Source organism: Xiphophorus hellerii, chromosome 20 (assembly GCF_003331165.1).
Source record: "Xiphophorus hellerii strain 12219 chromosome 20, Xiphophorus_hellerii-4.1, whole genome shotgun sequence".
Taxonomy (NCBI): Eukaryota; Metazoa; Chordata; class Actinopteri; order Cyprinodontiformes; family Poeciliidae; genus Xiphophorus; species Xiphophorus hellerii.
The window spans coordinates 31,509,988-31,654,166 of record NC_045691.1 but is presented as its reverse complement, the minus strand read 5'-3'; the positions used below and the strand labels follow the sequence as shown (position 1 = coordinate 31,654,166).

The following is a 144,179-nucleotide window of genomic DNA, read 5'->3' as shown; positions in this document are numbered from 1 at the left end:
AGTGAAAATCCACCTAACTTATACATCAATATGTCTTGGTAGCTCAAAAGGAGACAAAAATTTCTTAACTTCCACATATACAGTATCTCCTTTAAAGACTTAACTCAAGTCAGTCATGGCCAGGAATGTGATATAAAGTTTTATGTTAGTCTGGTTTAAATGTGCTCTCCTCGTGAAAGAAACTCTAAAGTCCTCACAAGTCAGGCAAACAAAATGAAAGCACAGAGCAGTGCCAAAGAAATAATGAGTAAGTCATCCAGGTATTTTCAAGGTTCTTTCCTTTTTTTTTTCTTTGATGACTTTTCTTCTTGTGTCCCATTAGATCACACCAGCTGACCTTTGTCCAGATAAGCACCTTTCACGCCGGAAAAATACACTTTCTAAGAATCATTCTAAACCAAAAAAGGCAGCTGAACTTCATAAATGAGTCAGTGATTTGCTACTTAAACCACACAACGTCAGACTGCAGTTTGTACTAATAAGGAAAAGACAGAGCTGTGCAGATGTTGCTTGAGACAATTTGAGGGAATCTCAGCAAAGTCCTTCCTGCAGATGAACAACACTGTGACTGGCAGCAGACTGGTGACCTGCCAGTTTATCCAATCTAAAACACTCAGACACACAAATAACAGTTGTTTACAGTCGATCAAAAAGTGCTACTAAAAATCAAAGAAATTCAAAACAAAGTCGAGTAAAAATAATCCAGACGTGTTGTGTGCAAATGGAGAAGGTGTTGGCTGCAGCCATTCAGTTTATACGTGTCCACCTTAAATAACTCTTCATCGCTTTAGTTCAAGAAATGTGAACAGAATGCACAGAATCTACAATTACATCCACACAATAGAAGAGAGAAAAAAAGGAAAAATAGAATAAAGAGTAGGTATGATGTTAGTCATATTTCAAATGTTTAGTCTTCTTATGGCATTCAATCATTCTATGTTTTAACATAAACTGTTATGTTATTACTTACTTTAATATTTACAGGCAAGCTGCGCCACTGCTTAACCCCCAGCCACAGAGACACATGCTTTTTAATGTAGTATTTATGTTTGTTTGGTTGGTTTAGATTAAACTTTCATCTCAGCTCATATCTCCCACCTTTTTTATCGTCACCTTTCTTTAATAATTTCTGAATATTTTTAGGGAGCGTATTGTTTTTTGCTTCGTATATTATTTGTGCGGTCTTAAATTTTACTATCTCAGCAAACTTTAACACTCCCCACTGACTGAACAAAGCATTGGTTACATCCTACGTGATTTAATTGTGGGATTTCATTTTTTTTTTCCACCCGGAATATAAATAGGTTGGAGGTTGTTTCTGTGGTTATGTCCCCAAATCTATACACAATATGACAAATAAGGTAAAAGCATAATGAGCCTTAAAAAAAAAAAAGAGGACTTGAGCCACTGGAAAAAAAAAATTGACTTTAATCTCAGAATTTGGACTTTAATCCAGATCGGTGACTGAATGCGATCAGATGCAATGACAGACATGTGAGTTGTGTAGGAACAAAGCTAACCTTCTGGAGAAACATATCGGACTTAAGGATTTTTATTTTTACGCGGTCGAGGTTCTCTGTTCTCAGGTGCCCATCTGGATATGATCAGCATTCACAGGCTAAAGTCAGAATTCCAAGGAAAAATTCCAAATTCTGAGTTTGAAGTCCGAATTTTGAGGGTGAATTCTGAATTCCCATGGTAAAAATCAGACTTTTGAAAATACTCTGAATTCTGAGAGTTGAGTCAGAATGTTGAGATCACGGTGCAAACATGACAGAATTCAGAGACAAAAGTCAGAAATCTGAGAGTAAAGTCAGAATGTAGAATTTTGTCGGAATTCTGAGAGTAAAGTCTGAATTCTAAAAGTAGTTTAGAAAGATTAAAATAATTTTTTTTGTTTCATTTTCAATGACCCGAACCTTTTCCGTATGCAGCCATTTTTCCACCTAAATGTGAATGTTGCGACTGTGAGAAGGAAGTTCTACTTTTTAATGGAAGGAAACCTTCAGTAGAGGCTTAGTGTGATCGGTCATCTGCCTTGACCGGCTGAGAGATGCAATGAACGTCAAAAATAATACAGATGTGGTCTCGGTCACCGGAGGCAGCGCCTCTTTTAGTGTCTAATAGAAACATCGCTAAACACGTATGCTCTGAATCATTGGAACAATCTCTGAAAAACTGAGCATACGAGTTTTTGCTCCTTTGTAGACTGATGGAAAAAGATGGAGAAGGTACTGATTAGGAGTTCAAGAGACTGGCAAAAAAAAAAGGATATTAAAGAAAATAAGTGCAGCACAATGTGATGTAAAACTTGAAGACTCTTAGAAAATGAAGACGGAGCAGCCGAGTAACAAAGGGGAATCTCACGGACAGAACGCCTCCCTCAATAATTGTTTTTCTGGGTGTGTGTGGGTGTGCAGAGTTTGATGTTAAGGTGAGCTGATCAGTGACCAAAACCTCCCCCGTTTCGCCTTCACTATCAGCTGTTTAAGGTCACTCTGTCCCCTTGGCAACGGGGACGTCAGTGAACCCTCCGCTCCGCCACCTCCCTCCTTAAAGCCTCCGCTTGACTCCAATAAAATGCTACGCTCTGCCGTCTGTGCGCATGGTCACGCATGTTAGCGTGCTGCGACAACTTTGGTAAACATTAGCGACCACTGATAGCACTCATCAAACCTCCAGCTCATGAAATAATTACTTTTAAGGCATCCAGTTTGCTTCCTGTACTTAAACGTGTGTGTCCGTGTGCGTAATTGCAATCATTCTTGTTTCCTGCCAGTGACAAGCGCTTTTCCCCCTTTTTTTTTCACTTGCATATACTAACATGTTGACGCTTAGCTCCTAATTAAGACGTATGAATCACAGCGCGTGCATGCGGGCGTGTGTGTGTATGTGTGTGTAGCTTGTCATCGTAGTCTGCCACACATTAGCAGTGCTGTCTGCGCCTCAGTTGGCACAGCTGAACCTTTTTTTCAGTCAGGAATGTTGACTAATTTAAGATGTCACACATTCCCATGAATGCCAGCCGTCCACGCGTTAACTCAGCTCGGCATCCGGCAAAGCATAAGGCCACACACACACACACACGCATACGTGTGTGTGTGCCATGTATTTAATGCATTGCAGGGACCATTTTCCTAACATATTATGTTGTAGGAACCAAATGCTCCTTGTGGGGACCAAGGTCTGGTGAAATGCTGTTTTTGGGTTAGGGGTTAGGTTTAGGACTAAGATGTGAATAGAGTTTGGGGTAGGGTTATGGTGAAGTATGTAATGGGTTAGGGTTAGGGTGTATAAATGAATGGAAGCCAATGGAAAGCCCCACAAAGAGAGAGACAAACATGTGCGTGTGTGTGTGTGTGTGTGTGTGTGTGGGGTGTGTGTGTGTGTGCCATGACAACCCAAACTGGGGTCATGGAACATCTCTGATGGTTAACCAGTTGAGTGAGGAGGCGGTGATGAGGATTACACACAAACATCATGTGTTTGTGACTCCCCCAACGCTCCCACACCCACACACACACACGCCATCATGCACAAGAAGAGCTTTTAAGAAGCAGAAAACACCATGCCTCCAGTTTCCTGTCAGAGTGATTACTACTTTTATCATTTTACTAATCATCAATCATCAGCCCACAGACACATTCATACTGACGTAAATATCATTCAGTTTTTAAACATGGCTTCACTGTCTGTGCTTCATTTACAAACATTCATATAACTTGATGTCTAGCAATCTATGGAAACATATTTAAAACTGTAGTAGACATGGGTTGGATAAGATATTACCACGGGATGATGTACTTAAGTAAGGATTCCACTTTGATGGTTCAAATATCATGTCTTGCTCTCGTGGCTCTTAAAGGGGCAGAATTTTGTAAAATTGACTCTTTTGAGCTTTACATCATGTTATGATGTTATTCCCTCATCAGAAACATACCATGAGTGCTTCTTTCATGTATGTCTGAGAAATCCTTGAATCTTGCATGGCAACCATACACCTGTGCGAAACACCTGGGTGGACCTAGCCCCGCCTTCAGACGCAGAACCTCCTCTGAGATGCAGTTTCCAAGCCTCCGAGCTTCAGCCTGACAGAGCAGCCGTCCCGTTAATAGAGGAGCCGTGTTGTGATGACTTCTTGAAGGCAGAGCTTCAGAAAGAACAGCAGTTTTTTTAAAGAGACAAAGACCCAATTTCAAAGCGTTAAAGTGGATAGTCAAATTTCTTTTAAGTCATATTTGACATATACAGCTTTTTTATAAGAACTGAAGGTAACATAGCTAGTTAATTGTGCTATCAAAGGGTTCTATGAGGTTAGAAAACACATAATATTGCAACTTTAATGAATAGATTGGGTTTCTTCCTGTTGCTACACACACACAATCTTACCAAATTTGGTTTTAATGGACATTTTTCACTAAATTGTATATTTCCCTCCTGATGACGTTTGGTTATATGTGCTAAAGTAAAACATTTGGGGTAACCAACACTGTCCACTCTCTGATAAATTATTACTAGATCAAATCAAGTTCTCAAGCTGGATTTAAAATGTTTTTACATTACTGTATTTCACCATAATTTTATGATGATTACCTGCAGTTCCGTTGTACATTTGTGAAGCTTGTTAAGACGAACACATATTCTCCCATAATCTTTACTTCTTGTCCCACAGTGTGTCATGTCGGTCCACACGGGGAACAAACATATGTCTACTTTGAATGTCACTCAGCTCTGACAGATTTCAGCGTTGCCTACCAGCCGGACTATTAATGATCAACTGCGCTGGGTGATTTTTGTTTGTTTCATTGTGGTTTCACACAACCGAGGCGTGTTGGCAGGCTGCTGCCAGGAGGCCGATTCCACCCAGCCAAGACATCACAGCCCAGCCGGGAGTCTTTAAACAATTGTGCCCACACACAAACAAACACACCTCTTCCCTATTTTCTTTTTTTTTTTTTTTTTTTTTTAGTTCATCATCATACAATTCTGCACACTCCAGTCTCATCCCCTCGCCCAGGTTTTTCAGGGATTCTACATCTCAGAAGTAATTGAATGCAAATCAGCTTTTCGGGGTGGTTTCGTTTCCATCTCCATTATTTTCAATTAGATGTTTTCTTTGTCTGCTGCGTTGTGGTGTCTCATCAGAACCTCTGCTGTGTGCCAACACGCTGATTAAAAAGGAGTTCTGTTCAGGAGGGAAATATGGAGATTTGTGAGCGGGAAATAATGAAGGCCCAATATTTTACGGAGGCCTGACACATTTCAGTAAAATATTTGTTGTTGAAATTAGTTCCAAACCTATTTATCAAAACCTAAACACTTTAACTTGGATTTCCTCTCTGATGTTGTACTCCAATTTGATTCATTTCAACTACACATTCATTAATCATAATTTTTTTTTATTGTGCAGGTGGTTGGGTGGTGAAAGTGGTTGTGTTTATCAATCTTTAGGCTAGCGGTGGGGTACATCTTGGAGAATTCAGCAGTCCATGGCACATCTTAAGTAACGAAGCAATTCAAAGTGCTTCACGTGATTAGAAGGAACATAAGATAACAAACAAGCTAAAAGAATTACACTGAAGTGGCAAAGTTAAGGAAAACGAAGGCAGGTTGAAATACTAACGACACTTTATGATGTTCCAGTTGTTATTAATCAAAGGCAACTCTAATCAAATGGGATTTTAGCCTTGAAAGTAAAAGTTAAAACTGATCTCTTCAAAAATAGTGACAAATACATAGATAATATTTAGCAAAGTTAAATATTTACTTCAAGTCAGTGTTTAGCAGATGCACCTTTGGCTGCAATCCCAGCACAGTCAGTAGCTGCTTTTCCATTATAAATGTGCACTAATGTTTCTCTATGTTCTGCTATTGCAAAAAAAAACAACACAATTTTGCAGTTGTGGTGTTTCCAATAAATAAGAAATGAAATTAAAATCAGACACGAATAAGAGTCTCTCCCATCCCAGCTGCTGAAGCATGTAACTCCTTCAGCGTAGTCATGGTGACGTGGTGTCCTGTGAGATCATGATCCCTCCATTCCTTCATGGATTTAACTGAACCTTCATAACATGCAGCGACAAGGAAATCTATGAAGGAAGAACTGTTTGAAGTTCAAACTCACCATGTATTTTCTAGAGGGTCAACCCACAACATCTCACAAAATGTACCCACAGGGACAAGTAAAAATGTCTTTTGTAATAAGACAAAAAGTGAGCTTTTAGTCCACAGTGATGAGACGTATGTTTGGGGGATTCAAGGTGAGACTTTTAATGAAGGACGGCTGCCTCCATGTCCGACAACTAATCTAATCAACAGGCTGCTGAAACCCGGCGCAGTTCGATTTTACAAAACATCCATCACACATGTTGTGAAATATTTAAAACTGGTGTAAATGAAGCTCCCAATCATACAATAAAATAAAGTTGTTTTTTTGCATAAATATTGATTTTTAAAAGCAATCTGCAGTTTAAAATTGAATATCAAGATGAGTAATTTTGAAATTAATACATTTATGGTGAGTGATTGTTCAGCTATATAAGTAGAATATAACTATGTATATACTAATTATCAGGATGCTAGCTTGTTCTAGCTTTAAACAGTGGTACAGCCAACGTGACAAGTGATTCGGGTTTTGGCATTAATCTTCAACCTGCAAGCCATGAACATGAGAGATGTGCAGCACGAACGGTTTGACAGAAGTGCAATTATCTCTGATTACCTTCCTAAAATAATCAGACAAGCTCCATGTTGTCTGTGACCGAGCTGAACTCAAATAGTGTCATTGTCGCGGAACAGCGCCAGGTAATGATTGTGATTTGGTGGGAGTCAGGGTGTTGAGAGTTTGAACGTTGTTTATGCCAGAGGGGGGGAAAAATAACCCCTAATGTGTTCCCTTTCTGAAACGATGAAGGCTGAAAAAACTGTTTCTATGAACTGAGTGCATGATAAATACGTCCAACCAGTCGAAAATGGTAAATATTTTTTTTGTTTGTCCTTTTTTTTTTTTCTATTTTCTATGATTTTTATATGAACAGATAATGTTCTCATCTAACACACTGATGACTTGATTAGTTTACTTAAAGCTTATGATGATATGATAATAACTACCAAAAAATACTGCAGAAAATCAAACTAACCCTTTAGAGTGCGATGAGACTTTACACATCAGCTGAGATGGGGCGTTGACTCTCCAGACCAGAGAGGGCAGTAGAGGGTAGGTCATATCACATCACTTCCTGTTTCGTGTTTTACATGGTGGAATTATTCAAGAGCAGATTCTTGTCAAATTGTTTGTTCTTGCTTATTCAAAATCACCCACATAGATTCCCAGGTTAGTGTACAGTGTTCCCTGTTCATGTTTCTTTTAGCAAACATTCGATGGTTCCATTATAAGAGCATCCAAATTGGTTTTAAATATTTCTACTTTTTTTTTTTTTTTTTTTTTAAGTAACACAATAGTTATTTTCACTAGTAGTTACTTTTCAAATATTGTAACCCAGTTACCAACTCAGTGTTGGTAGCTACTGTTTATATTCAGATATTGTCAGATACCTCATGTTAAACTGCAGTTGCCACTAAATAAATACATCTTGTATTAACTTGTCATGTATTTTTCAGTGACGTTGTAGTTGCTGTCCAGGCTGTTTGTTGCTACGGTTTCTGTAGGTGTAGAGGCAGACGTCTTGGGCGTCTATTTGAATTCTATGTTTCTCTCCTCCACTCTTCTCCTTCTTTAAACATTTCCCCCCATCGTTGTCCCTTCCTTTTTCGTCTCCATTACCTTTGAAACAAACCCAAAGCAATTTCTACTAAAGTTGAAAGTGCAAGAGTTACATAACCGTCTTCTTCTTTATGATCTTCTGACTGCCTCTCTGTCTCTCTCAGTTCTCACACCTTAAAAAGAAATGTACTCTGAAAGAACCAGGCAGTAACAAGCAAAAATCTCGCAGCAGAGAACTGCTCTGATCAAAGCTATTTACTGCGGCTCGGATGGAAGAAAACAGCCCACAGAACCTTTCCATCATCAAAAACACACGCAGTTCCATCTCGTCCTCTGGAAGAGCATGTGCTGGGGCAGGGCAGAAGAGCATACATGAACACACAAAGCATCATTTTAGATGAATTGTAATCTGTTTAATAATGTTTTAGCTAGCTTTGATTCATGTACTTGAATTGCTGCCTCCCCTTGAGGACTGCCGTTGCCATGTGGGATCTCTTCATCACAGAACCAGTCTAATCTTTGTCGACCCATTGTTCATTGTGTTGTAGCTGTATGGCCTCTGAGCTCCGAGGTTTAGCATGTGGTCAAACATGGAAGCTTGAAAATCTTCTTTCCAGCAACATCCAGACTTACAGAATTATCCACACTGGCTGCCACAACTTTTTCTTTCCCTCCACCCTCCTCCAGGATGTCCTCAGTCTGCGCTCTACAAACTGTCCCTGTGTTGGGGATTCATTGACTGCTTTGGTCTTGCAGGAGTTTTTCCTTACGTTGACCTTCACCTGACTTGGTTGAGAAGAGCCTGGAAATTCTGCTTGATTCAAATCTCACTTCACGGCTCCATCTGGGCTTTCTCCCATTCACTGGGATTCCTCCGGTAGAATTTGACGTTGATTTTCTGCTCTGTTTTAGAGTCGTAATCTGCCTGTAGATTTAGCAACGGTAGCGGAGGAAGAGAAGGAAGCCGCTCAGTCCGTGTTAGGCACGTTTCCAAATACTGAATTAACACCAGCAGTCGCCTCGTTTGGCTAGGTACTTCTCTCTTCGCAGTGGAGGATGATTGTTTACAGCGCAGGCAATTACCAGTAAGCTTCTTAGCGTCGAACTGGTGCATTACATACAGTACAGACCAAAAGTTTGGACACACCTTTTAATTCAATGAGTTTCCTTTATTTTCATGACTATTGACATTGTAGATTCACACTGAAGGCATCAAAACTATGAATAACACATGTGGAAATATGCACTAAACAAAAAAGTGTAAAACAACTGAAAATACCCCTTATATTCTAGTTTCTTCAAAGTAGCAACTGTTTGCTGTGATTACTGCTTTGCACACACTCTGCATTTTCTTGATGAGCTTCAAGAGGTAGTCACCTGAAATGGTTTTCACTTCATGGGTGTGTCCTGTCAGGTTAATAAGTGGGATTTCTTGCCTTATAAGTAGTCATGAAAATAAAGAAAACCCATTGAATTAGAAAGGTGTGTCCAAACTTTTGGTCTGTACTGTATGTACCGGACAAACATTAGCGATTGGGTAAAGTTTAAAACTTCAGTAGAGTTCACATCTCCCGGAAGCAATGGTTTCTTACCAGCTGAGACACCGGACTCTCTGGACGAATCGAAGTGTAGATCAAGTGGCTGCTTTTTTACCAGGCTAAGTCAAGAGGGAAACTTTTCCATCCATGAGCTATGATGGCAGACTTTGTGACAAATTGCTGTTTTTCAACTCCTTTACAAGCAGGAATCCAGTGGTTTGGAGATTGTCTTTTGACCTGAAAGTCTTTGTCATCTCCCTACAGCAAATATGTCTTAAGAATAAATAAAACAGAACGGCACTGGTTAAAAATACAACATTTTGACAATTCTGACTAAATAAGCTAAGCAATATCATATGCAGCAAATTGTCCTACCAAACATTCAGGGGCTCCTAGCATGACAAACCTTTCACAAATCCAGTTACTGCTCAGTGACATTCATTTATTTTCGCCTCTGTCACTTTACTCATCGCTGATGAAAGAGGGAGCTACAGGTGTGCAAGAGCCAGCCTCACTCTGGCAGTCCTCCTCTGCTAAATGTTAACAAGAGGTGACCTGGAGGAGTTTAGTGTTTCCTGGGACAGAGTGATGATGCAAGTTCCCCTTGAAGAGTCACTACAGTGGCTAAGCAGCATATCATAGACTTTACATTCCTGGAAATGAATTACATGCTGTGTGGTCAAATGTTTGAGAATGTTAGAGATAATTTCCTGGAGCGCTTCTTTGATGAATTCTGAAACAAAATACAGAGCACTTTTTTGTCATGTTTTATTTTTTTCGGAAGCTTAAAATGATTTAGCCTGGCCATCGCCGGCCTACGCAAATCCACTTGATCCTCATCTCCCTTCAACGGATCGTCTGGGATGTCTCCCATTTGATCTTGATTTCTCTGATAAAGTTTCAACCGGGCCGATCAGCAAACAGAAGCAGGAGTTGTGAACAGTGATGTCGATTTTCTGAGCTGTTTCAGAATTGTAGTCTGCTTAGGGTAGACTAGAGCAGCAGAGGAAATTAATGAAACAGTTCAGTTCTAGTTGGCCACACTTCCAAATATTGCACAATTAAACTCAGAGCAAGAGAAATGTTCAAGACAGTGATGCCCAAAGTCGGTCCTGGAGGGCCGGCGTCCTGCATGGTTTAGCTCTCTCCCTGGTGTTTTCGACATGTCAGTGTTCATCTTAGGCCTCTAATGAGCCATCATTTGATCCAGGTTAGTTAAACCAGAGAGAGAACTAAAAGATGCAGGATGCCGGCCCTCCAGGACCGACTTTGGGCACCACTGGTTTAAGACACATTATTGCTGGCAAAGACGTAATTCGACTCAGGTCTTGTCTCTTTGCAGTAGGGGATGGTTGTTCACAGTGCAGGAAATTTCCAATAAGCATGGCGTCAAACTTTTGCATTACACAAAAGTTAGCGACTGGGTAAAACCAAAGCCAAATCATTTTAAACTTAAAGGAGAGTTCTCGTTTCTCATTAGCCGACCCTCTGTATGGAGCCAGGCGTGCACTGCAGTCATAAAAGCCTGAAAGAAAGAAAACCCACAAACAACAAAACTGCAACTAAAAAATGAACAAAATGCTGCAACCACAGGAAATAGAAGCAAATGAGAAAATGCTCAAAACAGCTGCAAATATGAAAAGTTGCCAACTTACTCCACAAACTGGAATTCCTCCAGACCTCTAGGACTGTCAGGATCTGTGTTTTTCTGTGTTTATTTAGAGTTTTCTGTGTCCTTAGTCTCTTCGTTGTCCTGTCCTCCCCTTGATTGTTCCCAGGTGTGTCTCGTTTCTGTGATTACCCTCCCGTGTATTTAACTCCACCTGTGTTCCTTGTTCCTCGTCGGGTCCTCGTCATTGTCGTCGTCAATGTTAGCTTCAGTGTCGTCAGTGTTTCCTCGTGCCTGCTGTTCGTTGTTTGGACAAGTTATTTTCATTAAATCATCATATTTTTCATCATTCCTGGGTCCGCTGCCTCTGCCTCACCACCTCCTCACACCGCTTCATGACAGAAGGACCCGACCATACCGATCGGTGAGGCTGCTAACATGGACCCAGCATTCAGGAGGTTACCTCCTAAAGGGCAGAGCGGCCCGAGGCGGAGGTCCGGCAGGGAGGACAGGGAGCTGGCTGAAGCCCTCGCCGACCTGCAGCGGGAGCTATTCCGGGGGACAAGACTGGTGTTGGCACCCCCCGGATATGGCCCCCGTCGATACCTCCGTCCGGGAAGCCAGCGACCTGAGCCGCCGGTGGAGCCGGCCCCTCGTCGCTTTCCGGAGCCGCCACCTCCGCTGCCCGCTCGGAGACAGCGACGTGAGCCGCCGGCAGACCCGGTCCCTCGTCGCTTTCCGGAGCCGCCACCTCCACGGTCAGCCCGGAGACAGCGACGTGAGCCGCCGGTGGACCCGGCCCCTCGTCGCCTTCCGGATCCGTCACCTCCGCTGCCATATCGGAGACAGCGACGTGAGCCGCCGGTGCACCCGGCCCCTCGTCGCTTTCCGGAGCCGCCACCTCCGCTGCCCGCTCGGAGACAACGACGTGAGCCGCCGGTGCACCCGGCCCCTCGTCGCTTTCCGGACCCGCAGCCGTTTCCCAGGCTTCGCTCCGGCTCACCTCCGCAGCCGTTTCCAAGGCTTCGCTGCGGCTCGCCCCCGCGGCCGGTTCCAAGGCTTCGCTGCGGCTCGCCCCCGCGGCCGGTTCCAAGGCTTCGCTGCGGCTCGCCTCCGCGGCCGGTTCCAAGGCTTCGCTGCGGCTCGCCTCCGCGGCCGGTTCCAAGGCTTCGCTGCGGCTCGCCTCCGCGGCCGATTCCAAGGCTTCGCTGCGGCTCGCCTCCGCGGCCGGTTCCAAGGCTTCGCTCCGGCGCACCCGAGGCCGAGTCAGCCGGCGTTCCAGCCGGCGCACCCGAGGCCGAATCAGCCGGCGTTCCAGCCGGCGCACCCGAGGCCGAATCAGCCGGCGTTCCAGCCGGCGCACCCGAGGCCGAATCAGCCGGCGTTCCAGCCGGCGCACCCGAGGCCGAATCAGCCGGCGTTCCAGCCGGCGCACCCGAGGCCGAATCAGCCGGCGTTCCAGCCGGCGTTCCTTCCGAGACTCCCAGTGTTCCTTCCGAGACTCCCAGTGTTCCTTCCGAGACCCAGACCCCCAGCGCTCCGACTCAGACTCCCTGTGTTCCTCCAGAGACTCCCTGTGTTCCTACCGAGACCCAGACCCTCTACGTTCCTTCCGAGACCCCGACTCCCGAGACCCTCTACGTTCCTTCCGAGACCCCGACTCCCGAGACCCTCTACGTTCCCTCCGAGACCCCGACTCCCGAGACCCTCTGCGTTCCTCCTGAGACCCTGACCTCCTGCGTTCCTCCTGAGACCCTGACCTCCTGCGTTCCTCCTGAGACCCTGACCTCCAGCGTTCCTCCTGAGACCCTGACCTCCAGCGTTCCTCCTGAGACCCTGACCTCCTGCGTTCCTCCTGAGACCCTGACCTCCTGCGTTCCACCCGAGACCCTGACCTCCTGCGTTCCACCCGAGACCCTGACCTCCAGCGTTCCACCTGAGACCGAGACTCCCTGCGTTCCACCCGAGACCGAGACTCCCTGCGTTCCACCCGAGACCGAGACCCCCAGCGTTCCGACCGAGACCCCCTGTGCTCCACCAGAGACCCTGCCTCGGGGGGCTCGTCGTCGCCGTCTGTGGGCGGCCCCCGGGACTCATCGCCACCTCCAGCGCCGCGGACGGCCGCCGGACCGCCTCCGTGGTTCCCGCCTCCAGCGCCGCGGACGGCCGCCGGACCGCCTCCGCGGTTCCCGCCTCCAGCGCCGCGGACGGCCGCCGGACCACCTCCGTGGTTCCCGCCTCCTTTGCCTCCGCCCACCCTGTGGGTAGTTTTTTGTTTCTTTTTGGACTCTTGGCCCTTCCCGTGTTTCCGCCCGCAATGGTGGGTTGTTTTTTGTTATTTTGGACTCTGGCCCGCCGTCCAGCGCCCCTCCGCCCACCCTTGTTGTGTTTTTGTTTTTTGGGCGTCTAGTAGCCGCCCTTGAGGGGGGGGTACTGTCAGGATCTGTGTTTTTCTGTGTTTATTTAGAGTTTTCTGTGTCCTTAGTCTCTTCGTTGTCCTGTCCTCCCCTTGATTGTTCCCAGGTGTGTCTCGTTTCTGTGATTACCCTCCCGTGTATTTAACTCCACCTGTGTTCCTTGTTCCTCGTCGGGTCCTCGTCATTGTCGTCGTCAATGTTAGCTTCAGTGTCGTCAGTGTTTCCTCGTGCCTGCTGTTCGTTGTTTGGACAAGTTATTTTCATTAAATCATCATATTTTTCATCATTCCTGGGTCCGCTGCCTCTGCCTCACCACCTCCTCACACCGCTTCATGACAAGGACGAGTCTGGAGTAAATATTATTGAACGCCACGTAAATATCCTGATGGTCAATAGCATTGTAAAAGACTGCATGTTTAAAAAACACGTGAAGGTGAACGCACCTTTATTATTTCCTCCAGTTTTCTTCTTGATGTTCCGTCTTGTCTGTAAAGATGAGATGAAATCTTCACTGAGATTTTGGTCCAATTAGACTTGTTGGTCAACTCCCCCTAGTGGTGTGGAGGACCTCTGTTTTGTAGAGCTAGTTTGCATTTGATTGCTTTGCAGTTTGAATCATTCATATGTTTGCAGCTCATTTTGCCTTTTGCTATGCCTGATATCAGAGCTCCGGCTTTGTGATTGGTTGTGATATTGTTTCCACTGCTCATGCAAACAAAGGCGGTTCATCTAGAAATAAATAACTTATATTTTACCAGATCCATTAGCCAGATGCCAGAACCCTGTTATGATAAAGTCACAAAAATAAATCTGGCAGGTAGCGCAGAAAAACGGTTCAGCAGAAAACTTTGGAAGAGTTCTGGGAATCGATTAATTAACGTAGAAATAAAGAGAAGTCAGCCTGAAGAAACGGCCCTGGAGGGTTGAGTTCACTTCTAATTTGATCAGAAATGAACTGGCTGGAAAAATCATCCCGGCCTCAGGAGACTCTCTGCTTTGTTGAAGTAAGCACCACATTTATTATGTTTAGTTGTACCGCCCCGCACAGACAGCTTCCAGACAATCACTGTGCACGGAAACTATTGAGGTTTCTAGTGTGAGAATGTTTTCTGTTGTCGGTTGACAGTCGATTACTTGGCGGTCCGTCTCTTACGTCCGTGAAGTTTCTGTCTGATAACCTCAGTGTTTCAGTTTGTCACAGAAACAAAGTGTTTTCAGATGAGAACAGATGTGTGCAAATTGGAGTGTATTCTAATCCACTGCAGACCTTCTGAGCGACGTTTGTTCTTCTCTGCGAAAGTTGAAGGGTTTGGATGTTGTTGTGGATGATGCCTCAGCAGTGGGACTCATTCGTGGATAAAAGGACATAGAGGGAATCAAACAGCTAAAGAGAGAGAGAGTGCAGAAACAAACTGAAGGACATAATTATGAGTTTAGAGAGGGGACAGATTGAGCACATTTCTCTGTTCGTCAACAAGCGTGCAGCCAGAAGGGTGGATGGCATTAGATTCCTCCAACTACAGATCTCTGATGACCTCGTCTGGCTGAAACGGCTCTTCAATTGTTAAAAAGGCCCAGCAGAGACTGTTCTGTCTAAGGAAGCTGGAACAAACTTAACTCCCCACCTCCATCATCACAGCTGAGGGAGGGAGTCTACTGACATCTCAGTAAGGTAAGAGAGACGAGCGCGTCCTGCAGGGCGTGGTAAGAGCAGCTGAGAAACAGCCTGGACTGTTCTGTCCTCCATGATCTGTTCCAGAGCTGCTGCAGGAACAGGCCACTGAACATTTCACCCACTCCTCACAACCTCTTCAGAATATTCTGAAATCGCTGTCATGAGCCATAAAACCTATACAGATCGACAGTATGAAAGATAAATAAATCATATTCTGATTGTCAGCAATTTTTCTAAACCAATAAACTGAATTTAAAAGCATCTGTTGGTGACAAAAGTCGTCATTATCATGTTTCTCTTACAAGCAGGAAGTGGGTACCATATATGGATCACGTGTGCTCTGCTAATTTGGCAGGACACAGATAAAAAAAAAAGGCTTTGACTTGACTGATAAAATGATATTTAAGGACACAACTGTTAACTTCACTTTTCATAAATAGTTATAGATGTGATGTGGCTGGCATGTTTTGAGTTTGACACGTGATCTAGAGCCTTATCAGCAGACATTTCAGTCATGCAAACGAGTGATTTTGTGAACGATGACTCATCTAGACGAAGTCAGAACTTTGGTTTTTCTGGAAAACGTTTGCCTCAGAAAGTTATTCCCAAGTTAGAGGAACAGCTCCTGTTTTCCTACACAGTTAAGTCCTCCAGCACATCGACTGGTTTAATAGCTTTGTAATGGAAATGTGTGCATTTATCCAGCTGTTGCTGTTGTTTTACTACCTCATTGTAAGCTTACATCCAAGCAAATGTTAAAGGAAAACACTTTGAACGTTTAGCTTCTGTAACATTATGAAAAGTTAAAAGCTGAATGAAAACGAACAAATTACAATAAAAATCTGCGCAGCGATCATTAGACCAGCAGTTACATGGATTTAACAGTGTTGAGTTGGAAAATTGAATCAGATGATAATTTTCCAAAAGCCCTGCAAGGCAACATTTCTTCATGGGCCAATTTACACACAATAAAACCCATAAAATATTATGATTAGAAAAGCGGGGCCACTTAATACAACAACAGCAGTTCCTCTTGATGACTTCAGACCCCTCCAGCGTAAAGTACCAATTTACGCAAATCATTTTGAGGCTTGGAAGAATCCTCATTGTTGTCACATGAAGTAGAAGGGATAGAATGATTTTTTTTCTTCATGACTTCTTCATGAAGATTTATACTTTTTATCAATTTTAGCTGCCCTCTGAAATTGTGGGGAAAGAAACGGCTTAAATAGACATTCTACGACTGTAAGCTATAAAGTTGCCAAACGAAAAGGTGAAACCACTATTATATTAGGTGAAAAAGTATTTTCACCTAATATGAACGCATTTGGATTTAGGTCTGCACTTTGAATGGGCCGTTACAGGAACCTGACTGGGCCGTTTTAGCAATAAAACCATTCTGTTTTATTTCTGAACGTATGTGCAGGGTTGTCTTCATGCTGGATGGTGAACCTGGCCTTAGTGTTCCTCCCTGTCCCCTCTAAAGGAAACCGTCCCATGGTAACAACTCCAGAGTTATTCTGAGCCACCACGCTGCTTCTCTGAATAATGAATAATATTCTCCTTGTTCTGCTTGTCTGTTTAGGGCTTACATACTAATTGTATTTTTGAATGAGAACTTAAACTATGTTTTTAGGTTCTTAAAGGTTGGATTGTTTCATTTGCCTGTGCACTGGAATAAAACTACCATGAACAGTAGGTTATTGTGACATTATGGTCAGTATTATGTCTTTTACAGGCATATAAACTATATATATATATATATATAGATAGATAGAGTATATCTCCTGCTCTTTCTGAAACGCCGCCTTCAGGAAGTCATCACAACATGGCTCCTCTTTTTTTTTTTTTTTTTTTCTCTGAAGAGTTTTTGCGGCGCTAGTGGCTCGTATTTTTTCGACAGTAGGCAGACAGGAAGGAGGGTGAGGAGAAGACATGCAGCAAAGGTCGTCGGGACCGGGAGTCGAACCCGCGACGTCCGCGTCGAGGACTAAGACCTCCAAACGTGGGGCGTGCTAACCCCCTGCGCCACCACAGCACAACATGGCTCCTCTTTAACAACGTTTTTTACCAGCGTTGCACAGAGAAGTAGCTCCTTTAATGAACTCAGCAGATGCGCAGATCCACCAGGTGTTTGCTAACTGCTGCCGGCTAGTCTGAAGGAGCTGAGTGGAGGAGATGCAGTGGAGTCCTGTTCTGTGAGGTGGACGTTTGGAAACTGCAGTTCCGAGGAGGAGCTAGGTCCACCCAGGTGTTGTGCACAGATGAACGGTTGCCATGGAGATTAAAAGATTTATTAAGCATGCATAAAAGAATCAAGGCAACACTGCAGATATGTTTTTAAGGAGGTAATAACATTATAAGATGAAATAAAGCTTTAGAAAAAGTCCATTTTGCATAATACTGGCCTTTTAAGAGTCATGATTTTATGTGCTTGTTTGTGTCATGTTATTGGATCCAATATTACAGTTATGTCTGAAATTAACTGTTTTGACTTTTTCATGATTAACTGCTATACCAAAAAAAATGAACCTATGCAACATAAATCCCTTAAACACTTTGGATTAACATGTCGTCCTAGACACAAGCTTTCCCTGAAAGTCTGCTCTAAAACGGTGGAGAGGTTCAGCCTACCACTCAACGGTTGATGAGCTGACCAACATCCCCATCTGCTGCATGTTACCAAACGTTTAGGATTTCTCATTTGATATTTCTCCGGAGTCACATCCCTTTTAATTTGCTGTTAACAAAATCAGATCGAGTCTCTAGAAAACATTGCAACCTGGCCCTTTCACTGAAGCAAAGTCAATGCCGTAGTTAAACACGTTGTCCATCTTTCGGCGCTTCGCTGTGTTTACCATTCCTCATATCGGTTTAAATTGTGCCAAAATGCTGCCAGTGGTGATAAGGGCCTAACACAACTCCATTAGGGCAGTCTCCTGTGTAGCAACACCATCTGTCTGTCTCTATCTCTCTTGCACACATTTCTTTCTCCTCCGTTTTGCTGCAGCAAGGTGCCACTGTCTCTTGCTTTTCCCACTGACGTCTCCTTCGCTGAGTGGCAGACGCCCAAAATCAATTGCATTTACTCGATTTATCTCAGCCCAAGGAAACATGGCTGAATGAAATAGGCGAACATCTTCTCCTTGCAACAGTCTGAGCAGCTAATGCACTTTTTGTATGAGCAACGGCTCTGATATGCATCAGGTACAATGAAAGTGCACCAAAAAAAGAAGCGTTATCATAACCGGGCTTCAGTTATTTTAACAAAGCACCAGGAATATTAAAATTTGACTCCATTATGTGGTACATACTGCATACACTTTCACAACCGGCAGTGGCTGCAGTAGAAATACTATTTAAAAAAAGCAGGGCGAATGAATAACTTAAGATTTCAAAACTGTTATTGCTTACAGGTTTTTTTTCTTTCTCATTGGAGAAACCTTCCCAACTTAGAGTTTATGGCATTTTAAGTTATTATCTTGCAGGGAAAAACTTTTTGTTCTGCAGCAGTCCAGACGTAGTAAAGTTCAGTGTAATTCATCAGGTTTTTATAGGCGGTCTTACTGCAGCAACACCTAAGCATGTGTTATTTCAAAGCTTTTCAAAAACATCTGTATTCCTCGAACATTTTCCCTGTGTGTCATATAACAACTTTAAAACTGAATGTACCTCATTGGAGTTTTATGTGATCGTTGTCGTGGTTCATCTGTTCCTTGAGCTTTCTGCCGTCGTTCACAGCCTCTTCCGTTCCTGTTGTTTGGTTCCTTGCTCTCTCCTGTGTCTGCCTCTTCATACAGCTGCTTTGCCCTCACCCAGAGTGAGAATGTCTGTTGGCATTCCTGTTTTGACTCTTACCTAAGCTTTGACTCTTACTTCTTGCACCTTAACTCTGATTAGTCCTGTGGGAGAAACAACGCCCATTAGGACATCTTTTTCAATCAACTCCACTGCAGTCAAAGTCTCCGGCGGTTCGTTCTTTGGTCCGACATTGCTTGGACCAAAGAAGCAATCTTTGGTCTTTAGAGTCCGGGAAGATTGTTTCCGGACTCTAAAGCAATCTTCCCGGACTCTATCTGGGAAGAATGTGACGACAGAGATAGGAGTTTCTCCTGCAATCGGTGGGCTGCCAGATCGGGCCCCATCCCGTCGACCTCTGTTGTTGTGTTCTTGGTCAAGACACTTCACCTGCCTCGTCTGCTGCTGGTGGTCAGAGGGCTCAACAGGTGGCAGCCTCTTGCCTTTGTCAGGCTGCACCAGGGCAGCTGTGACTACTGTCCATTAGCTTGCTTCCATCAGACTGAATTTAGTGTGAAGTGCTTTGGGGTCCTATGGACTTGATAACAAGTACAAGTACACACCATTTACCAACCCAAACAGGTAATTATTTCTTTCTTGTCTCAAGACTTTCACCTCTAAACGCCTGAAATGTTGCCTTGCAGAGGAAAGACCGAGAGCTTATCCAGAGAAGAAGCAATCATTTTCACGTCTTACATTGTTTTTTAACAGTTTCCTGGATTTGGTTTTGAATTCTGGGTCTTGCTCATACTTACTTTATTACAACCAGGGGCGCAACTACATACCTTCTGAGGTGTATGCGAACATGTCATCGGTGCTCTCTCCCCAGATATGCTGCCCTCACGATGTGTTGCTCTTACAAAGCTAGACAGCTAGCTAACACTTGAGTTGAAAATAATCCAGTCCTTGATAGTTTTCTTGTTTTATTTTGCAACTCTTTGCTGGTTTGTTTTTCTTTCCTTTTTTATTTTATTTTCCTTTATTTTATTTTGTAAAACTGTAACAAAACACAAAAGTAAACATCAGATACAGAAAACAACTAGGCGAACACATGACTCCCAATTCTCTCCAATTAGCTAACGATGTAGCTTTAAATATTGGTTGGGAAACGTAAAACTTTTCTACAAAATATTACACAATACTGGAATAACGATTAATAAAATGAACTTACAGACAAATAGTGTCCAAGGAACAAACGTGTCTGAAGGACAGAGGAAGACACCAATCGTACAGCCGGACGAGTTCTGCTTGACTGACCAAATTAAATATGTAAACAATGTCCACTAGGTGTCAGTAAGGCTCCATAGTATAACTTACAATTTACCCACCAAATACTTAACAAAACATAATGATGAAGTCAGCACACCCGAGATAAACTTGTACAACTCATTTTTAATTAAAGTATCAATAATAATAAATGTACATATATGTGAATAAATTGTTGCCTACAGGGCAATTAAAAAAGATTGAAACAAAAAACTGTGCAATTTGCATCATTTAATATATTTGAGCCAAAGAGCCTCTTCTGTTAGCCTGTCTAGAACCTCCTATGAGCTGCAGGTCTCAGGCTTTTTGTTAGCATGTTTTCTATCATTCTTATAGCTTGATAGGAAGCCTGATCCAAACTGGCAACCCACATTAATAAAATGGTGAAATAATATTGACCACAAAACACTGTATTTATAAAAGATATCAATATTTTTCCTACACAATCCTAACAAACGTTTTTAATGTTCTCTTCACAATATTTATTTACTATTAATCTATTTCTATGATTTGTTCTTTAAATTGCCATCTACATTATTTTTCGGTCTCAGGGAATGATTGAGAGATGAAGAGACTGATGTCTGGTTCTTTAGGTTCTGACGGGTCCGCGGTTCCTCTCCTGATCCATTCTGTCTGATATCAAACAACCCACTGAATATCGCCGACATATTTTTTTAAATGCCCCTATTAAACTTCACTGTGATTGTTTAGCCTGTGTCTTCCCACTACCATCTGTATTTTTGCCAGAGGTTTTACTTCTAAGTACAGTGTGGTATCGGGTGGACATTTTAAAAAGACTCAGGTTGATAGCGGCTCACTGTCTTTCAACCACTTTGAAAAGCTTTTCTTCGTCTCTCCAACATCTTTATCCTTCCCCCTCTTCCGTTTTCTGTTTTGTGCCCCGGAGGTTTATCTGCCGCCCCATCTTTAGCTCCCTGTTGTCGAGGCATTACTACAATTCAAATTTAAAAGAAAAAAAAAAACTCGCCTCAGCGCGTTCTCAAAGGGACGCTGCCCAAGCTACCTGTATGGGAGGGGAGGGGCGCCTAATCAGTGCTGTTCCTCTGTTATTGATCATTTCAATCACAAACAGCTGTTAAGTACATAAAATGCTGACTAGAAAAAAAAAATTCCCCACATCGTTTTTGCGCCCCCTATAGTGCAGCGCCCCTATGCGTTGCATTGACTGCATAGCCACTTTTTGCGCCACTGGTTACAACAAATAGACAGGAAGTGGAAGTAAAAGAAAACCTTTTAAAAGTAAGACAATACTTTTTAGCTGTCTCTACCTACTCTGGTAAATGATAAATGGCCTGTACTTATGTAACACTTTATCAAATCCACAGGACCCTAAAAGTGCTTCACTCTACATTCAGTCATTCAACTATTCACACACACATGGTGGCAAACTGCTGGATTGTAGCCACAGCTGACAGAGGCGAGCTGTCATGCACAGGCGCGACCAGCAGGTAAGATGTTACCCAAGGACACGACAGATGCGGACGGATTGAACCGGCCACTGATTGCAGAAAGAGCTCCTATAACCGTCGTCACTGTTGTCCCCTTGGTCTGCTACAGACTCTCTGTTCCACTTGAAGTAAAGCATTTCCATAGCATGATGCTGCCAACAGGGAGCTCTGTTTCCCTTTTAAAAAAGTGTTTACATACTTCAGATTGATTCTCTGTCTTGACAGATTATCTCACCTGAACTGCTTATCTCTGCAGCATCTCCATAGTTACCACGACCTCTTCAGCTTCTTTAACTAGCACCCTCCTTGTCTGCCCTGACAGTTTCAGTGGATGGTCATATTTTGGTAAGTTTCCAGTTGATCCATTCTGTTTCTGGTTAAACTAAGCAGTCTATTGTTTAGGTGACTCCTAGAGAACAGAAGTTACACTCTCATTTTTATGCAACCACACCTGCCTTTTTGAAAAACATGTATAATTTCTCTTTGACTAGTCGTTCAGATGAAATCCTAGTAAAATACACTGACGTTTGTGGTTGTAATCTGCCAAAATGTAAGAAAGCTAAAGGGGTATGAATATTTTTTTTCACAACATACTGTACTGTAGTGAAGAAGTTTGAATTGGTTGAGAATACAAGTTCCTCAGGAAAGACATGAGTGTTGCAGAGCTCTGTTTCCCTTTAAAATATTCATAGTCATAATGTATTGGCAAACACAAACAGCTGACGCAAGTGTTTGCTCAGAGATATTGGGCTGGAAAGAAAGCAGCTCCTTCACCTCGCGGGAGGGAGAAATCCAATTGAAGGATTTGGAGAAAATCCCGCTGGACAAACTGTGTCTGCTGCATTTGCACACACATTGTTCCTCTGGAGCTCATAGTGTGTAATGTGCTCTTTATGTTTGGAGACTTTTAAACGGGGGGTTAAAATGAATGATTCTGCTTTCAAAGTTGTAACAATGCTGCTGTTTTAGTCTACTGTTGTTCAGCAACGATTAACATCGATTAGCACAAGCAGTTGCTGCTTGGAAGCTACAATGAAAAGCAAAGGACAATAGTTTCAGAGATGAAAGTAATTCTAACAGTGATTGGAGTTCCAGCAGTGATTCCGGTGAGGATGGACACCATCCAACTCTACCCGTCTCACGCTTCCTTCTATCGGGTTAGGTTCTCCTGAGTTGTCTCTGCAGTCAGACTGCTTTAGGTTTAAACTGCTGGACAAACTGACCACTTTTCCTCTCTCTGATCCAACGGCATTTTAGGGCCATTGTAGATAAAAAATAAAAAAAACAGAAATTTGAGATTAATCTCAGAAATCTTCCACCATCATGAATTTCAAAAGTGTAAAATTTGCTAGAAAAAAAAAACAAAACAGAAATTTTCAGACTAATCTCCTGGAAAAAGTTTTAATACTTTAGAGTTCAAAAGTCAAAAATTTTCCACCTTTGAAACCCAGAAATGTCTACGTTTTCTCTAGATATGTTGAATCAGATAATAATTTAATATATATTTTATATATGTGTACAGTATGTGGTGTGTGCGGGTGTGTGTGTGTGTGTGTGTGTGTACGTTGAGATGACGTTTGTTGTGAAACGACATCATCTAAATAAACTCAACTGAACTGAATGAATAGGTTTTTATGGCGTCTTCAGGTTTTTTGGAAAAATCATTTCACTCCTGTAATATACCGTACACAGTGAGCAACCCAGACGCCCGAAACATCCCAACTAAAATGAATAGAGGAAATGAAAGCTCTAAAAACCACATAGAAAGAAGATAGGTTCAAGTTTCATAACTTTAATTATCGTACTCATTAATGCTTAGTAATCCCAAAACAGATGCATAAGCAGCAGGGAGCTGACAGGGCTGTGAAAAGTAAGTAGTTTAAGTTCCAGGAAGGCGACAGCTGTGTGAAAAAAAACTGAATTTATGTGGAAAACAGGTGTGGGAAGTAGTTAGTACTATGGTGGCTGAAAAATATACTTGCTACAATACACAAAATTATTGAAAGCATACAGAAGCAAAAGATAAGTGGACAGGATCTGAGTCAAAATTCAAACACTGGTGAAAGAACTCCTACATCTTGACAATTCAAGCCTCAACACAAGAGAATTCAAACAGTAATTCCGATAGTTGAGCAACTTCTCCAGCCAGCTACAACACGTTTCTAGAAAACCAACAAATCCCTGGATGCAAACCTGGACAGTTACAAATCACAGGCCGGGGAGACCTTTATGAAATGCAGTAATTCTGATAAACTCCAGATATACTTAAGTGTTCAGTTTAATTTTTGCTTACTGTCATTTTTTATTTTTAAGTTACATTTTTGCTTTTACTGTTTTGTAAAGAACAGTAAATTAATAGAACCTGAAGCTGTCGTTGTAACTCTGGTAAATAGAACTGTATGTGTTTGACATTATTAAGTACTTTCTTTATTGAGGATGACTTCATATTACAGACAATTAACAGACAAAATATTAAATGTTTTCCAGGAGTGAAATACATGTTGGCTGTGGTTTAAAGAGGACTGAGGTTGTGGCATTTTTATGCAACATACAGTCATATTCAGTCATTTATAATATGTGTTCAAATAAGGTCACATAAAAATGATCTTTTGAAAACAACAACCGTTAAGCAGGTACTAAACATACCTTCCATTAAACCCACATAGATGTATTAAAAAAGACGTTTGTGTTGACTTGACGTGATATAATTTTAAATATAATTTTTCAAATTACCTGTAAGTGGAAAATGATCATAGTTAACAGAAATAAAGGCTTTCAAACATCAATCTGTGTAATTAATCTATATATTCTGTTTCACTTTGCGATAAAGTTCCTGAAATTAATGGACTGGACTTTTCAATAATATTCTAATTTATTGAATGAGTCTGCAGACACATCCGCAGGTTCCATTATATTGTTGCTAGATTATATTGTACATTAGAGTCACATCACTCCATATAAGTGCTTTGGCCCTTTAAAGTTGACTGCTTCAACTAGAACGAACATGAAGAACCTTCAAGCTTTCACAGTTCTCCTTCCGTCCATGAGGACATGAGGGAACTCCACAGATTAAACATCAGCCTCTCTGGAAAAAAAGGGTCCTGAGCAGCTAACAGTCCGAGCTTTTCAAGACTTGGGATGTTTTCCTTTTGTTGCAGTTCAAAAAAGTGAAGGAGGAGATATGAAAGAATCTTTATTGTTTGTCTTAAATGGGTTCAAGATGTCTGCAATTGTGAAGAAACACACTTATTTACCCGAAACCTCCCAGGAGAATATTGTTAGGAGATTTCCCTGTCTGGAATGTGGATTCTCTGATCTGCTCCAAATGTGACAGATATATTACATGAAGCCTCCACCAGTGGCTCATAATTCAGTCTGCTGTTACCTGTCTGTGAATCAGCCTGAGGCGCCAGTGGAAGCATTTTACTTCTTGTTTCTCTGAAGGAAAATAACAAAGTCTGCTCGATCCTGCTGGACTTTTGTCATGTCAAAACATGGGATCTTAATGAGTCATTTGAACACTTTTAAACCTTCAATGGCACATCACATATGGTTCAACTAGCAACAAGCAAATGCAACAACAAAAAAAGTGTTACACTGACCTTGTTGCATGTTTTTGTTCTCTATACATTTGCAAACACTTTGTTTTGAACAGCTTCTTTTTTAAGATTATTTTTGCCCCTTGATTTTTTTTTGTGTGTGTGTGTGTGTGGGTGGGTGTGTGTGTGTATGTTGGTTTGTGTCTTTATTTCTCAGTTAGTTGTAGGATAATTAATAGTTATATGTCACATTAGAGGTTGAAAAATATTTACTTTTTGTCCATGAACTCTTTTGTTTTTTTTAATGTCCCAAAATCATGACTAACCCCAATGCATTTTGGGTCAAATTCATGTGCGGTGTGGAAATACATTATCAAGTGATGGAAAATCAATTTTAAGAGTTAGCAGTAGGGAAATATTCCGAAATAAATGAAGTGTGTATCCATGTAAGGATACACACTTTATTTAACTCAGACTGCTGGAGCTTGCACTGGCTTCAGGAGAATAAACCACTACTGACTTAGTCCAGTGATGAGATCCTGTTAGAGGTGATTCTTGCCACTTTGAATAAACTAAAGGATTACCTCAAACAAAAGAAAGAAAAGAAAAACGAACCCTGCTCTACCAGTAATGTTGCATCCCCTGAAGGCTTCAATTTAAACAGATCCTTCATTCCAGAACCTGCAGCATTAAGGAGATTTGATCTGTCTCGGCTTGCCTCTAACCGAGCGCTTCCAGAGAACGCAAGGTGCAAAACTGCCCCAGGTAGGGGCTAAACAATGAAATACAATCCATGAAGGAGGAAGTGAGTAATGGACTCGTGAGCTGAAAGCCTTATTAGACCCCAAAGACAGCAATGCCACCTGGATGTTGTGCTGCACTTTGACAGCTCCAGTGAATGGTGGAAACCTCCAAAACCTTCCGGTGAGCTGGCTGTGACCAGCACATTTCACTGCTTATTATTATTATTATTATTATTATTATTATTATTATTATTATTATTATTATTATTATTATTTATTATTATTCACCAGCAAATGCTGATCACATTAGCTGCTCATTTCCGTGGCTGTTGTACCATCAAAAAATAATGATGCTGAAGTTGTGAAAGGTGCAGTGTGCAACTTCTTGTAAAGAATATAGGGTTTTTTTTGTGTTTTTTAAACATATTTATTAAAAGTGCCACCATGTTTTAATAAGTATGGGACACATAATCCCTGATGAAATCGATCTCCTCCAGGGGCTACTATTGCTAAACAAATACACCGCTCCCAACCAAAAACAACCAATCAGAGTCAGGGGGAGGGGCTTAGCGCTACAGATCAAATTCATGAACGCTGCTCAATGTGCGAATGGTGGGAAAACAGCTTCCCGTTCCAGGAAAACCGTTTGTCCGTTATCCGTTTACCTGCAGCTAAAAAGCATTAGCATTAATGGCAGGCTATGTTGAGGTGAATCAGCTGTAGCATAGCAGCTAAGCCCCTCCTCTTGGCTCTGATTGGTTGTTTCTGCAGTTAGTACTGGGAGCACTGGGAGAAGGCGGAGGAACTCGATGATTTTTTCACAGATTATCTGTCTTGTACTATACTGTCAAGACATAATCATCATTTTAACAAATGTGTAAAAAACTTTTTCTTTTTTTTTTTAAAATAAGTTACATACTGCAGCATAATGTCAGTGCCCATAAGCCAAACATAAAGTCGGGATCATTCAGTCTGTCACAGAGTCGCCTGCTCCATGCTGAACTGAAGGATTAACCTTGAGAAAGTCAAGATTTCCCCTGGTAGTCAGACAGTGTGCTTGGCTTGGCCAGCTGTGGAGGCTCATCAGAACTCTGCTGCAGACCAAAGAGGTAAACTCTGGTCCAAAGTGAGCTGGTGCAGAGGAATCGTTGCAGTTTGTAACTCGCAGCAGCAGCAGCAGCACTCCACAGTGCTGCGCCTCTTCCTGTTAACGCTGGGCAGCTTCCTGTGAAGACACAGACAGAACAGCTAACAGAAGGAAACTCCAGGTTTGCATAAATTTGGTGTTGCCACGGATTTCCCATGTTCAAGCCTGACTAACAGACGAGCTGTAATTTTCTGCTTCATCATCCCTGATCGCTGGTCAGCACTTTTCTAGGCAACACCACCTTAAGTGAGCTGCTGCCATAGCTGAGTGAATTAAGCAGAAATCGGGCAATGTAACGAGACAATGATTACAAACATATCAATAACAAAATGGCTGAAAGATAAGATAAACAAAGGAGCAGTAATGGTCCAGTCAAAGTCCAGACTTTGATGTGATTGAAATGTTGTGATGGGGCTTTCAGAGTCAGAAGGGTCCAAACAGCTGAACTGAAGCAAAGTGGCTCAAAATTTCTCCACAACGGTTTTAGATGCTGAGAAAATAATGCAGAAAATGTTATACATTAAGTGTTTCCAGTTAAATATGGTTAAAAATATATCTTTTAAATTATGATATTGTCTTTTACACTTGAGGATAGATTATGAATATTTTAGAATATGGTGGAGGTCAGATTATTTTATTACGTGTCTAAAAACTTGATTTTAAAGTGAGTGTGTTTTAGCATAACCTTCATACTGGCGCCTCAGAGGAGCTTCATAAAAACCCGCAGGCGTGACGTCATTCTGGAACAAACGGAGGAACCCACGAACAGAACTGTGAACGTTCAGCGCTCCCACTCAGACACATGTGTCGCTGCTGCCATCCTGTGGAATAACTGCAGTATTGCAGCTGCATGCGCACAGGTAAATCTTCCTTTCATACAGGCTGAAGCTGAGCAGTTTATAAAACCCAACTACCATGCTCTATAGGACATTTAAAAAATACATTATTATTATTATTTTATTTTTTAAGGATAACCTTAATTTCTGCTGAGAATTGGAACACTGAGAAGCAGTATTTCTCATCCCCTCGGACTATGGTCATTCATAAGCATAAGCATGTTTGTTTGGGTTTTAAATGAAGTCTTATGTGTGAGGATGTGCATGCATGGATGTTTGTCCCGTGTCTCCTGAAACCTAGGAAGAATAAAACACGTATAGAGAATGCATGGACGAACGGATGAACTGCAGGCTGTATCCTAGGCGACGGACAGCGTGGTTTAGCTGGTTTTAACTGGATGTATGTGATGATCATCATCAGAGGCGTTGTTTGGATCTTGAAATATCGTGGGTGTTAAGTACAAGTGAGAAATAGTAGATAGTAATTTAATCATAAAATAATAAAAGATGTTACTGTGAATTTGAAAAGGTGTGCAGTCCTTAAACTTTGGGGGTTTTGTGTGTTTTTATAGCTTAAGTGAAGGAAAACTTTCTCGGAGCAAGAACAGTGGGACGTAAAACAGACTGAGAAGCTACTGAGTGTTTTAGTAGATCAAATCTTGCATTTGAGCCACATTTTGCTACTAACTTCTACTTTTGCAGTAAAAAAAAAAAAAAAATCTGGTAAGATTTTTAACTTAAATGGGTTAGCAGAAGGTTTTCATATTTTGTGCTGCACCCAAGTGAGATGGACGTGTGCCACATTGACCTCTTCTGTATCATAAAGGAAAATATTAACTTTAACGCAACTGCCTGTTTCAATGTCTTCTCAAATTATTTAAGCTCTGTTCAAACTAAATGCTTCTGAGAAAAATTGAGTGTGACGTTTAATGAAATGCATTATCACATATTTTGCTCATGCAAGTTGGATCAAGAATTTAAACTCCACTCAGAACTGCTAGAAACAATATATATAATAGGTATTTATTTAAACATGTTAAAGTGAGTGACAATAACACAGAAATATATTCTTGGTCAACCAGGCCGGAGTAGTTTTCTTGTATAATTTGAAATCATTACAGTATCAAGTTACAAAACTCAAAATTCAAGATTAATGAGGTATCAGAATTTAAAAACAAACAAACAATGTTTTGACAGCTTTTCTCTTGTTTTTAAATCAACTTGAACTTTAATTTCTGAGTTAAGACCAAATCAGTTTTCTTATTGACTTCACTTTCATTTTCCAGGCTGCAGGTGAAACCGCACTTTAAAGTTAAAACACCTTCAAAGTTCACGTCAGACAACTTCACTTTGAAATAATTAAAAGAGCCCAGCCAGACTTCATTAGAATATTTTAAATTAAGACTCAATGTTTGTTTTTTTTTCATTATTATTTATTGGTTATTCATTTTAAATCCATCTTACCTTTCATTTGTTTGTTCAATGACTCGTCATACTTGTAACATTTTTATATGGAATTATTGTGGCATTTGAGAGCATAGTGAGGATATTTTTAGATCTCCTCCTTCGTCAGATTTAAAGCTGGTCAAAAAAAGAAAAATACCCATCTGGTGCTTCAGATCTGACAGCCCAGCTCTAACATGCTTCAGCATCGCTTTTATACGTCTTATACCAAAGCATTTAAGAGCTGCAGCTTGTAGCAAATGAATTGTGCCCAACTTTTTATGCTGTATGTAAACATATCTTTAACAAGTTGAAACCTGACAATAATGACGTAAGTATTAAGTGTTCTTAGTATTGAAGAAGGCAAGCGACTGAGAGGTAAGGCCTGTTCATTTGCTGCAAGAACAAAGAAACGAGTTCTTTCCTTGAACAAAACATCATCTGGTCCTTGTTCTCATAGTCAGGGAACTTTCACGGTGTGCAGGAATTTGAAGTGGTTGTGCTGCAGTGATGAAAATGATGAGGGGCCGTTTAGGACAAAAACTATGTCTACTACTACTAAAGACTCATACACACACACACACAAAATACAAAAATTGGGCACATACACTATTAAAATATCACATGCGCATACAATCTTTCTTTCTCACATGCATACATAAAAGATTAAGGTTGCACATATAAACTAATAAAATATTGACCGTGCATGCATTTTTTTTTCTCTTTCGCACACACACAAGACTATAATTGCACACAAAGCATACAGACATACTATTCTGAATGATAGGTCGAAAATGTATGTGTGTGTGAACTAACACTAGAGAATGCATGAAGGCTGAATGAATGAATGAATGAATGAATGAATGAATGAATGAATGAATGAATGAATGAATGAATGAATGAATGAATGAAGATGAGACTTGTTCTACTCCGCCCGGAGCAGAGCCCTACGTGAACCACCGAGCGCTTGAGGAGGGAGCGGTGGAGAACGGCTGGCTGAAATGAGCGTTCATAAACCGGATCAAACTTGAGCTAAACGCCGTTTACACCGTGGATCGCTAACATCCAACTTGAAGCTAACTTCACTGTGGTATCAACGCATGAGCCATCTGGTCTCCAAATTATGCCCCGCCTCTTCCGTGACAACTCTCACACAGACAAATACAAGTGTCATCTTCATTCATTCATTCATTCATTCATTCATTCATTCATTCATTCAGCCTTCATGCATTCTTTTTAATGTGAACATCCAGTTTCTTTCTATAGAAAACTTATGAAACTTTAACAAAAACTGCAGTTGTTTGTTTTTCATTCAGTGAGTAAAGAATCCAGAAATTTTACTCAAGTAAGAGTAACGATACTTCATAATAAAATGACTCAAGTAAAAGTAAAAAGCGCAGCAAATACTCCTGAAAGTACATGTTTTCAAAAAAAAAGTTGCTCAAGTAAATGTAACTGAGTAAATGTAACTAGTTACTAGTTCCTAACTATCAGTCTTACTGAAACGTTTTCCTCATATAGCCAGCTGGGCTTTCCAAGTTCTCTGAGAGACACTAAAGAGATTAATAAGAATGCTGCTGAAAGTAGGATTTCATTATTTTAATTAGTGCAGTATCAAGTTAAAAATATTGTAATTAATTTCAGATTAAAAAGGTGTTATAGCCCCATGCAGACAACAGCAGTTGTCCTTCAGCCCTTTGTGTGTCCATTCATCTGTTTCCTGCCTGGTGTTTTGATCTCCCGCCCTGAGCTCAGCAGCTACCTGTTCCTGAAAGACCCAAGCCCCGAGTAACCCAGCAGCTGTCAGGGCGATCTTTTTCCGCCAGTGAATGGTGGTAATTAGCGTCAGCTAACCACATTAATGTCAAATCTCCCTGATGCGAAGGAGCCCTGAAGAAACCATGCGGCCTGTTAGTGTTCTCAGGCAGCACTCGGCCACTTCCAGCCTCTTGTGAGAATCTGCTGATGTTGATTAGCTTACTGTGGTGAAGCTGAACTCAGCTGAGCCTGTAATTACTGGCCAGAAACTGATTGCGTTTAAGGACTTGCTCACAAGTAGCCAGGTTTTTATAAAAACGAATATCTCCACCACACCGCTTAAAAAAAAAAAAAAAATCGTATCATGCACACTGGATCGGTACAGAAAAGTTTTCATCCACACGAACCCGCACAAATCTGCCTCTGAATGTTGTTTTAAACATGCCATACCCCTAGGGGGCAGTGTAATGCTGAAACCTGCGTCAACAAACATGACTTTCTGCTAGGAATTAAACGTGGCACCAGGAGGTTCATTTCTGTGGACAGATCTATAGGTTGAACCATAGACATAATTTAATGAGTAGACCCCGCGTTGGCTGCTCTGGCGCAAGAAATACGGCAGCCATCTTGGAGTGGTCGTCCCTCCTACTTGGCTAAACCAAAACGGCAGCAGAAGCCTCATCACTGCTGGAAGTTTTTGTGCAGATCGACGGACTACTGACCTGAGATCTCGGGGGATAACATTTCACAAGTAAGATGGACATACTATCGTTTATATTTTGTGAATAGAATATTACTATACTGTATTTATGTCCACCTGAAAAATGCCGGCTAATATTAGCTATAGTGCTTGGTGTAATACCGGGGTTCAGCCCCCGCTATGAAGGCTAACCGAGATTTTGTTCATCTTAAAATGTTTTAATTATTCTCTAATATTGATTTAGATTATGTGACACAAGGTGGCAAAGACTGTTATTTATATGTAATTCTTTCACTCTGTCAAAAGTAAAATTGCTCCGGTTTTTGTTTTGAAGGTTTCATAAAGACACGATGTGAGGAAGAAGTGGGAAATGTCTGTATTGTGTTGGACACTAAATCTCCTTTCTCCCAGGTAGAAGTCAGAGTTTTCTCTTTGGTCAAAGGCCAAAAGGCATAAAAATGTATTTTTTATTTTTTTTTCCTAGATACATGTGGACTAAGCCTAAATTTAAAGAAAAACAGTCTGGAATTTCTGTTGCAACTAAGGAACAGATTTTCCACACAAAGTCTTCTAATACATTTTAAAGCTACTAGCTAGAATTTCCTGTAACATCAAACTTATGTTTCAAAGTATTTTTACACTAGTTGTGAAAATTGAACAACTTCTTAATCAATGTTTCTGAGTGTGTTGCTGTTTCAACAAAATAAAATCTACCTCACAAAAAATCAAGCTTCCGTGCCTCAGATTGCATCACATAAGGCAAATGACTCTTTAGAGTAAGTCTGTTTTGTGTGTGTGTGGGTGTGTGTGTGTGTGTGTGTGTTTTTCTTTTTTTAGACCTACACAGTACCACTCCTGGTCCAAATACACATCCAAACAGATTTCTCTACAGAAGTTGCTGTCAACGCTCCACAAAAGATAATTACTATTTGTGATTTTTTCCTTAGTTTTCTTCCTCTTGTTATGATCTGGTGACGGTATTGACGGCTCAAATTGCTCAACGACTTTAAAATCAATCCATAAACGGCAGCGTCTGTTATTACTTCATAAACAGAGCACTGCAGGTTTTGCTAGCAGGCTTTCTTGTTGCTCTCTAACCCTTCCTTCTTTATAGGGTTTGGGTTTTTGTATAAGTATACAAAATTGTTATAAAACAAAGAATAAAAAAACACAACTTACAACTCAAATAGAGCTCAAATTATTCATCATATATGTAAACATTTGCCAGCTGCCCTGTACCTTTCATAATGCACATGGACTCATTGCGTGCAAAAACGCAAATGTAAACTCTGTTTTTAAGTGCTTTATTTATTTATTTTTTTTACAATTTTTGAAAGTCTCATGTAATTTTATCCTCCATTAACCAGATATGTTTTTGTTGTCAGTATACACTTCCAAGTGATGAAAACACACAGCTGGATGGCCTTGTTAAATAAGTGCAAGCTGTAGTAGCAGGAAGAGCTTTTCGGCTTGTTTGTACAGTCGCTTCAGCCTTTAAGTTGTCTTGTAATTCCACCCGAGGAAGCTTTTAACCGCTAAAACTTTTCTGAGACTCCCAAAATGAAACTGGGCCTGGTCAGACACATGTAGAAGTTTCTGTAATGAGCCCAGCAGTCTGAGGGTTCCTGCTAACACGACTTGTCAAACCCTTCACCAACACACGGAGACGTTCAGCCTCAGACTGCGGCGTTCTGGTGTCTGATGGGTGTGTTGCCACGGTAATTACATGTGCTTCTTGTACTTTCTGACAGCCCCAGGAGAAAATTTCTATAATAAACTCAGTTTGGCTGCAGCTCTAATTAAGGAAGGGTTTCTGACTGAGGATGTGTTTCTGCTGCCTGACTGGCCTTCCTCACCTCCATGTTGGACCAGGACCCACTAGCTTGACTTGTTGCATGTTGGCTCACCAGCAAGATGTCTCTGGTTTCTTTTTTTTCTTTTTTTTACCCAGTGGAGATGACTGACCAGTCTTAGTTTGAAGTCCTCAAATGTGTTTTTATATTTTCATTTCTTCATAGACTCTAGCTGTTTAGCTTCATGCTGTTTTTTCCCCATTTCTCTTTTTAAAGGCTATGTTTCAAGAAGTCATTAGATGGCAATAAAACTGAGTGAGTTCAGGGTACAGAGAGAAACACGTTTGATTCCTCCGACTCTCTGGAGCTCGCTTTTATCGATCCATCCGTCTGTTTTTGGCTCATCTGTCTGACTGGAGTTCACCGAAGCCAGCAGTACTGTAAGCTCACAAGTGCAAGTTGTTCTAATATATAAAATGCAATATATAATACATCACTTCATGTATCAAAACACAAGAGTACAACAGTAAATTTAAGTGTGTCTTGGAAAAGCAATCACACCAAGTCATTTGGGGGTATATCTACAGCTTTACATCAACAGCAGTTTTCATGTGTTAAGTCACATTAATGGGACTAGACTCACTTTAGATTGACTGATAAACTCTTTTGGTACCAGAACAAGGCAGGATGTCCTCCTCCTAACATCTTCTTCTGTGTCAAGCTAAATGTGCTCCGGTACTTCATCTGAAACGTCAAATTCAGCTCTCATTGCATGACGTACAATGTTCTTCACAAAGTACCTACTAAGATTTTCAAATGGCTAAAAACTCCTGAATGGAAATTCCGGAGTTGATGTCCATGGAGGACGGTGTCTGCAGAAAGGTCTGTTACTGTTTACATCCATGCTTAGGGGTGTGATGTACACTCAAGCATCATGATCGCCAGAGGTACCATAAAATAGAACCAGCCTTCCTTATCAGCTTGTTGAGCCTTTACAAGTCTGGATGTCATCTGAATCCACAATCTCGATCCAGTTCGGTCTCTCCAGCTGCCTCGTCACCTTAGCTTTAGAGATAAACAGACAGCAGAGACAGACAAAGAGAGAGAGAGAGGCTGTGGGCTCTGTTCTGTTGGGCTGCCATCACTAGACGGAGATGCTCACCTTATTCATGAACCAAACCTATTAAAGAATGTTTGAAGTTCACTTGTTCATGTCCAGACGTCCATCTATGCTCCACCTTCTGCTTGAAATCTGATCTTCTTCATTTCAGTCTTCTCTTACATTGCTCTGCTGCGGTTTGCTCTCCTGCTTCTTTCTGTTCATCTCAGTTTGAATCATCAAATCTGACTTGAATGTCACTTCTTGTTTCTTTGTTGTTCTACTTCACATTTATCCACTGCTTTGTGCTCCACTATCACAACTTATCCCAGTAAAAATACACTGAGGTTTGTGGTTGTAGTGTGAAATAATGTGAAAACCCATACCAATACAAAATGATCTGATATGCTGCAGTCAGGATGTCGATACAATACTGATACAATACCAGTAAGACACTGAAAACGCTGAAATGATACTGATACAGTACTGATACAATACCAATACTTGTTGCTATTTAAGTCTGATATATTATCATCAGTCTTCTAACTTTTGGGGGGGGGTTGTTGTCTTTAATTTGAATTATTTCATTCAGACCTAGACAGTTCATAGGTGCCTACAAAATACTTTAAAAAAATTAACATGATAAACAGAAACAATGGATAAACAAAACAAATTAGTGGGAATATTTTTTTCCCCAAATAAGGTGTAAAAAACTGTAATTTGAGAATAAATGAAATGAAATCTTTATGAAGCAGAGTAACTAGTATAGAAATAGAATAAAATTGCCAGCAGGAATCAGAAACTAAAGTATCACCCTGGTATCGATACGATACAGATACCGACATGATATTGATATTATTAACATTTTGGACCTACTGATTAAAACATGTAGTGCTAGTTATCACATTAGACAAAGAATAAGCACTAGCAGCACAAAGTCCATTCATTCACTCACTCCTGTCTAAAATCTAAAAACGGACCCAAGAAAAGCCTAAACTAAGGATTTAAAACATTTTTTTAAATGTAGATACGCTACTTTACAGAAAGATGACGTTTTTTTTGCGCTACGTTCATCTCTTATCTTTCACCCTTCCAAACACAGATAAGCAGAGATGCAAAGGAGAGCTACAGAAAGTAATCTGCTGGTGCAGCTGTTGAGAAAGAGCAGAGGTCTCAGCAGGGCTTAGAGACAGGAGGAGGTGTGCTCACCTCCCTACTGAGAGCGGCCCGTCATCTCTCACCGCCCTGCTCAGGCCGCAGGGGAAACTCCCCCATCTGTTTCCCCACTCAGGCAAATCTCATCTGGTTGCATAAAACTATCTCTTGTCATCTCTCTAGAATTTCCAGTCATTATGTAATGCTGGGTATTTTCAGAAGAACACAGTATTTAATGTGTTGGAAAGATTAATATGGGTTTGCTAATGACTGGAAGGTGATTAACAAAGCAAGATGAAATGCAGACATATGGTTATGTGACTGCATGGGTTTGCAGCTTGATATCTTGAGTTTATATATATACAGTATATATTTATATATAACTGGGTGCCCTAAGCACAAATGCCTTCTGGTGTGCTTTTAGAATAAGACTCATAATTGTGCTGTTGTTTGATGCAACCCCCTAAAAACATCAAAATGGCCTGAGATCACTAAGACAAATCAGGCCTACTTCTCATACACCTGATTTTTTTTTTTTTTATGTACAGAGGACACTGACCTACAGGATTATGACAGGTTTTGTTTTTTGGAAAAATAATCATTTGGAGCAGCTTATTTAAACCAGAAAATTCTCAAAGTAAACTATTTTGGAAGCAGGGCAGATTAACAGAAAGCCAATTAAAAACGTGGCCGAACGTGGGATAATATCTCATGTCTTTGCTGCTTTTTGTGTTTATCATTTGTCTTGCTTTTCACGTGATCAAAGCAGTATTGCTGCTTACGTAGCGAATAAATTATAATGCTTTCTGCTGTTGTTTCTGTCTATAACAGTAAAATAATTTTGGTAATTCATCCAGCTGCTCCGAGCGCTGTTTTGGGGCAACAGCACCCTGCCGAGTAAAAGAAGAATGAGAGAGAAAGAGAGCTAGAGGGAGAGAGAGAGAGAATGTGAACCACTTGTGAACCTCGACCATCATCCCACTGCGTCTTCTTTTTCTCTATGCTGATGCCTTTCAGAGACTCGGGTCACCACAGAGGAGACTGAAGGTGATTCATCCTTTGCTTTGGCGGATTTCTTACTTTTGTGTTGCTTTTATATATTAACATGCTTCACACATTTTTATTTAAACATGTTGTTATTATAATTAAGTACAATGATTTCCCATAGGCCTGATTTTGTTTGGCAGGATTCCTCAGTTTCAAGGACCAGTTCCAGGGTGAAAAATGTAATGTCCTAATAGTCAGGTTTTATTCTTATACTAGACAGTGACATCAATCTTTTACAATATTGTGTTAGTTCCAATTGTTACTTCCTGACCTAATTAGATACATCTATGATACATTGCATGTAATCCTCAGTATGATATAATTGGTGGGTTTTCTAAGTAGATACTCCATGGATGTGGATCATTGTCAATACAAATTGCCTGGACATTGACCTGAACAATATCTAAACCACTGAGTCACTGCGGATTTTATGTCACATGTTTTTGTTCTCTTAAACTGCACTAAGAAAAGTTACATCTGGGTTCCTCTTTTCTACCTCCACAGGGTCAAGCATCCAACATCCCGATGTGAGTGAATTATCTGCATGGGGCGGTATGGGATAAAGTGATGTCGTTATTGGATAAATGACACAACGTCTGTGGGAAGGCTTTTGTCGCTCCTTCTGCAGACATGTTCAAACATCCAAAAACGTCTGTCTTAGTGATCTCAATGTGTGTAGTCTCACAATTTGCTGGTCTCCTAAGAGTTGTTTTCCTATGACATCGTGCCTTCAAGTGAAACTAGGTCTGTACTCAGAATAAGCACTAAAAGAGTAGCTGACTGTATTTCACACAAAAACACCCACAGGTGATTGGCAAAAAAAGGATTTGTAAGCTACAGGAGAGACAAACACAATTTTTCTTATTTCCCTTCTCATTTTCCAAGTCTGTGTAAATAATTTGTCTTCCTATGTTTGGTAAGTAAAATTCTTAATTGGTTCAACTTTTTGTTTATGTTCAGAAATGGCTCCGATTGTGTTTTCACCTCCATGTCTGTGTGAATACTTGCTGGAATGAATAGAAGAGAATAAAGGAGGGAGACAGCCCCTTGTTTGCTCATCAAATATGAAACAGCTTTGCTGCCAGCAGCTCCCCATGATGGATTTTAATTTTCTGTGCTGCTATGTGCTTGCAACCCTGTGCGCGTGCGTGTGTGGGTGGGTGTGTGTGGGCGTGGGTGTGTGTGCGTGTGTCCGCAGATAAGAGAGAGAAAAGAAACTTGCTCTGTGCTGAAAGTCTGGGGCATTCCAATCACTCTGAGGAATGTTCCACATCTTAATTGTGTGGGACTTTCTCAATGTGTCTGTCTTCAGTAATATGTGATGAAATTAGTTAGTTTTACCTTGGTTTTATTATTAAAATTTAATACTACGTGATATGTCCTGTTTTTTTAATTATTATTATCCAAAACACAGATATAGGTTAGCCTAGCCTGCCTGTCAGTACAAATACATTACTTTTTTTTAAATTGAATAAATATATTACAATTCTGATTTATATTTTTTTACCTAAATGTTTCTTGTTGTGTTGCTGCAATAAAAAAAATGAATTATTTAAAGGCTTTTTACACTTTTTCACTGGGGATAGTAATCTGTAGGTGTCAAAACTGCTGTATCATTCATTTCTGTTTTCATCTCACTACAGAAAAACTATTTACTTTGTTATGCTGTTCTAAATCTCAAACAAGAAAGGGAAATTGATCTTGTTTTTCATTCTTTCAACTTTAAGTCCATCTCAAAAACACAAAAAAGAAAAATCGGACAAAAGAATTGCATCTTGATATTTAATTGTAGGGGTTTCATGACAGAAGTTGTTCTGTGCGTGTACAGCAGCGTGTATATGAGCATGATCGGCAACACTAATTCCTCCTGGCTGTCATTGGTTGTTTCTGACCTGGATTGGTGCATTGTGTAGGACCGCAGGCAGGACTCGAGAGGCAGAGGAGCTCAGTTGTTTTCACAGATTATTTGTCTCATATCATACTGCCATTACACAGTGATGACAGTTTTACCAAATATGTCAAAACATTCTTTATAAAAGTTACATGGAGCAGCCATGAAGGGGAAGAAAAACCTTTGTGCTTTTTTTTTTTTTTTTACAAAGCAGTGTGTTTTGGTGTGTGTGTGGGGGGGGGGGGGTATGGATACACCTCAGCCCTACTGTCATGGTGTGTGACACAAAGACAGTGAAGTAACCTGGAAACATCACCCAGCATGCTGCTCTGACCCAGTGGCTCATGCTCACAAACACCCGGTACAAACAAGCAATTTACTTATTGTTTGGTTAAGATTCATCAGGTGTTTAATTACTTAACTGGAACTGATTAATAAAGACAATTAGACCTGAAAAAAAAAAAAAGTTCAAATTAAACATTACACCGACCGATGTGGCATTAACATGGCACTTTGATGAATCAGTTACAACTCAACGTTTTTTCCCACATGTTCACACCTCAAATTAAAATCTCTTTTCAGTAATAAAATCTCTGGATCATCTGCAGTTCTGCTGGTGCTTCTTTAAAACAACCTTAATGCTTTCAGTTCCTTGGGTTTTGCTATTGATGTTTGTCCATATTTCTTGGCTATTTCCTCCAGAAACCGATCGGCTCAAACATGCAGCCTAGAAGACAATCGGAGGAGGAAGAGAAGCTGAAGGAAACTGAAGTGTTTGATGAAAGAATAGCTCTGTGTCAGTGAAGAGTATGGGAATGGTTTTATCTCACAAATTAGCTGCAACGATCATATAAAGTATTAAAAAATGCATTACTGCAAATAGAAGCCTTTGCATCCATAAAGCTGCCTTTTATTCGCTCATCAGAAATACCTAGACGCTTTCAAATGGCTAAATTAATACAAATGAAAGTGATCCAAAACAACTGAGTCAATTTGGTTTTCAATGATAGACGTTACAGTTGGGACTGAATAGGTCAACAGTAGCTCTGCCTCCATCGAACAAATAGATGGACATTTTGTCACTTTTAAAAATAAATCATCTTTAATGAAAACGTTCCAATTAATGAATCAAATGTTTTGGTGCCAGAAATGAAGTAGGGGTTTTTATGGTCACATCAGTACTGGTCTATTTTGCAAATCTGCAATGGAAAACACTTTGTTGCAAATCAAACTAGTCACATGATCAACAACTGGTTGTTGCCACTGGCGTAAACCACCAAGTAGTTGACAGGAAGTAGCTGGAGGATCACGGCACTGCTTTTCTTTTAATGAATTATCGCGTGAACAAATGTAGTCACTTGTGATTTTAACGAGGTTTCTTATTTAATGGAATTCAAGGCAATCGCAAAAATGTTTTTTCGACATTAGCAGAATATTTTAAAAGCTTTGCTCGCATGGAAAGCCAGCTAAGTTTTGTTGGGTAATGAGTTTGGAGGTTTTAAGGTTTTACTTTAGGTCCTACAATCGCCTTGAACTAGACCTGTTTGTCTCAACATTTCTTCTTTTTGTCCATAAAAAAACAAACCTAAACCACCAGCCTGGCAGCTCTTATGAGGTGTTTATGTTTCTAAACATGCTGTTGTTATGGATTAAAATCTCTAGCTTGGTTTTGGGCATCAATCCAGAAACGGTCTGGTGCAACTTGGAAAGCCTGAGCCTTATTGCTGCCCTTTGTTGTTGTGTTTAACTCACTGTAATACACAAAATAAGACGCCAACTTATGACAAAGCTAACGTGCAAGTCAAACTTTTGCACTCTTCAGCGTTTAATCCTAAATGTTATATAAGAAACTCCTGCTGTTGAGTGTGTCTGGCAGAGGCCGAAAAAACAAACCTGAAGAGACGTTTTTATTGCCAAACAGATTCGCAGAATTAATTGCTGATGTTTTAGGCTGTAAAATATTTCCAATTATATATCTATCAGCCAGGCAGTGTCTGACAGTTGATCTAATTAATATTTTAATCGCTGGCTTTATTCAAAAAATATTTAGCAACCTCAATTTTCAACTTTCAATGGGAGTTTCAGTCATGACTGAAGAATGAGTCACTGATTTTAAAACGCTCTTAGTGGTATTTAAAACTGATAACGCTCTTAGCTCAAGCAGTTAACCAGATTCAATTATTAGTACCGGTGATTTTGAACCATAATAAATGAAACACTAAGCACAGTTTTGATGTGTAGTGACGACACCTCGCAAAATGTAATGTTTCAATTGTTGATTTTCGTGTCTTTATGACGTAAATCACTTTGAACTGAACTTCTTGTTGCTGTTGTTTCAGTAGTGCAGTGAGGGTGTCTAAGGTGACTGTAGTATAAAGACACCTGTGTCTGAAAAGTCCATTTACTGGTTAATCTGTGTTTAACACGTTAAGCAAGAGACAGTGGCATAGCAGCTTCTTCAAACACAAAGTGACAGCAGACAGACAGTTCTCTTCCAACAGAACCAATGTTCTGTTGTGCTTATCTGTCTCCTGTTCTCTCCGCCTCCTAAAATGCCTCTGAAGGAATACTCCCTATGGGGGAACAGAAACAAGTGGGGGTCGGTTCACTCGGTTGATGACAGATTCTGCATCTAAAATGGAAGTTTCAAAAGAAAGTAAAGTGAACCAACTAGCAGAAAACACAGATTCGGACATTTCCAACCCTGCGTTCTGTCTGTTCCAGGCAATAAGCAGCTGCTTGCTTTTGTAATTATTGCACTGTTGAATTCAATTTGTGCTAATGGGATAACCTACAGCAGCCACATTATCTAGCCAGGTGTAAACACAACACTGATGGAGTCATGCTCCATGGCTCATTAAGGGAAGGCAAATATACACTCTGCAACCTCACGCAAACTTTGAGTTCCTGTCTTTATTAGGACCATTGTATTGACTTTATTTCCCCCGCAGTAACCCATCAGTTTGAACCCTAAGGTCATGGAGTCCTATAATTGTCAACGATTGATTTTTTTGTTTTTGTCATTATTACTGTCAGCTGTTATTTTAGTGCAAGACAAACGATAATTTAAGAAAAACAAGTAGGGTCCTTGGGGACTGATTGAATTAACGTCAACAGCCGCTTCGTTCGGACCGGCTCTGCTCTCTTCACAGTGGAGGATGGTTGTTTACAGCGCAGGCAAGTTGCTGTAATCTTCGTAGCGTCAAACTGGCACTACGTCATACAAACGTCATAAGTAAACATTAAATCTGGCGTATGTAAAATTTTATACTCTGGACGAAGCAAAGTGTAGAACAAGGAGCTGGCTCATATCAGGCTGAATAATTAGTAATATATTTAGAGAAGTGATGACAAAGTAAACTAAAGTGAAACAAATTTGTGGTGAGGTGTGGATATTACCCCATGTGGCTTGCCATTAGGGTCTAAGGAAGATCTCTAACCAGAAATGTACTGGCTCCTTTAAATATGCCAGTACATTTAAAGTCAATAATGACTGGAGTTATTACTGACAGTATTAATACTGGCTACTGCTGTATTAACACCACAGTCCAGCTGGGACAACTGATCTCAAGAAACGAACTGTCGACCAGCAGGAGGAGCTCTATGAGAATGTTTCTCACCACAGCTAACCTTAACCATTACTAGTCCAGACCTCATCCCAACCTGAACCTTCGTATGCTATATTCAGCCCTAAACATGTAGCTCCGTCACATTCATCTGGGTTTGGTCCCCAAAAGCTCAGCAGTCATCCATGGGGATGATTATACCAGAAAAGGTCCTAGAGAGGCAACAAGTGCTGCTCATGCACTCACCCACACAAACACCCACACACCCCACACCCACGGATATCTGCAGTTATGTGCACCCACAGGCTTCACACACACGCACACGCACACACACATTGCATCCATTCTAAACCTGACAGAGACGTACACACCGAGAGACACTCATCTGGCTCTGCATTGAGACTTTAACAAACACTCCGTCTCACCCTCAGACATACACACATGCTTTCATAGACGTCTCCTGTTCATGTGACGGCCCTGTCAACACCGGGGGCTGGTGAGGGGGGGAGGCGGTGGCTTATAGAATTGCTGCAAGCGGATTGGCCGTCACCATACCAACGGGGGCGGGGCGGAGTCGGGAGGCTGGGGAGGAGGAGCCATGGGCTGATTTTAAAGCTCTCCAGAGGAGCAGTTTCTGCTCCACTGAGTCCTCTCCTCTGTGATTCTGCGCCTTTATTTAGTCTTTCCTGTTATCTGGACGGCGAGCTGACACTCGGCGCTCTGAGAGGAGGACAAACGGACGCACGGACGGAGGAAGGGAGGGAGGGCGGAAAGGGTGAACTGTCAGACAGAGTTGTTTGTTTCCCTCCTCCCTACGGCTACCTGCCCATCACTGCTACCCAGCCGCCTGCGTCTCGTGGATCTATCTCCGCTGTGGGTGACAGCCCGGAAGACGAGGGGAAACCTGTTCTCCTCTGCTCCCTGGGGAGCCTTCAAGTCATCCCTCCATCCTTCTGGCTGGCTGTAGAGGACCTCTGCTCTCCTGTAAGTAACCAGCTTCAACCGCAGTCGCGTCGGGTCAAGGTTTTGACCAAAACAAGCCTAAAAGCTGGGGGTCACGGGGGTCGCCTGGCAGAGACAGCGCCGCGTGTTGCGTCTCGGCGGGACGGAGGTCGTTCTAATTAGATTCCTCATTAGCAGGGGGAATTCATCACTGCATCGGTTATTTTTTTTTTTTTTTTACTTCAGCTTCTGCTTTGATCCTTCCTGTCGAGGTTAGAGTCATGTAGGAGCAGGTCTTTTTCAAAACACATGAGGGGGGCTGGGTCTGTCTTTAATGCTAAAAACAAGGTCACTGTTGGTTGCACAGTAAGGGCAGCCCTTACATAATGGCCAGTGAGTGCAACAGGTACTGATAAGACGACGGATGAGGCAGCTTTCAGGAATCCGTCTGCACAGAAACTGTTGCTTCTCCGTGGAGGAAATGTCAGTTTCACTCATTTTCACTCAAATCTCCTGAAGAGGTAAATCAGGAGCTCACTCTGATTCACAGAAATCCATTTGCACACACAGCACTGTTTACCCAGGAGGGCCTGTGGGTGTAATTGGGTATCTAATGTGTGTACGGGTGTGCCGGCGTGTGGGCATGGGTGTGTGTGTGTGGGTGTGTGTGTGTGCATGCACAAGCCCCTGCTTCCCTTTTCCATGCTTCTGTCATGCACTGTTGAATCACGCACAGTTTACTCTGCTGCCTGGCTGAAGTGCCATCACAAACAGTCTGAGAGCGAGAGAGAGAGAAATGACACCTCTGGTGAGCGTGCTGCATGCTGTAGAGAAAGTTTCAGTTATTTGTGTTTTTACCAACCACATTTAGTTGAAAACAGCAACAACATCGATACATCGACCCTAAATGTACAGGTAGAAGGGAATACATGCGTTGCGAATAAAACAGAACGCCAGTGGTGCCTCGTTTCTGTTACATCACCCAGGTGCAACTCAGAGCTTCGAGCCAGGGTTAATAACATCAGAGGCACTGACTGCCGTGGGCTGTTATTTACTCTACAACTTACAGTTCTGATTACCAAAGCAAACACTGAAACAGGAGCGAATGTAGCACAGGACTGCTGCAAGTAGCAGCGGAAATTTCAGTGAGTTGAGGGGAGAGGGTTGTTGAGGCAATAATGGGATGCTGAACGTGGGGTTTGGCGAGTTCTTTTCCCACATTTTGTGCGTGGTTGTGAAGTGTCAGGAAGCTGATAAAACGTTTCATATTCAGCTTACCTTTTGTAGTCCTGAATAGAATCCAGTGCAACCAATGGTCTTACGAAGTCACCGAGTTAGCAATTTAGTCAAAGCACAAATCCAGCTGGCTGAAGGTCTCAGAGGTTTGTCAGAGATCATTAGCAAACGTATGAGCATCATGTGAACGCTGAACACACCAGAGAGGTCAGGTCAGGTCAAGAGGTTGAGAGGTTTTACTACTAGCTCCCAGAATTATGTACCGTAATAAAAATGTATGTGTTTTTACATCGAGGAGGTCTGAAATTGAGTAGCGATAAGCTATTTTCCCATTCAAATGTCATGCGAAAATTTGAACAAACATTTAAAATGTCCCAAAACAAAAAACAAAAAAAGGAAACAAAAATGTATTTAGCAAGTTGAATATTTCTATAACCAAATAAATATTTAACTCCAAGCCAAATATTTAGTTAGTAGGCTAACTATTTAGCTTCAACCTGAATATTTAGCTAGCTAGCTTTATATTTAGCTTCAAACTAAATATTTGGTTAGCTAACTTTATATTTAGCTACAAATGTACAGCTAGCTAATATTTAGTTGCCTAGCTTTATATAGCTTCAAACTAAAAATTTAGTTAGCTAGCTTTATATCTAAATAATTAGTTAGCTAGCTTTATATTTATCTCCAAACTAAATATAAAGCTAGCTAAATAATTAGCTCCATGCTAAATATTTAACTGATATGCAAATTCAGATGCATTTTTGAGTAGACTACCAAAATAAAAGCTTATTACCACTATAAAGTCAAAGCTAGCAATAATAATATTGTCAAAATATGACTGAAATATGAATCCCCATGTCCTTCGTTTATGACAAACTAAATAAATATAATGATCACCCCATAGATGCCAGCTTGTGCAGTGATGCTGAGTTCTGTATTTTAAGCTAAGTCGGTTTGACTCACTTTTCTAGTGCGATTTTCCAAACTCATCCTTTGCTGACCGCTGTCTACGATAAAACGATACATTATGTTTGTAACCAAACATTACGTTTGCTGAGCATACACTTTCAGTGCTAATTCTGTTGCTGTTTTTACCTTGCGTTGCCAGCGTCTGTGTGGTGCTAAAATTCACACTCTCACAAGTTTAGCAACAAGCAGCTTTAAAAAGGGTGTGAAAGCTGAATGGGAGGCACATGCTGTGTTGACACTATATTTAGAAGTGGAATTATTTTTGAGTTTTTGGAGCTATAAGTAAGTTATGAACTTGACTTTTGTTTTAGTAATCTTTACATTTTAAAATATTAAAATAAATATATACAAAAACATTTGTTTGCTGTTGTTGTGCGTGCTTACACGTTACTTTTTAGACATTTAAAACTCGGTCTAGTCTCAAGTTATAGAACAAAAGCACAGGATGTGTGTGTCTGAAGTACAGCAGGGCATCACATAACAGGACTCAGATGACGACAGTTTTTGCTGTCGTTTTGATCTGGTTCTACCTTTCATTTGCTGCAGCTGAAGCATGACAATAGTGTTTATATAAGCAGCTTATTATCATGTGTGTGAATCATCTCACAGCCCCAGGCCCACTCCATCATGGTAATGTGAAGATCCACCTGATTGAGCTCAACGGTGGCCCTGGCTCTGCCACTGAACGCCACGTTGGAGGTGGACAAACAGAAAGCATTTGGTCAAAGTCCGTACATGGAAGGCTGCTGGTGTTTCACACGTCTCAACGCTGCTGTGAAGAAAGATGCTGAAAGTGGATCTGCAGTGAGATTCCTCAGACCTCCATACCACAAAGGCCAACTTCTGGTCTTCTGCTGCACGGTATGTGCTGACAGTGTTTGCCAAAACACATTTGAAAAATAGCTTAACATCCGTCAGATTAGATCAAACTGATCAGATCATTCTGTGATCATACATTTTCAAGCCGTCCTGCAGATTCTCAAGGAAACTTAGGTCCTGACTTTGACTAGACCTCTCTAACACATGATTATGAGTTGTGCAGTTGTATCTCTGACTCAATGTTTTGGGTCTTTGTGATGGAAGATGACTACAACTACAGGAATAACTCCCATAACACTGGGTCACCCGGATGTTTACTAAGTAGAAACACTAAATTCTTGTTTTGTTTTTATTTTATTTTTTTGCATGCTTTGTAAAACTTACAAATTTGGTGAAATCTAGTGTATGAAATTAATAATTTTATTATTCTGTTGAGCTTTTATTTTTTTTATAATTGTGTAATTGCAGAAAAGAATACACACGTATGGCCATTTCATTTCCGAAAGCTGTGTAAACACCACCTGTGGGTTTGTCTAGACCAGGGGTGGGCAATCCTGGTCCTCGAGGGCCGGTGTCCTGCAAATCTTAGAAATCTCCCTGGTCCAACACACTTGAATCCAATAACTGAATCACCTCCTAAGTGCAGTCAAGTTCTCCAGAGTCCTGCTAATGACCTCATTATTTGACTCAGGTGTGTTGAAGTAGAGATGCATCTAAAAGTTGCAGGAGACCGGCCCTCGAGGCCTGGAGTTGCCCACCCCTGGTCTAGACCATACCACTGTCTGGAAACCAGCGAAAATCATTTGGGGAAAAGGTACATATTTGGACAAGACACATTGAGTCAGCTGTAGTTCTTATGTCAGAACACTGGATGGCGCTGTGATTTTAAGTTATCGTTGAAATGGACATGCGTTTTGACCGTTGACCTCCACCTCATCCTGCCGTGTGTGTTCGGGAAAAGTTTCGACTCTTGGTTTCGAACATTGCTGGTGTCAGAGACTCTAATCTCCGGCGGAGTGTAAACAAGCTGCCGGATCGCAGCAAAAATGTTCCGGTTTCACTGAAAACCAGATCTGTGCAAACGAGGCCTAAGACGTACGTATGCCAACAGACGCAAAATGGTGAAATGCACAGCACAGACATCGATGATTAAAAGCCCAAAACACATAAACACACATACAAAAAAGCAACAAACTAAACAACGTGCAACCGAAAAATGCTGCAATTGTTGGACATCGAAGCAACAACAGCAAGTATAAAACTCTGCAAACTTGCTCTAAGAAACAGAAGTGCTCCAGACCACTAGGGGGAGTCAACCACTAAATCCTTTTTGACCAGATCTTGAGTAAAGACGGTTTAATGGGATGTCCAAAATAAAGAAAAAGGTCACGTTTCATTCAAAGATTCGAAGATGTAATCTTTTATAATATCATGCGTCTGCATAATCATATCAGTAATTTTACCTACTTTCTTTGATTGCAGTATTTTTCGTTTGCATTTTTTTTTTTGCTTCTATCTTCTAGGACTACACCATCTTTTTCTGCTGCATTTGTTTTTCATGTTTGCATGTTTGGAGTTTGCATCATTCATGTGATTGCAGGGCGTTTCTCTGTTTGCTGGTTGGCCGCCGTGAAGAAGTACTCTTAACTACCTCCATTAAAATCGAATGTTCCTCAGCCCACTGCAAAGTCGATTTTTCCAAAAACTGGCATCAAGAATGCTCAAAAGGCCTTCCCTCATGTTTCTTTCTGTGTATTTTTTTTCTCACCATTTTAATAGAACATGTTCATAGCAGATTATTTTTACCCCCTTGAATTTACTAAACAAACAAGCTGCCTTTGCCTTTGGTTTGCAGTATTTCTGCAGCCTCCTTCAAGCAGCCATTACATATCAGAACAGTATGGGACCAAAGTCTATACGGTTTTGATCAGAGACACAGCTTGCTAATTCACAACATGAAGAACGTCAAAACTAAAACCCACACGACGAGCATAATGACATGGGCGGCCTCAGCGTCACACTGGGTGCACGGACGCGTGTCGTCAGCATCATACATCCTTGGCTGAATTTATTCTAAAAATAAAATACATAAAAACAAATGTTGCAGAGGATATCCTTCACTCAGTCACTTCATGCTTCAAAGGATGCCTGCAGGTGGGCGGCAGGCGCGTTCACAGCCCAGCAGCCCTGCTGATGTCTGCTCTGCAATTATTCATCCTACCTCAGGCAGTAGCTCGTTTCAGAAAAAAAACTGTAAATACTGCTGTTTTATTATTATTATTATTATTATTATTATTTATTATTAGGGAACGCTGGACAAAAACAAAACCAACAGGCAACACTAAGCACTGAGGGGCTGTTTGACGAGCGGCTGGGCGCCCTCTGATTGCCTCCAGTGTGTTCACTGTGGAGCTCAGCAGTCGTTTAGGTGCTTTTCATAAGTGCTTCTAAAAAGCACAAGTTGTTTTTCAAGCTCTCAGCTGTTGCTTGTTGCTTGCGTGATGTGGTGGACATAACTTCACAGGTGTTCTGACTAAAACCAGGAAGACAAAGCGCATCACCCCAGATTCAAAGTTCTTCAACTGAGAGAATAGATTTTAAAATAATGTTAGTTTGTAAATCACTGAACAGCTTAGCACCAAACTATATGAAAGCTAAGCTGTTGTAGCAACTTTCCAGACCTCTCAGATCTTCTGGAACCTGGAGAAGCAGCATTCAGCTTCTATTCACCACATATCTGGAACAAACTTCCAGAAAACTGCAGAACAGCTGAAACTTTTGAGTTCCTTTAAATCGAGACTAAGACCCACATGTTTAGAGTTGCTTTTGAACCACAATAAATAAGACATTGATCAACATATTTGATGTTGGTCAATGTTTTGATGTGTTTTGATGATTTTGGTGATGGCATTCATCAAAATATAATATATAATGCAATATACTGGTTTTCTCAATTGACTGTATTTTGTTTTTGTTTTTTTTTAAATTATGTAAAGCACTTTGAACTGCCTTGTTGCGGAAAAGTGCTACACAAATAATATTGACTAACTGATTGATGTAAGTAGTGAGCTGTAAACTCTAAAATATTTCTGTCTGAACCTTTTTGCCTTGTGGGGAAAAAAATAGTCAAATTAGAATAACTTATTTTTATTTTTTCTTTCAATTACAAAATGTGAAAGTAAATTCATTTTTATTTTTATTTTACTTAAGATAAACTAAACATACATGGTCCCCCGCTCAACTCCTTCAGACTAGCCAGCATCAATTAGCAAACACTGTGTGGTGTTTGCTAATTGATGCACATCAGCTGAGCTTGTTATAGGAGCTACTTCTGAGTCTAATGCTGTTAAGAATGATGTTAAAGGCCTAATGGAGAAGTGCTGGAAGAAACAGACGCTTCTTAAAGAGACAGACACCCAGTTTCTAGGCATCAAATTACCTTGTCAAATTTCTTTTTAGTCATATTTCATATATACAGCCTTTTTATAACAGCTGAAGGTAGCATAGTTGCTTGACTGAGCTGTAAAATGGCACGAAGTGTCCTGAAAACACCATACTGCTGCTTTAAGTGTCGCACAGAAACATAAATGTTCATATGCCACAGAACAGGCCGGTCTTATGTTGACCTGCGTACTGATGTCATGCATCATGATCTGTGAACAGAGTATGCCCACTGTTCACTTCAGTGATGAGTGGGGAGGGCGAGTGTTTGTGTGAAAACACAATACACAAAAAGATTTATTGTTCGTAATTGTGTTTCTACAAGTAAAGAAAAAAAGAAAGTAGCAGGTCATGGTTTGAGTGTCCAGCAGACGAACAGGACTGCCATGGCTAGGCATTCAGCTGAAAAAAAAAACAAAAAAAACACAGAGCTGGACTTGTTGTCTGGCGAAGCGTGACTCTGAAACCCAGCAAACAAAAGGTCATCTTTATTACCACTCATTACAACAGCCTGAGGACAGAAAGCATGGCGACATGTGACATCAGGCTTTCCAGCTACATGTATTGTGTAACATGTCACAGAAATGTTAAGCAAGGGAATGCGGAGCCACGTTCCTCTGATCAGTCAGGAGTCGAGCGCAAACCGAGAAACTGTTCCTCTCTGCTCAGCTTTTACTTTTCTCTGCACAGCGACCTGTCTGCCGCGATTGATTGTAGCTAAGAGGAAAATCCTTAGGGTTGGCTGCAATCGCTAAGCCAATTCCACTTGTCACTGATAGGCCTCAGGTCAATCCTCACTGTAGAAATCTGGCTCCTTTTGTTGTTAAACCCCTAAATAACAGATATTTGCTAACATGGATGGAGGCTCCCTGTGCCTTAAAATGGATTTGATTCAACTTTAAACTCCTCTTTCACTGAGAATGATTTGTAGATGCTTCTTTAATAGTGTAATTTGTTTAAGCAGCATTGGCATTAGCATTATTAGCATCCCCCACAGCTGGGGGGTTTTTTTGCTTGTTTTTTTGCCCAAGCATTGAGCTGCCGAGTTTAGTGGAAATGCTAGCGGACGGTGGGAGCTTTTACAACCCAAACAGTTAGAGTCTCATTCCTTGATTCCAAAGCAGCACACACACACGCACACACACACACACACCCCCACACACCATTCCTGTTACGCAGATAAACGCAGAGTTTATAACCTGTGGATGCCGGCTGCTCATGGAGACCCCATGGTGTTTGCTTACGTTAGTGTTAATCCGGGGTGTGGAAAAGATGAATTGAAATTGTTATAAAGTCATAAAATAAAACGCAACCATAGAAAACGCTTTTATTTAATTTACATTTTTTTTTGTTGTTTTAGAATATGTAATCATTTGTACAGTAGTGTTCAGAAAAAAGGAAATTAAAATTACACTTACATACATACATACATATTTCAAGTCTTTAAACATACAGGGTGAGGTGAATATGTACAAAGCTCCTGCTTTGTTCCACAGCAGCAGCTTTGTGGACAAAAGCTCCTGCTGTCCGATGCAGCAGCATTTCCAGCTGCTTCGTCGTCTTCTCACAGTTGGCAAACTAAGAAGTTGTCCAACAAAATGGTGTAGAAAACTTAAAACTGACTCAAACACAAAGGAGTCAATGGAGATGATGACATTCAAAAAGTCCAAATTTGACTTGAAACAAAACAAAAAACAACAACCATAATGTTGATGCAGTAGAACCGTACCTGTAAGAATTGGTGTGAATCTAAGTTGGTCATCAGACATTATGAATCTATAAACAGTTTATTAAAGTAGCACAACCTGATTTTGACAACCTCGAACAAAATGGAAATAAGCATTTAGTCAAATCACCATAGATACAAATGGAGACGTGTAAAATATACAAGATTAAGTTACATGTGGAGAAATAGTAAGCATGACCATCGACCCCAGAGGCTGGGGCCAAAAACGAACCCAAACAACGGCAGTGTTTAACAGCTGGAGCATTTTTATTTTAACTTAATTTATGTAAAGACTTTTCTGTCAGTGTTAGAACCAGACAGCAGAATGAAACACACTGGCAAGAAATCCACCAGGTGCTTTTACAAAGATCAACAGGTCTCCCTTGGAAAAATAGATTCCTGATCTCCATGATGAAATAAATGTTAAATAAAATATAACTGATCACTCTACCAGCTGGTATGAAGCTGCAATAAGCACATATACAGGAATAGTAACAAGAAAACACAGCTCTAATGTTTGATGCATCAGGACACAGTTAAATGGACAGATCTTTGCGAGGTTCTAAATGAATGCTAACCTGACCCCAAGTGCACAAATCCAGATTCCAAACTGTCATTATTTATTAAACACGGCGAAGGCAAAATGAAACAGCTGTGCATCAAACACCTGGAATCACCACAGCTGAGATGATTTAATCAGGATGCCTTGTGAATGCCTCTCTGTGGAGGTTTTCGAGGCATTTCTCGCCAGGAGGACGACTCAGTGGAGACAGAAACACCTTCTGTCCTGGGAACACACTGAGCTGACTGCCACTGGGGAGAAAGATCACCTGCTTTCCTTCCTTGAACAGCAACCCGATCTTTTATTTGCGGCAGACAATTGATGGATGGGAAACGTCATTCCTGTAGAAGCACATTAACAACAGCAATTATACTCTTGAACCTTGGCTTCTGTTGTTGGCTCAGGTGGGAGGGGCTTCTCCTAACCTGGTAAAAACCAGTCGATGTTCTACGCTTCACTTTGTCCACAGGGTCTGCACTCTCAGATATTCAGACACGATCCTTTCCTGGAGGCGTGGTCTGTGTTGAAGTTTTCAATTTTATCCAATGTTTGCCTGTGACACATGTAATGCACCAGTTTGACACTTTGGAAATTACCGGAAATTACCTACGGTGTAGACAACCGTCCTCCACTGTGAAGGGAGAAGAGCTGATCTGAACGAGGCGGCCGTTCATGTTAATTTAATATTTGGAAGTGTGACCAACATGGACTGAACGACTTCCTTCACTTCCTCTGCTGCCATTGCTAAAACTACAGACTGACTACAATTCTAAAATACCAGAAAATCAATTTCATCATTCACAACTTCTGTTTGCTGATTGGCCCCTGTAGAAAATCTACCAGAGGAATCCCAGACAGGGCAATGAAGGGAGATGAGAATTAAACAACTGCGTAGGACGGCAATGGTCAGGCTAGGTTTGTCGGTCGCTGGTTCATTCACTGTACCATTTTAAATGGGGCTGCAGATTTATTTATTTATTTTAACAATATCGCCTTGCAGAAACAATGTTGTTCAAATTAGAAGGACCTTTTTCCATGAAGCTTGTACGATCTTCCAGGTCATGGACGGTTTCTCTCCAGGTGTTCCAGATTCTTCCTGAAGTCCCAAAACATGCAGAATATGTTCATAAGTCTCTCGATCTTGCTATTAGCTAGGATAGAGTGAATGGTTGTTTGTTCGGTGATTGACTGGTGACCTGCCTCCCTCTCTCCCTGACGGCTGGATTGGTCACTGGTCCTCCATGAACCTGCTGGGATTAAGTGTGTAAAGGTGATGAATAGATGTATAGGAAGTAGTCAAGGAAACCCAGCATGGTAAACATCAGTATGCAATGCTTTGACCCAAATACATTTGCTTCCTTATCGCGACCCGTCTCCAAACATGACAGGACATAAATCATATTGCTGCTACTTTGGCCGATGACACTCATAATACTGAAGACTTCCTTTGTGCATATACTGTTCTAAGGACAGCTTCTATATCTGTGGATGTTATGAGCTGCAGCTTCTAGAAACTGAAGCCGAGTCAGTGACGCAAGATAAGCTCTTATCAGCATCTCTCCAGATTGGATTAAGTCTTCTGCAAACAATGCAGTTGTTGTGAGGTAAAGCCAAAATTTTATTTTATTTCTTTTTTGGTTTGTTTTTATCATGCAGTGATTTGCAGAAGTTACATTTTTTCGCATCTTTTCGTTTCACAGCCACAAATTTCAATTTATTTTTTTCGGATTGTCTGTGATAGATCAGTAGAAAGGAGTGTGTGTGTGTGTGTGTGTGTGTGCATGTGGGTGTGATTGTGAGGTGGAAGGAAAGTATGTATCGTATGTCAGGCAGTGGTCAGTTGTTGGCTTTAAAAGGAAAATCCAGAAACCGGTTCTTCATCCAGACATCTTTCAATTCAGTTCAGTCCAGTTTAGTTCACTTCATGTCAGATCATTTCCGGTCATCAGCCGTCCATCTTCTCTTCTGTCTGCCATAACTCTGAAATACCCAGAGTCATTTCCAAATCCACCTGCAGTCCTCTGGGTATTATCAAAGCAAACTGTACTTATTTATTTGTTTACTAATTTTACTGTTTTTATTTTGTTTTAGTTTGCATAATAAGCATTTGCAATTACGAAAAGTCAAAACAAGTGAGAGCAGCTGTGCTTCCATTACAGCCGTGTGCAAAACGTTGTCAATATTCAGCTAATGTCAAAAAAGCACAATTCCTCAATTGTTTCCGATAAATAAGAAATTAAATTGAAATCAGTTTTGCTCACATAATAAGTCAGTAAAAAACACCCGACCCCATCGTCCTCCTGCTGCTTCCTGTTGTCTTCTTCTTCTTCTCTGCCAGTAGTAACATCCAGTTGTTTATGAAGTGACTTGTGTAAAAAACGTGTTTCCACTGTAGTTTTGTGAAATGCACTCATTTCAATGCAGATGAAAAACCACCTCATACTAGCACAAAGACTTTTTATCAAAAAACATTTTTTCTTTAAATTGGTCTGTTTCCATTAAGCAAATTTATTGTCGTTATTCCAATTTGCACAACTTTACAGTCTGTGGAAATGCAGCTAAAATCATAATGCACCTAGAAGTATGTTTATTTTCCAGCTGTTTAATTATTACTCCTCCGACATCTGATCAATGAATAATTCACAATGCAACAAGAAAATTCACAATACATGGATATGCGTGATCTCTCCTAATGCACAAACTCTCTTCTAAATGCCAGGCCAGCTACTGTTGATGAAAAGTTGGTTACTTTTTCAGGTGTTTTTTTTTGTTGTTGTTTTTTTTAATCTAAGCTTAGTGGAACTGATTGATTCCACCACTGCAGACATCATGATTACTTTTAGGGTATAGCTGCACAAAATCAACTGAAAGCACATTTGCTGCGATGGAAGCCGAACTAATCGGCCGCGGACCAGCTCCTCTGCTGCCAGCCTGGTTTCTGAAGCGGCTCTGTCTGCTGTAGGGAGGCCTGTACAGTCTGGATGCAGGGCTGCTTTTTATAGTGCATGTGAAACACCTCACACGGCGGGATTATTTCCTCTCACTGTTTCTGCTGAATCCATTTCTCTCCGCTCTGTTCATAGTCAGGAGTGCTCCGTTTTGTTAACAATCTGAGGACTTTCTCCTTTGTTTCTTATGCAAAGGCTGAAAAGCAGCTTCAATAAATCAGCCTCAGAAATGTCGGAGCTGTTAAATGTTGAAGTGTGTGGATTCAGAACCATTTAGAAACATAAAACAGAACACGAAGGCGCTTCAAAGGTGCAGGACAGCCGTTATGACTGAAGTAGTAAGCATTGTTTAAAATGTTTCAGAGGCGTTCATCCTTACCTTCAGGTAAATGTCCTGCAACTCATGTGTCTCTCTTAACAGCTTGATCTGGGGATAGACCTTTATCATCTGCAAAAAAAAAAGAATAAAAATGCAGTTTTAGAGCAAACCACTTCAAATTAGAGAGGATGCCAGAGATAAAATACTTTAAGAGTCCATGGTGTAGCAAATAAGAACAATGAGATGATGTACCAGCTGGTGGGTAACTGTTAGAGGAACGAAAATGCTTTTGATTGCATTTCTCTTAGATATTATTTCGAAATCTTCAATATTTACATTTAATATTTACATGCATGCTAAAAATGAATATTGAAGATACCCCTTCTTGTCAGAAACTAAAACGACTGACCAGTTCTGTCTCCCCAAGTTGCTACCAGCAGGTTTATCTTTACTTCTGTTTTAGCATAAATTCTTTTTGAGCATAACTTCCATTGTGGCTTTTGTTGTTGAGTTATGTTTTGTTGTTATTGTTGTTGCATTGTGAGTTTTGCATTTCGTTAAACCTTCTGGGCCACCGTAGAAATGACCCTCATCAACGTCTCTCGTGAAGACGTACTCTTTGCCTGAAAACCCAACAGTTTCGGCCTTAAGCGATTTCAATTGAAAGGAAAAACCAAAAAAATAAAATTGGTGTTGATCAATAGTGGAAAATGAAGTGAGCCTCTTGCTGATTGTCCATATAGATGTATATTTTATGCTGGTTCAGGACAGAGTTTCCGCATTTATTCCCAAACCAGCTCCAAGACGCACAGCGCAGTGGTAAAACTTTTGATTTCCTCTGTTCTTGATTTTCATAAGTGCTTCAAATAAACATGTTTGTATCAGACGAATTCAATTTATTAGAAATGAAATGATCAAATTGCAATCTTGATTACAAAGAAGGAAAAAAGCTCATTTATTCAAAGTTTAAACCGTAAATTAGTTGTGATTAACCTCATTCTTTGGTTCAGTTTCATCAGTCAGTCCTATTTCTGAACCAAAAAGCTCCCAGTAGTCCTTCTGTTATCTCCTCTAAAACCTTTTGAAGAGCCTGGAAATTTTTGAAAACGGCAAAAACAGAACAATTTATACAAATCTGTAAGGGGACAGCTTCTCTTTCACAACACTGTACTGTATACGACCACTCCCTTCAGGTTTCCCTTATTAAGTATAGGATGAGTTGGAGGTCTCAGCGTTCACATGTGCTATTCAGATCTTCCATTCATTCACTGAGTTGCAGAAGGTCCATGCCTGTGTGAGTCACGGTTGTATATGCATACATCTGTGCTCTCCGGCCTACGTCCAGCTGTACCGTTTCTTCTGTTCTGACTGTGGCCACTGACCCGCATAAAGTCATCTGAACAAGTCTGCAGTCTTCATCATCAGCTGGCCCCGTTCTCAGTGAGCGCACACCAGAGTCGTCGTGGGGTTTAACTTAGAGGGAGCCAGCATAAGCCTCTGGCGCGATGGCATATGGCTTTGTGCCCGAACAAAATAAACTCAGCCTCTTCTCCCCTGAGGCAGCGAGGTACTGGATCAGGTCCCTTAATTTGACCAAATAAAGGTGTTCCTAGCAAGTGTGGGCCCAAGTTAATCAGGGGAGTTATAACATGCTTAAATTCAGATATTTTACAACCTTTGTTCAAAAAGGCATCCAAACGATGGAAGGTTGAGCAGGTCCTGCATGCTGTGCTGTACAAACTGTCGATGTCCAGACTTCACATCTGGACTCTGGTCTGCATCTTGACTTAACTGGACGTATAAAGACATCAGATTTGTGCATTTGATGTAGAACAGTTTCTGCTTTCCTGAGCTCCAGGAGTCGTATGAAGGAATCTTTTTAATGCCGAGGCAGTAACAGAAGGAGCATTTAATCTTCTGCAGCCTGTCAGCATGAGAGTTTCTGTAAACTCCTCTCTTTGCAAATATCCTCCACAGAGTGAGATGCAGTCTTATTACAATTTGTAGCCATATGTGGAGAGTCTGATAAACCTGCAACTTTTAGATGTGTGCATGGCAAGGTTATAACAGTTTTGGGTTTTTCATTATACTTCAGTTTTATTTAGTTGTGACTTTTTGTTTGTCTAAATTAGTTACTTTTAGTTAGTTTTTAGTGTCCTTGCTAGTTTTTATTTGTTATTATGAACTGAATGTTTTTTGTTTTAGTTTAGTTGTTATTAGTTATGGTTTGATGTTTTCTATACTAATTTCTAAGTGCAGAATTCAAAAAGGTCAAAGTATTGTATTACTTATACATTGATTAGGTAATGAATACCCAACAGTAGATACCATTTTCAGAAAATGGATAGTTGAACAATCAGCTGACTCTGGTGTTTCCTCCAAATGTTTGCTGTTGCAATTTGCAGACTAGTGTTATCAGCGCCAGGAGGAACATGGAGTTCCATGATGTAATGAAAACTGTTTGTGTGGAAAAGAAAATCAGTTTCACATCAGTTTGAAAGGACAATTAACTGATTCATAAATATGAAAACAAATTATATTATATCTATCATTTCCGTATGTTTTAGTTAGCTTTATAAACACATGATGTTGCTCCTGTAAGTGATAGTTTTTTTTCCCCATTGATTACTGTTTTTATTTATTTCAGTTATTTCTCAATTTCAATTTTTGATTATTTTGTTAGTTTTAGTTAACTCTAGCCTTGGTCCCTGGTCCAACGCCTGGAACTGGACTCTTCTGTTTACTTCTCAGTCTCTACAAAGGTCATAAACGGCATTATGGAGAAGCAGTGTTATGATGAGGGGGACTTTTGGAAAAGGGCTTCTTAAAGAGACAGAGTCCAATTTCAAGGTGTCAAACTGTGAAATCTATTTGCTTTTACGTTATTTTGATGTGTACCTTATTTTTTATAAAAACTGAAAGTAACATAGTTACCTGACGGGGTGTGTGGGCGTGTGTGGGGGTGTGTGTGTGTGTGTGGGTGCGAGTAGGGGTGCTTGTGTGTGTGTTGTGATCCCAGTGTGACACTCCTCAAAATAGAAACACGGTTGATAATTAATCCCACACACTAGCTGCTTTAGTTCAGATCAAATACCTTTTGGCCAGTTTTCACATTAATCTTTAGAGTACATTTCCAACGAGGAGCTCTATTGATTAGCTCCTGTGAATTAAACGCAGGGGCTGACCTTCTTTTTGCTCAGGCGGTTAATACCCCTCCTAGGGATTCATTAAAACCTGAATGAGTGGACGGGGGCGTTTGACAAACAGAGATCAAAGAGGATCTTTAAAACAAAAGGGGAGTGGGAGCCATAGCAACCACGAGCACAATTAAAATAAAGTTGTGTGTGTGTGTGTATGTGTGTGTTCATGTATATATGCTTTGATAAAAAGCGTCGCCGTCGAAATTACAAAAATGAACCTCGTCTGGTTGAAGAGCGCCTCAGAAATCAAAACCAGATTTTGGAGCGTCTGAAACAATCCAGATCCTTCCGCCGTATCACACACAGAGGCCGCTTGTTGTCTGGAAGATGAATGGAGCACCGGACCGGCGTCTCCGCCTCAACTCATTCACATAAACACTGTCAGCTGCAACAAGAAACCTTCTTGGTTATGACCGTAGCAATGAAGATGCACTGGTAGATAACAGATAAACTGCAGATAAGTAAGTTAAGAGATAATCCTGAGAGACTAAAGTTTGTATGTCTGACTACGTAAAGTTTGTTGATGAAATCTGTTTTGGATTGGGGGAGGGGGTTTGCTTTCTTGAGTCATTTATTTTTTCGTAGCTCTTTACTATTATTAATAATATTAACATGAATGCGTGGTTCAGTTTGAGTAGGTATCATGAGCTGAGAAGCTTGTTATGATCTCCTCCTTCTTTGGTTGCACTTAAAACTGTGGCTGTGTTTGTTGCAGCTTTTATGTATTCTTAGACTACACAGAAAGGAGGATCTGCTCCAACAATGATTGATGTTTAATTTCCACCCCATCCAACGATGTATGATACGAGTATTAGGGGGGAAATCAGCATATATTTCCATGTAATTTACACCCCAAACTAAACACGTTAGCTTATATCTGTGCTGTGAAAGCAGCAGATAATTTTGACGCAAGGAAAGAAAACGAGAAAACTACCTGCTGTTGTAGCTGGACGTTCCAAAACTAGGGCTGGGCGTATCGATCTACATATCGATACTATCGATACCGAGGTGAGCATTGATCAATGCTGATGTGACGAGATTAATACTTTTGTTTAGAGTTGGTCCTCCATGTGTCCAGCAAGTTACACAAATTCCCTCACAGAGTTCATGCCTGCGCATATGCAGGAATTAAAATGCCAAATATCAAGAGCTTACATCTTCAGTTTGAAAGGAGGATTTCATAACTTTGTAATGTTTGCACTCAGAATGTCTGCTTTCTTTCAAATACAATCTGTTTAATCCACCCAGAAGTGCAGGTTAATTTTTATCTATTCAGGCGAAAAAATATTTCTGGAATTTAAAAATATATGCTTAAGTAAAGAAATATAGCTCAAACCTAAATATAAATAAAGCTGAATATTAGCTAATGAAAGAAAAATAGTAATATTTAGAAGGTAATTAAGTAATTAGGTTATTTCTATACTGTTACATTGTTTTCTATTGTAGTTAGTTCATGAAAAATACTTGTATTTGCCCCAAATCTGTGTCTTGTGTTTTATTATTATCTTAATCAAATACTGTAAGTCAAATCACCAAATGAGTCGATGACGATCAATTTATATTTATGTATTGGCAATACCAGCCCTATATTTACTTGGTACCAGATCAATACCAACATTTCCAGTATCACACACCTTTAATAAATAGTGGGCAGAGTTACACTAAAATAATTAATAAGTCTTCTTCCTATACTTACACTTTTAAGTGCACAAAAATGATCTATAACAACCACAAACATAATGCTGGTTTAGTCAGTGGCATCCATATCTGAGTGTACAGTAATCTTCTTTTGCATTAATCCGATTTCTATCTGATACTATTTTTGTCTTATAGAATTTCCAAACTTAGAATTAGCTGTGTGTTGTTTGGTTTGTCTCCATATTGTTGATAACATTGACAAAAGTTACCACATCAAATATTAAATTCTTAATTGAGAAATATTCACGTCATGAAGTCAAAGCATTTAATGGATACCCAGTCCCCAACTGTGGTGTATTTTCATAACTAATGCCAGAATACATAATACCACTCACAAACTCTTACACAATAACTATTTAAAATAACCACTAGAAGTTATGCCTTAAACTCAGACTGCTCCCTTGAGTACGTTTCTGACGGCAAATTGTGACCATCGTAGATAGAAGAAATTTTGAGATTGATCTCAGCAATTTTCTGGAAATAAAAAAGGAAATGTATGAGATTCAAGAATAAAAATGTTGACTTTTAGACATTTTCTGAGTTTGAAAATGTTTGCGCTCTGAATGGCTTGGCCTCTGCGTTTCTCCAGGAGCTTCTTCACAACCATTCCATCTGTAGGAAACTTCGGTCAAATATCACACTGCTCCTATTTGTTCCCAGAAACCAGACTGAGAAGCAGAGGAGGCCGGCCATTTGCTGTCCCTGCTCCTGATTGGTGGAATAACTTGTGTTTTACACAATTAATTTTACAGATAAGTTTTTATCTATGGTTTTAAGAATACAGTACAGGCATTGGTGCAGTTCATAGCTGTTTTTAAAGTGCTTTATAATTAAATTCACATTGACGAGTTGTAAATTTTAGACATTTGAAACTCTAAAATTTACATGTTTTTTCTAGAAAATTTCTGAAGTGAACCTCAAAATTAATGAGTTTTTTTCTAGAAAACGTTTGACTAGAAAACTTCAGAGATTTTTGACAAAAATGTACATCTTTTTTTTTTCTACTCAGAATGACCCTGACAGGCCGTTGTACATTTCTCTGTCCATTTTAAGGCATTTTAAAGAATATAGATTGTGAAAAAAAACACAATCTACTTTCACCAGTAAGCCAGACATATTGTAAAGAAAAAGGAAGTGATTTGTTTTTCTTCCCCAAGTAAATGAGTTCCGAGATAATGAGGGAACGGTTATTATCATGTGCTCAGTTATTCTTTGCTAATGCATTTAAAATGACATGGAATGGATTTCAGTTAATGCAAACAGAGCCAGTAACACTCCATGATGTAACGTGAGAAGCCTTCACAACCTGAGATGAATGCATACATGTCTGCAACCCAGACATGATGAGACTGGATTACGGTTGGAGTGACAGCAGGACGTCCATGTTTGTTTTGGTCTGTGCCCATCATTTCTGTTCAATGTGACAAAATTCAGTATGAACGGAATGTCGTCCACACATAAAAAGAAAAACAAAATAAAATTTCAGCAAAAAAAAAAATTTGATTATCAAGACCTGATATGTGAACTTTAGCGGTAGCACTGGAGAAGCTAAAGCATTTCGGTATATATATGTAGTAACATTTTCGGGTGTCGCCTTCTGCATTTAGAGACATTCGTCCAACATGTGCAACAAAAACAAAGTGCTTTCAGTGTCAATAATATCCTGATGTCGCTAGTAACTGATTCAACCCCACACGACTCTGAGGGGTTCATTTTTGCGCTAAGGAGCAGACACACACTCTCACACACTAAATCACAATCCCAAGTTGATTTGATTTGATGAACCATGGACACCCCGCAACTCCGGTCCCCGTACCGGCAGACGGAGCGGAAAAGGCGAGGAGGATGAAAAGCGAGTTGTAAACATAACAGCAGAGCAACGACCAGCCAACCAGTCAGGCTGGCTGTGATTGTGGAGCAAACTGTGGGAGACAGGATATTGATTTGTAGCTTTCCTGCTGCTTTCCGCCTCATTAGCCAATGACACACACACAACTGTGTTTGATGAAGCGTCTCATGAAGATCTGTCGCAGCCGTCCGGACGAGGCGCTCTGCAGCGTGTGTCATGTAGACACACAAGCGAGCGAAGTGAGGATGTATCTCTTTAATCATGTGATTTGTAGACTTTTTCGAAATCTGTTTGTTGCAATGCTTTAAAGCATCCTGGTTTCCATTAGTAGTTTTGATCACTTTACTGAAGTTATCCTCATTCGTTCTGTCTTCCAGAGTCTGCTTTTCTACATCATGAACAAGATGAAGAACTTTAAGAGACGGTTCTCGTTGTCAGTCCCACGCACTGAGACCATCGAGGAGAATGAGTTCACTGAACAGATCAACCAGCTCAACATAAGGCACACCCAGGGTAAGAACTCCAACCCTAGCAAAGGTTTCTCGTCATCATTATGTGATAATCTCTTTATTTTGCTACTATCTTAAAGATGTTCCACAGAAGAGCTGGAAAATCGCCTTCGTTCTGCAAAGCTTTAAACAAAAAGTGTTTTATTTTATAACAAAAACTTTTTTTTTCTTTTATCTTACTGAAAAGTTACTTGTAAGTTAGTTTTTGTCTCATTTTCAGTGTACTAATTTATTTGCACTAGAAACTAGACCAAAAATTATGCGTAAGATTTAATGTTTTTGCTGTGGGTGTTTATAAGGTCGACTAAGTTCTTCACTATTAATCTCTCCAATTAGCTTTTAATTATTATTTTGAATGAGGTTGTTGAGTCAGATCATGTTTCATCTCATTAGAAGTTGAATAATTTCACAAATCCAAAGACTCTTCTATTTACCAGCACCATTTGCTGGGTCTGTGTCAATCAGCGACTTGTGACTATTAATAAGAGTGCAAACTGGATTACTTAACTGGGTGTTTAACTGCCAGTCATTTCCATTTTCTGGGTCAGAACCTCACAGAGGCAGTTGAGTTTCCACACTGTGACCAGTGCCACCAGTGCAGCACAGCAGATCCACAGGTTTTGATTGGAAATCAGACAAATCCTGGAGTAAGTAATAGATAATGCAAAAACAAATTATGTTAATAACTAGATGGTTTAGTCATTGCTGCTAGACAGTGTGACTGCAAAGACATAAAAGTATGAAATTACAACGCTGCATATGGTTGGCCTGTTCTTCATCTGGGGATGATTGTTATGCTACTGCTGCTGGTCCTCAGTGATTACAGGTATTAGGTTTTCTGACTCTTCCTTGCAATTACATTTGCAGTAACAAAATACTGAATTTGTAATATTACAATTTATCTCTTATTATAGAAACACAAAATAAAGAAAACACTTACAGGGCATCTTAGCCGTGTTCAGTAGAATCAAACGGGGAGAAGAAAATATAAAATTCTTGAATCAATACGGTTCTACTGCCACCTGCAGAAATACGCCGCTTGGTCAGAAACAACCAGTTGTAGTGCATACATGCTCAAGATTGGCAGTTTGCTGCGTTTGTGCTAGTGGAAATAACCTAGCGTCGGTGGCTATGCTCATTATCCTGCAAATTGAAAATTCTTGCCTGGTTCAGCTGAGGGGGAGGAGCTACATTAACCCAAGATTGATTGGTGAAAAACCTGCCTAGATTTTCTTTCTTCTTTTTTTTGTCGAGCATAAACCAAAACTTTGAAAGAAAATGCAGCTTGGAACCTAAAATACCTACTTACAATGCTAGCAAAGCAGCCAATCCAGAAGCGACATTGATTTTACTTGCTGTTTATTGGTTGGGCTCCAAAGAGTGGAATTAAGGAAGACTGTAGATTTTATCTTCTATGGTAGAGCTAAGACGGTTTCCAGTGTGCATTGTAATGCACATTAATGTATATTTGGCATTTGAAATATCAAAATAGGCAGATATAAGCATCTTTAGAAGGAGACTCATATATTTGCAGATTATAGGTGTGGCCCCTAACTTCTGCAAATACTGATGGCCTGTTGTACATGGATTAGCTTGTGTTCTTAAAGGGGCAATATTAAGTATTTCCCATGCACATAGTGCCATTTTGTAGCACAATCAAGTAACTATGTTACCATTAGTTGTTGTACAAATGCTGTACATGTCAAATATGACTTAGAAAAAACTTGACTTTGGAGTTTAATGCCTTGAAATTGGGCCTCTGTCTCTTTAAAAACTCCTGCTCTTTCTGAAACCCCGCCTTCAGGAAGTCGTCACAACATGGTTCACCCTTTAACAACCAGCACTGCACTGAGAAGTAGCTTTTATAATGAGCTCAGCTGATGGGGAATTACACCGGATGTTTGCTACTTGCACCTGGCTAGTCTGAAGGAGCTGAATTGGGGTGCTGCTTTGGGGGAAGGCTACCCGTCATGCAGGTGGAGCAACACACAGGTGGAAGCTCAAAAGCTTGGAAATTTCAGTTTTGAGGAGGAGCTGCGTCTTGAGTCCGGGGCTAGGTCCAACCAGGCATTTTGCACAGCTGAATGGGTTGCCATGGAGATTCAAGGATTTCTCAAACATGCATGCGGGAACCCAAGCAAGACTCCAGATATGTTTTTCAGGAGGATGTGATATTATAGCATGATGTAAAGCTCAAAAAAGTGAATTTTGAATAATTCTGTCCCTTTAAATGATCGTGTTGACTGTGATCAATAAAAACGGCTTCAAATATATCTGAAGTCTTCATAGGTATTTTTCCCTCAGTCTAATCTTGCTTTTCTCCTCTCAGTGTAAGAGCAATTTCAGCTGCACAGGCTCAGACATCATGCTGTGCACCATAATGGATTGTCCTTTTCATAACCAGGTGTCCAGCAGACATCCGTCCGTCTCTCCCGACTGGGCTCAGATTAGCCTCACCTTTAGCCGCACTAATTAGCATCCAAATGATCAAAGGAGTGCTGCAGCTGTGAAATTCAAATGACCAGAAAACAGTTTGTCATTTCATCCTCTCAGCCTATTTAGACTGATAATCAACACAACACACAGCCAGGCTGCACCTCTGAGCTTCTTCTGAAATGTCTTGTTAGATTCATTCAGACATTTGTCAGATATGAAAGCCTTCCTGGGATTCAGTTCATCTTCTTCTTCTTCACTTGTTTTCTTGTACTGGACCGTGTTAGGCTTTGTAATTACAAAGTGCGTGTGTGTGTGTGATCAGGGTTAAGCACATCACAGGTTGAGCAGGAGCGGTGTGTGTGTCTCAGTACCTCGACATTGGGAAGGTGGCTTTAGTGATACCTAATAAAGCGTCCTGCTCTTTGTTTGCCATTGTCCCTATGGAAACATGGATTGTGCGACGCACACCAAGGGGGCTCCGACATGTCCACCATGGTGCTGCTGTTAATGCTGCCATTGAAAAAAAAAAACTTCCCAGTGTGAAGCATTTAAAAGCCAGCCAGGTACCAAACACTGACTGCTCTCCAAGGCACAACATTGAACATGGAGGATCAAAGTCCTTTCTGTTCACCACAGTGGGGGGTCACAGCATTCACACAATGCAACTTAACAATACTGAGCTTCACTGGAATTTTCTTCATCGTGACCCGGCTGCCTCATGTCTAGTGTGTGAAATGGATAGTCACAGACTTTTCTTGAAAGCCGGTTTATTATCTGCTTTTGTACATCAAACACAGTTTAGCTAAAGGGTAAATAGCGATATCGATGCTCCATGTCAAACTGAAGAATTGCTCTGTTTAGTTGGAAAAGGCCCACAAAGTGACATAATGATGTTTTATTGGTATTTTATGGAACAGACTAACCAAAGTAGTGATTAGCAATGAAAAGGAAGGAAAATAGTACATTTTAAAAACATTTTGAAAAACTAATTTTGATAACTTTAAAGCTGCTTTTAATTTTTATTAAAAAAAATAAATATGTACATTACTTACATTTGTTTAAATTATTGATATGTTGTGACAGTATAAGACAAATGATCTGTGAAAAAAATTCAAGATTTTGATACTTTTATGCACTAAGCTTAAGCTAGCCTATATGCACTGTATATGTACAAACGGCTGTTATTGACGGCAATATTGGTTCAGGAGGGCAAAATACAAATGCATCCCAACATTTTGCAGATTTTCATGAGTAAAATATTTTGAACATCAAACCTTTTGCTTGCAATTTTAAATTGCACATTAATTTGCGTTGCCTTATCACAACAAATCCAAATAGAGTCTGCTGATTCTTCATGATTAAAGTCAGGAAGAAGAACAGAATTTCATAGAAAACCTGCTTTAAACACAAACACCTTATAAAAACTGACGACGGTGATGAAAAGTCTTTCCCTTCTTTTTGTTTTCTAGCATCATGTTTGCGAGCACAAATAGGTGTAAACACACAGAGCAATACTGAGGTTGGTGAATGTGATGAAAGTCCAGATCCAGAGCGATTAGGTTTTGATCTAATTATCATGTCAGGCTGGATCACAGAGTTTTTCATTACATGGCTGCCGGGGTCCGACGCAGCATCTGAAGCTGGGTTTAATGATTCACATGGACCAGAGGAGGCTAGCCTGCCCTTCAACTTCTGCAACGAGGGAAGTAAGAAACTAAATAAATAAGCAAAGGTTTTCTACATGATGAGGGATAAGAGTGTGTGGACTAATGAGGGTAGAAATAGCCATTAGCTTGCTTAGATTTTTTTTTTCAGGTCTAGTTCACACATAGCCAGGTCTTTTTCTTTTTATAAAGTAATCACGTCCACACCTGACTAGTTTAAGAAAACCAGTTACAAGTAAACAGAAAGCCGCTGAATTACATGACTTACTGAGCGTTGGTATAAGCATGCCAAACCCACAGGGGGCAGTGTAGTGAAAAGCTAATACCTGCTGTATGTCAGCTAAAATGAAACCTTCAAAACGACCACAACTTCCTGTCAGGAAATAAATATGGCGCCAGGAGGGTTTTTTTAAAATTATTTTTTAAATGTTTTATTTGCTGTAGTGGCCTTTATTTGATAGTGAATTGACAGGAAAGTGGGTAATGAGAGAAGGGGGAAGCCATGCAGCAAAGGCCACCAGGCCGGGAATCCAACGAACCTGCAGCAGCCGCGTCGAGGACTAAGGCCTCCATGTGTGGGTTGTGCTTAACCAGAGCACCGCTATGGTGCCAGGAGGTTCAGACAGAGAGGTTGAACTACTTTTAAATACCGCGTTAGAATGAAACACAAGACAATGCCTCATGTGGGACGGATAGTTGGTGTAAAACAGCTGACCTCTAAGCGCTCCTTCTCCTTTGCAACTTAACTTGTTGGAAAAGTAGAAGTAAAAAATGTCTGAACAAATGTAAAAATCAGCACTTCTCTGAAAGCAGCCATCTTTCCTCCACTGCACGGCCAAACAGAAACAATGGTCACAGATATGACGTCAGCGGCTCGTTGTTTGTTGCAGACCGTCAAGGTCTGGACCTCTAAATCTCCGGTTTCCGATGTCCACACGCAAAAGCAAAAAAAAAAAAGGAGACTTTGCAAATCTCCACTTTGCCCAGAGGTTTTACTATCAATTGTTTTAAGTAGTATTAAACAGTTTACATGTGAATGAAAGACCAAATCGTGTAAAAATGCATTCGGTTTCCCGGATATTCAGCTCGGTGTGAATGATCCTTCAGATGCTGATTCCGTCCTGTTCTTCCAGGGCTGACTCCGGACCGACTCGGTCCTCCATCTCACGACGCCAGCCCAGTGAGCCCTGAGGCCACCACACCAGGAGCTCACTCTCCGTCCCACCTGCACTACCACAGCCAGGCCCAGCACAGGCGCTTTTCCATGGAAGTGAGTAGCAGACGGGTTGATGCTGCAGAGCGAGGAGTTACGGTGAATCCTGCTCACCGTGGTGTGGAATGGACTCGCCTAACTGCTCCAGCTGCAAGTTGGGAAAAGCAGAGGGACTCTAAATGCTTTGGTTAGCAAAACCTGAGCAGAAGCCAGGAAGCGTCAGCCAAACATTTCTCTATAGAGTTGGTTTGGTTAAAGAAACCAACTGGTTATTCTTCACAGGCCGACCATCTTACCTGCTTCACTGAACCTCCTGACACCGACCATAGGATAGGTGCTTTGACCTTTAAAAATAAAATAAAAACCAAACATATTTGGGTCAGGAATGAAGTTACCATTGCTGGTATTCAATGGAGGTATCTTTTTATTCTGGGAGACATGATTTTATGTTTCATTACATAACTGCCTTAAACAGACACAAGGTCATTCAGAGTGTGAAAAGGTTGATGTCTTCCTCGCCTCTGACACACACTCTGACTCGCCTCCACAACTTTTTAGCCTTTCCGTGGCGTCACACTTTTCTTTCGCAGACTGTCTACAGCCCTACCTTCGCAGGTAAAAAGAAAAGTCCCGTTTGAAGGAGCATGAGTCAACCTGACTCTTTTTTTTTTTTTTCTCAGACAGACCAGTGAGAATACTGTACGCCAGTGAGAAGCGAATACTTAGAAAGATGTAATGAGGACAGAAATAACAGCCTGACAACAACTGAGCCGGTGTTCAGCTTCCGCAGACCTCTACAGCCACTTGCTACAAACGTGAGGAGTGGATTTTTCTAATGAGGGGTTTACAACAGGTCAGCAGCTAAAGCGGTGAAAAACAATTAGCTCCATTTTTGCAAGAATCTCAGAGACCTTTTGCTTTTCCTTTGATCTCAAGATCATTAATGAATTTGGCAACGCTGCTGTAGAACATTGCTAACATCTGTTTTGTTAGTTTCCTTACCGTTTTGAGGTATTTATTGTTCTTTCATTATGTTTAGAAAATAAGAATACAATTTTATGTTGATGAACACGAACAACTCCGGTAGAACCGTGCTGGCTCAGGGTCTGCTGGTAACAGCTGTTGCCTTTCCATTAGAAATGTGAGGAGATCTTTGTCGCTGATCTGCTCATGTTGACGAAACTCAATTTTGACATTTTTAGAAATTGTGAATAGTTTTTCCATGAAGCGAATTGACTTTCGTCGTTTCAGTATGGCTGCGCTGCCATTGATCATGACATTGCACTAATTGGATTTACGAGAATGAATTCACCTAATGGAGATGCGGCAATTTCAAAACAACTAACTTTTCTTTTTTTTTTTTTTTTTGAGAAGACGTTTTTGCTCTTGGGTGGGGTGACGTTTTTGTCTGTGTTGCAATTTTGCAAAACTGCAATGGAAACACTTTTTTGGCATCACACAAGTGTTCAAATGTCACTAATTGTGGCTTCCGGTGTAAACTACTCTGAGTGTCAGAGGGGAGGAGCCTAAATCTGATACAGTTGAAGCCAGATGTTTACATACACCGAATAAAAAGACACGCACACATTTGTTTTCTCTCACTGTTTGCAGTTAAATCAGACCAAACTTGTCCTGTTTTAGGTCAGGTAAAAATGACCAAAATTTGTTATTTTTGCTAAATGCCAGAAAATTTTGAAAGAATATATTTGAAAGATATTTCTGTAACTTTTTTTTATAGCGGCAGGAATAATTGCCTTTTGAGCTGTTGACTGTAAGGGTCAAACCTTCTAGGTTTCCTTCCTACAACTGTAATTGTCTCACATTTATCCTCCGTCACAATTCTGAATCCACCAACTTTTGAATATCTGCCTGACAATCAATTAAATAATTGACACAAACATAAAATGCCTGAACAAGACAAACAGAACCGTCTGATCCCTTTCTCTGTTGACCTCTTCAGGACGTCAGTAAGCGGATGTCTCTGCCCATGGACATCCGCCTGCCTCCGGAGTTTCTCAAAAAACTGCAGCAGGAAAGCGAAAACTCCCCCCTCTGCAGGCCACTCAGCCGCACGTCCCGACGCGCCTCACTGGTCAGTAACCGTCGGCTTATTTTCCACACCGTGTTGTGTTGTCTCGTCCTGTGTGTCGCTCCACCTGCATGGCAGGTAGTGACTCAGACTGAAGGAATCATTGTTCTTTTGTTCTCCACCCTGTTGCCAATTAAGTGTTTTTTTGTTGGACAGAGTAAACAAGTCATTTGTTGAGTGTAAGATTAGTAAAACCTTTATTTCCTGATCCGGAGGACAGAATCAAGTGTTGTGAAAATAATCTGCCTAATGGTTTTCTCTGCCTTTTAGTCTGATATAGGATTTGGGAAACTGGAAACGTATGTGAAGCTTGGCAAACTGGGTGAGGTACGTCGCAGCTGGTTGTCCATATGATTCAAAGGTTCTGTTGAGTTCAGTGCAACATTTACGGTTTTGTTTGTGAGCAACTAAAAGTTGACTCCCTGTTGCAACGGTGGGTCGCTGCGATAAAATCATCTGAGATTGTTTTTCACACTTAATGTGATATTTATCCTGTACTATTCAGCTAAAAACAAATCTGCTTTGAAGAAGTCACATTTATTTGATGCCTCTGCTCCAGTACAGCAGACTTAAACACACCAGCAGCTTCACAAACTTGGTCAAACATGTAAAAACAACTTTACTGTGTTCAGTCTGTGCAATCAGTAGCATAGCAGCCAATGGCAAATAAATAATAAAGGAACTGCAACTGACTGAAACAATAGGTTGACTACCTTGGTTAAACATGTAAAAAATAAACTGCAGCATTACCTTGTTTTAAATGGTTCAAAACATAGAATTAAACTGAATAGATCTGGAACATTGTTGAAAACAACTAGATCACACATCAAGGCAATTCAACTTTATTTATATAGCACCTTTCAGCACAAAAAAGTTAAAAACAACATACAACAAGAAGATAATAATAATAAAATTAAATTAAAAATCAAGTAGATTAAAAATAAACAAAAAATGAACATCAGGCAAATGCGACCCATATCTGACTTTTTCATGGTAGTCTGAACCCCGTTCTGACCTTTTCTCAGATCTACATGTCACTTCCATATGTTGAACTGATTCAGATACACAAAATGCAATAGATTATTTTTGTATGTTTTTTATGAACAGCAGAAACGTTCTCACTCAAACTCAACTTTAAACACTTTGACGACACGATTGCTGTCATTCTAAGGTGTTCTCATTCAGTCAGAAATAGTCGTCACTAACTCCCTAAAAAAAAAAAAAAAAAGGTGATTCTGAGCGAAACAGAACTACAAAGACTCATGTTTCTACAACGGCTCTTTTTCTCTTACATGATATCGCCTGATATGCCTTCCTGTGCTTCTGTTCCCAGGGGACATACGCCACCGTTTTTAAAGGAAGGAGCAAACTAACGGAGAACCTAGTGGCCCTGAAGGAGATCCGTCTGGAGCACGACGAGGGAGCTCCTTGCACTGCTATCAGAGAAGGTAAAGGGATCATTAACCCTGTCAGAGTCTCACTTGGGATTTTCTGAGATTTTTTGCTCAAACAAATTCGCCAGAGAAAAATCTCCCTGGTGAGGAGGCGGCACTTTTTTTGATAAACCTGAATTTTCGGATGAGGCTTTGTGGAGGGGGGGGGTCTAGGCCTCCACAAATCTTATTTTGTTTAAATTCTCAGCAAAATGAGGTTAAAATCTTTTGTTAAAATAAAATACTTTGGGATTAAATCCTTTCGGTTCACAGACAAATAAAAAAAATTAACCATGTGGATCATAAGAAGGCACTGTAGAGATCAGGCTCTGCTGCAGGAGTGCAGCTTATATTTTTGGGCAGCTTAGCCTCTCTATTATAAAGTTATTCCGACTTTGAACACATTGCCTTACACTGTTAGTGTCAACATTGTTGAATGATCACAGCTTTATTGCGAGAACACGATTTTGTTTCCTCATTCCTCTTCTTCCCTCCAAATGTTAGAGAACACACATCAGTGTCGGTGAAGTCCCTCAAAACAATTTTTTGTTTTCCTGGTTTGACTGATTCACCTCTGAGTGAATCTATATAAATTATAAAGTGGAATTATTTTGACAGAATCCTCGGTTTCATTCCTAAAATTAGTACAGGTAACATAAGTTCTAGGGTCAGAGTTCTGGGTCTCACGGTTGGCGTAACAAAATCACTCCAAAGAGAAGAAAGTCTAGAACCCTGTATGCAGTGTGGTCTGATATTAAAGCACTGATTATGTAGAAGCTCGCTTTGTGCTAAGAGGCATAGAAACCACAACACCGGTGTCGTTTTTGTGGATTTTCCACATTTATCTTCCTTTGTCTTTGTTTCTATGACGCTCAATGAGAGTAATTTTGGTAGAATATTTAGAATATTTAATGTGGAGCTGCTTGAGCCACACTGGATCTTCTTCTTATGAATTTCGATGGTTTTATGGTTATCATTATCGCCACCTGGTGGTGCAGCATAGGCATTAAATGTTTTTCTTGAAATCAAAATATTGTCACCTTCCTAAACTAATAACCAAAATGATTTTGGCATTACAAACAAAATCATTTATGCCAAATCATTGCAGTAAATAATTTTGGGCTAAATAAATAAATAAAAATGTTGGCAAAAATTAACTCAGGCCATTATTTTAGGAAGGTGGCAATATAAAAGTACAGTGAGTGACAGTGTATTTTTTTCAGTTTTTTAACTTTCAGTTGAAAGAAATGTTGATGTCAGACAAAAATAACCCAAGACAATACACATATCTATTTTCAAATAATTTTATGTACTTTTGGGGAAACTATCCAATCCAACCTGACTATATGAAAAGTTTTTCCCCCATCCATTTCAAATTATGAAATTGCTATATTTGTGGTTTAGTTTCACCACCCACACCAATAGGAGTAGTATTTCTATACTGCAGCAAAATGAAATGACTTCAATAAAACCTGACAGCCAACATTAAGTGGGGTCTATGATATTGGATCAAAAATGATCCAATGCATAAAATGGAAGCTTTCCAGCGAGATGGGGTGGCATGACCTTAAACGGGCAATTTATACTCAAAAACCTTCTAATGTGGATGGATTAGAACAATACTGTCTAGAAGCCTGGGCCAAAGCGCCAGAATTCCTCCACAGGGATGAAAAAAAACCCTCTCTTACAATTCTCACAACGTTTGAGATGGGAGCTGCAACCGATCACTTTTCAGATCGAGACAGGTTGCCTTTCTCTCAGTAAGTGGAAATCATCCCCTAAAGCCTTTGGAAATAAAAATAAATTTGATCATTTGAACATGTAAGTATGACAAACCCCCCCGCCCCCCCAAAAAACATCTTCTCTGGGGAAAATGCTCTTTCATGGTTCTGTAGACACAAATAATTTTCAAAGACAAAAGGGAAAATTATCTGTTTAAAATATGTGTGGAATTATAGTAGAGAAAAGGCTCAAAACAACTATTTTTTTTCTGACTCAGTTAAATACTGCAACAGAGTATTAGGGCCACACTAATAAAAGAAAAGTAAAATAATAAAGTCATTTTATGAGAATAGTGTAAATAATATGAGAATAAAGTCATAATATAAAAATAAAGTTGACTTTATTCTCTTAATTTTATATTTTTTATTGTTTTCTTAGCATGGCCCTAATATTCCATCATAAAATACACATACTTTTTTCTACGTTCACATGTAGAAAGTGTAATCATTTAATCATTAATCATATTAAATAATCTTTTTTTTTTTTTTTGGCCATTAAAAAGTGTACTGTGATGTAACATCACAGTTTTTATAGGTCAAATTTATCTTAACCCCTAATTGAGAATTATTTTGTGATGTAATAATACACAAATTCACAACAAGCTTTCTGTTGTCCTCATGTACACCTGTTTGTTTTTTTGGGGGGGTTCAGTGTCTCTGCTGAAGAACCTCAAACACGCCAACATCGTCACGCTGCATGACATCATCCACACAGACCGCTGCCTCACCCTGGTGTTCGAGTATCTGGTGAGTATCAGCACAGCTCCTAAAGGTCACTCACCCCAAAGGAAGATCAATGCAACAGCGAGTTATTCTGTTTTGCAGGACAGTGACCTTAAACATTACTTGGACAACTGTGGAAATCTCATGAGCATGCACAACGTCAAGGTGAGAGCTAACTGTACATTACTGGTAGGAGGATTTAAGAAGCTAAATGTATGTCTTGAATCTATTAAAAGAAAAGAAAAAAAAAAGTTTTTGTTGCAAACTCTCATTCAGGAATTAATCTGTGTTTATATTGGTGAGCTTGTATTTTAGATGAGTGTCACAATTGGAGTTGTCTTTACTTGTTAAGAATTTGTGTTACTGTAGTGCAAAGTGACAGGCAGGCAGATTCACACCTAGGAGAATATCAAGTAAGAAGATAGTGAGGGGCAAGTTTACAGCGAAGAAAAAAAAATACACAGCACAATTATTGGAATTAGAATACTCAGATTGAAAGAAACGTGCAATTGAGTAAAGTCATTAAAAAAAAAAATCTGCATAAAAATACAACAGAGCTTTCACAAGAAACGAATTAGCGAATATCAGCAGGATGTAAACATTTACTGAGTTTGTTGAGAGCAGTGCCGATTCTAGCCTACCAGCTGCTGGGGGAAGGATCTGAGCTAACACTATTTTATGCACCCAGGATGTTTTTGAACTCTTAAACTTGGTGAACAGAACAAACTGTGTTCTTGTTCTTTCCCCCTAAAATAAACATACGAATTTCTTAGATTTTAATTGAGGATGTGTATCCTTTTATGTGTTATACTTAAAGTCATTTTTCAGGCTGCGTTTATACGATATGCTACCTGACAGTCTGACATTTATTCTTTCTTTTGCCTCTTTAATTATCATGCCTTCGTTTGGTCATTAAGCCCTGCTGGATCCTAAACTTATTTCCATTCTTCTGACACCGGACGCTAATTATGAAAAATAAAGTCAAAATGCCTTCAGGCTTGCATATATTTACTTTTTCTGTTGGATTTTTAAACTATTTTACATATTACATAGTAGACCGATCTTCTGAAGACACAGTTTCACTAACAAAACAAACAAAGATAAAGATTTGCTTTGAGAGATAAACTATTTTAGTAACTCGGTGTACAAACTGAAACACGATGTATTGATTAATTGCACAAAGACTGCTGTTTTTAAGCCTTTTGTTTTGATTCATAATGATGGTTTTCCACTTACAGCTAATACAAACGCAACATTTGAGTTTATAATATCACATCAGATCAATAAGAACAAAAAAAAGTAGAATACTGAAATGTGGGCTTATTAAAAAAGCTTAATATCTGCTTAAAGATTCCTATTTTAATTGGACAGAACACATATTCATCAAGACACATATTCTATTTTATTGAATGTGACTGGATACTTTTCCTTCCACTTAAAACACTGCTGTGTTTTGCATTACTACATACAATAAATTACTTTATAATACATTGTTGTAAAGTTATGTTGAATATGTGAGGCAGGTCAGTAAATACGGCCACTGTGTTGGAACGGCTGCATTTCCCTTTGAACCTGTGCAGCGTCTTTTCTTCACGCCTCCCTCCTGCAGATCTTCATGTTCCAGCTGCTGCGCGGTCTCTCCTACTGCCACAAAAGAAAAATCCTCCACAGAGACCTGAAGCCTCAGAACCTTCTCATCAACGACAAGGGCGAGCTGAAGCTGGCCGATTTTGGTAGGAAGCACGGCGACGTTCAACAAACCGAACGGGTCACTCTCTGCAATGACAGAGCAATCCTGGTTGCAGTAAATACTTTGAGTTGTGTTCTGTTTTATCGCCACGCGGTGGTCTTGAATGCTGATTATTCTCGGCCTGTCTTCATGTTTCCTAGCAACCATTACCCCTCTTTCTTGATTTTTTTCCAGTTTTGTGTTGGAAGTGGGTCGATAAGCCCACCAGTGTCCCTGACTATTTTTAATAGCTCCAGCTAAGCACGCAGGCAATAACATGACATGTTGAGCTGCCGTCGGCTCTTTCATTGGCTAAAAAAGTTCATGGGAAGCAGAGCGAAGCCACCTGTCCTGCTGAGCAAAGATGTGAGCTGTAGCTAAAATGGCGTCCTGTGCTGTCCAGGTCTGGCTCGGGCCAAATCCGTCCCCACAAAGACCTACTCCAACGAAGTGGTGACTCTTTGGTATCGGCCCCCCGATGTGCTCCTGGGCTCTACGGAATACTCCATGCACATCGACATGTGGTGAGAAACAGTCATTCACCTTTCAGTGCACCCACCCACATCCCACAGGGATGGGAGTTCTAACGGATTTTTTATTTACACGTACGAAGAATTTTATAAATTGATAAACAATTCTTTACATTTTGTTCTCTGACATTAATCAAATATCAAAACATATCAAATATCTGATTTGCTCTTAGTTACACTTCTTGATCAAAGCCACCATAAAGGGACAGCATTATGTAAAATTGACTTTTTTTTTTTTAGCTTCACGTCATGTTATGTTTTTCCTTTATCAAAATTATACCTGCAGTTTTTCGTTGATTCTTTCATGAATGTTTGAGAAATCCTTTAATTTCCATGGCAACCATTCAGCTGTGGAAAACAACTGGGTGGACCTAGCACCGCCTTCAACACGAAGCTCCTCCTCTGAGCTGCAGCTTCCAATCTTCCGAGCGTCCACCTCACAGATCAGCGCTCCCCCACTCAGTTCCTTCAGACTAGCCAGCAGCCATTAGCATCTACTGATCTCATTATAGAAGCTACTTCTCAGTGAAACACTGGTTGTTAAATGTGTTTCATTTAACAGTCTCTCCTGCTGCTTACTATGTTAAATGTTAAACAACATTTAACAATGCTAAATGTTTCTGAAGGTGGAGCTTCAGAAAGAGCAGGAGTTTCTTAAAGAGACAGAGGCCCAATTTCAAAGAGTTAAAATACAAAGTCAAATTTCCTTAAAGTCATATTTGTTATATACAACATTTTTATAGCAACTGAAGGTGACATAGATACTTGATTGTACTATAAGATGATTGATATGGAACATACATAGTGCTGCCCCCTTAGCACCAGTCTGTGCAACAGTTTCTCTTTGTAGAAAATGTATAGAAGGGATTTATCCACAGCCTTTTGTGGGTTGTCTTTATGGAAATGGTTATCTATATGTAATTGTGAAGTGGAGAGACAAACTTTAATTCAAAATGTTTTTAGGTACAAATTTAACGTGTGGTCTGAATTTGCAATCGGCAAGCTGATGGAACAACTTTTTGTATCAGTGACAGCGGCAGGTGTTCAGGGTTGTCTATCAACGTTGTACATCTAGAGACATTTTTACCTGTCATTGAAGTTAGCAAACAGACGCGGATCGTCTATAAACAACACACAGTTGCTTGCAGGTTTTCTTACATGATTGTCCTGCATTTAGTTTCATCCCTTTTCCCATCAACTTCCTATTTCTGTGGAGGAAAGCCATGATGGTACACCATAATGCTTTCCATTTTCAGATGATGGATTGAGCAGAGCCGTGTGGGTTGTTCAGACGTTGCTGTATGACCCAACTGTGCGTTAAACCTTTCCACAACTTTCTCCCCTTCCTGTCTGTCAGGTCAGGGGTGGACAGGTCTTAATGGCGCTGTCTGTACTCTAACAAACCTTGGAAATGCTCACAAAACGGCTGCATTCATGGTGAGATGAAGTCATGTGTTGGTAGACTACATTTATAAATTAGGTGAAGGCCATTGCCTTCACTGGATTATCAGAGGAAAGAAGGTGCACAACAAGACAAACATTTCAGATTCTTTAAGGCCATCTGAATTTTTTCTTCCACTTTACAATTATGTGTGTTTTTGTGTTGTTCTATTGAGCAAAGTGTCAGAAAAATGTGTCAAAGTTTGTCAATGTAATGTGAAAATGTTGGGAGAATGAATCGTTTTGTAAAACATTGTAAGTCATCTTTGGTCAAGATTGGCTGACGGACAAATTCCATTGGTCGGCTAATTCTCAGTTTATTTCCTCATACTGAACAGTTGTCATTTAAACTGACTGGACAGATAAAGTGTGCCTCGGTCCACGCAGCACTTTAAGATAGTTTTTAATGCTACATGAATACACGCCCTCCCCCATCACCACTGAGCTTTTTTAATCAACGTCAGGATCTTCCAAGATTCCTGGGAATCATTCCTCTCTTTTTAAATATCACAGGTTGCTTGTAGACACATGACTCACAATCTAATATGAAGATGCATAATTCATGGGCAATCACTTTCCTTATATACTTTTTGCACAATAACTGTTTGCTTATGACACCCCCACAGCTTTGTGAAATGACAGATTATGAAAAACGGAGCTCCAGCAATGCAACGGTCTTTTATGAGCTTACATATCCCCCCACAGATCAACAGGGGGTCTCACCACGCCACCCACAGTGCCCACTCACTCATTTTAAAGTCTTGAATTCACATCAAGACCTAATATATTGGGATTGCTTTTTTCCTCTCTGTCCGACTTGTATTTTCATCCCCTTCCTCCTCCTCTACCTCTCCGTAGGGGGGTGGGTTGTATACTGTATGAGATGGCAACGGGTCGCCCGATGTTTCCTGGTGCCACGGTGAAGGAGGAGCTACACTTGATTTTTAGACTCATGGGTAAGATGACTAGAAATGACAGTACAGTAAAAACCTGAATGAAATGTGCAGATGAGAAGAGAGCTTATCCTTATTAATACAGAAAGTATTTGCTCAGCCCTGTACCAACTGGTTCATTGGCCACAGAACTATCACATCCAGCACCTACGCATGCAGCCTTCTTTTATGAACGTATGTGAAAAAGCGGGCTGCTCTCAGCAATCTAAACCTACAATGAAAGGAAACCACCAGTGGTGTGCCACTTCTGCTAACCATACATTAGCAAATTTTTCATTTAGCACTTTAGCGGTTTTGCAAACTTCGAAAACAATTAGAGCTCTTAGCTTCCTCTGAATTCATTTTTTGGTATGTATTCTAATGGTGCGTTCACACCAAAGCTTTACGTGCGTCAAAAACTACTGCATCCAGCGCTTCATGTTCGATGCGTGTGCACGTTGAATGCAGACTCTTGACATTTTGCTCCACACCTAGCGTTTTACGCGTCTGGTTTACATTCAAAGTCTATGTGGATGCGTGTTGAGGGCGCGTCAGCTCTAGCCGTTGTTTTTCGTTGGACGCTCTTGATGCTTCAAACGCTCAAAACTCTCCAAACGTTTCAAGTCTCGCCGCGCTAGACGCTCGTAATGAGCCGCAATGACCTGCGATGCACCTCAACATAGACTTTAAATGTAAATGAGACGCGCCTGACGCTCAAAACGCTCTCGGTGTGAACGTACCATAAATCTACTTGATTGTCTCATAAACTTTGAGTTGAATAAAGTTCAACATCTGCGTCAAAGTTTTGGCTATTGACTGTTGAGTATTCTTTAAGTAGTTAGACGTTTATATTCATGCTCTTATTTTGAAGTGGGTGACGACTACTCATGTAGCAGTTAGTCTGCACCGTTAAGATGGACATTTCCTCACTTGGTTTTCTGGTGATTACATAATAATAATAACTAAATGTAATAAGAAACGAGACGATGAATTATTTCTTTGCAATGCAGGTACTCCAACCGAAGAGACTTGGCCTGGTATTAGCAGTAATGAGGAGTTCAGGTCTTACCTCTTTCCTCAGTACAGATCTCAAGCTCTCATCAACCACGTACCTCGGTAAACCCTCTATGTTAACTAGCAATGAGCTCCATGCATGGCCAGACTCTGAGACATTTAAAGCATTACTAGCTATAAATGGAAAGCTAGTAATAAATACCTAAATACATTATTTAGGTATTTATTTAAATACATAAATAATAATGTATTTATTATTACATTAATAAATACCACATTTATTAATGTAGTATTATGCCAATCATGTATCATCCAGTTTATTGTGTTTCAAACTTTGTTGATGTTTCACTTTGAGATGTTTTGGACACATAATCCTATCAAGTATAAGACTTCAGGTAATGGAAATTGAAACATATTATCAAAGGGGCAGTATTATGTAAAATCGACTTTTTTGAAAATTACATCATGTTATAATGTTGTTCTCTCACCAAAAACATCCCTGGAGTGTTGTCTTGATTCTTTCATGTATAGTTGAGAAATCCTTTAATCTCCCATAGCAACCATTCAGCTGCGCAAAATGCTCGCCTTTGAGACGCAGCTTCTCCTCTGAACTGCAGTTTCCGAGCTTCCACCTCACAGAGCAGCCCTCCTCCGAAACTCTTCCACTTAGCTGCTTCAGACTAGCCAGTAGAAATTAGCAAACACCTGGTGGAACTGTGCATCAGCTGAACTCATTGAGGCGACTGTGGCTCTTTGGTAGAGTAGTCATCTTACGAAGATTGTAGGTTCGATTCCAGCTTCCTCCTGCCACATGTCAATGTGCCTCTGGGCAAGGCATTTAACCAAATTGCCTACCGATCTGTGTATCGGTGTATAAACGTCTTGTGAGTGTGACTAGTGTAAAGCGCTTTGACTGGTCAAAAGTGCTATATAAGTTCAGTCCATTTACCATTATAGGAGCTGCTTCTCAGTGAAACACTGGTAAAAAAAAAAGGGTTATTAGATGTTAGGCAGAGTTTCAGAAAGAGCAGGAGTTTTTAAAGAGACAGAGGCCCAATTTGAAGGCATTAAATATTGAAGTCCAGTTTCTTTTAAGATAATTTATAGCAACTGAAGATGACATATTTACTTGATTGAGCTATAAAATGGCACTATGTGCCTGGAAAATACTTTATACTGCCCCTTTAAATATAATCTGACATGATTGATTTATACATTTTTGTTTTAGGATGATAGGAAATCCATTGAGAATGGATTTGTTTTAGTTCTTTTTCATACTTTGATGTTTAGTTCACCAAAAAGCAATCTACAAGGGAACAAATACTTTTTAATGGAATTAAAAAATTATTTTTAATGGAAAAGAATTTTTCCATTAATGTTCAATAAACATGAACAATTCCAATTGTTCATGTTTATTGAACAAGTGAAGTTTTAAGCTGTCTAACACTTTGCTCAGGTTGGACACGGAGGGAATTGATCTGCTGTCAGCTTTCCTGCTGGTACGACACCAAAGCCCATTTATATGAATCCTAATCTTACCTGCTAATTCACTGAGGTTCTAACAAGCTCTTTCTGCACGGCGTGTGACAGTATGACACCAGGACCAGAATCTCGTCTGAAGCGGCTCTACGCCACGCCTACTTCCTGAGTTTGGGGGATGCCATACATCATCTTGCTGACAGTAAGATATGGTTGCTTCCATTGAGATGCTCCATTATAAACCCAGCTGTATGATTTTTATACGTGGTATCAACGCAACTACAAGCTCCACACATACTCCGTTTCCTGTCTTTGCTCCAGCTGCTTCAGTGTTCTCTCTCGGAGAGCTGCTGCTCCAGAAAGATCCAGGCCATCGTAGCTCAGTATTCCAGCCTTTAGGTAAGAAAAGAGCCAGACATTACCTTACCCAGAGCCATATCACAGATAATGGAAGGCAATTGTTTTGTTCCTGTGTATTTTGGGGTTTTCTGAGGACAGAAACTAATCTGATTTTCACTGGGTTCTAAAATGATTTGAAACAAACATCAGCAACTGATCGTCATTTAAGAATTTTGCTGGGATTTGAGAAACTGCCAATGGAACTAGTTTTTTTTTGTTTTTTTTTTAACAAATACTGAGAAATTACTGACTTGTAACAAACTCCTAATATCTTGCTGAAAAGTTGTTAGTAAGTTAGTTTGTCTTATTTCAACTGTACCAAGATATTTGCACTATAAGCTAGACTAAAACTAACTGCTAAGACTTTGTGTTTTTGCAGTGAATAAACTGAAGCCATGTTATAGTGGGTCAAAAGTTCTTCATATCAAGATACTGTATGTAAGACTGATAAAGTCAGACAAAAAAAACAAGCTATGCACTGTTATCATAGGGTGTACTGCTTTTCAAACAACTTTTTTGTCTTCAGTTTATTTTTTTAATTCTTTTTTTCACTTGGGGATGGACTAATATAGTTTTAGATAAAGATAAAAAACATTTTCATTGTTAACTAGATGTAGGTATTTTGAAAAGAGTATCATTATGCTTGTACTTCACCACTGTGCTCTTCTTTGTGTTGGCCTATAAAATCACAGGAAAACACTTATTAGCATGTATTTAATACCATAGTTTGTAACTTTGTAACTGAAATGTAACACATTTATGACTAAAATGTAAAAAATGAATCTTTTTTCAGTGAACCGACACTGTGAAACATCTAGGGGGAAAATCATTGAAATTTATTTCTTCATTATGAACTGTAATGTAATCCTGTTCAGGCCGAGGAAAGAATCGAAGACAAAGCATCTTCTAGGAGACGCAGAGAAGAAGAAGAAGAAGGAAGACATGAATGGAGAGAAGCTGCCTTTCAAATCCAGATCATCAAGGCCAACTAAAGCTCAACACATTGAGCAAACATCCTCAGCAACCTTACACACACACACATACACCCACACACACACACACACACGCACACGCACACACATGCATAGCATCACAAAGACAGCTTTTTCACTCATTGCCATGGCAGCTGAACTTGAAGGCCCATCCTCTTTCTGAAGATAAAAATGTTCTGCACTTAAACAGACCTTATTCAATCTTCTTCCAAACACACACACACCAACACAGACACACACACTTGCAGCACATAAATCCTGAACACTTTTGCACTACAAGAAACGCTGCACATATCAGAGTAATTTGTTTCCCCCCCTTTGATGCCTCAGACAAAAAAGGGACTGTATAATAATTAGCTTTGAAAACTGAAAAATTGAACAAAGTCGATCATTTTTGCTATTCTTGACTAGTCAAATTCTAAAGCCTGCTTGTAGTTTTTACAAAAAAGACTGAAGCATACCAGCAAGTTGTGTTCTCTGAGTGAGGTCTCCTTAGTGTCAGTCCAGTTTGGTGGCTCCTCCACCCCTCTGACTCCCATTCATCCTTTCTTCTACTCATCTTCCACAAGCTCTGCCTCTGCCTTTCTGCCTCCTGTTGGACCGCTGTCCCTCTGCTGTCCTCCTAATCTAGAATAGAAATGTTAGAACATTGTACAACAAATACAGTATATTATATTTTTTGTACAAATACAGAAAAAATGCTTAACTGTCAATTTGTATACATGCTAATGTTAGCATATTAGCATGTTAATACAAAGCAAACAATATGTGAGCTAACATTTAACCTGGTTGGGCCTGACCACTGAGCCCAGTATCAAAAATCTGACCTTTTTCTGGACACTGAATGTTACCATGCCTAATAAAGCTGCTGTAGGTGTGTGTGTGTGTGTGGGTGTGTGGGGGTGTGTGTGTGTGTGTGTGGATGCTGTTGCTGTGTGAAGAGAAGACTCAAAGTTAGCTTTTTCTGCAGCAGCGAGACATTTAAACAGAAATTGGAGCTAGCACAGAACTCTGAGAAGGTACTTAAAACAAAACCAGGTTTTCTGCTGTATCAAGAGAGAAAGATTTCTTCAGCAGAAAACAGGAAGGACGAAAGGAGCCATCTGTGTTCTATCTGATGGGGGGGGAAAAAACTACTTTTCAGGGACATGTTTGTCTCATTTCTGAATGAGGTCTTTGGAAATGTGACCAAAAAAACAAACTAATAAGCTTCAAGATGTATTTAGTGAGCCTATGAATAAAAATGTATCAATGCCACGATGCTGTTGATTTGCGTGTGGTTTTCCTTGGAGACACAGCTTTTGTCTGATGGGTAACAACTACCACATGTATTTCACTTAAATCATTAGTGTTTATCCAGAGAGAGAGAGGGCGGAAAGGCAGAGAGAACTTGTGGAAAATAAGCCAACTCAGATATTGAAGATAAGACACAGTTTTATTGACTTGTGTAGAAGTTGCATCTTGTCCAGAGGAATCCTCAGCAGTTCAGCTTTCGCTGCCGTAGCTCTGAAGCTGTATACACGGGCATGAGGGCAGTCCTGACGATAAACACTTAGCATTCCGTCTTACCTCTGCTGACTATCTTCCACCTTTCCACGAAATCTGACCCTTTTGTGAATAATAATCTCAACAGATAAGAACCAACTCAGAAGGAGAAACTTGCCTTGTTACAGAACCCCCACTCCGGGCATTTTCACCTTTACAGTGTTAACAGCTGAATTTGAAGTTGCCTTAGTGAGCTGTGCATGATGCGTTGGCTTGTGAAGAGTCTATAATTGATCTAGTGTAGCCAATGTTTTGGGAAACCTTTACTTTGTGTCTGTAAATATTTTAGTCTCCTTTTTGCACAAACCAAAAGTGTCCTCTAAAGCCTGCTCCCTTCCCTTTAGTCCGTCTGTCCTTACACTGTTCCTAAATATGACCTGCTGACTTTCTCAGACTCCTTGCTCTGTGTCCAGCACAGTGAGAAAGGGAGTCATACAGTTGTTTTTTTACGCAATGTGCATTAAATAGGATTCACTCTCCTGATGTATTTCACAGCTACAGCCTAGGCAGTTTTTAGCTGAAGATATGTAAAAATCATTAGCTTAAAAAAAAATAAAAATGAAGTAATTGTAAAGCAGAATTTTTGATGAGAACATGAAAAGTTGGTGACATTTTTAAATGTTTTTGAGTCATTATTCTATATTTACGTTGTAGATTTTAACCTACAGGTTAAATTTCTTAAGGTGGGAAACTGATTTAGGTTCATGATAAACGTGCAGCTGAAGAAATGAGCTGGAAAACATTTAAAAAACAGCTTGGCTTGCCAACTGTGTCTAATTAAAGGAACAGTCTGTAGGATTCAGTGCCATCTAGGGGAAATAATTGCCTTTGCCAAACAACAAAAACCTAAGCCCGTATTTTATTTATGTTTACTTGGTAGCTCAAAAAAGCCAGCCAGAACCTTTCTGGGAAAGAGCCGTGTTCTGTTGGTTTGGTACATAAAGAAAAGCAAAAAGGCGCCGACGTCCTGTATCTAAACAACTGAACAATAATAGATACTTGCTAAACAAAATCGCCAATCTGAGTTACACGCTTGAAAGCATGTCATACTGATGAAAAAACTTTTATTTTGAAGGTTACTGCTTCACACATCTTGCTAGCTTCTTGCTAGCTTGAATGAAGTAGCGAATGGAGAGAACGAGTACTTTAAAGTAGTTTAACAATCACTTCAGTGTACCTCAGACTATGAGTTTTTTCTATTATATTGAGAATTAATTACACAATAAACAAACAAACATCGGTATGCCAACCCAACAGAACACTGGCAATTGATCGAATGCCTGGTTTTCACTGAGCGGCGTGGTGCCCGGTCAGGTCGGCGCACTTTAGTACGCCGTGTCTGGTATCCATTTTAAAAGTGGTCAATATGAGCGACCCATACTGGACCACTGCTTCAGGACAATGGTACGATACGGTTAGGGAGGAGCTACTGCCGTCACACAACACAGTGCATTGACTGGGGGACAGAAAAATGGCTCCTTGTATGTGTCAGACCATAAAATATCATACCGAACTACACTGACCCGTGCCATACCATTTAGTGGAAGCAAGGCAAAAAGTGTATCCCAAAATACTACGCTTGGAACTTTGCATTACAGACGCAATGCTAAATGTTCAGCTTGCGCTTTACTTGTTTCTTTAGAATCAATTGTTGTGGAGTAAAGAAATGTTACCATTGGATTTGATCTGACTATGAAGGAAACAAAGCTGTGAACCAAATAATATTGCTTCTCTACAGCTTTTAATGAAGATTTGCTAAAACTAACCGACATCAGAGTCTTTAAGATCACACCAGAGAGGAAGTATTCCTGCAGACAAAGAGTCGTACGGCTCGTTTAAATACAGCAGACATGGCAGAACGTTGTCAGGATGCCGTCTTTGGACGATGAGTGCACAGAAAAAAAGCATATTGCCCCCATAAATGTCCTGTTTTAATTTCTTTGTCACACTTAAATGTTTCAGATCAAACACATTTAATATTTTGACAATAACCAAATTGAATTTTCAACTAATAATTAGATTTATTAAGATAAATAATTTCTTCCAAATAACCTGTGAAGAAGTATTTAGCCTCTTACAAAAAAATGTTCTTACTTGTTGAATAAATAACACAAAAGTCCCTCACACATCTACCAATAATATAAAATGGCATATTATGGCCACTGTAGACAGATTTAAAAAAATGAGTAAATTATCACAAAAAAGGTGATATTTTGAGATTTTATTAAAAAAAGAAATAAAGAAATTCCTGAGAGTTCCAAAAGTCAAAATTTTGTCAGAAAAAAAGAACTTTGAAAATTAGAGATCTCAAAAACCTTTCAGAAAAAAACAAGGAAATTTCTGAGCTTCAAAATTCTAAGATTTTCAACTTTTGGAAATGTTTTGAATTTCAAAAGTTGAAAAAGTTTCAAATTTCAGAGTGTTTTCTAGCAAATTTTCAACTTTTCAAGCTAATCAATCAAAAGATGTCAATGGAAATTTATTCCTCCTTTCTTTTTTTATATCGGCAATGGCCCTAACATGCTCTTGTACGTTCAGGATGATTGGAAAGATGCATTTCTATTTACACTGGTCATGATATTAAAAATCGTTTGAACATGTAAAACATTCAAGGGACTAAAAATCAAAAACAGAACTTATTGACAAAGGAGAAAACCGCTTTATCTTCCGGTCGTTTTAAGGAAAACGCTGAAGTCCCAGCATCCAGTCAAAGTATTAACAGCATGATTCACACCATTCTGTATCAAACACACTTTTCTACCTCTACACTTCAATAAAGAGAGAATGGTTTGTTTTTTACCATCTGTCCAGCTGTCAGTGAGTGAGACGGAAGACGAGTTCTGGTGAAGCTGCTGGAGCTTCAGGAGGATGTACAGTCTGGGACGGTCCACTTTCAAACTCCCCTTCCTTCCATGACAGAAACGTGTTACTGTATGTTTAGTTGTGTTAAATGAAGCTATTTTAAATACTGCCCTTGAAAAAGAGATCGTAATATATATATATATATGTATATGTATTTTGACAAATGTTTTAATCTATTTCAGTAAGTATTATGCTGTAAAAGATACAGAAAAGCAAACAATAGAGTTCTGTATTGAAAATAAAATAAGTAAAAACATACTGATGTCTAAATGTTTTATAAAAGATGAGTTTTAGCTTTTGTATGAGATGTGATATTTTGTGCAAATTGTCTATTCTGTTATAACGAGAAAATGAATGTACTGTGACTGTCAGACGGCCTAAAATTGACTGAATAAATAATTATTAAATAAATAAATTATTGATATCATTAAAAAAAAAACCTCGTGTATTTCTTCTTCCTTGTGCTTTTTGATAGTTGAATGTGTAGTTTTATGATGCTAGCCTGCTGTTTTTCATGACGTAATCACCGTTCATGTGAAAGGATGCAGTATCACAAATGAACAGAAGGTGGTACTGTTGGACAACTATATCTGAGCAATGAACATTTCTTAACTCTTGGCAAATGCACTGGGTTTTTTTGTTTTTGTTTGTTTGTTGTTGTTTTTTTAAGTTGTTATGGAGAATACCAAACTATTGAACAACCTGCATCTCAAAATGTGAGCTGAAAAGTACTGGGATAAAAGCTAATAGACAGTAGAAAATTATAAAACATCACTACATTGACTCCAAGTGTCACAATACATCTTTTCGTCCTAAAGTTATAAATTGTGTGGAAAAATTGTCCCCCAGCAACACTAATTACAGCACAAGCACTAATAACTGGGACAAATTTTTGAAAAGCTATAATGGAATCTTTCAATAAATCTTGAAAATGTACTAATCATCATTTTCAGTCAGACTACACAGTTCCTTGGATGAGTAAACATTAGAGGAAAATGCTTGAATCATAAGCTAAGCTAATTATTGATGTGTCTGCACACATGCAACAGCAGCGCATGTCAATGCAACCTGATGCAATCTGCTTGACAACGTTATCAACCAACTTGAATAATGAACTGCCCTTAATGTACTGATCAATTGGAATTTATGACAGAACCGAAATAATTTTTTTTTGGTTCCTTAAGTAAAAGTACCTTAAGACCTTAAAGGGGTCTTAAGGTCCTTAAAGGGGTCTTAAGGTCCTTAAAGGGGTCTTAAGGTACTTTTTTATAAAGTACCTTTAGACGTGCTGTGAATTGACACTGTAGAAATAAACTGAATTGAATAAAACTAGATTATTTAGCTTGATGGTGCTATCCTTCATTATATCTCTTTCACACAGTACAAACACACAAAATGTTGGAATGAAAACTGAAACAGTTAGTGTTTAACATAACCTTCACAGATCTGTGATGTTACTCTGTGTGGCTCCGGTGAAATTTCTTAGGAAATGAATGTGGATCATTTTTGACCCACTTATGAAAGCTCACGGCAGTAACGTAAAAAAGTTTATTTTGGAAAATATGTTGGAGGTAATTTTAATTAGATTTTAATTGAATTTTAAATGGCACCCTAGAACTGCTACCTGATAGCGTTCTAGTTACGCAATCAGAATTTAATCATGGAGACGCCCATAAGCATCGTTTGCAAACATTGTTTAAGCAAACACCACCTTTAATTTGTTCAGTTTATATTTACATGAGCAACATTTAACATTGATTTTTAGACACACGCTTACTTGTCTTTCTTATAAAATATATATATTTTTTTCCCGCCACTGCTTCTGTGCGGAGCGGCCATTTTGAAACGCGAAGTCCATTTCAATATGCGCTGTTACAAGTCGTAACTGTGGTTAAAACTTGTCAGAGGTACTCCCAGTTTCCCAGTGGGAAACTTCGCAGACCGCTCTAATTGGCAGAATAGAATTTCCCAGTTCCGAGTGCAACTGGAACGCAGCATCAGTGTTGTGCCGCTAACGAGCCATCATTTGATCCACCTGTGTTGAACTACTAACATGCACGAGGACTGACTATGGCCACCCACGAGCTCGTTACCCACCTCTAACACCAAGAATGTGGTGTTCACCTTCAGCGGTAAGGGCAACAAAACACACTGGCAGTATGATTGAACACTATAAAATCAAAATGTATGGGGGGGGGAAGTCAATGAATCTACAAGAATAACGAATTCCTGACAGCTATTTGACCATATTATGCTAGTTCCCCTCTCCCCGTCCCCCTCCCCCACTTCTCTTTTGTATATTCGTGTTAACGTCACTTTTTGATCCCACAGGTCGACCCTTTTCCCTCCACGTGAGCGGGAACTCGCTTCCTCGTGCTCGTCATCACTATCAGCTGGACAAGCCACCGGCAAAGTGGTAACGAGCAGACCCAAATGTTGAAGAGGGGGCTGTACCTCCACGCAGAATTAGCCAATCAGCATCACATCCGTCGATCGGATTAAATGAAGCTCAACTTTTTTTCCCCCCCCTCAACACTTATTAAGTTCTGTTTACTTTGTGTGTCCGCTCCCAGTCCAGCCAGCAGAAGCAAACCAACCGCAGGCGGCCGAGAGGAGTTCGGTCTGCTCTCAAGGAGCCACCATGAGGCTGCTGGACCAGCGGATCTGGTTGCTATTCAGGCGTCACTTGCTGCAAACTCTCACCTACTGGAGCGTGTTCTTCAGCTTCGGCCTGTGCATCGCTTTCCTGGGGCCCACCATCCTGGACCTGCGGTGCCAGACCCAGTCCACCTTGCAGCAGATCACCTGGGTCTTCTTCTCGCAGCAGTTCTTTCTGCTCGTGGGTAGCAGTGTGGGCGGACTGTTCAAGAAAACGTGAGAGAAATATGTTCTTAAAAGTTTTAGTGGGGGAGCCTGTAAGTTTGATCCTGCTAAAATCGTCATTGTTTTATCGTTATTACATTGACAGCTTATAGTAAAGAGATTTTTTAAACATATATTTAATTTAAAAATATCAGTTAATTTAAAAAGTTGACTATCTTTAATCTATGATATCTTAGTATGCAGACAAAACCTTTTTCTTAAAGTGTTCTAGAGCATTCTGAAGAAACTAAGGGCCTGTCCAGAATGACTTCATGGCATTCTGGCAAAAGCAAATTACATACTACTACTAATAAAACTAAGAAATAAATAAATGTTTTAATTGCATAGATTATTCCAAAAAGAGAAATGGAGTATGCTTCATATTAGATGTGTCAGTGGGCCCAGTAAATTCTAACAGGGATGGCCAGACAAGGCCAGTAAAAAATTTAGGGAAAAAAAATCCATGTATATTTTATAAATTTATTTGGATTTGATTGAATAAAATGACTCGGTACCTTTCTATGTCCTGAACATGATACTTTGTGGAGGTCGGTGACATGGCCAACATTTTTCAAGATGGCCCACCTTGACCCCCCCCCCGAACCCCACCCTTACGGGTGCCTCTAAGATAAATTAAGGAAGTTTTAAGGCTTAGTGGGTAAAAAAACAACAACTTTAGTTTAGAAGTTTTGTCAAAATTCATGCGCCCCTTCTGTCTGACAGTTCTTCTCATTTGACTGGCAAATGTCCAGCATTCAGATAACACCTGCTTGTCTCGGTGCAATGTCCGAAATGTGACGACACACACGCGTGAATTAAGATGGATGTTTCTTGAGGAAATCCCCGTCTGAAAAAGAAAACAAACAAATCAGAAATAGATAAACAGTAAATAATTTCTCTGTGTTTCTGTGTGGCAGATGGTTTTTAAAGGGAGGGACAGCAGCGCCGATCAGGAAATGGACACCAAGATGTCTGATGTTCGGTAATGTGGGCAGGATGTGTCTTAAATCAAACAGTGGAGTACTCGGCTGTTTGTAATCCATAACAAATAAAGTGATAGAGTACATAAACAGTGAAAACACATTTTCAAGATAAAATGACTTAGCAATGCAGTTCAGATTCAATTCAGAAATACTTTATCAACCTCAAAGGGAAACTAAATAATGACAAGTTGAGCTGCTTGTTCTCCCTGCTCATGTCGGGTAACTTGGAGATTCTAAACTGCAAATATATCCATTGGACAGTTTCACTATCCACACACTATAACCATAAGCATCAACATAACGAGACTTTAAGTGACATACAGAGAAAATTGTAGCAGGTTTTCAACATTTGATTTTGCAAATTAAAATCTGAAAATCGTGGTTTGTTTATGGATGGGCCTGTCACCTGTGATGGAAGAATTACAATAAGGTCACGATTTCCACGACACACCATAACCAATTTTGCTGGTCAGCAAATTGTCCCACAAGTGATTTGGCAGAAATAATAATATTGCTGTATTGAACATTTTCAAGTAATTTAACGGTAATGCGAGTTCGCCCTCTGACAAAGTTGCGCCAACTTAAAATGTTCACATCAGTAGGACAGGAAGCTGCGTTGGTAGATGTTAGCAGTTTTATGTTTAGCAGAACAACACTGCTGCTCCTCTGTGGGGTTTCCTTGTTTGAACCTGTAGGTCCTGCAACCATTAAACAATTCCGCTTGTTTGAATTAGTTTTACATTGTAGTTTTAAGGACGTCATCGCACCAGTCTCTAGTGGCTGTTAATGTGATGATGTTCCAGGTTTGATGTGAAGCTCACTGATGTTGAATATAATTTATCAGGAACAGCCTAAAGAGGAAAGGGGAACGTTGGCAGGGATGGCTGAGTACACAAGGTAAAGATTAAATAGAAGCAGCAGTGAGGCTGCAGGGCTGTGATAAACTGACTGGGTAAATACAAGTTAGTGGAACATCAAGGTGACTTTACTGGAACTGTACAAGGCTGTCCTGTTTAAACTGCGAGCACAGAGTGCTTTATCCCAGTAAGTCTGTAAAAATTTTAAAACTCCTGCCTGAAAAGTTAGGGATGTTATAGTGCAGTCTGCACAGTTCATCCAGAAAGTGTTCACATTTTACTGTTCCAAGTCGTTTTAAATCAATCTCTTTCCTCAAAATTCAATGCACAGATACGCCATGATGACAATGTGAAGACATTTTTGTGAGTTTGTGTGTATTCACAGCCTTGTAGAAATATTCAGGTATGCAGCTCAGTTTTATTTTCTCTAAATGTTTTTTTGTGCCATTTGCGGATCTGCCTCCAACTGGATCACAGTTACTGGGTGTGACATCATTCCCAGCTCTGAGGTCTGACTTTGCCGGTAAATGATCGCAGGGTGTTCTGCTACTTGGCAAATAAAACGATGAAAAGTCTGCAAAAGAAGGAATATGAGGAGAAGTGTGTTGATCCTACAGTTATATGAAGCTGATTGGAAGAGCATAAAAACTGAATGCTACCTTTCCACTCAATCCATTTTATTCTAATTCAGGTTGGATATGATCACAGTTTTAACACATTTGGTAATAAAAAGTTCTGAAAAGAAGCCCAAGTCACTGATTTTTGCAGCACTCCCCCCTACAGAGGAAGCACAGGAGACATAGTTAATGGCAGCAGCTGAGTTAGTGGCTTCATGTAGGAAATAAACCCAGTTAGTCAGAGAAACCTGACCAGTATTACTATCCATGGGTTGAAACACAGAACTCAAAGTTAACTCGGAACACCAGTAGAATGCTTGCTAACCTGTTGGCCTGTGTGTGTTCCTCCAGCCTGCTGTCCTCCCTGTCGGCCCTCTTCGCCTCGACGCTCATCATCTCCCTCGTTTTTGCCATCATACCGCTGTGTCACCGTGTGATCCTGCTGTCCGTCGCCATGGGAGTGGCGGGAGCCGCCATGGGTGTCATAGACACCATCGGGAACCTGCAGCTGGTGAGGCTCTACCAGAAGGACTCTGCCGTCTTCCTGCAGGTCAGTCAGATTTGTTGGGCCCCATCTGCCGAGTCATGAAATCACACTTTACTCAGCTACTATGTATTTATTATGGCAGAAATAAATGTCATTAATACATTTTATACAATAATTGTTATTTGTAATGCTACATCCAGCCTAATTCTAAAAAAAGAATAAGACAACAGTACCTTGCTAAGTATTCATACCCCTTGAACCTTAACGTTTTGTCATGTTACAAACCCAAACTTTAATGGACCCTTTGGGGTTTTATGCGACAGACCAACACGAAGTAGGACATGGATTTATCCTCACTGTGGTTTGTGGTTTAAGCCCCTCTGATTGAAAATGTTCTACAGTCTAATATTTATATAAAACAGCAGAAGTCCCAGCTCAGTGTCGGCGCCTATCAACATCCATTTTTACGCTTCACCACCGATTGTTAATTGAATGTAGGTTTGGACTTTGACTGGGCCATTCCAAACCAGTGGTTCTCAACTGGTCAAGGGTCAGAACCCACTGTCAGCCTTTACTGAAGAACTGGAACCAAAGTGAAGAAATGTCATAATCACTCATCAGAACAATCGGTTGCGTTTCCGTCATCATTAATAGACTTGTTTGGTGTTTTCATGCATTACATACAATGGAATAACTCGATGTTTAAAATAAGAAAGAAACTTGGGTGGCTTTACCTGACGAGAACCTTTTTTGTCCACATACTAAACTAAAAATGTAATAAAATAAAATTCCAATTCAAGGACACAAGCTTCTGATTTTCTATCAGTAGGTAACACTGACCTCAGACATGAGAGGGAAGAGATTAGTGGAAGAACTAATTGTGTTTTTCCTGCGGATAAGAGTGAGAAAGTTGAGTTATTTCAAAGACTCTGATAATAATCTGAGGTCATGGTCAATCTCTAATCTTTTTCTGGGTTTTTAATTAAGTGGAACCATGCCAGAGAAGTTGCTCTGTCAGAGAAATATTCCTCCCACCAGTTACTGTTGAACAGTAGGAGGAATATTCACAGCCTCAGCTGTAATGAAAAGGTTTTTTTTAAATTCTAGTTCTGGACCAGCACTGAGCGAGGCTCAACTCTGGAAACTTCAGGTTCAGCTGCTAGAGAGGGAAAGTTCTTGACTTGCAGTTTTGTGACTTTTCAAACTGTAATCATAAATAAAGCCAGGTCATTGCTTTTAGAAAGGGAACACAACGAAACTGTAACAGCTTGTGCTTTGCAGTTAAGATAATTAAAGTGACTGTCTTACTGTGTAAAAGTAGAACTCCATGGATCACAGTTGTGACTACCTGGATTCATTGTTAGAGGCTTTAGTGATGAACGCAAACCTGAATGAAATTAAGTCTTAGTTTGATTTTATTGAATGTGATTATAATTATTCAGTTAGATCAGGTGAAGGTACAATCGGAAAATGCTTAACAGATATCCAAAAATACTTTTGCATGTTTTTAAAGTGCTTTTTTTTCAGCTTCAAATAGATGTCTAAAAGTAGGTGAATGTTTTTCTATGATCAAAATTACATTAGATACTTAAGTAAATAATAATGATAATAATCTATTTTACTCATCTAAAATGTTTGGAAGCTCATTTTTGCCATGGAAGAAAAAAAAGTCCAACAGAAAGTCATTATAAGAATAAAAGTAATATTTTCTACTTTCAAAGTCATGATTATGAAATATAAAGTCAGAATTATGTTTCAAAGTCATAAGTATGAGATTCAAAGTCGCACTGTTTCTCCAGGAGGCTTGCTTCAGTATCTCATAATTATGATTTTAAAACTCAAAATTCTGACTTTATGGCTTTTATTTCATTTTTTTTTTTTTTTATTTAGTTCATGGCGGAAATGGGCTTCCAAACATTTTAGATGTTTGGAAGCCTGATATAGGCTGATATAGGACATAGGTCCTATATCAGCCATGTTTTATTCTGGATAGAAAGAGTGCAGCTGAAAACCCTGAATGGGAAATCTGACAACGTTTATCCTGGAAAGAGACGATGGCGCTTTCTGGAATGTTGATTGTTTAAAGGAAGAACGACATTCTCTGTGCCTGAAATGTGCAGGTCCGGTAAGGTAGAATAGATTTATGGATTCCTAAAACACAGATCCAGTCTGGTCATGAAATATAAAATGGCCACCAAAATATTTTTTGAGATGTTTTGGTGGCATCTCAAAATCCCCCCAAAAAAGGTTTCTCCCCCTCCTGCTCCGTCATCTGGTCACCATTTGGCTGCTTCTTCTCAGATTTGAGAAGCAAGTAATTTAAATTTGTCCCCCAAAAAATTAAACCCATGTAGTATTTTTCCTCCACTTCAGTTAAGAACCACTTCATGTTGCCTCAGCCTTCATTCCTCCCATCAGGCTTTGCATTTCTTCATTGGCCTCGGAGCGTTGGTCAGCCCTCTGGTGGTTGACCCGTTCCTGGCAGAGGACAGCTGCGTCCTCTCATCCAACTGGACTGCCAACTCGTCCGGCTCGGACCTGGAACACCTACGGAACACCCTGGCCGGACACGGCGCCCCGCTGCACAATACCTCCCAGTACCCTCTGTACACGAAGGGCGTGGTCGTCACCAGGGTGTCGTACGCTTTCTGGATCATGGCTGTTATCAATGTGAGTTCATGTCACATTTCATGTGTTTATACAGTACAGACCAAAAGTTTGGACACACCTTTCTAATTCAATGGGTTTTCTTTATTTTCATGACTATTTATAAGGCAATAAATCCCACTTATTAACCTGACAGGGCACACCTATGAAGTGAAAACCATTTCAGGTGACTACCTCTTGAAGCTCATCAAGAAAATGCAGAGTGTGTGCAAAGCAGTAATCACAGCAAAATGTTGCTACTTTGAAGAAACTAGAATATAAGGGGTATTTTCAGTTGTTTTACACTTTTTTGTTTAGTGCATATTTCCACATGTGTTATTCATAGTTTTGATGCCTTCAGTGTGAATCTACAATGTCAATAGTCATGAAAATAAAGGAAACTCATTGAATTAGAAGGTGGGTCCAAACTTTTGGTCTGTACTGTATGTTTATACGTATTTTGTTATGTTTTTTTGGATTTCTGCAGATGACTGTAGTACCACAGAGATGATTATCATATTATACTGTCAGGGCATAATGACAATTTGAACAATTATTTAAAAAACTAATAATCTAAAAGTAACCTACAGCAGCTTTAGGTGGATTAAAAAAAAAGCTTAAATAAATTTCCACTTCCAGATTGGAACAAAATTGTCTCCATAGATGCAGAGAGAGAAGGAGGAAGTTCAGTTCTATCACCATAATCAACATCAGATCCCAGACTCTCTCTCTGCCCAGCTTTCTAGCCAGACAGGGACATGAAGGGGAGCGGCAAAAGCAAACTGCTGGATTAGCAGAGCTAGCTAACAACTGATGTCATCCATGAGTCATCATGAGAGTCATAAATGTTACTGTGGAACATGATCTCTGCTGCCTGGATGTAGAGCTGTTAGCATGTCATGACAGTCATGAGACAGTCAAACAGCAACAGTCTTCAGTCAGAGGCTTTTCCAGATTCGTTGCAAGACTGACTGCTACTGAAGAGCCTTTCTGCCTACAGCATCACCATCTACGACGACATGAGGCTCTCCCACATTTCATTTCCCTTTGGTATGAATGAAGTCTTCTTGAATTGGAGAAGACGTCAGATTCCCTTGAGTCTAAACAAACAGCTGCATGTCACAATCCAGCTGATATTAACATCTTCTGTTTTACTTTAACTAGCTAAAGGCAGCTTAGCTTAGCTTAGCTTCTGCCACCCTTTGGGTTTATTTACTTTTTAACACAAAGGTATGACATCTTTCTACTGCAGGTAAGAGGGTCTCTGCACTGATCACTTCTTTATTAAAACAGTTTAATTTGGGAAACGATTAAAATAAAAAGTGTGGTCATTTATTTTCCCAAACATGTAACAAAATGCTGTCCTGTCTCATGGGTCCTTTAAGGCGTGTCGTATGATTTTGCAAGCTGCATGAATCTTTACAGCCCTACAGATTAGAGACTTAACATACTGTAGCCTGAGTGCTTGATTCATACTGTAAGTCAATAAATTGCTCAAAGACAGAAATCAATGTGGAATTATGAAACAGCAGCAGCAACATTTCCACTGTTTAACACAGGATTGGAGCTAAACAGCTTGAAAGCAGCAGGATTCTCTTTGTGTCTTTTCTCTCTGCAAAACAGTCAAATTACAGTCAGTTTAATGAAGCACTGAACGGCAAAGTGGATTATTACATTAAGCATTTATCATAGCCTGGAAAACAACTCTGAGGAACACGGGACCAGAATGCTCAGGATTTGCTTCTTATCTCCACAGATTCACAGTAAGTTGTGTTGCTGTACAAAAAAACAGAAAGACCCAAGAAGGAATATAAATTACAGGTATACATTTTTGTCCTTCGTCACAACTGTGACCAGTTTGGTCCATCTGAACAGGACCTGAGGGGATGGACTCAACTTTTATGAGACGGAGCTCATGAGTGAAATCAGGTGACAGGAAGGAATCGTTTCTCATCATTAGAGTAAACAGCTGTGTGTGTGTGTGTGTGTGGGGGTGTGTGTGTGTGTGTGGGTGTGTCTGTGTGTGCAGCTCCCTGTCCCAGCAGCAGTCCTCGCATTGATGTTCCAGGAGAGACTGGTGCGGTGCTGCCGGAGCAGCCCCCCTCTGCTCAGCCAGAAGCCTGACATTAGTTCCCATCCCACCAAGGAGCAACAGCAAGGTGACGGCTGTTTTTATGCAATATTACAAATACACACAAATACAAGTAGACAAATAATTCCCTTTTTAAATAAAAAAAAAAAATCATTTTATTTTCTGAAATACAAAAACAGCATTCTTTTAGTGAATGCTTGATGAGTAATTGCAGCAAAGGTTGAATCTGCAGCTAAAAAAAGTTTTCTAACATCAACATGTACAAAGTTCAGTTCTACTGACTTGTAACTTTTTTTTACCCACGTGAAACAAAATCTCTGCCACGTGAAGAGTTCTTGATGGAACATATTTACTGACAGTTTTTTAAAATTATTATTTTAAATCCAAAATGCTTAGATTTCTTTGTACATTTGAGTCAATTCCTGTTCTGGCTATGGTGTCTTTTCAGTGAATGTTTTGTTTTTTTGAGTCTGTATACCTCAACTAACGATGAATTGATTCCTAATTTAGTTGATGACTATTTACTGAAATAGTCATCAATTACTAATACAATACAATCAATACAATCAATTAATCACGATTAATCGTTTCAGCCCTCGTATGTTGGTGAAGACAACAGATCTTCTTCCCTGTCTCTGCAGGACACGGGGGGCTACTGGACTGCTGCAGGCCCAGCAACCTGCAGGGCCACCCCGCTACCTTCTTCATCATTCACGCCCTGGGCGGAGCCATCGTCTTCATCACCGATGGAATTATAGTGAGCGCAAACAGAAACGCATGTTTTCTGTTGCCGATGTTCTGAAGCTGCTCAGTTAAACCAAAACTCTGCTGCAGTTACAGCTGCAGGTCCCTCTGTTCTTGGTTTCTCTACCATCAGGTTTCAAATCTTCCCAGCAACTCTCATTTGGATTCAGGTCTGAACTTTGACTGGACCAGTCTTTTCATTTCTAACATTTTACATTTAGTAAATAAGCAAACAAAACAACCACAACAACAAATAAAATGGACGTCGAAATCTCTGTAAACAAAATTGTCCTTCAAAAAAAGCACCAGACTGGAGCATCTCCTGAAGGCAGTGTGGGAAAGAGTAGGAGCTTCTTAAAGAGACAGAGGCCCGATTTCAAGGCTTCAGACTGCAAAGTCATGTTTTGTTTCAGTCATGTTTGATACAGACAGCATTTTTATAACAACTGAAGGTAACATAGTTACATCACTAAACTGCATACAGTATCTGCCTTTAATCATATTTTCAAATTTATTGAAAATAAATTACGGACAGTTTTTTTTTTTTTTTTTTTAACGGAGTGAATTGGAATTTATCATGACAATAAATCAAAATTCTTCCAAGAAATTTATCACGATAAATGATAAAGTGATACGATAAATGCCCACCTGGTCAGTGGAGTGGATTTTGTCTACTTAAAAATAAAACAAAGTTTCACTTTGTATCCTGTGAAACCTGCTGAAGTGAATGGTTGGTTGTCAGGTGAGCCATCTGAAGGCGGGTGAAAACCTTCAGAGCAGCCCAGCCTGGCCTCATTAATCCATGCTAACATTCCTGTATGCAGACACCAACTCCTCCTCCAGCGGCTCCGCTTCACCTGCTGCTCTCATGGTTTGTCCTGCAGGGCTGCTACGCCGGCTTCGTCTACACCTACGCCGTCTCCCCCCCTCTGCTCATGGGCTACAAGGCAGCCGGCTGTCTGGACAGCGTATTCTGGGCCTCCATCACGGCAGGAAGGCTGTGCTTCATCTTCTTCTCCTACCGATACGCAGCACCGGCTCTGCTCTCCGTTAGTCTGGTATGAGGCAGAGGTCTGGCATGCTGCTTGGAGTCAAATATTTGAAATGGGCGGGAATGTAAATGCCAGGATACAATGTGGGGGCTAAACTGTTTACACAAAGCCTGTGTGGCATTCTGATTCTGTTGTCTCTTTCATACCTGCTCAGAACATGAAGCAGGTCCACCGTCATACAGCGGCAGCTGCTGCTCGCAACTATTAGAGCTAGAAATGTTGGTAACACTTTATTTGATGGGGTGTAAGACTGACATGACACTGTCATAATCATGATATAACATCTGTTATGAACAAAAGTTGATCTAGATGTTGCATTGAAAGTCCAGTAAAAGTGCAGACTTTTCATTAAAGTGTCATTATTTACCGAATGTCACTTCATGACAGCAGTCAGACATTCATAAAGACTCCTTCATGTTCATCACATGTGTTATGTCATGTTTGATGGTGTCATGTCAGTCTTATGCACACCCCGTCAAATAAAGTGTTACCGAAACGTTCATATCAGTGAGACATGATACAGTCTCTAATTTCATAAAGGGCCATTCATCGTTGGGCTTTTTTGTTAAGACAAAACAGCACATGTCCATGTTCCCAGGAGAGGCTGTGTGTCGGAGCTTAGCTCCACCCACAGTGAAGTTAGCGTTCAGATTCAAACTGAGTCTGTAAACACTGAATATTCTCAGAAGAGGAACGTTTGATGAAAAGAACAAAAATAAACACCTGATTTACTGCAACTCCAAGCCGTTCACCACAGCATGTGTAACACCTTGTGGGGACCATTTTCCTGACATATACTACGTTGTGGGGACCCACTGCTCCTCATGGGGACCGAAGCCTGGCCCCCATGAGGGGAAACACTGTTTTGGGGTCAGGGGTTAGATTTAGGACTAAAGTCTGAATTGAGTTTTGGGTAGGGTTAGGTTTAGACTGTATAAATGAATGGAAGGCAATGGAAAGTTCCCACAGAGATAGTCATGCAAACATGTGTGTGTGTGTGTGTGTGTGTGTGTGTGTCAGGTGGGCGTCATCCTGGTCCAGCTCCTGCTCCTGATCTTCTACTCCAGCCATGTGTTTCTGTTCATAGCCAGCTGTGTGCTGGGCCTGTGCATCAGCAGCGTGTTCCCCTCCATGCTGGCCTTCACTGAGGACGTCCTGGACTACAAAGGTCACATGGCGCTCTGCTCCTCCATCACTTCATCTTACCTGTTGCTCCTGGTCTCCATGCCGACTTGTTTGTTTTCTGTGCGTCGAAGGCTCCGCCACAATCGTCCTGGTGACGAGCGCCAGCACAGGAGAGATGCTGCTGCAGCTGCTTGTGGGATCGGTGAGCATCGTCCCGTCTGGTTGTTGGAGATTCTGACCACATGAAACGTTACAGGAAATATTTGTCTGAAGCCGTTCCTTTCTAGCTGCGCTCCGGATTAATCATTTCAAATTGGATTTGAAGTGATGCATGTAAACTAAAGTAGAAGGAAAATCATTTGGATGAACAAAAAAGTAAAACGTGTGGTTCTCTGACGCTGTGCTTTGTAGAGGCAGGTTTTGCTGCAGTTCCAGCTGTGAGTCTTTAAGTTTTACATAATTCTGCTGTCTGGATTTTTTTTGCCCGTTCAGCTCAGGTTCAGCCAGCGTGGGTGGAGAGAGAGTCGCTGAACGTTTCCAAGTCTTGCCACAAACTCCCTCTTGAACTCTGGTCGGAACTTTGACTGGGCCGTTCCAACTCCTCTCCAGCCCTGTATGCTCAGTGTGCTGATACCTCAGCCGCTCACCATAAAAAAATTTCTGGAGAATAAACTGTCCCAGAAGTTATTGCGATAAACAATAATTTTGGTGTATTGAGACCAGTTTTTAAGTAATATATAGAAAATGGGATAAGAAAGCAAGTTTGCCCTCTCAAGGATCAATAAACTGTAATTTTTGCAAACAGTTCACACTGGAGGTAGAAGATATTTTAAATATCCAAAATAAGACACAAAATCCAAAACCAATAAGTGAAACGTTAATAAAAGCTCCACACAACAGAAACGGCAAATAAAATGGATTAGGAAGTCTCTGTAAACAAAACTCAGACTTAGTGATTGATGCCTTTCTTTGTTTTTTGTTTTTGATAGACCTCTAACTACGGATGCACCGACTGCTGGTTTCTGACAGTTGATTTTCCTTTTTCAATTTCAAACTTTTGTTGTTAAAAAACCCCATTGAAATCCTGATTTAATTTCATAGATTAGATTAGTTAAGCTATGTGAAGTAGCAGCAGTAAATGACCTCTACCCTGTTGTCCAAACCTTACAGCTGATGTTTGAGGGTTGGAGCTCAGGGTGTGTGTGTGTGTGTGTTGCTTTCTGTAGGTGATCCACAGTACAGGCAGCTATTCCTTCCTGTTGTGTACGACCATAACGTCCTTCATTGGCTTCTGTCTGTTCCTGCTGCTCCTCTACACCCACCGTGTTCACAGAAACCATCAGACAGGTAGATCCAGTCAAACACAGAGCCAACACTGCGCTGCACGTCCTCAAGCTCAGACACCAGCAATGGAGTCCTGGAGCCAGACTAAGATTTATCTTTTTAAATATGAGAATAAAGTCTTAATATTAGTAGAATTTTTTTAATGCGAGCAAAGCTGTAACAGTTAAAGATCTGAAGGGACCAGCTGGTCTAGTCTGGGATTCTCTCTTGGAAATTGACTCTGTGGTTTTTTTGCAGTCGTTTTAAAATCCTGCTACTGACAATTATTTGATGGTGATTTGTTAAAAGATTAAGTCCTTATTTGTAAAGCCGATTCCAAAGTGTAACTTCACAAGATGCTCAATGTTCCTCATTTAATTTTTTTTTTTTTTCCTGGAGGAATTCCCATAAAATGTCTCCTGCTATGCGACCTTACTCGGATATTATGACTTTACTCTCACATTATTACAACTTTATTCTCACTTTCTTATGATTTGTTTTCTTGTGCTTTTTTTTTTTTTTTTTTACCTTACTGTCGTACAGCAATACTCTTGTTTTATTCTCATGTCCTCTGATTTTATCACGATGTTGTCATTTGACTTTATTCTCATAATGTTATGACTTTACTGTTGAAACTTCTTAGCCTGGCTCTAACGCTCTGTGGTACTTTAGTGACAGAGATCAACATATTTGGCATCTGTTTTGCTCTGATGTTTTAGGGTTGGAGCTCGGGGTGTGTGGGTGTGTGTGTGTGTGTGGGTGTGGGTGGGTGGGTGTGTGTGTGTGTGTTGCTCCAACCAGCTTGGAAAAATATAGGAGCTATCCAGGAATCAACGATGCATGCATTCGTTTGAATCTAAGCGTCTAACCTTTGACTGAACTTCAGTTGCAAACGTTTGTCTTTCAGATTCGTCTCCATGTCTGGACATGAAGGATGAGCCGAAGAGCGGCGGCTCCTGATGTCCAGACGTCATGACAGCTGGACTGACTGCTTTAGTCTGAGGACGGTTCCTAAGCTCAGGGTTTCTGGGCTTGAGCCAGAATCAGAACCGCCATTCCACTGTAACATGGTACAACAAACACTTTCAACAGACACGTCAAACTTGATCAAACTGCTTTATTTAAAACCAAGGGAAACAAATTTTCCTCTTGCTGCTAATATGATATTGTTCTGTTTTCTATTGTTTTATTTTTTGCCATTTAGCCTTGAGGAAAAAGTAACAATTAAAACAGGAGTTGGTTTCATTTTTCAAGTGTTTATTTAGCAGAAATGTTTCTTTTCTTCTGCGGTATAAAAAGAAATATATCAGGTTGATGAAGACCTGCTGTCTTTCATGAGAGCAACAGAAAAGTGTAACAGCTTTATTTCAGCCAGCTGACTGGCAGGGCACAGCAACAGGCAGTGCTGGTTTCTTCTCACAGCGGTGTCCAAACCTTTTGTCACATTTCCCAAGATATAATAATAAAAAGAATCCTAAAATCACTGAAAAAGTTTGTATTTTTTTTTTATTTTTTACTGCTAGTCAATGAACAGAACTTCCAATACTTTAACTAAACAAATAATCAAATCAGTTTTCTTAAGAAACGCATAAATCACTGTAGATCCTATTGTTCTAGAACTGTCGCTCAAGCTGAGGGGTTCAATCTTTGGACAATTATTGCCTCTGGTTCATCAACATTGATGATGCGCAACTGTGGCAACAAGGAATTGTTTTACATCTGAGCCAACAACTGTCTTCATCCAGGACATGTTACAAAGATTTTTTTTTTTTTTTGTCCCTGGGTGTTGATCTGCTTGCAGCAAGCAGCTGTCTTCAGTCAGAGGCCTCCTCAGTCAGTCGTAAGACTGACTGCTGCTGGAGATCTGCATTAGCCCGAAGTACTAAAATATTTAATTTCCCTTTGGGATAAATGTTGTTGAATCAGAATATTGAAATAAATAGAAAACACTTTATTATGAGCATTAAGAAAAAGACTTTGCTCCCTTTTTTTTTTTTTTACTTGCTGTTTTGAGTCAACCTTAAAAAAATAATGAAAAGCAGATTTGGTTGCTTCAGTCGGCTTTTGAATTAAAGCCAGTGGATAAATGTTTCATTTACTGAGAAAATAGAGAATCCAAAAAGTGTTTAACAGACGAGTACTTTGTGTTTTGACAAAGTACTGTAAGAATTTAATTTGTCGCTAATAATTTAGCATTATTTGAAATAATTTGCATCAGCCACCTGTGTGAACTTGTGGACACCAATACTGTCATCTATCCGGCTGGAGGAAACTCTGGTCACTCCTGCATTTTGTCATCTCATTGAAAGGATTTTAATTCATAGCAATAAATGTTTATAAAGGCTGTTTATCTGTTCAAACCATTATGAGTCTTATTATTGTGGCATCTGGAAATAGAAATCATTTTGGTAATTCTAACTCATCTAAAACAAGAGAAGTTTGTTCTGATTTCACTTCAGTTGGGGAGGAAAAAAACTTCTGATTTCAACTGGATCTCAACAACATGAACCAGATCTGAAGTTTAAAGAAACCACCAGGGCTCCAAAGACCGATCAGATTCACACACACACACACACACACACCCACCCACATTAAAGCTGGTGTCAGTTAGACATTTGTTTTATTATTGGTCTGTTGTACAGAACTCCTCTAGGCTCCTCCCACATCAATATGCCACTCAAGACAAGCAGCTTGTAAACATTTTGAATAAGCATCGAACTGGACAAAACAAAGCAAAAACAGTCATTCTTTAAAAACAACTTTTTACATTTCAAGGAAAAGAAACAAGAGAGCAGATATGAAGACAAAACTAAACTCTAAGACGACTGGAGGAGAGAAAAAAAATAAGCTTTGGGATCATTTTATAGCTATTTCATAGTTTTTACTATTAAACTTACAGCAAAAGATGCTTATTCTATATATCTGTTCTATGGGTTGTAGACATTTTTATAAATATTTGTGCAAGTGCCTAATTACAAATTAGTCTTTTTTTTCCATACAAACTGTAAAACTTTAGATTTAGCTCCTTTTGTTCTTAGAAAATACAAGTGCATAATGAAGTCCTCCCTTTACGGGGAAAAAATACATTTCTTTAGTCATCAAAGGAAATCCTAGAAAAGTGACAGAATCCAATATGACAGGAACCCCCGACTCTTAAGTGCAAACGTCTGATCACAACATCTGCATGTACAATATCAACACGATATCAAAAAACAGTCAACATACAAAACAGACTTTGATTTTATCCCAATAAGGCTTTGATTCCTAAAAATAGAAAGAAAAAAAAACCCCCAACATTAATTCCCCCCAAATTACACAAAATAAAACAAGGATACAAAAAAAAACATGCACAAAGAGGAATATTAAAAAGCAGACACTGATTTACAAAAATAGAAATTATTCTGAGAATTCTATTGCATTACAGGAAAATAAATGGAGGTTACAATGATTAAAGACAGGGTTTTTTTTCTCCTATATATATATATTTATCTATACACTTTCTGAGCAAACATTTAGAGGCAGGTTAAGAAGGAACATGGCCGCCGACGTGAAGCTGGTATTTTACATGCCGAGCGCGTCAGCTCATGTCGCTGTCTGTATGTACAGTAATGCATCCAGAATTACACCGCTGCAGAGTTTTCCTCCAATTCTCTGGTTTGGTTGACATCTAAGATACGGCGTCTGAAATTTAAAATAAAATAAAAAGAGCTCTGTGTGTGAGAGAGCTTAGTGAGGCTGACCTTGAGCTTGGCTGCGGTAAGGCACCGTTTCCATCTGAGTGAGCGCGTGTCCTGCACCAACCCATCTAACCCGTCCCTGGGTTAGAGTTGGACACTTTGGTTAAAAACAGAACACACCTCTGTGGGTTTTTTTTTTAATCCAAGCACGGTGTAAACAAGCGCCACGCACGCTTTCAATGTTAGATGGCATAGAGAGGCGGGGAGTACCTCTGGAGTCTGTGTCAGACTTATGGCTTTAAAGTCGAGTAAAACGCGTGGAGTGGGCTTCAGATGGCTGATAGGTAGGCAGGGGGAAATGTTCAGGCAGCGCTCTGGGTTAAAGAACCGAAACATCACCAGCCAATCAGACGGAGAGAGAAAGAACCGAAACATCAGTACCCAACCAGAAGGAGAGAGTGATGCAGCGCTGTTGCTCTCTTTCATTTCTGGTTGCATCGAGATCTTGAATAGCGATTAATTGGATGAATTGGTTATTGAAATAACTGTAAGCTGATTTAGTGATCGATTCATCGTTAGCTCCAGTATATGGACCCAAGAAAAGGAGTTTGCTGAAAGAACAACAGAGTCAGAGCAGCAATTAAGCCAAAACTGTACAAAAAAATATATACAATTCGCATTTAAGATAAAAAAAAACTGTAATTATGTTTTACCCAGAAATCCTAAAGTGGCAGTTTTAATTTCACCTGGTTCAGACTCTGTTAAAAATAGCACCCTTGCTACCCATTTATTAACCACACTGAAAAAAGGAGAATTGTTACATGAAATCGAATTACGTTTGTCAAACTTAATTTATTCATGCCTATATAACATGACTTAACTTAATGCATGTAATTGGATAAACTTAATTTCATTAAGTCCATCTTTTTAACTTGGATCAAATGTTTCACTTTTTCAGTGTGTTGTCAAGTCAAGCAGAATCGCCCGAGTTTTTTTACATGTTGATATTAAAAGTATTTTTAGTTACAGATTCATCTTTTGCTACAAATGATCTGCATTCACTAAAGAAATGCTCTTATAAGCTCTTTATATATATATTTCTAATATTGTATAAAAGTTTAATTAACCGTCAGAATAATCAATAACTCAAATAATAGTTGCATCTTTGATGAAATTTATTGATAAAATTACCTATTAAGGAACTATTAGAATATTATCGCTTTACTTCTTAAAATTAAATCCACTTTTAATCTTTGATGTAATTTGACAATGTAGTTAAAAAAAATAATCTGATTTGATTTATGTGGCCATCTTGAGATAAGAGGGGCCATATAAATAGTTAGAGTGGGCCAGATTTGGCCCACGAGCCTTGAGTTTGACACCTTGGATTTTAAGCATTAAAGTTGAGAAGCAACTTTAAGCTACAAACTGGCCTCCACACAAATGATGCTCCGCTGTTGGACATTTCTGTGTCATTTTAGTCAATTCCGATTAAAAAAAGAAGAGAAACAGCAAATAAAATGTTTTCTGTGAGTGGTGGCTGTTTAAATTTGGAGAATAAAACCTTAGGAAAAAATATAAGAGAACAACTTTTTAGTAATATGTGTAGCTTTCCTACCATCTGTTGAAAATATCAGCCTGAATAAACGACCGACGATACATTTACATTTAAGTCGCTTTTAACGCTTTCTTGCTTCCCACAGTAAGAACTTCCACACTGAAGAATGTCTCTAGTGTCTTGAGCAGGCCTGATTCCGGCTGACTGCTCGGTGCATTTCCAGCTCAGCAGGAGAAAGAGGTCATAATGTTTTGGCTGACTGTTGGGCAAGCAAAGGTATTGCTATTTGTGGTTAAACGAAAACAAACAAAAAAAAAAACAATAAAAAAAAGCCATCAACAGTCTCGGCTTTAATTCCAGCCGTTTTGTTTGGAGCTTTTTAAACTGGAAACAGAGGGAAGACGGCAGCATCTGCTGACAAGAACGTAGACGTTCACAGGACAGATTGAATGAACGTGGAGTTGTACAAATATGCATGTGACTAAACAGATACTGAAGCAATAACCAAGTACTAAATACTACATGTATGCAGGGATGTCCAGTGCCGAACTGCAATCAAACTAATTCTAGAACAGTGCCACTGGTGGTGGCAGCAGGAGCTACGCTAGCTCTCATTTCTTCTTCTTCTACACTTTTGTTAATCCTTTTGGTTGAGGTGTTGCATTATTGTTCAATTACTCTTGCTTTTTTTACTTGTGGACAGCTAGAATGCGTAGCCGTGGCAACAATGTACTGTTTTTCCGACTAGGAGCAACTGATTAGCATCATAAAAGCTACAATAATTCCAAGCGCCGTTGAAGAGGGCAGAGAGAGGAACAGGAAGTTCAAACCATCCTCCAACATCTCTCTGCTCGGCTTGGTAACCATACGGACAGGCAGAGAGTTAAAGGGGAGTGGCCAAAGCAAATGAGGTGGATTAGCAGTGTTTGGTAACTACTGATGATGTCATCCAGGACATGTTACTGTGGAATATTGTCTTTGTCCCTGGATATTTAGCTGCTAGCATGTCATTACAGTCATAAGATGCCATGCAACAACTGTCTTTAGTCAGAGGATTTTCTAGATTTGTTGCAAGTCTGACTGCTACTGGAGATTCAACAAAATATGTTTCTAATTTGAATTTAAACAAAATGCTTCTAAGGTTCTTAACTGGATCTATAAAGATGCAACAAACAACTGCTCAGGATTTCCACAAATAGCGAGCATCAAAAGGAGTTTTTTATGGTATTAATTTTTTCACAAAATCATAGGGATCTTTTTTTTCTTGCTTTCTCATTTCTAAACAATGTTTTAAAGATCAGCTGGTGATGATAAAAAGAAAAGCTCACTCACTAACAAACGAGCCGCTTCCCTCTGTTTCCGTTCTCTGGTTTCCCTCCCCAACAAGCCGATGACACTAGTGATCCATGACAGAGAGAGAACTGCTGGTCGGTTGCCCCCTGTGGCTAAAAATGCTGTATGGCTTCTCTTTCTTCCCTAAAGAAGGCAGAACAGGTCAACATGACTGTCAGGGTGTCCATATAAGTTTCATTAAAACAAACACTCCTTTCACTCTCTGAGATCCAATCCAAATGAAACACACTGAATGTTGAGATTGGATCCTAGAAAAAAGTGTGAAAGGAGTGTTAAAACATCTGCAAAGCATAACTTAAGGTTCAGTTTGGATTATGGCCACAAGTCAGAATAAGACAGAAGGGTGGAGGTGGCGTGGGTCGGGTAGTGAGCAGCTGAGGCAGGTGTATGATCAGGTTGGAGCAACAAACGACCAGAGTCGACTCAGGTCAGAAGAACTGGTCTGGCAGCAAAGCCATAGCTGGAATCCCATTAGGTGTGAAGCAGATTGTGTCCGGTTCGGTTACCATGGAAATCCCTCTCTCCTTTTCATCTGCTGTGATCCCAAAATAAGCCAGACAAAATGAATGCATCAGGATGGCAAACAGAAAAGGGTCCTGAGGGCGTGAATACCACAAGACCAAGCGAACGCTTCAGCCTCATCCATCCGCCACACACGGGCGTGGGCCGCGTCTACGTTTTCTGGGGGTCTGGGGAAATGGGTCCGGGTGTGTTGGTCCCATCCAGGCTCTGGACTGGGATCTGGAACTGGGAGTTCAGGACCGATGGGAACTGCGACAGAGACGGAAATGATGGTGTTAAGCTTTAGACCGGAGAGAAACAGGAAGTAGAGCTGGTTCCACACACCCACCTGGAACAGGTGGGCTCCCTGACGTCTGGTGGCTGGGCTGAGGGGAGCGACAGGACTGAGCGTACTCCAGAAGTGGATGTTGGACAGCAGAGGACTGGGAGTCAACAGGAGGGTTGGAGTCTGGGAGGGACAGAAACAGACGGTTAAAGCAGGTTCTGCAACATAATCTACCAACCTGAAAACAGATTCACTTCGACCACAAACTTTACATTACAGTGCTGCACTGATTTCATCCATTTTGGGAGATCAGCCAACACTTACATGCACAATGTGACCTTATCTAGCTCCACAGAGGCTGGAAAATCTGCCACTCTTCCCTTTTTTCACCCACCAGGTCACATCTGTACATCCACGGTTAACAACAGTCACCCCACTGTTGCCAACTTAGCAACGTTGTCACTATTTTTTAGCAAATTTTCTCACACACACAAAATCTGATTCGGCAGGTCAGGTCAGAAAACTGCAATCGGTACAACCATAAAACTCTATCATGGTTTATTTGGATTTTATTAAATAAACCAGCTTATTGAAGCCACAGGCTGTCAGATTAATATCAGCAGCTTAATGAGTCTGGCTATCGGCTGCCCTGCTCTAGGATGTTTATCCTCCTCATAAAAATGTCAGCGCTCATAGCTTGTTGTAAATGATTGCTGTAAAACGCCATTATATCAATGGAGCAACAGATGGCACAGAATATGCTACTGGTCTGTCTCCTAAGGACCAGCAGGGTTGGGACCGGCTCTGAGGCACAACCTAATATAGAAAGTCCAAGGTGAGGACAGACAAGGTCAGCGGGTCGGCGCAGGCCACTGTCACTTTTCTGTGTCCTGTCCTAGAGTGTCCTGATCCACTCTAGGACAGAAATGGGCCGGTGGATTTGGAACTGTCTTCCATTTGAAGTGGGGCACAGTATTCTACTAATCAGCTAATAGCAGAGCTAATTTATTTTTTTTTTTTTTTGTTAGCTCTTTAGCATTTTCACTAACTTTGAAAATGCTTAGCACACTTAGCTTCCCTTAAATGAACTTTTCTGGACAAATTCTAAAGCGGTAATTTACTTAGCTGTTTTGTAAAATTTTAGTTGAGTAAAGTTTCACATTTGCAAGGAATGGCGTGTTATGTTCTAAGTAGTATCTAACATCTAACCGCTGCAGGGCTGCACGACCTATAGCAGCACAGCTACAGACGTAACTCAGGGTAACCTAACCCAGCCTAACTACAAGCTTTATCAGAAAATAAAATTTTAAGCCTAATTGCCTAATTGTAAAATCAGACATGGTGCCTTCCTCACAGACTAAAACGTATATCATCCATTCGCAGATTATAGGCGTCTGAAACCTTTTTTCTAAACTGTTTTCCTAGTTTTTCCAACTAGAACCACATTTTGCCGCCCCCTCCTCCAAACTCACAGCTCAGGTCCAACTGTGAAGGTTCCTGTGTGGAGAGTGGAGGATGAGGAGAGGAATATTTGGTAGTGAAAACAAAGGTTTTGCACCTTCAAACCTGTTTGCGGAGGAAATGTGACAACAAAAAAAAAACTTTGTGAGAAATATCCGTTTCTTCAGAGCATCTTGTGAAAAGAAGCAGCAACAAAAGATAGAAAAGTTGTTATTCCAACTTTCTACAGTGTAATACAGGGTTGAAAAGCAAGAATTATCATTAGGTGAAACAAAAGTCATGCAAAATATCGGAAAACCACAAAATTGTGATACTTATTGCTGAATAATGTGACGATCATATCAACTGAAATTAACCCAGAATTTCCAGATTTGTCTTTTCTTCGTTATGTTTTGTGTTGATGCTTCAAAAAATAAGAGTTTCATCTTTGAAGACCATCACAGGCAAACGACAGAGACAGCTAAATGGTGGTCCTTTCCATATGTGAGCCGACAGGGAGCTTGAGCTGGAAGCCATGACCAAGTCTGACCTGAACAAGCGGATCTAATCCACTCTGACGCACAGTGCCACCACCAACAGTTAAACAGCCAACAACAAGGAGACTTTACTGCAGCTCTACTGCCCCCTGCTGCTCACCTGGGAGCTGCAGCGTCACCTTCTTACAGTCACATTTGGCTTGGACCTATTTGGAACACACTTTAAAGTGGGTTTAGATTATGAGTTAAAATAAAAACACATTCAAAGTCATATTGTTGTTTTTGTTTTCGTTTGAATAATAATAATAAGAAAACCATTAACAGGCTGCATTTTGAAATTAATTGTCGGAAAAAGGTGCCGCCTTGTCTTCATTTAGATGTCAAGCAGTTGAAAGATGTCTGAATATTAATATTAATGTATATTTGGTGTTTGATATGTTAAAATCGGGAGTTATGAGCGTTTTTAAAGGGGGTCTCAAGTATTCACGGATTTTCAGCAGTTTGCACTTTATTATATTTTTAACTTCAAACAGATTTGTTTGTTTTTTCCAGCCTGAGCTCAGAGGTTTGCTGAGAGGTTCTGCTGTCGCCTTGTGTCTCTGTTCTACTTTGTGCAGCAGGAGCTGCGACAGGAAGAACAGATGCAACAGAAGCAGGTCATGGAGAACAAACACTGACATGGTGCCAGCTCAACCTCTATGCTGATCACTCTGCAACTTTACACCAGCAGAAACCAGTCTGGTAGTTTGCTTTAATTTACCCGTCTATTTTGTTTCCACTTTTATAAATTCAATTATCACAGAAAACAACAAGTACTCAGAAAAACAAAAAAATATAGAACTAGGCAGATGTACGGTACTAAGTTATAGAAAATGTCCAACTTCATTTTATTCTGTCTGACTCAACACCTTCCAAAAGTCTTCACAAACCTTTAACTTAAAGATCTATGGAGTGCAGTGGCTTTGTCCTCAGCGCTTTTCAAAAAGAAGCGGTAAATTTGATCTACCTCTTCAAAATGGTGAAAACTTTTCTGACAAAAAAAAAAAGAATAAAAAATCGGTATCTGTCAACATTGGGATCAGCAAAACTGTAATCGGTGCATTCGGGGACACTGCACACCGACATCGGCTGTAATGTGATAAACATGGCAATGCGGCAGTATAGAGGCGTCTCACCTGGAGCATTGCTGGTGTGAGTGAGGCAGTGGGCAGCGAGGGGCTGCACAGGTTTATGGGGGAGAACTCGGACGTGGTGACGAGCAGAGCGGGCGGACTGAGCTGCAGGACCTTTGGCGGTTTACGAGTTTTTCCCAGAGCCTGAGCGCTTCCCGCGGTGTTGCTGTTCACCGAGGACGAACTGGTCTCAGTGTCCACCAGGCCGGGCTCGTCTATAAACACGCTGATGCCGCCGTCCACCTGCTGGACACACAACAGGTTCCTTTAAAAACACGGGTCACACTTCAGTCTATCAGCTGTGACAGCCACATAGGAAGATCTGCTGGTTTAAACAAACTCATAAATACGGTCAACATTAATTTGTTATTTTAATCTAGAAGTTGGCCAATATGGATTTAGATTTATCACGATATTCTGTGGAACTGTTATAATGATAAAAGTGAGAGTAAAAACTATTTACCACTTTTTTTAGGTAACTGTATGGCTGTGACTGCATGGCACAAACACAAGTAGTGCTCTTGAAAAACATTATTGTAATGCGCCTCTTCAGGACACCACACATGAAGAGGACACCAGGCGTGGTAAAGATGTGTGATTTATAACACTAAACTGCACATATACTTCCAAGTTTATAGATACTTTCACTGAACAAACAGTGGAGAAAAAAGTAAAGCTAACAATTAGAGATGCACCAATCTGATATTAATATCTGTTTCGGTCCCGATATTGAAAAATGATCTAGATTGGTTATCAGTGACAATGTGCCTGATGTAAAAGGTCAGATCTATTCAGTCTAATTCTATACTTTGTGCTCTGAGTGACATCATGCTTTATTATTTATTTTACATTGGCTGTTATACTGACTGAATAAATTAAAGTTGTTTTGTTTTTACTTGACCAAGGGTATGAAGCTATTTGTATGTTCAAGTGTGCTGTATTGGTGCAGTTAGCAAAAAAGAAACATTTTACTTTAATTCAGCTGTTTTTCTATATTTTCTCTATATTAGATCAGGATCAGCCGATACTGAACCTTGTATTGGTATCGGACGTGAAAAAAGTAGATCCGTACCTCCCTAACAATCCCAACAATACAAACAGTTTTCAGGGGTTTAACAGTTTTACCTTTTTTTTCCCCATCAATGATTTGAATTTATTGTGAGAACTATAAATTAAAAGTCTTATAAGAAGCTAATCAGGATAAATGATAAATAATTTGATAAATGCTCTGTCCTGTGTAGAAAGATGTAGAGATGTCTGCAGCAGTGTACTGGCCTTGTCGTGTGGCTGGGTCTCTGGTGTCTCCAGAGCAGCCGGTTCTGTGGACCCAGAGCCCCCCGACTCGCCGTCACTGTTGGTCATGTTTCCCTCCTGAGCGGCCTCCCGTGCCGCGCCCAGCTCCGGTAGGCCCAGGCCGGGTTCTGACTGCCGGCTGTGCTCCAGCGAGTAGACGGACTGGGGGTGCAGGGAGGAGTGTGTGCTGACGAGTCCGGCCCTGTGAGGCGGAGCCTGCAGGGAGTCCAAGCCGCTCAAGGTGGTCTCTATGGTGACTGGAGGAGGCGGCACGGCGAGCAGCTTTGGCGGGCTGTTTCCGAACTTGATGACAGATGGCGGAGCGGCTGCTGGAGGCGCCTGCAGCAGAGGGGGGGTCTCCTGGCTCTGTTGGGAGGCGGCCCTCCGCTCAGCCAGCTTCTCTGCAGGGTTTTCCACCTTGATGGACTTGAAGAGCTGCCGGCCGTTGTGCAGGGAGTTGAGATGAAACGAAGTGTAGAGGCCGGAGTGGATGTAGTCGTTTCTGTTGGACTGCTTGGTGCTGGAGCCCAGAGCGGCCGGACCCGACCCCGCCTTGGAGCGGTCGTCAGACTCCGCCTCCAGCATAGCACCGTCCAACCTCTTAGCAGCAGCAGGGAGGACTCCGCCGGCTCCATCGTCCCCCCCGTCCATCCGGGCAGCGGCGTCTCCTTTCAGGATGTCAGGGTAGGACACAAAGCGGTAGACGAACTTCTGGCCGTTCACCTTCTTTATGATGTTCTACGAGACAGAGCAGACGGAGCAGAGTGAGTCGGCAGCACCGCCTTCTGTGTGGGGCAGCTGGGTGCTTCCTGTCTGCACCAAACCCAAAGCCACAGACGTCCCAGAGTAGCATGGCTCAACGCCCACAGGGTCAAACCACAGGCAGGGTGGGCACCAGTCTACAGAGCTATTTAGGATTTCTCTGCACTAGTGGTGCAAGAAAAAAAATGTATTCTATAGTGAATCACAATTCCTAGTGTTGGGAATTCTGAATTGATTCAAAATACTCAAAAAAAAAAGATGTTAAAATTTGTAAGTTTGCATCTTTGCCGCTCGTTTGTGAGCATAGTGCATATCGAATCACATGTCCACTAGGCCACTGTAGAAGACTGTATCACCCACATAAGTATTTTGAATAATTCTTTGATTTTTTTTTTTTATTTAAGAAAAAGCCAGGCAGATAAGCTGACCTGTCACTGTCTATTTTTGCATCTTAAACAAACCTTGTGCATATTAAACTTGAATGTTAACTGTATTATATATATTTCTATTTTTTTAATGGGGTTTTCTGTGTATGTTTAATTTTTTGTGTCGTTCACTTTAATTATCCAAAAAACAAATTATTGACATCAGCTCCATTGCAATGTAACCTTATATTGATAATTACTACAAGTGTAGCCTAATAGTGGTAATTTAAGTTACAGAATTTTATGCACAAAACTATTTTTGTTTAAGTCTTAACTGATGGAATTTGATACACTATGAAACCAAATCGATCTGTTTTAACTAAATGCATTAGTTTTGTTTAAGCAGAAACTCCAGAACATTTGAACAGAAAAAGTTTGTTCTGAAATAAATATTGTTTGATTCGAATTGTGACCCTAAAAGACTGAATCAAATCGCTACAACTGAAAGATTTGCATCTCTACTCCGCAGTGAGAACTACATTCACCTTTATATTAGATGTGTTATCTTTTGATATTAATCTCTGCTAATCCACCTCATTTGCTTTTGCTGCTCCTCCTTAACCCTCTACTTCACTCTGGACAGGAAGACGGATGGAGGTAAATAAGAGGCAATGCTGGAGGAAAACCACTTGAAGGCCGTGAAAGAGTTGAATATGTGCCAGACGTTCACGTTCGATCCTAAACGACAAATTAAGATCAAAGTATACTTACAATTTAGAATGGCCCAGTCAAAGGCCAGACCAAAATCTAATTGAGAATAAGTGGCCAAACTAATGATCTTCACAAACACTCTTCAATCTGACTGACCCAGAGCTGTTTTGGAGAAAAATGTCAGTTTCCTTCTGGATATTTAAACAAAGTGAAGACCCAAACAGCTGCAGCTGCACTGACTGAAAGCAAGTCCAACCAACTTTTTCTGCTTTTTATTTATAGAAAATAAAAAAAAATATGATTTCCTTTCACTTCACATTTATGCACTACTTGGAATTTGTATGTAATCCAAACGAATTACATACAGCAGAAACCAAAAGTTTACATACACCAAATAAAAAGACGCATAAACTTTTTTCTCCCTGTCTGAAGTTAAATATTTCAATTAACCCTCATTGATACCAATATATAACTAATATAACTGTCTGATTTTGAAGACATTAATGAATAAATTATTCTAAAACAGGGCTGCACAGTGGCGCAATTGGTAGAGCTGTTGCCTTGCAGCAAGAAGGTCCTGGGTTCGATTCCCGGCCCGGGGTCTTTCTGCATGTTTGCATGTTCTCCCTGTGCATGCGTGGGTTCTCTCCGGGTACTCCAGTTCTTCCTCCCACAGTCCAAAAACATGACTGTCAAGTAAATTGGTCTCTCCCTCTGTGAACCCCGCCTCTCACCCGAAACGGTCGCTGGAGATAGATTCCAGCACCCCTACCGACCCCACTAGGGACGAAGATGTTAGAAAATGGATGGATGGATATTCTAAAACAGACATTTATAAAACAGAAATAATTTAGGTAATTCTGACGTTTGGTCTGACTGAACTACAGGCAGTGAGAAGAAGAAGAAAGGTGGATGACGTGTATGTAAACTTCTGGTCTCAGCTGTATACAAGCTGCCATTCCTTTCTTGTTGCTGTGAACAAATAGGATCAGAGTATTTCCACACATTTTAAGCGTAAACTCCTAAATGGTCATGAGAAGAATTGTGGAATTTTTTTTCTCTTTGGCATGAAACTTCCCTGATTGACCAGCTCCTGTGTAGAGGTCAGAGGTCACCGGAGCGTACCTTGTCATAGTAGTACCTCAGCGCCCTGCTGAGCTTGTCGTAGTTCATGTTGGGCTTGTTCTTGCGGGCTCCCCAAAGCCGGGCCACCTCCTCGGCCTGCAGCAGCTTGAACTCTCCTTCCTCATTGGTCCAGCAGATGAGCTGCTCGTTGCTGGAGTCCAACAGGAGCTGGAGTAGGAACTGCCACAGGGTGACAGAGTTGTCCATGTCGCTTACTGAGGAAAAAGAAAAATAAGAAAACACACACCAGACTCACAATCAGACACTAAAGCGTTTATTTCGAACGTTAAGTGGAGTCACTGCGAGTCAGTTCAGCAGCACCGTCTGATAGAAGTGTTGCCCCCACAAGATTCCCACATTGAAGGAAGGTGATGCAGTGATAGAGGAACCTGTTCAAGCAACACCAGTTGGGGTTTGTGGAGTACAGGATTAAGTCAGATAAATCTAAAAATGCCAGGTAGTAAAATGTTCATTTTTGCAATTTTTACCAAACAGAGATCTTTAAAATTAGGAGTGTGCCGGATGATCTTAAGTTTGTGTGATTGGAAAATTCTTATCAGGGTTTTAATAGTTTGGGTTTTTTCGTTGCAGTTTAGTTTTATTTAATTGTGACTTTTTGTTTGTATAATTAGGTTAGTTTTAGTCAGTATTTGATGTGTTTGCTAGTTTTCATTAGTTATTATTAGTTGAACGTTTAGTTTTTATTAGTTGAATATTGTTTGGTTTCTATAGTAGTAGTTTTAACTTTTCATACTTTAACCATTTTGAATTCTGCACCTAAAAATTAACCAGAGTATTGTATTGTGATTATGTATACATCTATTGGGTAATGAATACGCATCAGTTTTCAAAAAATTATTATTATTGAACAACCAACTAATTCTAAACGTTTTGTTGCCTTTTTGCGGACTAGCGTAAGCGCCGCCAGGAGGAATATGGAGTGCCGTAATTTGCCGACAGCTGACGTAAACTGCTTGTGTGGAGAAAAAAAATATCTATTTCACATCAGTTCAAAGGGTTATTAAATAGATTAATGAAGACAAAAACAAAGTTAGTTTTATAAAAGCACAATATAGTTCTAGTTAGTTATAGTTGTTCCCCCATTAGTTACCGTTTTTATTTTTTCACAGTTAGCAAAAATAAAATGTTCTCAATTTCAGTTTTTGTTATTTCTAGTTGCAGACTAAAAACGGTGGGAATTCTTAGTTTTGATGGGCTAGCATTATTAGTATTTGATCTGCTGACGACTGATCAGAGCCAATCAATAGCACCATTAAAAACATGCGTGTCGGTCAGTTCTCTACCAGAATGTAAGTAAACAAAACGATTCTGTCCTTTGACAGGACAGACGATGATAGAGAGTCACTACGCCCTCCCGTAACGAAACCTGCAGTCAAACATTCCATACAATATTATTATAATAATTCATTTTTGAATGGCGTCTCTGGTATTTTCGCTGCTGCATCAGAATATGACTTCTACTCGGACAGGATCCGTCAACATCTAGATGTTTAAGCTTCTTGGAATAAATCTGGCCTGACTCATGCGACATGCTTGGATGGAGAAAACCCAACCCACACACACACACACACACACGCACACCAACACACACACACACACACACTATCCAATCTGTCTCACACCGTCATGTTAAAAGCGCCGATATCAGAGGAAAATAGGACAGTGAGAAAAACTGCAGTCGGAGAAGATTACCACAGAGGGTTACATAACATATGACACTGATTGAAACCCTTATCTGTAGATATAGGGATGAAATGCTAAACGGAATGGCAGATTTGGTGCACAGTTATATCAATATGTTTTAAAGTGGAGCGATTTGTTCGTGCTGTCAGGCAACCAGCAGCTCCCCACTGTGCAGAACAGAGACCACTTGTTGATGGGGAACCCTTGGATAGTTTCGGTACCGCTAACACTGCTTAAAGGTTTCCTTCGGCGTCAGTTAATGTCCCAAATTAAAGCTCGAGCAGCTGCGGTCGCCTTCAGCGCGCGCGTACACACGGCTGAGGTGTCAAACAAATGAAAGCGCCGACGTTAACTAGCTAGCTTTTAAGTTAGCCCAGGGCTAGCTCCAAGTTAGCTCCTGTGCTAAGGTTACCTCGCTCGAAGAGCCCGCTGAATTTCTGAGTCGTCGAGCCGCGTCCAGGTGTTCCTCTGTCATCTCTGGGAAGCTCTTACAGCACCGTGGGTCGGGAAACAGGGTCCTAGCAAATGGCTGAGCGCATTCCCACTCAGGAATTCAGATTTAAAAGCATCTGGATCTCACTGACGGTATATCCTTTGACCAGGAACTGATGCTGCGTTCAATGTTCTGCGTATAAACCCAATCCGACAACTTTCTTCACAGACTTCGTGGGTGTGAAGTCCTTCCACACAGAAGCTGTTTGACAAATGTGGTTAAGTCAAAGAAGATAAGACAAGAATAGCGGCTTGAGTTTAACTATTTTCAGTAACATTATGTAATAGAAGGTTATTTGGCGATCTCATCAGTTTCACTGGTTTGGCGTTGTTTTCGCTCTGAACGATTGTAAGAACAATGCAAGTTGGAATTCCTACGATTTCAAAAGTTACTTAAATGCGCCATTAAATAAACAGAGATCACTTCCTCCATTGTTTGTTTTCGTCTCTGGTTTTAGCTCAAGCTTTTTTTCATTTCTTTCAACTATAAAGAAATGAGTGACAGATCACCTGTTGTTTTTCCTTGTAGGATGCATGTTACAAATCCAAGGCATATTTTTAAAATGTTTATTTTTCAAAAGCATGTATAAATTTCTTCTTCCTTCATACTAAATCTAAATAAAATTGAGTACCTTGTGATTGTAACTCGACGTAACACTCGACTCAAAAATAGTTTTTAAAAAATTGCCAAATGATTTAAAAGTCATGCATGATTTGACTCACAGTTATGCACTATTTTGTGTTGTTCTTTGTCATAAAGTCTAAATCAAACATATTGTCATTTCCAGTTTGAAAGCAACATGAAACTTATGAATTGTTTTGCAACGCACTCTATATTGTTCTGTCATGTTGCACCTAAAAAAAATAATCAAGATTGCATCATGAAAAAACAAAGAATTTTTTTTCAGATGATTAACTTCTGAGCAGCGCTAGAAACTTTAGTGTCGTGCTCCAATATCAGGCTAACCCAGTTCTGTACTCTAACAGTAACTGTGGGTGAAATAAAACGTATCGCAGCTCAATTGAATTGCATCCAATGGAATATAATTATTTTTGCTACAACTTTTTTTTACTGTATCAGTATCAGTTGGTGGGAAATGCTTGCTGTCTTTGTTAGAAATGGAATTCCCACATTTGGAATCAGAATTCTAAGAAATTCTCTGGATTAATATAAAAAGCAAAACAACTTATTGCTGCACTCAGCCTGAACTGTAGATCTACGAATCACCACCAAGGGGCAGTGCATCACAATAATCCTCAGAACCAAGCTGCGAAATGACCAATTACACGAATAATGTCCTGCTCTCTGTGTATTATACATAAAAGGGAAGTTCTACGATCAAATGTGAATGAAGGTTGATAGTGTCAAGCTCTCCAATGTTAGCCCTTTCATGTATAGCGGTCACTACAGTGGACAGCTTTCTAGAAGCCATTTTCTTGTGTTTCTTGTAGATGTTTATGTTATAAAAGCACAAACACCACTAAAGTGGGCACCAGGGCATCAGGCAACACACTGCCAACTACTGTCCATCTACTACAAGATTTTTTTTTTTTGTTAAATCCAATAGGGCGGACAGACAGAAGTGTATCAGACTAACTCGGGAGTATCCAGTCCTCCCTCCTACTGTGGAAATTTCTTGGAGGTAAAAGAAATATTGTGACATCAAAAAACCCATAAAGACTAATACTACTGATGTATTTTCTAAATAACAATTTTATATTTGGAGAAAATTACTACTGATCACCTGTCCACCGAAGTGGACGTCATGCATCAGTGACAATATTTTGACAGGTATTGATATCAATACTCTTGAGTATAGATCTACAATATGGAACATTTCCAGCAAATATTTTGACTGTAAATAAATTGACATATTGTAGTTCTTAACTTGAACTCCATTGTTACCAATAAGAAGTAACGTTTTTATACTTTACTGGCCAATGGGAGCAGTAGTGACAGTGGAGATGAGGATGATGAAGAAGCAAGATGTTGAGGGACATGAAATAACTGGATATGAAGCACCTACAGATTACAAACCTGTACGCATTCCAAAAAAGAAAAAATAAATTCTGGCCTTAACAGATCAGGAATAGAAGACATTTCCAGTAATAAATATGGGATCATGTCATACCTCAGATACCCAAGGTCAAGAATGCAAGAATGTATTGATCGTAAGAATCAGGTCTTCACCTTGACATCATACTAAGTGTTTTTTCACTTCTTGGAGCAGGCGTATCTTTTACATTTCAAGGCATCTGTAGCTTGTGTGCTAATAAATGAGGGTTCCATCCAAACACGCTCAAGAGTACCGGTGCCATCCCATTGAAACGCAGACCGTTGTCTAAGGCAGTGGTGTCCTAAGTTGGTCCTTGAGGGCCGGCGTCCTGCATGTTCTAGTTCTCTGCCTGGTGGTAACAACTTCCTCCTCGGCATTTCTCCTGAGATCTTCTAATGAGCCACCATTTGATCCAAGTGGGTTGAAGTAGAAAGAAAACTAAGACATGCAGGACGCCGGCCCTCCATGACCGACTTTGGACACCATTGGTCTAAGACACCCCATGAGATCCAGCTGAGGTCTGGGGAACATTGGCCCTACCTCACTGCAGCCAAAACTATCAACATGCAATGATTCAGCCTGCAGACAAAATTAAATACATTTGCATCCAATGTGTTGTTTGCAGCCTGGGTGCTTTGCGCCTTTTCATATGAGATAGCCTTGATTTTTAGAAGTCTGAAACTGAAGAGCCAGTACTGTTATGTTACAGAAAACAACAGAATGCTGAAGTGTCATATTCAACGTTGTTAGTTTTATAAAAATTTAAAATGTCCATAATGAAATCATACTGCTTGAGAAGGAGCCAAAATAAGACTAAAATGAGACCAAGCGGTTGAATGAGAGGGATTGAATTAAAGGATCAGAACATTAGACTAGGAGGAGAGTTGAATACAATGTTCTATATTTATGCATTCTGTTAACTAATGTCAAAATATATTCACAATATAATTTACAGCATTTCAATAGTTGTAAGCGCAAGTTGTCCACCTAAGTGGACACTTGGACAAATCCTACAAAAAAATTACAAAATTTTTTTCCCCACCTTATTTTTATCCCCTGAGAAAATTTATAACACTTGGGAAAAAAAATCCTGACATACAGGATCATAATTCATGCATGAAAGGGTTAGTATCTATATTACCAAGAAAATATAGATATGTTTTCTCCAGATTATTACAAGACAAGACAAGAAGTAAAAACCACAATGAATAAGTTTATCTCTATAGCACAGGGGCGTCAAACTCAAATACACAGTGGGCCAAAATTTTAAATTGAACAAAGCCACGGGCCAAGGTTGAACATTTTATAAATAAATATTGAACAAGCAAGGCTTATATAACTTAAAGTGCAGGCGTGCATAATTGAGTTGCTAAAAATAATGATAAAACATATAAATGGCATATTAAATAAAATTTAAATAAAAATTGAATGCCTCCTTTCTGAGGTAAATGTCAAAATTTGCTTCGTACACAGGCTAATAAATTTGAAAGTAAAATAACATAACAACTATGAATAAATCATTAAATAAACTATGAATAAACCATTCAGGCCTTGGAGTAACAAGAAAAGGTGCATAGAAAACTTATTTATTGCTCATTTTGCGACACACTGATCTACTCTGATGCGGCCAGGCCAGACACCTGGCATCTTTTCTTGGATGCCAGTTCATCAATGTCGGGGCTCAGAGTTTGAGCTGAGGAAACCTTCATTATCGAACAAAGATGTTCGTCAGTCAGACGCCTCCTGTGAGACGTTTTCGTCATCTTCACTGAGGAGAAAAGTTGCTCACATACATACAGTATGTAAACAGATATTCTGTCTCCCACCTGTCCAGAAAAGTTCTATTTTCTGTCTTTCTTTTCGCCATTTTTTGGTAGGGTAACACAGTGACAGCTGTAGTTTGAGGTCGCAGTGTGGTTTGGGGGAGAGATGCGGGGTGCGCCGGGGCTTTCAACCGAAGGAGTGCGCAAGAAGACGGATCACCACCTTCCTAATACATCCATGTCCGCTACCATAAGAGATACTGACACAGAGGAGGAGGCGTGTCTGCCTCTGTCCTGATTGACGCGCCAAAAAAACAGCAGAGCATCATGGGATTTGTAGTATAAGCGGTGAATGGGGAGTCAGCGTTGCCACCGTATAATACCGGCGGGCCGGCTCTAATATTAATTTGAAATTGCTTCGCGGGCCAAATATAATTACACTGCGGGCCAAATTTGGCCCGCGGGCCAGAGTTTGACACCTATGCTATAGCATATTTCAGCGACAAGGCAGTTCAAATCGCTTAATACGATTAACACAATTAAAAAGTAACACAAAACAAACCATTTTATTAAGGTCAGAATTTGAATAGAGGTAATTAGAAGCTGTAATACAGTCCAGAATTAATCTATTTTTCAATTATTATTATTATTATTAAAGGTGGGTGGGTGCAGTCTCTTGTTTAATGTTAATTAACTTTTATTTGTCATTATTTTGTACAAATCAGTTTTAAATTTGACATAATTTTTCTTGTCAAATTTGTCAACAAAAAAAAAAAGAAATGATTGATCATGTAAAAGCAATCAATAGGATAAAACAGAGGAGAGTTAGTACACGCAATACGAGCCATAATCAAAGGTTGTTAGATGCTGCTTAGAAAAACAAAGTTATTTTCTGCTGCTTGTTCAAAGTAAGTGTTAAGTTCTAACATGCATCGCAATAGGAGGAACAACAAGAAAATAACTGGGCTGACCTGCTCCAGACTAAGGAGCAGGAAAAACTTTGAATTCTAGAATGAACTTCATTAACCTGTTTTCATCACAACTCTGATGTCACAGGGACTAAAAACTGTACACAACAAAAAAGGGAAGAGGGTTTCTGGTTGGTGGTGGTAATCAGGCCCAAGCCTGTTTGGAGCCCTAAGCAGATTTTCATTTGGGGCCCCACATACCAACATGTCAACACCAGATGCTCTGTCATTCCTAAACCACTTTAGCTGTGCAATACGCCTACTATCGTTTACCATTAGCGTCATTCATTCATTTTTAGCTGATTTGCTGAATATGAATGAGCTGGTTTGTACAACTGCATATTAAAGCCATAGTAGATAGCAAAAAAAGAAGGAGGATATTTCCACCGAAAAATGAAATCTGCAATTTTGACATTCAACTCAGAAATTGTCTAGAGAAAACAAAGACATTTTTGAGCTTGAAAAGTTGAAAATCTGCTAGAAAATTACAGAAATGTCCTTGTTTTTTCAAAATTTCTGAGTGTTTTAGCAGAAATTGACTCTTTATGCTTTTCTTTCTATTTACAACTCCCCTAGTATGTTTAGGATAAAAACATTTTCAATAGTTTATTTAATTGTGTTTCGTCTAGCTGTTCAAAAACATCGATTTTACATAATGCTGCCCCTTTAATCTGTGTGTGTGACACATGCTTCAGTAGATTCAAGGAAACGTTGGTAGCAAAGACAAAAGACGATAAGGGGAAAAACATGTTTACAGAGTTTAAATATGATGGAAAAGCTGGAAGCAGTTCCACAAATCAAGAAAAACTCTCCTCGTCTCTTTAGCTTAGTAGGAATATTTTCTTATCATTCTGCTCGCTTTGAAAAAGCAGCCTTGTTCCTGTTTATAACACAGCGCTCTGTCCTATAGTAACCTCTGCTTGTGACTGTTGTCAACTCATCCTGTCACATTAGCGCCTCTGGCCTTGTTTCATTTCTGAGAGGAAACACCCTCTCTCTCTCTCTCTCTCCTTCAGGCCTGCTCTTTGGGCCCTCTTGTTCAGCCTGTAATTGAAGCATGTCCACAAAAATCAGACCAGGGGTCTTCTTTACTGAAAACAAAACGAGACGTCGAGCACGATGTGAAGAGGCAGTGCAGGAAAGCCACAGCTCCAGTGTTTGGCTTTGAAGCTGCTCCCGGTTTCCTCTCAGCGCTGCCTTCCAGCCGAGCGCAACTGGAAATACCGAGGCGATAAGCATGCAGATAGAGCTGCAGCTGCAGCAGCAGCAGTTGCATCACAGTTCACGGGTAATTACAGGATTGAAACCTGTCTGCAACATATATATATAGATATATATAGATATATATATATGTCTTAATCTGCAGGCTCGCTGGAGGGGCCTTGATGTGGTTACCGTGGCACCCACTCTGCTGTAATCCATGCTGCTGTTATCCAGCTCTGCAGGAAAATCAGTTTGCGGCTATCATGGAGAGAAGGTGACTAAAAAAAAACCCAAAAACAACAGCAAAAAGCTGAACGCTACTGTGTGGCTAGTTGATGTGGTAAAGAGGGAATCTTGGTGGATTAGTAAGACATCATTTTAAAGATTGTTGTTGAGATTGATAAGAAACTACATCCATCCATCCATTTTCTTCCACCCTTATCCCATCGGGGTCAGGAGGGGCGCTGGTGTCTGTCTCCACCTGTCAACAGGCGAGAGGTGGGGTCACCCTGGACAGGTCACCAGTCCGTCGCAGTTGATTAGAAATTGATTTTTAAAATATTTTTATTGTACTGGTTATGCGTGACTGTGAAGTGGAAATAAAATGGTAGATGTCTTTTAAAATATTTAACATACAGTGTGTAAAATAAGCATTGAACACCACAGTTGTTCGTATTACCAGCTGATATTCATTTGCACTGACCAGGGAAAGAATGGCTTTCTGATCACTGATAGGTTTCAGCTGATGTCTTTGCTTTTCATGCATTTTTCCACCTTCTCTTCCTGCATGTGTTCAGCACTTTTTTACCTGTATTGTTTTACATTACTCAAGAACACATCACTTAATTTCTGAACTTGTATTGGTTTCTTTCTTTGCATGGATTACTTGGGTTGTCACAAACGCTTGGAGAAATTTCATGTCAGTAGCACCTGTAGAAATATGTTTACTGTGAAAAATGATGTGTTCAATACTTATTTTACCGCCGTGTATAAAAATCTCCACCAGTGTTGCTCTTTGTCACCGATTATTTTCATTATCACTATGTACAGAATTTGTAAGCACAGTCAAAGTGTTGCCAGAATCTGTTTTGATGGCATCAGGATTAGGTTTCTGCTTTTTGCTTTACCTCTTTTTTTTTTTTAATTGGTGAAGTATGTATATGATATGATTAGCTGGTGTATGTGCAACCCACCACTTCTAGTGCTAATGACTCAGTCCTTACTCAGGTTAGTAAAAATCTAGTTGTGGCAACAGCTGCAATGAAGAGTTTGTGATAAATGGCAGAGTCTTCAAGGGTCACTACTGAGAAAAGTTGAGAAACTTTCCTTTGCAGAAACATTTTTCATCTGACAGTTTCCAAGTGTGAGTGACATGGTAAGGTTTTATCACACTATCTGAATTGGATTTACATCCAGACTTTGGATAGGCCACTCAAAAGATCCATTTAATTTTTTTTTTTACCAATTCAGACTAGCCTTGCTGGTGTGTTTTGTATTGTTGTCCTGTGATTGTGCATAAGGACCTGTAGTCAGACTTTCTTCTGTACGGTTTTCAGAGCAAATTTCAGGACTCCATCAATTGAGTTGTCCAGGTCTTGAAGACGCAAACCCCACTCTACCACCATGTTTGACTGTCATGATATTCTGTTTCTGAAAAGCTCTTGGTTTTGGGTCAGATGTAACATGACACACACCTTCCTAAAAGTTCCACCTCATCTCTGCAAATTTTGAAAAAAGATCTTGGGGTCATTTTTGCCACAGTGTGTGATGGGCCCTTTTGGTCAAGCAGTGGTTTTGATCTTAGAATCTTCCCACAGAGAACTTTTTTTTTTCTTTCTTGATAAATCTTCAATCCTGGTCCTAATTGACACAACTGAGATCCTTGGAGCTTTAGAAGTTGTTCTAGGTCAGTGCTTTCCAACTCCACTCCTCAAGATCTACCATTTTGTTACTTGCAGACACATCCTTTCACTAACACATCTGACTCAAATGATTGAACTTCTTCAGCTCTGCAGAGGCCCAGCAACCAACCATCCATTGTTCCTCACTCCAATAATTATTCTATACAGGTTGAACAGTTTAGACCTTTTTGAAGAAGCAAAGGATCCAGACTCTTTGCTTCATCCAAAGGGTCTGGACCCTCAGCTATTCAGAAACAACTGCCTCCTGGAGCCGCAGACTCTGTTGGAGTCTTAGATAGCTAACACTTGGCCATGACGTATGTAATCCACCAGCTCAACTCGAAATAAAGTTACCCTATGAAGCTTTCTGGAAATTGCTTGTACTGTAAACAATCATCCCCAACTACAAAGAGAGAAGTGCCAAACCAAACAACATCTTTGCCAGCAATAAAATGTCTTAAACATTCCTCTTGGTCTGACTTTAGCTGCTCAATATTTGGAAGTTTGGCCAACATGGACTGAATGGCTTAGTTCACTTCCTCTACTGCCATTGCCAAACTACAACCCTGTACATATAGGCAGACTGCAATTCTAAAACAGCACAGAAAATTATCATCATTCACAACTACTGTTTACTGATAGGCTCGTAAAGAATGAAATAATTATTTGAATACTCTTTTTATATGTATTCTAAGGTTATCTTTGTCCGATATTAAAATTTCTTGATCTGTAACATTCAAGTGTGACAAAGAAGCAAAAATAGAAGAAATCTGGAAGGGGCAGGAACCTTTTCACACAGATGTGTGTGAATATACACATACATACAGATTACACAATACACCATTGGTCATTTTTATTTTTGCAAATAGGAAAATAGCATATTTAATATTAAAAAAAAAAAAAAACTAAAGAAAAACATGTGTATCCGAGTGTGCATATATGCGAGTGTGTGTATACGTCTATAAATGTATAAATTTTACAAACACATACTACACGCAGGCAGGTTATCTGCTCGACAAGATACACAGGCGTGGGCGGGATAAAAAGAGAATCTGATGATGATTAGAGCACAGGTCTGGATGTAGGTCAGTAGAAGCAGCCTGGGGAGGCTCAGACACAAAGACAGCTCCAGTTCAGACGGATCAGCACGCCTGCCCCGTCTGTCTGTTCCACCGCCAGCTTCTGTTTGCACTGTGAAACCTGGGGAGTACGCTAAATGCTATGGGAGACAGAGGTGACGATGGCTGCTGTGTTAAATGGCTGCTACACGAGCAAGGGCTGTACGTCTGAGCCTGATCCAAAAGCACCGATGTCTGCTGAGCTTATGCTAGATTAGTCTAGCTAGTTTTTAGTAGTAAGTGCGTGTGCTGGTTCCCCCCAGACGAGCCAGGTGTGTAAAAGTTTCCCACTTTCGTGTGTGCAGAGGGTTGTTGTGAAGCACTGGTAGGTCGAAAAGCACCAACGTGTTGAGATCCAAGAACAAATGTTTTAACCTTCTGTAAAAGCATGTGGTTTTGTTTTGGTTTCGCATTTGATGGTTCCAATACAAAACCCGGAAGAGCCGATGGCGGCTCAGTTCTTCAAACACAAGTGCACTTAAAAACCAGCAGTTTTAGCTTATTGGTTTGTGAATGGGCAGAGTAGGAGTCATAATCCCAAACTATGAACTGTCCTACATTCCACACACTGATCACGCTACAATCAAGCTTTACAAAATGGACCAAACAGTTCTCAAGGAACACGACTAAATAGCTTAATGCACTGATTGAAAATCCTCTTTGAATTAACAAAAAAAACATGTATTATATCAAGGCAACAAACTGTACATGTGTTATCTTGTCCTTTGTATTGCATACACATTATAGTATTCTAATGAGGCATGGGCCAGTATGAGACTCATGGTTTAACTATAAATAAACACCATATTTCATGGTAGTAACACAAATATCTTGAGAAAAACCCATTTATTTCAAGCAGCATCCCAGCTGTGGTGAATACACCTTGATAAGAGTAATGAACAATGCTGCTTCAGCTTCCACACCAAGTCTGATCTTTTTCTCTTTTTGTTTCCAAGACATTTACATTTGTCTTTTTGATCAGTATGAAAAAAAAGAGTTGCCTTCAATAAGCCAGCTGACTGGATATGTACAGCAACAGGTGGGGGAAGGGCAGCACTGCTTTCCTGTACTCTCCACATGGTCAGAGAAAACTCCAGTCACCCCAACACTTTGCCTGGTTTTTCATGAAGGGTGCATGCCCACCGGCCCTATTCAGTCCGCTTTACTCAAACTCCAGTCCGTTTGCCTAGAATGTCCGGTTTGTTTGGGTAGGTGTGAATATGTAATCGAACTGTGATGCAAACTCTCGTTCGCCTACAAACCTAGGTCTCTGTTCGTTTAAAGTGAACTCTGACATGGTTCGAATTCATATGTGAATGCCAAGTGGACCAGAGACCCCTCCAAAAGCAAGAAGCGGACTACAGCGCAGGGCATTCTGGGTAAATACAAATAGAACAAACCTGTGAGTCTACCGCTAGCAGTTTTGTCTTTTTGCTAGATGTAGCTGCTAAAATCTGACGCCACTCCATTTTTTGTTTGCATTTCGTGAAGGAGGAAGTTGCGCTCAGTGTCTTCTTTGGAGGTTTTCTTGTTGTTTCCTTCAGTGATACTGAATACAACGCCACCACGGGCGAGGGGAGGAACAGGTTTTTCAAAGGGTTTGGTTCGATTGACACAATGCAGTGTGAAAGCGAACCGCAGCAGCTCAAAATGGAACAATGTTACCGTTTTGGTCCCCAATCGAACCGAGTCCACCGGACTATTAGGTGTGAAAACACCCTAAAAGCACTTTAAAATCATAGAAAATAGTTTAGCTGATGCTCCTTTGCACTGAAAAGAGTCAGTTGTGGTAGTTTAAACATCTGATGAGGTTGTCTCCCTCTGAAGGCTTTCTGGGTACGACCCACTGAGGAAACCCTGTGTATCAGAGGTAAGTATATGGTATACCCTGACACCCTTACCTGGCCCATGCCTAATGCTAATCCACACGATTGGACAGATGTTAGCTGCTTTTTCATCTATTTAAACTACTAGCTTTTGTTGCTGCTAAAATCCAACATAATGATGGTTACAATAAGTGCTACTGTAATAAAGTAAGAGCAGTGTTTCATGTCACCGTTGCACCAACGGGCCCACCGGTTCTCGAGGCCACAGAAGTCGGCTGCACACTGATCTGCCGGTAACAAGGAGCTTATAGACGGTCACGCATCGAGAGTGTCGCTTTCACTCTCCTGCGGGACCGGAACAGGGATTTCTGGTTTGGCAACCTCCCTGTTGGGAATCACAGTTAAATATGAGCAGTCATCGGACAACAACACAACAATGGGATGAAGACAAGTTGGTGATCATGGCAAAAGGCAGCGATCAAGAGATTGGGCATACAGATCCAGATAAAGTGGCTCATGATTGGGTGAATGCTTCGAAAGGCCAGCGTTGATTGCATAAAATACTAACTTGGGAATTTCTGCACAGATTTACATAATTTTGAGCGAAGCCCAGAGTTTGGTACAATTCGATTGTCTCTGAAATGCGACGGCAGCTCCGAACCGCGTCTTCTGCTTTGCTGTTCATACTTGCATCCAGGACAGAACGCTGCCACAAGGAGCGTAACCATCCAACCCTTGTGACTGGATCACATGACACCAACCGGGACACAGAAGAGGAAAACGTTAGACGCTTCTTGTGCACGTGAACCCTGAAATTTGGCTTCAAGGAAGAGGGACAACTGGCAGATGTAAAGACGAGAAATTATACAACTACAGATGTTCCCATTATTGGTTAGTGTCCCTCTTCCTAAAGCGGCTGGGAGTTCCAGGCTCCAGGAGCAGCAGTGCAAGCAGTGGCTGGAAGAGGGGCCTCTGGAAGACTGTCTCCTGTGATGTGCGTGTGAATGACAGGAAGTCTTCTCTCGGCTCAGTTTTTCCTGAGGTGGCTGATTGCTCTGTATAAGGTGAACTCCTCAGATGCGACGATTGACAGGAGAACGGCGGAGAGGAAGAGAAAGGAAGGAAACCAGAAGGGGCCGGGGGGAAACAACAGCCAGCTCTCCGGATTCTTCGGAAAGTTCTGCTTGTGAAAGCACCAAAAAGTCCTGAGGGAAGCCTGAGCCCCAGACCTGGTTCGCACAGGCCCAGAGCGGTCACACAGTGGTCCGGATCACCCTGCTGGGCCGGGAGCTGCGGTGGACCTTCGTGTGTTTGCTTAAATGGTCGCTGCGGGCAAACTTCTTCTCGCACAGAGTGCACTCGTATGGTTTGACGCCCGAGTGAGAGCGGCGGTGGCGAGACAGCTCGTCCGATCGGGAGAACCTGGGCGTGTGAGAGCAGGAGGTCAGGGTGAGGAAGATGTTACACAACTTAAAGCAGTAGAGTTTACAGACATTTGGAAAAGCGTGGCATGCACTTGTATTCAACACCTGAGTCAATACTTTGTAAAATCATCTTTTGCTCCAATTCAAGCTGTAAGTTTTTTTTCTCCATCACTTTAGCAACTATACAGACCTGAAATTTTTACTCATTTTTCTTTGCAGTAATGCTAAAACTCAGATTGTGAGAAGTAAAAAAAAAAAAAAAAGCTTCGCTACAGCATGACCCTGCCACCACCGTGTTTCACAGTGGGTGTGATATGTTCAGGGTGGTTTTCCTACACAAATGCTGCAATTGTGGTCTTATCTAACCAGACCCCAGCCTTTTAACATGTTAATATTCAAGTAATATAACCAAAACGTAAATACTGAGGAAAGGATCCTTTATAAAGAAATTTTTTAAATGTAATTATAACCAGGATAATCTTTTCCATTTTTGTTAGATTCACTTTTATTTATTTTTACTTAAAGATTTATTTTAAAATAAAATCCTCTTTTCCTTAATTTCTTTTGAGCACAAAAATAAACCAAGCAAGAACAAACACCATTCAGTGTGTCTGTTCTCACGTGGTTTTAGGGTCACATGACCAGCCATACGTCAGCGACTTAATAGACAGCTGCTGCTTACATGGCTGCTGCTCACCGGGCTGGGAAGGAGACGCCGGCCATCGCTGCTGTGCATGTATCATTGTGCATTAAAACCTTCACCGGATCACACAGTATGACAAGTGGGAACTGGCCAGGTCCCTGTTTCCAGAACCTATTTCAGATCCAGTTCCAGATCCTGATCCTGATCCACGATTCTGATTGTCTGTTGCCAAGTGGACCAGACTGGCGAGCTAAACCATACAGCGAATCAAGAGATACGTCACATCCTGTCAACTCCTTCCAATTTGGTAGTTGACATTCAATATATAATTAATCAGAGACTGACGGATGTAGAGGACTCAGTAAAAGATCATAAATGTTGGGTCCTAATTATGGTTTGCAGCTTCTGTCATTTTGCTTCCTGATTTCTAAGAATTTTTTTGGTTTAAACCATATAAACCCTTCTTGTGCTGTAAAATGAATGCTGAACTTGTTTTTTTAGCACTAACCATGGAAATTTTAGTTCTGACAATGTAACAATAGTAGTATAACTTTATTCATAAAGTTTACCAATGAAGAATAGGAAAGCTCAACATAAAATATGGAAATGTTGATTTAGGATCAATTAAACATAATTAGCCTAATTTAATGACAAATTAGCAGCTAACTGATCGCTTATGCGACTAAGAATGACTCAAATAGGCAGCAGGTGGCTACACTAATCTGTCTAATCAACATTCATTTGCAGACAGATGTTAAAGTGATTCTTTCACTAACATTGCTGAAATATTTCCTCTGCATACAGTAAATATTTCTGCACTGGGTAAAAGAAGGCTTATGTTCACTCTGCTCCCTCATCCTGGTACTTAACACAATAAACTGCAACAGACTGAATTCATCCCGATTCAATGACATGTCCGTTCTTTTTCAAAGCTTGTCGTTTTCTTTTAACTGCGTCATTTTGTGTAATCTCAATTGAGTTTTTTTTCCTAAATCCTGGTAAAATAAAGGTTTAATAGTAATAATAATAAAAAATCTCATACAGTGCCTTGCAAAAGAATAATATACAATGTGAACTTTTCCCCATTAAAACTACTCTCCATACTGGTCACTTTTACAGTGTCCAAAGTAGATTTATATACTAAGAAATTAAAACATAAACAAGAAAATAATAAAATATAAAATACTGTCATGGTCTAATGAGGTATATTGACTCCATAGATTGAGGTATCATTACAAAGATAATATATCTTTTTTTTATTTTATTTCATATATTTACATATGTACTGCCTGTTTAGAAGGATTTCTATGGATGGTTGATTGATGCTAGTTGCTTATGCAAATTGACTTTTGAGAGAAGGGTAAGACTATGTCAGACTGCTTTTTCTTCCAGGTACTCCTTTTCATTTAAAACTTTTGTTCACATCAACATGTTGAATTTTTATCTTTTCCCTCTGTTTTATGACTCTGCATGTCATTCTGTTGTATGATATTTTAATGCTTTCTGAACAGGTCGCTGTTGAAAATGAGAATTTGTTCTCAATCAACGTATCTGGTCAAATAAAGGTGAAATAAAAATAAATAAAAGGTTTGTTTGACACGCTGCACTGGTGTTAATAGATATTGATGTGTTAAAATGGCCCAGTTAAAGTCCAGACCCAGACCCATTTGACAAGGACTTAAAACTCCTGTTTTGAGTTTTTTAGTTCTGCTTTCATCCAAGCTGACTGAGGTAGAGCTATTGTGAAGAGAGCAATGGTAACATCTAAACAGGTTTAAATGCGTCGACCTCCAACAATCAGGAGGACTTTGTGCTATAACTGAAGGAATCTTATCTGAGGTTGACGTACTTCCAGCCGCAGTCTGGCCAGCTGCAGGTGTACGGCTTCTCCCCTGTGTGCCGGCGGAAGTGGGCCTTAAGATGACTGCTCTTTGTGTACATCTTCCCACAGCCTGGGTGGGAGCACTTGTGGACCCTCTCGGTGGGCGACGCCCTGTTTGCCCGGGGGGGCGCTGCCTTCAGGAGGGCGGCCCCTGGACTGCCCCCCACTGCTGTGATCTCCAGAGTCCTTGTAGTGATGGGCAGAGGAGCGATCTTCACATACTTCTGGTCTGCTGATTTGTTATCGCTGCTGAGTGGCAACAGGCTGCTGGTGGTGGGTGTGGAGGACACTTGGGGGGCCACCAGGGTGAGATTTGGAGCGGTAGCGCCCTGGAGACCCATGACCAGGTGAGTGAGCCAGATGCCGCTCGGGGCTGACGGAGGAGAGCCGGCGGGGGCCTGAGGCTGGGCCAGAGGTAACGGCTGCAGCTGGAGAACCACCGGAGCTCTGAGGAGCATGGGCGGGGTCACCGTGGCTGGAGGAGGGCTTGAGTGACTAAGAGGAGACGGGTCAACCTGGACAGGGGCGTGTTTCTCTTTCTCTTCCTCGGGGGTCTCTGAGGAGGAAGTGCAGAGGGAAGCACCAACTAATGGCTCACTTTTAGTCTCTGTTGATGAAGCCGAGGGTACGGAGGACGACGGAGAATCTTCCTCTCTGCTGCTCCTCATGTCCGCCCTCACCTGCTCCATCTTCTCCTTCAGAAACTCCTCTATGTCCTCCAGGGTGGGAGAGAACGGCGAAGATGGGCGGAAAGAAAACTCCGGCATCCGAGGCTCCTGATAATCCGCTCCCCGGTCGTCCGTCGCGCCTCGATAAACCAGCCGGCTGCTGCCTTCGCTCTCGTCCTCCTCCTCCTCCTCCTCTTCTTCGGGGCTGGAGCCGTGCAGGGCCCCCTGCTGGAAGGCCCCGGGGCTGTCGCAGGAGCGCAAGCACACCGCATCCTCCTCTGAGAAGGAGAACAGGCTGCTGCTGCTGTCCCTGAACAGCTCAGACTCCACAGTCAGTGTTCTGCTGCTGAGGGACACCATTGAGAATAAAAAAAAAAAAACACCCGGGGCAGGAAGTCACAGAAACCTGCAGGGAAAAGAGTCACAGAAAGATTTCAGTGTCCTGGTGGCTGTAAAAGCAAACATTCACTCAAATTGAAGACAATGACATTACTGAAATGGGACGTTTCTTCACAGCTGATGAGGGTCTGAATTGTTCCAAAAAACATGACAGCAACACTTTATAGGAGCTGCAGGAACTTCTTTAACAGCAATTGTGTTCTAGTATTATATATAATTAGTATTATGTATGTGTTTATATATATATATATACTGTATATATACACATAAACAAAAGTAAGGATAGTATACAGTACTGTACAGACAGTGCAGACATATCCCACTAGGTTATCGAATCTTTATCATGGTACAATTCTCTCTAACAGATTTTTACAGGATCAAAAGTTTACATCCCAAACATCTGCTGAATCAGATTGTTTCAGATGTGCCTGGGTTACGTTCAGTCAACATGCACAATGCGTTATATGGCTCTTATTAGTTTTTCCTCCAAACTCAGAGGGTGTTCTTACTTTCAACCATGACTGAATGAGTTTGCGTCGAGCTAAACTGACCGTAGCTAAGTGGGCTACAGTGACAGCGGGAGATTTTGGAAGTTCGTTTTGCCTCGTTGGCAACTCAGACAGGAAGTTTTGAACGAGAGCCACCTACAGGACTTTCTAGTTACATGACTCATTGGTGAACCTGTAACATTTTGGCTTAGCTTCCAACAGATCAATACGCTCATCTAAAATGGAGACTGTTTTGGATGAAAGCACACGCCCCCTCCTCTCCTACTGCTCCTCCACCCTTAACCCTCTCCGTACAGATCAGCATAGCCAGCTATGATTACAGTGGGAAGCTGCTTATGAGTCGGAATGGTTGTTGTTGCTGCTGTCAGACAGCCGGGGCACATGTTGCGGCAGGGCCTGCGTGGAGTTGGGGAGGGGGAACACGGCCCGCAACGACGCGCCCACGAGCATATGGTAAAGCAACCGCAGCTACGGTAAAAACAACAACAGGGGGCCAGAGTCGAAAGCTGGGGAGAAAACCGAGCAGAGTGCAACTGTCTGACGAGGAGAAGCCATCCGCGTGGTTACACAGCGGAGGAATCCACGAGTTTCAAGTTCGGCTGGGTCAAAAAGGGGGGGAAAAAAACACACAGCTCTATTTATACTCCTGCTAGTCTCCAGGAGAGCCGAGCAAGAGTCCCCCGGCCGCCCCAGCTCAACCTACCGTGTCTTACCGGAAGGAGGCTCGGCAATGCGTCGACCTCTCTCCGTCTTCTCGCTGTTTTCTGCTCTCCTCCGTCGTGTTATTGTCGCCCCACGCTCACATCCCGTCCTTGCCACGGGTCCATGTTGGCATTCCTCTTCCACACGTCACGTGACCGCATCGCTGCACAACTCAGAGGCATGGGTCCCGTTCCGCGGCTGTGATTGGTCAAGCGCCACGGAGGCTCGCCTTAAGAGGAAGGCTCTGATTGGCTGCTGTTCGATAAAGTCTGACTGCCATGTGTTACCCAAATGCAGGCTGAAAACCTAAAGATAATGAGCGAAGTAAAGTAAAAAAACTGTAGCTGTCGTTATGGCGGGGTTAATGAGCTAAATAAAAATGACAATACTAATGTAAACGGAAACCATGTTCCAGACTGTTCTCCAAGACCAGCGCAACCAACAAATAGGTTACTGGAGTAGCTCTCTCTCTCTCTTTGTGAATACAGTAAATGTTACTGTCACCTTCAGGCCTCTGTTTTCTTGTCTGTGTCTCCAGCATGACAAAAAAGGGGGATAACATTTTGACTCATCACACTTCATACTGATTAAACATGATTGATAGATTAGTCTTCACCAAACAGAGATTCTTTGAGGGTGTTTTCACACCTCATAGTACAGTAGACTGTTTGGGGACCAAAATTGCAACATTTGTTACATTTTCAGCTGGTGTGGTTCACTTTCACACTGTACTGTGTGAAACGAACCAAGCCCTTTGAAAAACTTGTTTACCCCCTCGCCTGTGTTGGTGCTGCACTAGCAACCACTGAAGGAAATGACACAAAACCCTCTGAAGAAGACACTGAGCGCAACTTCCTTCGTCACAATATTGTGAGCATAAAAAATGGAATGCCGTCAGATTCTAGTGGTCGTGGGATTTTTCTTTCGTCTTTGGCAAAAGACATCGAGCCGTTTATCCCACTAGCATTAGACGAGCATTTGCTTTGATTGTATTTACCCAGAATGCCCCACGCTATAGTCTGCTTCCTGCTTTTGTAGCGGTCTCCAGTTCGCTTGGCGTTCACTCGAACCACACCAGAGTTCACTTCAACCGCACCAAGACCCCGGTGTGTAGGTGGATCAGAGTTTGATTACATATTCACACCTCCCCAAATGAACCAGACGTTGTAGGGAAACGAACTGGACTGATTAACACAGACTAAACAGGCCTGGATTGAAGGCTCCCTAAAACACCCTTAAAACACAAAAAGGACATTTTCAGCATTCCTGAAAAGTGCTACAAAAATCTAATCTACCAACTATCGCAAATCTCACTGTTTTTGCCTCTTTGGCAACCCAGGCAGGAAGCTTAGAGTGAGGACTTTCTTGTTACAGGACTCATTGGTGAAGCTGCAACATGAATGCAGCGATTTTATTTAACAGATCTGTTTAAATGGATCAATACGCTCATCTAATTACGGACACTATTATTGATGAATGTTACATATAGCCCATATTTCATGGGCTATGTGTAACGTTACACCCTATTATCTACCATTGGGAACACAACGCTACCATTTCAGACATATCCCTTTAAGAGAGGACACATTTAATCCAAACGAATATTCTGGGTTTTTTTTTTGTTGTCATAACTTATGACTACATCAATTCAGTCCTTACGGCTCTACTTTCTGTTACTGAGCCCTTCTGCAAAAGTACATACAAAGTATTTATACGCATGCAATTGACTATATTTTACCCTATATAGACAAATAATGAAAGAAAGTAAACCTTCATGAGAACAAGGTATTAATCCGTAAAAGCAGATAATCTGTATGTAAATATGGACTGAATTTCTAGTACATTTCTGGTCATACCGACCTCTCAAAGAGGTTTACAGCCACAGCCACAGTTGTCCAGTCTAACAAAGTTTATTTTCAAGTTAACTCAGTTTTGCTCCTCCAGCCACCAGGAAAATAATGTATGTGAGCTTGTTGGGAAAAGAAGAACTAATTCACACACGTCTTCAGATGTCTCGATGCTCAATATTCTTTGACTGAACATATCTATTAATATTTTGAAGACCTACAGAGGTGCAGTTTACCAAAACAGTGAGGTGGAATTAAAAAGCTTTGTAAAGATAATATAACAAACACAGTATATTCCTCTCTGCAAATTTCGGTGGTTATGGAGGAAGGTTGATTTTGTATCTACTGAATTTTTCTGTGTTGATTTGACTGTATGTTTTGGATCACATCTGTGTTGAGGACTGTAGCGCCTCCTCTACCCCAAGTTAACTTATTTTAATGCTTTTCACGCATCTTCATCAGTGCTATCCACAAATCTGTCAATTAACTCTTAGCTCCTTGGAAAAAAGCGAGGGCAAATCAAATATTCTTCAAGAATATTTGCGGTGTGAACGTGTGTACCAAGCATAGCTTCAGAAAGTAACTTTTTTCCCTCCATTCTTTACAGCATTGGTCCCAAATAATCTATGGAAATAAACAACAGCCTTTTTGAAACGTCTTTACCAGATAACACTTAGAATGTGTTTTTAAAAGGACTGTGCAAAGGCGCCCTCTGGTGGTTCAGTGGAGCCAAAAGCAGCCACACTTTCAAAAGCAAATTAATAGTTTAACCTCATGGCTAAACTATAACGAATAATCTGTTCTAGGAAAACAGAACTTAGAAATGAGAAAAACATTAAATAGAAAACAAGCGGTTTGTGGATTGAAATTTACTTTAACTCTGTTTCTTGACACTGCATGGAGCTAATGTCATGCCTTTGGACAAAAAAAAACCCAAACAAACATGACATTATAAGCAATTTAATATTTCTATTCAAGATACTTTACAAACCATGAGAAGTGCAAAATTAAAGTTTAGTACCAAAACAAACTGTGTGCAAAGTCTTTACCAGTAACACGTTTGTTGTGTTTTGTGTAATAAACATTTTTTTCAGATTTGTTTTTACATGTCTCTGTGGTATGCTGCAACTGCCATCAAATCACTTCACGTACTTTAAAGACATCAAATTAATGTGACGGGTCAGCATCTCCTGTGTTGATCATTTTTTCTGCTATTCCCTCCGATATGTTGAACATAACATTTGGGCCAAAGTGACCCAGATCATCAGATGGTTCATATTCTTTTCATCTTATTAAGTTTTTGGAAAACCTAATTATTCCGCAAAGTGTTGAAGACAAATTGTCTGCTGAAGCTAATTTGCAATCTGACTTTTCAGCAGCCGTGTTCTCAGCAGCAGTTTCCTCATGTGAGACCATTCATAGATTGGTCTTTACCTTTCTACACAATTCTGCTCAATTCTCATCTCCCTTCAGAGCTCCGTCTGGGATTTCTCCCATTGAGCTAGATTCCTCAAGTAGGATTTCTACCAGGCCAATCAGCAAACAGAAGAAGTTGCAAACAATGGCGTTGATTGTCGCTGCCGTTTTAAAATTGTAAAGTCTGCCTGTAGTTTCAGCAGTGGCGGAAGTGAATTAAGCTGTGTTGACCACCCTTGTAAATATTTAATTAACAGCAGCAGCCATGTTGTTCAGCTTAGCACTTCTCTCTCGGCAGTGGAGGATGGTTGTTCACAGCGCAGGCAACTTCTGGCAATCTTTATACTGATAAACAGGTGCATTGCATATGTCAAGTCTTAGCGATTGGGTAAAATTTTAAATGTCAGCACCATCTTCCAATAGTTTCTCAGTAGACGAAGGTCCAGGCTCCCATGTTTTTGGGTCAGATCATTTCAAAGAGCTGCTCAAAAGACTTGCTCACATAATATTCTTACAGCAGTAAAAAACCGAAGTCACAGTTGCCAACAGAAAACATTTGGCCTTTTACAGGTCCTGAAAAGACCAGTTGATTTTCAGAACTCTGCCATTCAAAGAGCACAGATATCCTTTACTGGGGATATTTCAGCGTCCTTGCTCACTCTGCCAGAGAGCGCCGACCCATGAATGTCGTGTTAGAATAACTAAACCCCTTCAGGTGGCACCAACCGCAGGCTTCAGACTGCTGGCAGTGGAAAAAGGTGTTGTAAATGAATTAGTAAATTATTCTTGAATTGACTGAGATTCTGGTGAAAGCTGATCCCTACGAGCCAAGCAGAGCATATGGATGAGAAGACTGCAGCATAATGCAGCACACAAGGAGTGTAAAAATTCCTGTGTGGTTCCTTAGCAACAGTGCACAGCAGGGTCTCACTCGCTATCACTCCTCACGCAGAAGAATATTTTAAAAACTTATTTGACACATGGCTGTGCAGTACAGCATGTGCTGTTGAGCTTTAAGTTCTGCAAATGGAGCGAGGACTTAGCAGAAATTCATTAATGGCCATCAATGATCAGATCTAAGGCTTCATATTCCATGAAGCTATAGATGTTCAAATATCAAAATAATGTACAGCCTGGTTGATGCCTATTCACACAGACTGTGCTGAGGGTAATGCACTTGCTGTAGGTTAAATAATTGCCATTATTTTAAGGAAATCAGTTTTCACTTTGACATTTAAGGGGTTGTTGAACTTATTTGGTTAAAAAAAAAGTCACATTTTGTTGATCTTGATTGGTTTGTAAAATCGATAAAAATGGCAAAACGTCAAAGGGGATACTTTCTATAGATGCTACAAAAGCAGATTACTTTCATACTTGTAAAACCTAGAAAACAACTTTTCACTTTTCTTTCTTCTTCTTCTTCACAACTACTACACTCCTTTAATCTTAATAACAGGGTTTCGGCAGGTTTCACCGACTCAAATTTAAGACATTTTTTTTACGACCACTGTGAATGGAATTTAAGACCTTCATCTCCACAGAAACGTATTAACTTCGACCAGCCAACTGGCGAGAAATTTGCAGTTACTAATGATGGACGAAATGAACGCTAGCTGGCACGGGTATGTTAAAAGCTAGTTCGCAGTAGCTTCAACACTAATATGCTTCAGTAGAGCGACTCAAACTTTTGCCTGACAGAAAAGTCCCGCAAGAAAAAAAAAAATACATAGGATATATAAATAAATAAATTTGTCAAGACAAAATTTAGACTTGTGAAAAACATTAAAGACCAACTAACTTTTTAAAATAAAGACATTTTAAGGACTTAATTTTAGGTACACGAAGGTAATAAAGGATATGAGCATATCCTGTCTAAAACATTCATAACACAATTATTTGCTGCTATTAAGTGATTAAATCACTTAATCTTTTAAGTGATTTACTGCGTTATCTTTATCTCTGCATTTTGTTACAAATAAGCCTTGTGCATAATTTTCTAAATAACCAAACATCTCACACACTAGTAGCCATTCACACAGAGCTGAAGGTCATGAGACAAGCAGGTAATCTGTATAAAAAGTAGGTTGCCTTTATTAGAAGCTGGGAAACCAAAACATTATCAACATTGTTTAATACTTTTCCTTTAGACCACAATGTTGCTACTGCCAGCATTTATTCAACATCATCGCTTCGCACTTTTTCCACAACATGCAAAAAGATTGAAGAGTTCAGTGTTCCTTCCCCCCCCCCCCCCCCTCCCGACTAGACTGACAAAAGCTTCACTGCCTGGTCGCTGTAGGAATCACAAGTCAGCTTACATTAACATTGCCAGAACAACTCAACGTAGATTAAAAAGAAACCAAACAAAAAAGTAAAAACAGAGAAAAGTTGAAGAGTGGATGAGAGAGGAACAGAACCATGTGCCTCCAGTAGGAGAGAGGAGCCTCTTTCTTTTTTAACCTCCAAGTTTTTAAAAACGGCTGGACTGTAAGGACTCGGTGCCAATTCAGGGACCTGTACGTAGAAAAACACTGACCTGCTGTCTCAGACAGGCGGGAAACAATCAAATGTGCTTATGAACGAAGGTTCCGGCGCCCTGGCTGGGACGAACTTCTATTGCGACCTCAGGACGACCCGTACGAAAACACTGTCCCCAAGACCGCAATAGCAACTTCATTCTTTTATTCTTTTTTTGCTTTGACATCAAACACAAAAGGATAATCTCACAAGAGCTGCACCTGATCTACAAATCACGAGTTCTGAGATCGTCTATGGCTTTGGATGGTCTGCTGATCGGACTAATTGGTGACTCGTTTCGAGCCGGGCGTCAGCCGCCTTGCTAGCAAAGGCTTGAAACGTGAGGACTCGTTACATTCTCAGGCCTTCGGGGATGACATTAGAGCCACTGGTGGAAAAAAAAATAATTAAACCGAATGAAAATTAAGGCATCGACAAATGAACACGAACACGGAGCTGCCCGGTCTACTTTAACTTCTAATGCGGGCATCTCAAAGTACTGAAAAACCGAAGTGATGGGAAACCGACGGGAAACCACAAAAGCTGATGGGAGAGAGAGAGCTGCTCCCACCGTCACACTGAACAGATTACATAGGGTCAACGGATTTTCTTTAAAATCAAGATACATTTTATTTCTTTTTCTTAAAAAACAAACATTACAAAAAAATCTGAATAGAGAATTAGAACAACGAACCAACAGGAGAGAGAGGAAAAAAAAACAATCTTGTTTTAAACTCTCAAAACAAAGAACACCTCTTGTTGCATTTTTCTGAAAAAACAAAAAAACAAAAAAAAAAAACAGGAAATGAAGGTGCCTGGCACAAAGGATTGGATGTTAGGATGCTGCAGCCATGCCGGGGGCGTTGTTTCAGAAAACAAAAACAAAACAAAAAAAAAATGTAGCTGAATATACAAAAGAGAAACCGTTCCAAAAAGCAGCTGAAGGAAAAATGATTAAAAATGACAAGCGTGACCTTTAAGTGAGCTCAGAAATGTCTTAAATAAAGTGTTTAAAACTCATCACGGCGTTAAGCGGCGCTGAAAACACCAAGCAGAGAGGAAACGGGCGTAAACCCGGGCGCGTGTCGACGTGCATGAGATACAGCGCTTTTCCGACCGATACAGAACGCCACGTGGGATGGGCTGAACCAGTAAAACAGGGAGAAAAGAAAGGTTGCTGCTCTGCTGCAGGACGGACGCTCGCTTCACCGTCCTACAGAGACGGAGGAGACGTTGGGATGCTGGAGGAGATAGGATGCTGACTGAAATAAAAAAAAAAAAAATAGACGTTCTCCAAATCGTTGAGCCAGGCCACTAGGAGGGGAAAAATACAAAAAGAAAAACAAAACCCTAAATGCAGAGCAACAAAAGAAAACAAACATGTGAAGGAGAGACAGAGAGAGGTGGAGGATGGGAAGGAGCGGGTGCCATCTTCTAGTCTTCCCCAGAGGGCGCCTCCTCTTCTGAGCCGTTCTCCTCCTCCTCGTCTTCCTCCTCTTCCTCGTCTCCTCCTGCAGACTCCTTCGTTGTCTTGGTGGCGGGGGAGGTCTCCTCCTTCTTCTCGGCGGCCTCCTCCTCTTCCTCCTCCAGAGGGCTCTCTGGTTCTTCCTCCTCCTCTTCCTCTTTGGGTGAGCTCTTCTCCATGGTCTTGGTGCTGGGGCGGCCCTTGCCCTTCCCCTTCATGGGGCTGGGGGTGACTGCAGGACAGAGGGGAAGTGCTCAGGGCAACTTATCTCATTGGTTGAAAAGAAGAAAGAAAAAGAAACTGCAACAATTTCACATCAAATCACTAAAAATGATGTGAACTGTTATGCAGCCTGGAGTAAAACTGAGTAAAAGTTCTGACATCAGGGGCTGGAACAAAATAAAAAAAATGTTTTATTTCATTCTATAGAGCAGGAGTCACCCACACGGGGCCCGCGGGCCCCCGGTCGCCCGAGGGGACCTTGTCAGTCGCCCGCAGAGCAAGTTCTAAAAATAGCCATTGTCATTAGGGAGCACTGGCATTAATTAAATGGTTTTGCATTGAAGTAATAACATTTGTTTATATTTAGAATTAAAAAAAAGTTAATTATAAACATGTTTGAAATAAATTGCTTTATGTATAAAACTCATTTCTAGCGTTAAAGTTCAGAACTGTGTGCAGATGCCTGCAGAATTTTCTCGGAGGGCAGCAGCGCCTGCAGCTGTACGGCTGTACCCACTCTGGTACCTTGAGATTTTCCTTAGAAAAAGAAAAGAATAATTTCTGGAATTATTATCTAATCCTCTATACTATTAACAAAATTGTGGAGAAAAAAAAAAATAAAATCTTTGGTGTCAAAACATCTTCTACCTAGCGCACATGTGTCTGTGTGGGTGGGCACGTCAAAGCCTAAAGCTTATTGGTCAGTTTGCTTTTGTTTATTTGGCGGCTTGGCGCCTTTTTCTGTAAGCTAAAAATGAATGAGCGGAGTTTGAACCTCCTGTTGTTCTAAGAGCGATCGATTGGATCCTGGCTGAGCTTTCTACCGTGTGCGGTTCTGACGTCAACAACTCACGGCGGATGGCTAAGCGTAAAATAAACCCAACTCAGTTTGATTAAAATAACAATGCTAAACATCTGACCATTTCCAGATCAATGAGTGACGGTAGTTATGCTGGATTTAGTGCAGATTGCAGTAACTGCTGTATTGACATTTAAACACCGTTTTATGCTACTATTTATTTTTAAGCATTTTCCTGAAGGCAGGTCTTCACAAGCTGGTATTTTTAAAGTAATTTCTCACCCGTTTTGTACGTGCAAAATGCTTCCCACAGCATTCACACTCATCCAACCAGTCTTTGTGTCCCTCGTTATTTTTCCTCTTGGGCTTTATCGTTTATTTCGCCGTTATTTCCCACTAATGACCTTACAGACCTGATGTAGGACTCGAATTTTC

At 40.4% G+C, this 144,179-nt stretch overlaps 5 protein-coding genes across 7 annotated transcripts in view; 2 read left to right on the top strand and 3 right to left on the bottom strand.

Annotated features, from left to right (window-relative positions):
* The first annotated feature begins 42,816 nt into the window (after positions 1–42,816).
* Positions 42,817–86,003, top strand: cdk18 (cyclin dependent kinase 18). The gene is made up of 16 exons (XM_032550471.1): positions 42,817–43,196; positions 62,299–62,434; positions 67,664–67,800; positions 69,704–69,835; positions 70,103–70,159; positions 71,166–71,280; positions 73,699–73,793; positions 73,872–73,934; positions 75,379–75,502; positions 75,902–76,022; positions 78,327–78,424; positions 79,411–79,516; positions 80,871–80,913; positions 81,005–81,095; positions 81,215–81,292; positions 82,168–86,003. The coding sequence occupies exons 2-16, from the start codon at positions 62,317–62,319 to the stop codon at positions 82,200–82,202; spliced, it is 1,413 nt and encodes a 470-aa protein (XP_032406362.1). The 5' UTR covers positions 42,817–43,196; positions 62,299–62,316; the 3' UTR covers positions 82,203–86,003.
* A 3,138-nt stretch (positions 86,004–89,141) lies between these two features.
* Positions 89,142–102,962, top strand: mfsd4aa (major facilitator superfamily domain containing 4Aa). Its single transcript, XM_032550468.1, has 10 exons — positions 89,142–89,565; positions 92,362–92,560; positions 94,916–95,167; positions 97,173–97,302; positions 97,877–97,992; positions 98,864–99,037; positions 100,052–100,199; positions 100,288–100,358; positions 101,383–101,503; positions 102,387–102,962. Exons 1-10 carry the CDS (start codon positions 89,333–89,335, stop codon positions 102,437–102,439), a joined length of 1,497 nt encoding a protein of 498 aa, XP_032406359.1. The 5' UTR covers positions 89,142–89,332; the 3' UTR covers positions 102,440–102,962.
* Positions 102,963–104,077: 1,115 nt separating this feature from the next.
* On the bottom strand, positions 104,078–118,564 carry elk4 (ETS transcription factor ELK4). 2 transcript variants are annotated; one of them, XM_032550469.1, is made up of 6 exons: positions 118,336–118,564; positions 116,220–116,434; positions 113,239–113,994; positions 111,967–112,209; positions 108,918–109,037; positions 104,078–108,838 (listed from the first exon to the last, which is right to left on the bottom strand). In XM_032550469.1, the coding sequence occupies exons 2-6, from the start codon at positions 116,424–116,426 to the stop codon at positions 108,740–108,742; spliced, it is 1,425 nt and encodes a 474-aa protein (XP_032406360.1). In that variant the 5' UTR covers positions 116,427–116,434; positions 118,336–118,564; the 3' UTR covers positions 104,078–108,739. The 2 variants fall into 2 exon arrangements, with proteins under 2 accessions (XP_032406360.1, XP_032406361.1); XM_032550470.1 differs by having other exon boundaries at positions 111,967–112,206.
* An 8,589-nt stretch (positions 118,565–127,153) lies between these two features.
* Positions 127,154–135,653, bottom strand: LOC116710805 (Krueppel-like factor 15). Of its 2 annotated transcripts, none has more exons than XM_032550045.1 (3): positions 135,480–135,653; positions 133,168–134,274; positions 127,154–130,673 (listed from the first exon to the last, which is right to left on the bottom strand). In XM_032550045.1, the coding sequence occupies exons 2-3, from the start codon at positions 134,226–134,228 to the stop codon at positions 130,505–130,507; spliced, it is 1,230 nt and encodes a 409-aa protein (XP_032405936.1). In that variant the 5' UTR covers positions 134,229–134,274; positions 135,480–135,653; the 3' UTR covers positions 127,154–130,504. The 2 variants fall into 2 exon arrangements, with proteins under 2 accessions (XP_032405936.1, XP_032405937.1); XM_032550046.1 differs by having other exon boundaries at positions 135,490–135,653.
* Positions 135,654–140,805: 5,152 nt separating this feature from the next.
* Positions 140,806–144,179, bottom strand: part of nucks1a (nuclear casein kinase and cyclin-dependent kinase substrate 1a) — a 14,674-nt gene continuing 11,300 nt past the window's right edge. Inside the window, exon 8 of the mRNA XM_032549413.1 lies at positions 140,806–142,955. Coding sequence (XP_032405304.1) covers positions 142,693–142,955 — 263 coding nt within the window. The 3' untranslated portion in view covers positions 140,806–142,692. The remainder of the gene's footprint in view (positions 142,956–144,179) is intronic.

What these genes read in the sequence shown, in the direction of transcription:
- cdk18 (XM_032550471.1), top strand. Translation starts at nt 62,317, where the DNA reads ATGAACAAGATGAAGAACTTTAAGAGACGGTTCTCGTTGTCAGTCCCA. An exon ending in AGCTTGGCAAACTGGGTGAG is followed by an intron (nt 70,160 to 71,165) that starts GTACGTCGCAGC and finishes TTCTGTTCCCAG; the next exon opens with GGGACATACGCCACCGTTTT. An exon ending in CCCTGGTGTTCGAGTATCTG is followed by an intron (nt 73,794 to 73,871) that starts GTGAGTATCAGC and finishes TCTGTTTTGCAG; the next exon opens with GACAGTGACCTTAAACATTA.
- mfsd4aa (XM_032550468.1), top strand. Translation starts at nt 89,333, where the DNA reads ATGAGGCTGCTGGACCAGCGGATCTGGTTGCTATTCAGGCGTCACTTG. An exon ending in CTCTGCTCTCCGTTAGTCTG is followed by an intron (nt 99,038 to 100,051) that starts GTATGAGGCAGA and finishes TGTGTGTGTCAG; the next exon opens with GTGGGCGTCATCCTGGTCCA. An exon ending in TCACAGAAACCATCAGACAG is followed by an intron (nt 101,504 to 102,386) that starts GTAGATCCAGTC and finishes TTTGTCTTTCAG; the next exon opens with ATTCGTCTCCATGTCTGGAC.
- elk4 (XM_032550469.1), bottom strand. Translation starts at nt 116,426, where the DNA reads ATGGACAACTCTGTCACCCTGTGGCAGTTCCTACTCCAGCTCCTGTTG. An exon ending in AGACCCAGCCACACGACAAG is followed by an intron (nt 112,210 to 113,238) that starts GCCAGTACACTG and finishes TTGTGTGTCCAG; the next exon opens with CAGGTGGACGGCGGCATCAG. An exon ending in TCACACCAGCAATGCTCCAG is followed by an intron (nt 109,038 to 111,966) that starts GTGAGACGCCTC and finishes TGTCCCTCCCAG; the next exon opens with ACTCCAACCCTCCTGTTGAC.
- LOC116710805 (XM_032550045.1), bottom strand. Translation starts at nt 134,228, where the DNA reads ATGGTGTCCCTCAGCAGCAGAACACTGACTGTGGAGTCTGAGCTGTTC. An exon ending in TGGCCAGACTGCGGCTGGAA is followed by an intron (nt 130,674 to 133,167) that starts GTACGTCAACCT and finishes TCACACGCCCAG; the next exon opens with GTTCTCCCGATCGGACGAGC.